The 144179-nt window shown below is 41.7% G+C and overlaps 6 protein-coding genes and 2 pseudogenes across 7 annotated transcripts; 4 read left to right on the forward strand and 4 right to left on the reverse strand.

The window, feature by feature from the left end:
- Positions 1-9506: 9506 nt before the first annotated feature.
- On the reverse strand, positions 9507-10433 carry LOC127694422 (olfactory receptor 1019-like). The gene has a single exon (XM_052195952.1). It carries the CDS (start codon positions 10431-10433, stop codon positions 9507-9509), a length of 927 nt encoding a protein of 308 aa, XP_052051912.1.
- Positions 10434-27571: 17138 nt separating this feature from the next.
- LOC127694423 (olfactory receptor 1019-like) lies at positions 27572-28498 on the reverse strand. Its single transcript, XM_052195953.1, has one exon. The coding sequence runs from the start codon at positions 28496-28498 to the stop codon at positions 27572-27574; it is 927 nt and encodes a 308-aa protein (XP_052051913.1).
- A 21525-nt stretch (positions 28499-50023) lies between these two features.
- LOC127694424 (olfactory receptor 1019-like) lies at positions 50024-50950 on the forward strand. Its single transcript, XM_052195955.1, has one exon. It carries the CDS (start codon positions 50024-50026, stop codon positions 50948-50950), a length of 927 nt encoding a protein of 308 aa, XP_052051915.1.
- A 3462-nt stretch (positions 50951-54412) lies between these two features.
- Positions 54413-62905, forward strand: LOC127695407 (protein FAM183B). Of its 2 annotated transcripts, XM_052197526.1 has the most exons (4): positions 54413-54551; positions 56997-57056; positions 59547-59650; positions 62795-62905. In XM_052197526.1, exons 1-4 carry the CDS (start codon positions 54413-54415, stop codon positions 62903-62905), a joined length of 414 nt encoding a protein of 137 aa, XP_052053486.1. The 2 variants fall into 2 exon arrangements, with proteins under 2 accessions (XP_052053486.1, XP_052053487.1); XM_052197527.1 differs by lacking the exon at positions 56997-57056 and having other exon boundaries at positions 54419-54551.
- A 7187-nt stretch (positions 62906-70092) lies between these two features.
- LOC127694113 (la-related protein 4-like) lies at positions 70093-72434 on the forward strand (annotated as a pseudogene).
- Positions 72435-74435: 2001 nt separating this feature from the next.
- LOC127694887 (olfactory receptor 2T8-like) lies at positions 74436-75428 on the reverse strand. Its single transcript, XM_052196639.1, has one exon. The coding sequence runs from the start codon at positions 75426-75428 to the stop codon at positions 74436-74438; it is 993 nt and encodes a 330-aa protein (XP_052052599.1).
- Positions 75429-100909: 25481 nt separating this feature from the next.
- LOC127694426 (olfactory receptor 2T33-like) lies at positions 100910-101838 on the reverse strand (annotated as a pseudogene).
- Positions 101839-123147: 21309 nt separating this feature from the next.
- Positions 123148-124068, forward strand: LOC127694427 (olfactory receptor 2AK2-like). Its single transcript, XM_052195956.1, has one exon. It carries the CDS (start codon positions 123148-123150, stop codon positions 124066-124068), a length of 921 nt encoding a protein of 306 aa, XP_052051916.1.
- The last annotated feature ends 20111 nt before the right edge of the window (positions 124069-144179 follow it).

Here is a 144179-nt window from a genome sequence, read left to right on the forward strand (position 1 = left end):
GGAGTCAAGCAGCCCCAGCAGGCTGGCCATCTCCTTGTGTCTAAATTCAGGTTCTGCAGACAGAGACGAGGAGGAGAGTGAATGACTGTCTAAGCCACCCTGTAGTATAAGCCTGGGTAGTTGGAAAGCAGGTCAGTGGAACACCAACCAGCAACAGCTTCGTCACTGAATATAGACCAGAAGTCTCTGCTGGCGGACAGTTTTTTGTTTGTTTGTCTTTCATTCTCAAGAATCATTCTAGCTATACGTTTTTTACTTCATTTAAGTCATTCAGTTTTATTATTTTTAGAACATTCTGAGACACATTGTTTACTTTTTAACTATTACTGTGTATGTGAGTATCTACATGTAAGCAAGTGCATATGGGTCTAGGTGACTAGGAGGTCAAAAGAGGGCATGGAACCCCCTGGAGCTAAAAGATCACTTCAGGGACTGTGGTGACTTCCCACATGTTCTGGAACTGGTTTCATCAACAATGTCAAGTTCCACAGTAAGGGAAAGTTGAGTGTGTGTGTGCACACGCGCGTCTCTCTCTCTCTCTCTCTCTCTCTCTCTCTCTCTCTCTCTCTCTCTGTGTGTGTGTGTGTGTGTGTGTGTGTACGTGTACGTTGCTACGCCCACAGCTGCTGTAACGCCTGTGTAGCTGTAGCAAGATGCCGCTCTACTGGGGCCCGGCAGCTGAAGGGTTGAGGTCAGAGCTTCATGGAGCGGAGCCTCAGGCAGTTCCTTGGCAAGATGACCTGATCTTACGACCACAAAGAATGATCTCGAGCCGCCTGCGATGCTGAGCCTGTGTGTCTGCTCTTTGTGCATTTCTCTGTATCTCAATATCTGATTAATGGGCAATGGTGGACAGCCCCCCGGTGGTCCCAAAGTAGTGGAAAGTACCTTGAGCCTCTCCCATATACAGGAAAGTATGACGAATTAGGTAATAGGTGGGTGAATTATAAAGGAAAAAGGCTATTATGGCATTCACTCCCTTTTATGGAAAGATTAGCTAGAAGCAGAAAGCCTTGGTGTCTTTATAATAGGAAAAAGAAACAAAAGATATTAGATAATATGAAGCCTGCTTTAATATACTGGCATAAATTAAGGTGTGAACATGATAGATACCTTCATCGGAGACCTCCAGCTTTAGAAGAATATATTAAGAAATTTCTTGAGAGAGAATATAATTTAGCTCCTTGATAAAAAGAGGAAGTTGGTGCCTATCTCTGCTATGTGAGAGACAAAATTCTGAGAATAGAAAGTTCATGACCAACCGCAGGAACCACAGTCTCTGTCTTGATATGAGATCATTGTATACCCAGATAGAAATAGTTATTCTACAGATTTGTTGCTGATTCTTAGAGATTGTAAAATTAGCCTTTGTGTACTGTCTGATGCCAAGTTCCTTGTCTGTAATACTATATAAGAAAGAATCATGCTAAGTAAAATTGCAACAGTTCACTAAACAATTTGGTGTCTGTCTGTCATTCCTGCGCCGTATCCTGACTTCTCCTGATACCTTCACCCCTGGGCTCCCACAGTCTAACGATCTCCCCCTGAGTGGTCTGCGGCAGCTGGCGCCCGAACAGGGACTTGAAGGACAGGTAATTCTTTCTCTTCTTCATTTCTAGTGGTCAGGAACGGATCTCACCAGGGAGCTGCAGTCCCGCCGGTAAAGGCTGACTGGTTAAGCGTGAGTAATAAAAGGACCAGGAATAGAAACCATGGGGCACGCACTGACTAAAAACGAGAACATGTTGGTGGTTATGTTGCATAGAATGTTGTCTAATTCTGGGTTTCATATATCAAGAAAAGACCTAGAGCACTTTGCATTGTTTGTTCAAAAGACTAGCCCTTGGTTCCTGGAAGGAGGTACTCTGACACTGGAGGATTGGAAGAGGGTAGGCAAAGAAATGCGTAGGTATGTGCAAGAAAATGGGGAAGAGACCTTACCAGTACAAGCATTTCCCTTGTGGATACATATCCGAGAGATTCTTACTGAGTCAACTCCCTTTCAAGGGTTGTGCAGGGAGACAGCTTCTGAAACTAATGACACCCCTATTTATGACGAGTTAGCCATAGAAGAGGGCACCTCTGAAAAACTCAAACCGCTCCAGAAAAAACATAAACACAAGAAACCTCCTCCCAAGAATGATACTGATCAAGACTATTTGGATGATCAAATGGAGGAGGAGGACTGGGAGGATTATTATAGAGATCATACTGATCATCTTCCCTATGCCACTATGGCCGTAGCTACAAAACCCGTGCCGAAGCCTAGAAAGAACCCACCACTACCCCCGGTGGGCTTTCAGGGTGCTATGGCTGAGGCTAGAAAAAACGGAGATACTACCTTTGGTATCTTCCCAGTTACAGAAGTTTGGGATGAAGAGCCTGTGTGGGAACCCCTTCCATTAAAAACATTAAAGGAATTACAACAAGCAGTACAGACCTCTGGGCCTTCTGCTCCATTTACATTACAGATTGTAGACATGGTGGCAAGCTCCTGGCTTACCCCCTATGATTGGATGCAGACTGCCAAAGCAACTCTGTCACCTGGGGATTATATTCTCTGGAGGACGGAGTATGAGGATAGATGTAAAGAGGCTGTAGTGCAATCTTTTAAAAAGAGGGGACCTAAACCAACTATGTCTATGCTTATGGGAACAGAGGACTATGCTTCCCCCCAGTCTCAGACAAAGATACCCCGGGATATTCTACAATTGATAACTACTAACGCCGTCCAGTCATGGCGTAAAATACCTCCTCCAGAGGCCAAGGGCGGGGCATTGGCTAGTATTAGGCAGGGGACAGAGGAGACTTATCATAGCTTCATTGCACATTTAGAGGAAGCTGTGGGCAGAATGATGCCTCCCTCAGAAGGAACAGATATTCTGATAAAACAACTAGCATGGGAAAATGCCAATGCCCTTGTCAAGACTTGATTAGGCCAATAAGGAAGACAGGAACGTTACAAGATTACATAAAAACATGTCAGGATGCCTCACCAGCAGTAGTACAAGGAATGGCTTATGCTACAGCAATGAAAGGACAAAAGTTTAGTGCCTACGTCAAGCAGACGTATGGAGGAGGGAAAAGTACCCCTTCTCAGCCCACATGTTTTTCTTGTGGGATGGAAGGGCACATGCAGAAGGCATGTCCTCAAAACAACAAGAGTAAGACTAATCAAAAAGAAACTCCAGGTCTTTGCCCTAGATGTAAAAAGGGAAAGCACTGGAAGAATGAATGCAAGTCCAAGTTCCACAAGGATGGGACTCCTTTGTCAAATGCGGACAAGGAAGAGACAAAAAACTAGGAAAGGGGCCGTCTCCTAGCCCCGCATCCAAGGGAGAGGAGGAGTTCGTAAAGAACTCTCTTAACCCTGAAGCACCAGAATTTACAATTCATGACTTACCCAGAGCTACCCCAGGCAGTGCTGGGTTAGATCTTGCCTGCTTGGAAGACTTGATACTGTCTAGATGGGATGGGGTGACAATAGTCTCCACCAACATAAAAATAATTTTACTACCACAAACAGTGGGGCTCATTATTGGAAGAAGTTCTAATATTAAGGAGAATTTTGAAGTAATACCTAGAGTATTAGATTCAGACACAGAAAACACTTTTAAAGTGATGGTGAGGCCATTGTCTGAAACCATACAGCTACATAAAGGACAAAGAATAGCTCAACTCCTGCTCTTACCATACATACATCTACCTAATAAGATCATGACAAGAGAAAGGGGTCAAGGTCAGTTTGGCTCCACCGAAGGGGCTTATCTGGTACAAGACCTCGATGAAAGACCCTTTAAGGAAATAATCTTAAATGGAAAAAGCTTCAAGGGGCTGTTGGATACTGGGGCAGATAGAACATGTATTAGTGCTACAGAATGGCCTAGAACGTGGCCCGTTCACAGGACAGGTTCCTCTTTATTGGGTCTAGGATCAGCCTCTAGAGTCATGCAAAGTACAGGGTTACTTAAATGGAAATTTGAAGGTAAGGAGGGATTAATACAACCATATGTGTTGCCTACCTTACCATTCACATTATGGGGAAGAGACTTACTGGATTCTATGAATCTTAAATTGGTGTTTGCTGATGAGCTAGACTCACAGCATTTTTCATAGGGGCCACTGCAGAACACCTTTATGCAGATAAAATACAATGGCTGACTCAAGATCCCCTGTGGGTGAGTCAGTGGCCCCTGACAGAAGACAAAATACAGGCTCTTGAGCAGCTAGTACAGGAACAGTTAGAAAAGGGGCATTTAAAAGAGTCCAACAGATCCTGGAATACTCCAGTTTTTGTAATAAAAAAGAAGTCAGGAAAATGGAGGTTGTTACAGGATCTCAGAGCTGTAAATACTGTTATGAAAGACATGGGAGCCTTACAGCCTGGCCTGCCATCTCCAGTGGCGGTGCCTCGGAATTGGAAAACCTATGTGATAGACTTACAAGATTGTTTCTTTACAATAAAACTTCACCCAGAGGACAGTGAGTATTTTGCCTTTAGCGTACCCTCTGTCAATTTCAAGAAACCTTTTAAAAGGTATGTGGGTGACCCTGCCTCAGGGTATGAAGAACTCTCCAACTTTGTGTCAAAAATTTGTTGCGAATGCTATAGAGCAAATAAGAGTTCAATATAAAGATGCTTATATTGTTCATTACATAGATGACATCCTTGTAGCCCATCAACATAAAGTAGTATTAGAAAAATTATTAACAGATATGATAAGGGCTCTCACAGCTAATGGACTAGTAATAGCTCCTGAAAAGATTCAGAAAAACAAACCTTTGAACTATCTAGGTCAAGTAATTTATGAAGACTTCATCACCTCTCAGAAGGTAGCAATAAAGAGAGATAAGTTAAAGACATTAAATGATTTCCAAAAATTATTGAGAGATATTAATTGGCTAAGACCCTATTTAAAAATTACAACAAGAGCCTTAAGCCCTTTATATACTATCCTACATGGAGATTCTGACCCTAAATCATTAAGAGAGTTAACTCCAGAAGCTGTCAAAGCCTTGCAGCTTGTTGAGACTGCTCTCACTTCAGCTAGAGTCAAACAAATCAAATATGATTTCCCTTGGACATTGTTAATTTTTTCCACTTCATATACCCCTACAGCCTGCCTTTGGCAGGAAGGAGTATTAGAATGGTTACATTTACCCCATACTCAGACAAAAATGGTTGCTGAATACCCCTATCTGTACTCCTTATTGATAATCAAAGGTAGAAATAGATCTAAAGAATTATTTGGGAAGGAACCAGCTGAAATTGTGACTCCTTATAACAAAGGTCAAGTGGAACAATTGCTACAAAATAATGAAGATTGGGTATTAGCACTATTAAACTATACAGGTCAAATTAAATATCATTACCCACGACATCCTCTAATAGAATTTGCAAGGTGTGTGTAACTTATCTTTCCTGTATGCTTTTCTCATGAGCCTTTAAAACAGGCTCTCACAGTTTTTACTGATGGCTCTTCTACAGGAAGAGCTGTGGTCTATACTGTCGACTGCGGCTGTTGGGTAGAGGACGGGCCACAGACGTCTGCTCAGCAGGCGGAAATAAGAGCGGTTATTCTTGCCCTACAGAAGTTTCCCCAAAGCCTTAACCTTTATACAGACTCAAGATATGTAATGAACTTATTTCCAGCCATAGAAACAGCTGTTTTATCAGGGAAGTCTCCTATTCTACATCTTCTAAAAGAATTACAAGCTTTGATTCATCAAAGAGTAGAAAAGTTTTATGTAGGCCATATCAGGGGCCACAGTAAATTACCAGGCCCTTTATCCTATGGAAATAATATGGCAGATTTATTGACACAACCGTCAGCTTATATTCACTCTGTGGCAGAAGCCCAGGAGAGTCATCTTGTTCATCATCAGAATGCTAATGCATTAAAGAAAATGTTTTCTATTACCAGAGAACAGGCAAGGCAAATAGTCAAAAATTGTGAGCAGTGCCCAGTGGCAATCTCTGCTCCTAAGATGGGGGTGAACCCTCGGGGACTCAAGCCTAATGTAATTTGGCAGATAGATGTTACACATATTTCATCCTTTGGAAAATTAGCCTACTTGCATGTCACAGTAGATACATTTTCTCATTTTGTACATGCTTCAGCTAGGACTGGAGAAGCAGTTAAAGATGTAATTCAGCATTTACTACAATGTTTTCAAATAATGGGTATCCCCTCTCAAGTCAAAACAGACAATGGGCCTGCTTATGTTTCCAAGGCCTTTGAATCCTTTTGTCAGCAATAGAAAATTGTTCATGTTACAGGAATTCCCTATAATCCACAGGGACAGGCTATAATAGAAAGAACACATCAGATTTTAAAATCACAAATAGAGAAATTACAAAAGTCAAGTAATGTATATTTTTCTCCACATCATATATTATCTCATTCATTATTTGTCATTAATCATCTGAATGTATCTGATCAAGGGCATACGTCTGCCCTACTTCATTGGGACAAAGAGATTTACAAATATCCCTTGCCTAAAGTAATATGGAAGGATCTGCTTTCTGGAACCTGGAAAGGTCCAGATGTTTTGATAACCGCGGGACGAGGGTATGCTTGTGTGTTTCCTCAAGATGCCCATCTGGATCACGGACCGGCTCATTCGACCCGCTGGAGAACAAAAAGAGACAAAAGCGGCGTTGGAGGAAACAGCAGAAGCGGCTCGTCATTCAGATGAAGAAAATGAAAGTAGACCGCGGAAAGAAGCCGACTTGGACGCAGATTCGTCATTTGACTCATGAAGCTAAAGAACTTTTACTAACTACGGGGAAACCTCTAACCCCTGCATGTTATTTCTTGGCCTTTCTGTCTATTCTTTCCGCTGCCCCAGAAACCGTACAAGGAATTTCCTATTGGGCGTATGTTCCTAATCCACCTATTATTCAGCCTGTGGGCTGGCTTGACAGGGAACCCATTAAGGTGTTAACAAATGATTCACTTATTGTAGGCGGTGCACAAGGCTCTGACGCACGGCCTATAACCTCCTCTTATATAACCTTTGAAGGTAGGGCTGATTCTTTACCGATCTGCCTGACGCTACAAGGGAAAGCTCCTCGCGGCTGCTTCACCACTGGGTATAGGACTTTCTTGACTGACTCTCCTGACAGAGAAAAGGAAGGTAAAAGATGGATGTGGGAACTTCAGTTACAAACCTTGGGTGATCCTTTATACAAAGAGGAATTCCTTGATCGTAGTTTTAGTCCTATAGAACAATACATTCAAAAATATAGAGACAAGGATCAATATTGGGATTCTTCTTTGACTAAAACTCCTACTTGGTTACAATGTGCTTTTCCACATACCGCTACGTGGTATACTCCTAATAATATGTCAGATACAGGATTAAAAATCTGGGACTATTCTAATTCCAATAATGGGTCAGTCTATGAGAATTATCTTAAACAGAATAAGGAAAAATTTCACAATTATACATTCAATGGTGAAGGAGAGCCCCTTAGGAGATGGTTCTCACCAAGATATGTAGAGCCAATTTGGTTTATAGAACAAAGAAATGAAACCAGGAGGCAGCCAGACCTGTTCAGACTAGTGACAGCAGCTAACATGGTGCTTGAAAAGAAGCCAATAGATGCCAAATCTAATGCCTTGGGAATTAAGGCTTGTGTTTCCTATCCATATGCTATGCTTTTAGCTCAACAAGCTTTTGTTAATATTTCGCAAGAAAGTGGAAATTCATTCAAAATCTATTGTCATTCCTGTAAGCTTACCAATTGTATTTCTTCTTCTGAATCTAAGGAGCTTGGCACAATTATTATAGTCAGGCATCCATCTTATGTTATGTTGCCTGTAGAGTTAGGAAGTGAACCTTGGTATGATAATGCTACATTACAGGTATTAGAAGATTTAAAATCTTTAGTTAGGCCAAAAAGGTTTGTTGCTACACTTATTTTGAGAATTACTACATTAATAGCAATTTTGACCACTTTTGCTGTGGCTACGGTTGCCTTAGTAGAAGAGATTAATACAGCTCATTACACTCTCGCAGTTCGTTGCCATGGGAACTTTAAGTCTATTTGTGTAACTCCATTGGTCTATAACACTTCGGAACCTTGGGAGAAAGTGAAGGCTCATTTGCAGGGAGTATGGCAGAATAGCGATATCACACATGATATACAGTCTTTACAAAAAGACATTTCAGCCATGAGTCAATCTCATTTACAGTTGGGCAACTTACAAGAGCTGGCTACTGATTTGGAACAAAGATTGAAGACTATGAATCCTTTAGACTAGTTTCAGTACTTCATTCTCATAAGAGTACTTGGGCTTATTCTCATTTTAGTCATTTTCTTGGTTTCCGTCACTCATTAAATGTTTGTTCAACTCTCTTAAGGCTGTACAGCAGGACGTTTTTGAGCTTCATTTTAAAAACAAAAAAGGAGGAACTGCTACGCCCACAGCCGCTGTAACGCCTGTGTAGCTGTAGCAAGATGCCGCTCTACTGGGGCCCGGCAGCTGAAGGGTTGAGGTCAGAGCTTCACGGAGCGGAGCCTCAGGCAGTTCCTTGGCAAGATGACCCGATCTTACGACCACAAAGAATGATCTCGAGACGCCTGCGATGCCGAGCCTGTGTGTCTGTTCTTTGTGCATTTCTCTGTATCTCAATATCTGATTAATGGGCAATGGTGGACAGCCCCCCGGTGGTCCCGAAGTAGTGGAAAGTACCTTGAGCCTCTCCCATATACAGGAAAGTATGACGAATTAGGTAATAGGTGGGTGAATTATAAAGGAAAAAGGCTATTATGGCATTCACTCCCTTTTATGGAAAGATTAGCTAGAAGCAGAAAGCCTTGGTGTCTTTATAATAGGAAAGAGAAACAAAAGATATTAGATAATATGAAGCCTGCTTTAATATACTGGCATAAATTAAGGTGTGAACATGATAGATACCTTCATTGGAGACCTCCAGCTTTAGAAGAATATATTAAGAAATTTCTTGAGAGAGAATATAATTTAGCTCCTTGATAAAAAGAGGAAGTTGGTGCCTATCTCTGCTATGTGAGAGACAAAATTCTGAGAATAGAAAGTTCATGACCAACCGCAGGAACCACAGTCTCTGTCCTGATATGAGATCATTGTATACCCAGATAGAAATAGTTATTCTACAGATTTGTTGCTGATTCTTAGAGATTGTAAAATTAGCCTTTGTGTACTGTCTGATGCCAAGTTCCTTGTCTGTAATACTATATAAGAAAGAATCATGCTAAGTAAAATTGCAACAGTTCACTAAACAATTTGGTGTCTGTCTGTCATTCCTGCGCCGTATCCTGACTTCTCCTGATACCTTCACCCCTGGGCTCCCGCAGTCTAACGATCTCCCCCTGAGTGGTCTGCGGCAGTATGTGTGGTGTGTGTCTGTATGTGTGTGTGCGTGTTCGTGTGTGCGTGTGTGTGCGTGTGTGTGTGTGTGTGTGTGTGTGTGTATGAAGCACTTGGCCATCAGAATCACACACTGTATTCTTCAAAGACTCAGTTCTTCCTCCTACAATAAAGTTTCTGTAGAGCATACTTCATATCTTTGTTCCTCAGACAATAGACAACTGGATTCAAGGAAGGTGTGACTACAGAGTAGAAAATAGATGCCAGGCGACCCAGAGTCGGGGAGTACTGAGAGGCAGGCCTCAGGTACACAAAGCTTCCTGTTCCATAAAACAGGATGACTGTGGTGAGGTGAGAGGAGCAGGTAGAAAAGGCTTTCCACCTGCCATCCACTGAGGGGATGCGAAGAACTGTGGCCACAATGCCAATATAGGAGACCACTGTGAGGGCGAAGGCGCTCATGATAATGCAGCTGCTGACAGCAAACCCCACCTTCTCACTGAGATGGTAATCAGTGCAGGAGAGTCTCATGACAGGAGGCATGTCACAGAAGAAGTGTTCAACCACATTGGGTCCACAGTAGGGGAGGGAGAATGTGTTGAATGTATGGAAGGCTGAGTAGCAGGCCCCACTCACCCAGGCAGTGACCACCAATGCAGAACAATATTTCTGGCTCATGATGGTTCCATAGAGCAGTGGTCTGAGGATGGCCAGGCACCGGTCATAAGCCATGGCTGTGAGCAGAAAGCATTCAGCAGAAGAGAATGTAAAAATTATGTAAAGCTGTGCTACACACTCAAGATAGGAGATGACCCCTGAGCCTGTGAAGGATACAACCACTGCCTTGGGGATGGTGGCTGAGGTGTAGCACATGTCCAGGAAAGACAAGTTCTTCAGGAAGAAGTACATGGGAGAGTGGAGCTGACTGTCTGTCATCACAGCTGTAATGATGGAGAGATTCCCCAGGAGGCCAAATGTATAAACGAGCAAGAAAAATGGGATGACCACCAATCTCAGCTGTGGGACATCTGAGAAGCCCCTGAGGATGAAGTGAGTCACTGTTGTGTGATTGGACATGTCTGCTCAAATTGTGTTCAGATGCAGTGCCACACAGAGCTGAGGGAGGGAAGAGAAATAACAGGAAGGTTCAGGTCATGTGTATGCAAGTCCATCTTGACTATGGAGGCATGGCGTTTATCTGAAAGTTAAGACAATGAAGCAACCTATCTAAATGGTATTTTGATGAATTAATTAAGAGGAGGGGCATTGGATTAGGCAGGAGCAGGAGGTGTGAAATTCAATAGCAAGAGGGAGAGAGAAGGAAGAACAAGAGGGAGAGAAGAAGAGGGAAGAGGCAGAGAGGACGAGATAGATGGTTGAGGAGCAGGAAGCGGGAGAGGAGACACCAGTCACAGTTCTCTTCCTCTTAAGGATTTCATGGCTTCAGTGTAAAAACATTTTCCTGTATGTTCTTCAAAAATTTTTGCATTTATGTGTAAAAAAAAATGTTTACTTTTAACTGCTACTGTTTATGTGAGTATCTATATGTAAGCAAGAGCACATGGGTCTAGGTGACTAGGAGCCTTAGAACTCAATGTATGTATTTGATTCTCTGTATTAATAGCTGTATCTATGTATATATGTTTCTATATATCTATATAAACACATTCCCTCTCCCTCTCCCTCTCCCTCTCCCTCTCCCTCTCCATCTCCATCTCCCTCTCCATCTCTATCTCTTTCTCTATCTCTATCTAGATCTTAGGTTTCTAAATAGAACAGGGTTAAGCTTGAGGCAAAGAGCTCCAATCCTGGCACCAATATCATTCTGCCTTTTGTTTCAGGTATTTCTAGGTGCTGGAGAGGGTCGAGTGGGCTGCAGGAACTCAATCCCAGTAGTGGTGTGTTCCTCTCAGGGTGGACCCCACTTGGAGTTGTCTCAGATTGCCTTGTCTGAGTTCTTCCTTGTCTTCTTGTCTCCTGCGATTCCCTGACTCCTGCTCTCAGACACCTAAGTTATGTTCTCATTCTGTTGCCCCCTCAGCCTTCCAAGTAAAGAAAGACAGCTTTCTCTTTCATGCTTAAAATCATCTCCACAAAGACTGAATGTAGATCAAGTCTAGTGAGGCTCTCTCTGTACAGCCCACCACCAGCTACCCAGTGACCCCAACCTTCAGGACTCTGTGTCTAACATGGATGTGAAACTTCCTCAGCAAAATCCTCTGAGGACCTGACAGTTTCTAGTGGTTGGCGTGTTGTATAGCTTAATAAATTTGTTTGATCTGTCCTCTGTCAATTTGTATTTTTGGAGACAAGTTTCCCCCTATGGCAGCAGAGTCAGTCTCAGCCCTACTTGGTGTGTGACCTACACAGGAAGCCATGTACTTCCTCTGCTGCCTTGAACCAGAGAAAGCAACTCACGATCCTGCAAACTCAGATGGCTAACCACTGACATCTGTGAGTACCATTGAGAGGATGGCTTAAGATAAAGTTTTACTGAGTTACAGTTAACTGGCCTTGAGTTCACTCTCTGGTCAAGAAGACCTTCACCTTGCAATGCCCTTGCTTCTGCCTCAGAAGTAGCTGGGATGACAGTCTTGTATCATCAGGCCAATGTCAATATTCTAGGCTAGATGGAAGACACTTGGACAACTTTAGAAACAGAGCTTTACAGCAGTTGGTATTGTAATCTGTAACCAGGCCTGCTTAGCAATAAATGTGTGTCTTGTCTTGTGCTCAGATGACGGTATATGCTATGACACAGTGGTGAAATTATGCTCAGGGCTGTTGTGATAGAAAAAAATGGTTACTTTTTTCCATATATAATATTTTCCTATAAAATTGTAGACCTTCAATTTTCCTAAAAGATACACAAGTTGATCGAACCACAGTGCACACATCTCACAATGAGACACAGAGATTTTGTTTTATCTCCATAAACTCTCACCTGGTGGAATGATGCTCACTGTCTGTGTTCCCAGGTCATCAAGTGGTGAGATGGACAGTAGGACCATCTGTCAGACAGTAAGGCAGCTGTCCTGGCAAAGACTTGCTGGAGGTATGGACAGATGACTTTGTCTGATTCCCTTTACATGTCTTAAGTAATGTGAAACAGTTCACCTGCCAGTCCATCTGGGAAAGGAGAGAGTATGCTTTGAGCTCTCTGGGGAGCTGGCTCTGGGAATTTGTCTGGTTCCTGCCAGGTCCCATGGACTAAGACTTCTCAGGGTCCCTGTGGGTTATCCTAGAGACTTAAGACAGAATGTTTCCTGAGTCTACATGAAAATAATAATTGGTACAATAAATCCTGGTTTGATTTTCAAAAACCTCAGTCTTGAGTCTATGAGTCAGACATTTATTTTAAGACACACATATCTGTATACTGTGGAGACCACAAACATGAAATCAAATGCCCTGAAGTCATCATTTTCTTTGTCCAGGTTCTTAGGGTTCTTAGAATCATCAGCCAAGCTCAGTGCACCCTCGTATTTGCTCCTGTGACCCGTGACCCCAAACATTTGGTCACCCACAGCCTTGTTGTACCATGACATCGGCTGTGTGTCATAAGTGGTCACCTGGAGCCTGCAGTCCAGTTTCTTTTCAATTGCAACCAAATCTGTCATACTTTCCAATGCATCTAGATTGGGGAACAGAAAGCAGAGCTGGTTAAAAAATCCCACAAAATACAAATAAAAAATTAAAATTTCATTTCAATGTAATCTATATTTAGAAAAAACCATTTTGAATAAAAATTTTAGAAGGACATCTTTTCCTATGATATTTGTATGAATATATAATTAATATTTTATTTGATTTAATTATTAAGGTAATAGATATTTTCAGTGTTAATCTCAGCTGTTGCAGCCAAATACTTTTCATTTGAAAGGGGGGATCCAGGACAAGGAAATCATTTGAAATGTAGATTAAAAAATATATCTAATAAAAAAGAAAATTTATATTGATGTTTTTCAGCACTGAGTTGTATGCCCACTAAATTTCTTTTTTCTTTTTCAGTCTCATTTAGCTCAGGCTAGAATCAAACTATGTACCAAAGAATGACCTTGAACTCCTGAATCTTCTGTCTCCACCTTGTAAGTGCTGGAGAACTGGGAGTTCAAGGTCATTGTCAGCTACCTCTCTTAAACCTTTGGGCTTTGTCTCTCACTGAATGACCTGAAACCACCACCACCACCACCACCACCACCACCACCACCACCACCACCACAACCACCACCACCACCACCACCACCACCACCACCACCACCACCACAACCACTACTCATTCACTCATCATCATTCATTCTTGTTGTTGTTGTTGTTGTTGTTGTTGTTGTTGTTGTTGTTGTTCTTCTTCTTCTTCTTCTTCTTCTTCTTCTTCTTCTTCTTCTTCTTCTTCTTCTTCTTCTCGTCTTCTTCCTCCTCCTCCTCGTCTTCCTCCTCCTCCTCCTCCTCTTCCTTCTACATGAGGATATTATTTCCTCAGTGAGAAATATTACTTATCTTCAAATACTCATCTATTAATTTAATACCTGAGAAAAAGAATACATCACAATTGACTGAAAATTAGGACAAACCTTAAGAAGCCTGGAGGCTGCTTGCAAGGTTGAAAGGAAAGTTAGCATGTGCTTTCTTATTCTACAGGGCTGAAAACCAGGACAAGTTATGTACCTGTACTGGATGACATCAGTACACCAAAGTGAAACCTTTTATCTATTGCAAAATTATTCATAATAACAGAAACACAGGACCAACCTGAGTTCCACAAACACATAAATATGTAAAAAGTATCATAAACAGTAACTTCTGTGGGATGCTTTACATCCTGAAAAAGGAAAAGAAATCCAGCTGGAATATCATGAGTTATTATTAAGAATAGGACAAATGAAACTAAAGAATATTATTATTACAAGCAACAGAAAGCCGCCACATTTTCCTAATTATTTGGGCATTTAAAAAAGTTGAATGTTGAATGCATAGAATAAAAATAAAATGTTTAGGAAGGGCTAGATGAGAAAGGGGTGTGGAAAAATGACTGCCCAAAGTATGAAGTTTTAGTTAGTGGCTGGAGAGATGACTCAGCCTCAGTTAAGATGTACTGATATTACAGGAGACTAGATTTTGGGTCCCAAAACTGATACAGGCAATCAGTTCGAGGGTACTAGACACCTTCTGGGCCCTGAGGGCACTGTACTTCTATGCACAGACCTCACAGAGGTACATACACATAATATAATGACCATAGTTATAGTCTCTATTCTAAAGTGGTTGAGCAGGTTTCCTTAGTTTTTTTCCCCCAGAGAAATAAAAATTTAAGTAAAAGTGTCCAAAGTTTAGTTTAGCTATCCTACAATATGTGTGTTTTGAAGACACAAATTTTATGTCACACACACATATGTATGTATCTAGAATATATAATGTTTAAAAAGTTGTATTTAAGTTTATGTCTATTTGTTTTTTGCATGTGCACAATGTGCATGTAGTGCCCTAATAGTCCAGAAGGGGGCATCAGATCCTCTGGAACTGGAGTGATGATGCTGAAGGCATGTGAAGGCAAGATCAACAGTGCTCTGGATCCCTGAGTGATCTCTCTAGCTTCACAGTCTTTTTATCAACTAAAAAACAATCAAATACTTAAGGGGCCGAATATAATAATACCCTGATGTTATAGAGAATATTAGATTCTATTCATCTGAAAAAACAGTATATATATGAAAGTGCCATGAGAAGAGTATCTATGTATCTATGTATCTTTGTATGTATGTATGTATGTATGTATGTATGTATGTATGTATGTATGTATGTATCTATCTATCTATCTATCTATCTATCCATCTATCTATCTTTTAATGCTCAGTCAGACCAGGTCTCACTATATAGCCCTGGCCAGCCTTGAAAGCAAGATTCATGAACACATCATGAATCAATTTGACTCCACTAATGTGACAACTGAGACTTCCATTTTCAGTCCTTCTTAGAGCTTCCTCGTGTCTCTGGAGTAGCGATTTTCCTGTGAGTTATTTGGGGTGTGACCTCTGTTGCCTTACATGTGCCTGAATGTGCTTTATATCATCAGCCAGTGCATAAAAAATGTAAGCTTTTGAATTGCGTTCATCATAGCCATACTTCTTTGTGTGTTTTAGCAGACACTGACTTTTGAGTAGGCAAAAGTCAATGTGGAAATTCAAAGTAAAATAGACAAAGTCACTAACTAATGTCCACACTATCCCCCTACCCCCTTTTTAAGATTGAGGAATACATTTGACACTGCTGTGTTATTCCAGAATTGTGTAGAGGGCTTTCCTATAGAGTGCCAGCTTGTATTCCCCACTCTCTCTGCAGACTCAAAGCACAACATAAGAATGCAGCGTGATGAGGGAAAAGCCAGAGGCTTTAATGGCTGCAATAATGAGGTGAGGCTTTGGGATGAAGGAAAACTTTCTGTAAATGAAATCATGGGACTCATTAGGTTAACAAGGTGACAAACTCTTGGGACAAGTTTTCAGAGTTCCTTGGTGAGTCTTATGAGTTGCAGTTATAGGCAGACTTCTGATGAAAGTTGAGATCTCTGGGGAAATTAAGAGACTAAAGAGTTGAGTGTCACCCTGGGGTTGAAAACTGTCACTGTTCCAGAGTATATTTCGGGAGACTCCTGAGGAAAGGAAAGACTCAGCAGATGTGATGTGGTTTGTGAAGCGAGAGCTAGAATAAGCCTGTAGTACCATGTTTCCTCAACTCTGCTTTAGATGAATGAATGTGATTGGAAAAATCTCTCCTTTAAAATACAGAAGGAGGGAGGTACCTGGGAGGGAGGGGGCAGTGAAAAGGGGGGACAGGATCAGGTGTGGGAAGAGATGGGGAGAAGTACAGAGGGTCAGGAAAGTGAACTGAGGTGTGTAGCAGTGGGGGATGCGGAACTGGAAATAGAGATTAGAAAGTCCTAGACACCAGGAAAGCAAGAGGCTCCCAGGACCCAACAGGGATGACATTAGCTGAAATACCCACCCAAGGGGGGAGAGAATCTGTAGAGACCACATCAGAGGTTAGGCACAGCTCCCCTGTTGTGAGATGGGGCCATCCACCCATCTTAAAAATATCAATACAGAGTCATTCCTGTCTAACGGAAATGCAGGCACAAAGAGTGGATCAGAGACTGAAGGAAAGGCATCTAGAGACTGCCCCACCTAGGGATCCATCCCATCTGCAGACTGCAAACCCAGACACCATTGCTGATGTCAAGAAGCACTTGCTGACAGGAGGCTGGACTAGCTGTCCCCTCAGAGGCTCTGCTAGAGCCTGACCAATACAGATGCAGATGCTTGCAGCCAATCATTGGACTGAGCACAGGGAGCCCAATGGAGGGATTAGGGAAAGGACTGAAGGAGCTAAAGGGATTTGCAACCCCATGGGAAGAGCAACAATGCCAACCAACCAGACCCCCCAGATCTCCCAGGGACTAAACCACCAACCACAGAGTACACATGAGGGGACGCATGGCTCCAGCTGGATATGTAGCAGAGGATTACCTTATCTGGCATCAATGGTAGGAGAACTGCTAGGTCCTGTGGAGGCTTGATGATCCAGTGTAGGGAAATGCTAGGCCACTGAGGCAGGAGTGGATGGGCAGGTTGGGGAGCACCCACCTTGAGGCAGGACATGGGGAAAGAGATAGGCTTTGTGTAAGGGAAATGAGAAGGGGGATAACATTAGAAATGCAAATAAATAAAATAACCAATAGAAATATGGAAGAAAGGAAAAAAGTTCAAAAAATAAAATTTTTGTATTTTACTTGCAAATTGTATCTTTCCTTGCAAGTGTTCATTGCAATGAGTCACTGGTCTGTTTTGAGGCCTCTGGCTTCAGCTACACTATCAATACTGGATCCTCACAAGGACTCCTCCAGGAGTTGTTGCCCTGTGTCATGGAGCTCCTGAGTCTGAAGGACGGGCCCTTTCTCTCAGTCCAGCAGGTCACAGATGAGGGAGATGTTCGAGTGGGCCAACACAAAGCTTTTCATCTGGGCCTGGGAGCTGGTCAGCCTGCCAGCTTTCCTGGGTCGGTACCACCAGACAGAGCTCTCTAGCACTGGCCCAAGCCAGCTTACCCAGTGCTTCAGTTGGCAAGAGGTAGGGTCCTTTCTCCTGCTCTCACGTCCTTGGGTCAGTTCACCTGCACATCTACCACCGCGGTCAGCTCTACTGTACTGCCCAGGAGAGGAATAGGCCCACTCACCTCACAGGGGACAGTGAGGGCCAAAGAGGAGCATCTCTGTCTCATCCATGTTACCCCATGGCAGATGAGGGGTGGGGCCAGCTCTCCGGAGTGCTGCAGCCAGTGAGGTGGCAGGAGCAGCCATCCTGCTCTAGTGACCTCTGGGCATCAGGTGAGGGGGCACAGAGGGAGAAGGGCATCTCTTCCTCACCTATTCCACCACACACAAGGTGAAGAATGGGGTGAGCTCTTTCATTTCTATTTTCAAAAAACTTTAAATTACTGATGTTCCTCAACTTATAGTAGGGATGTATTAAGATGAACACGCTGTAAGCTGGAAGCTTTGATTCTTTGCTTTTTTGTGTATGTGTGTGTGTGTGTGTGTGTAGGTGAGTGTATGAGTGTGTGTATGTGCTGTATGTGTAAGTGTCTGCAGGGGCAGAAGGAAGATAGTGGATCCTCAGGAACAGTGGTTGCAACAGGTGTGAGCTGCGTGATAAGATGCTGGGAACTCAACTCAGGTTTTCTGAAAAGCAGCAAGCACTCTTAAACACAAGGAAATTTCCAGAGAGAAAATGGAGAAGGTAAGGAGAGTAGGTTCAGATGAATACAGGTTTTAGACTCAGAAAGAGATGGTTCACAATTCCCTTTTATTTTCCAACTTGAGCTACAGAAACTTTGAAAAACTTTCTCTGATCCATTTGTCTACCTGTCTGTTTATCTATCTGTCTATCTATCTATCTATCTATCTATCTATCTATCTATCTATCTATCTATCTATCTATCTATCTATCTATGTATCTATCTATCTATCTATCTATCTATCTATCTATCTATGTATCTATCTATCTATCTATCTATCTACCTATCATTTTATATATGAGTGCTTGTTCCTGGGATGTGATCTAGGAAGGAATAATGAAAATTAGGATCCACAGCTCAGTCACCTGTGCACAGATGGTACACACACACACACACACACACACACACACACACACACACACACAGAGGTACATATGAATAAAAAAGATTTTTTAAAAACTTTTAGTTTATAACATGTTCATCTCAATATAGCTCTGTTGTAGGTTGAGAAACAAGTCATATACAGATTTAAAGACAGAAACAAGTTCTCTGTCTTGGACTGCAGGAAGTTTTTAAGACACAGATTGTTTATTGCAAAGGGTGTTTGAAAGTGTTTTACAATTTTATTTCTAGCTGATATAATTTCATCTTCACTTTATTTAGTTTTTTCAAATGTAATTTTATAGCAATATACCAATTAATATTTTACTTTAAACTCTAGGTCTTCTATGGAGAACGAATCCTACATTTAAGCCTAAAGTCATTTTTTCTAAAACATATGATTGATTTATGTATTCTCTGTGTCTCTGACTTGATAGATGTCCTCATAGGTGTGAACTGTCCAGCCAACCCTGCCCTGCTGAAGGCTTCATTCTTTAAAACTTCTTCCCAAGAGTCAAGTGTTTTGATGACAGACAAAATCAGTAACTAAAACAACTTCCAATAAAACACCAACCATAAGTAACCTACAAAGTTTACAGTATCATTAAGGGACGTGCTGGGGGTGGGGTGGGACAAGCATGAGGTTATGTAGTTTTTATTACTTTGTAGTAGAGCTTGAGGTCAAATATGGTGATTCACCCAAGAGATCTTTTGTTGTGGAGAATAGTTTTTGCTATCCTGGGTTTTTTTGTTATTCTAGATGAATTTGAGAATTTCTCTTTCTAGATCTATGAAGAATTGATTTGGAATTTTAATAGGGTTTGCATTGACTCTGTAGATTGCTTTTAGCAAGATGGCCATTTTTACTATACTATCCTGCCAATCTGTGAGCATGGGAGATCTTTCTATCTTCTAAGATCTCCTTCGATTTCTTTCTTCAGAGGCTTGAAGTTCTTGTCATACAGATCTTTCATTTGTTTGGTTAGAGTCACACAAAGGTATATAATATTATTTGTGACTATTGTGAAAGGTGTCATTTCCCTAATTTCTTTCTCAGCTTGTTTATCCTTTGAGTAGAGGAAGGCTACTGATTTGTTTGAGTTAATTTTATATCCAGCCACTTTGCTGAAGTTGTTTATCAGCTTTAGGAGTTCTCTGGTGGAAGTTTTGGGGTTGCTTAAGTATATGATCATATCAGTCAAAATAGTGATATTTTGACTTCTTCCTTTCCAATTTGTGGACCTTTGACCTCCTTTTGTTGTCTGATTGCTCTGGATAGGACTTCAAGTACTATATTTAATAGACAGGGAGAGAAGGGACAGCCTTGTCTGGTCCCTGATTTTAGTGGGATTGCTTCAAGTTTTTCTCCATTTACTTTGATATTGGCTACAGGTTTGCAGTATATTGCTTTTACTTTGTTTAGGTATGGGCCTTGGATTCCAGATCTCCCCAAAACTTTTATCATGAAGGGATGCTGGATTTTGTCGAAAGCCTTTTCAGTATCTAATGAAATGGCCATGTGGTTTTTTTTCCTTGAATTTGTTTATGTAGTGGATTACATTGACTGATTTCTGTATATTGAACCATCTCTGCATCCCTTGGATGCAGCCTATTTGATTGTGGTGAATTATTGCTTTGATGAATTCTTGGATTTGGTTGGCCAGGATTTTGTTGAGCATTTTTGCATTAATGTTCATAAGGGAGATTGGCCTGAAGTTCTCTTTCCTCATTAGTTCTTTGTTTAGTTTAGGTATAAGCTTTATTCTGGCTTCATAGAATGAGTTGGGTAGTGTTCCTTGAGTTTCTATTTCATGGAATAGTTTGAAGAGTATCGGTATTAACTTTTCTTTGAAGATCTGATAGAATTCCCCATTAAACCCATCTGGTCCTGGGCTTTTTTTTTTTAATGGGAGACTATTAATGACTGCTTCTATTTCCTCAGAACTTATGGAACTATTTAGATGGTTTATCTGATCCTGTTTTAACGTTGCACCTGGTGTGTATCTAGAAAGTTGTCCACTTCTTCCAGATTTTCAAATTTTTTGAGTATAAGCTGTTGTAGTATGACCTGATGATTTTTTTTATTTCTACAGTTTCTGTTGTTATGTCTCCCTTTTCATTTCTGATTTTATTAATTTGGGTAGTGCCTCTGTGCCCTCTGGTTAGTCTGGCTACGGATTTATCTATCTTGTTTATATTCTCAAAGAACCAGCTCCTGGTTTTGTTGATTCTTTGTATAGTTCTTTTAGTTTGTATTTGGTTAATTTACCAACCCTGAGTTTGATTATTTCCTGCCGTCTACTCCTCTTGGGTGTATTTGCTTCTTTTTGTTCTAGAGCTTTCAGGTGCACTGCCAAGCTGTTAATGTAAGCTCTCTCCATTTTCTCTTTTGAGGCACTCAGTGCTATGAGTTTCCCTCTTAGCACTGATTTCATTGTGTCCCATAAATTTTGGTAGGATGTGTCTTTATTTTCATTAAATTCTACAAAGTATTTAATTTCTTTATTTCTTCCTTGACCAAGCTATCATTGAGAAGATCATTGTTCAAAGTCCATGTGTATGTGTGTTTTCCATTGTTTTTGTTTGAACTTAAGACCAGCCTTAGGCCATGGTGATCTGATAAGATGCATGGAATAAGTTCAATATTTCTGTATCTGTTGAGGCCTGTTTTGTTACCAATTATATGGTCAGTTTCGGAGAGGGTACCATGAGCTGCTGAGAAGAAGGTATATTCTTTTGCTTTAGGATGGAATGTTCTATAAATATCTGTTAGATCCAGTTGGTCCATAACCTCAGTTAGTTTCACTGTGTCTCTGTTTAGTTTCTGTTTCCATGATTTGTCTATTGTTGAGAGTGGGGTGTTGAAGTCTCCCACTATTATTGTGTGGGGTGCAATGTGTGCCTTGAGCTTTAGTAAAGTTTCTTTTATGAATGTTGGTGCCCTTGCATTCGGAGCATAGATGCTCACAATTGAGAGTTCATCTTAGTACACCTTTCCGTTGACCAGTATGAAGTGTCCCTCCTTATCTTTTTTTGAAAACTTTTAGTTGAAAGTCAATTTTATCTGATATAAGAATGGCCACTCCAGCTTGTTTCTTGGGACCATTTTCTTGGAAAGTTGTTTTCCAACCTTTGACTCTGAAGTAGTGACTGCCTTTGTCACTGAGGTGGGTTTCTTGTATGCAGCAAAGTTTTGGGTCCTGTTTATGTAGTCAGTCTGTTAGTCTATGTCTTTTTATTGGGGAATTGAGACCATTGATGTTAAGAGATATCAAGGAAAAGTGATTGTTGCTTACTGTTATCTTCTTTGTTAAAGGTGAAATTCTGTTTGTGTGGCTATCTTCTTTTGGGTTTGTTGAAAGATGATTACTTTATTGCTTTTTCTAGGGTGTGGTTTCCTGCCTTGTGTTGGTATTTTCTACCTAGTATCCTTTGCAGAACTGGATTTGTGGAAAGATATTGTGTAAATTTGCTTTTGTCATGGAATGTCTTGTTTTCTCTATCTATGGTAATTGAGAGTTTTGCTGGGTATAGTAGTCTGGGCTGACATTTATGTTCTCTTAGGGTCTGTATGACATCTGCCTAGAATCTTCTAGCTTTTCTAGGTTCTGGTGAGAAGTCTGGTGTAATTCTGGTAGGTCTTCCTTTATATGTTACTTGACCTTTTTCTCTTACTGCTTTTAATATTCTTTCTTTGTTTAGTTCATTTGGTGTTTTGATTATTATGTCCCGTGAGGATTTTCTTTTCTGGTCCAGTCTGTTTGGAGTTCTGAAGGCTTCTTGTATGTTCATGGGCATCTCTTTCTTTAGGTTCAGGAAGTTTTCTTCTATAATTTTGTTGAAGATACTTGCTGTCTCTTTAAGATGTAAGTACCCATTCTCTTCTATACTTATAATCCTTAGGTTTGGTCTTCTCATTTTGTCCTGGATTTCCTGGATGTTTTGGGTTACAAGCTTTTTGCATTTTCTTTGTTGAGTCGATGTTTTCTATGCAATCTTCAGCATCTGAGATTCTTTCTTCTATCTCTTGTATTCTGTTGTTGATGCTTGCATTTATGACTCCTGAATTCTTTCCAAGGTTTTCTATCTTCAGAGATGTCTCACTTTGTGATTTCTTTACTGTTTCTTATTGTTACTTCCATTTTTTAGATCCTGGATAGTTTTGTTCAGTTCCTTCACTTATTTTTTTTTTGTGTGTGTGTGTTTTCCTGAAATTCTTTAAGGGATTTTTGTGTTTCCTCTTTAAGGGCTGCTACCCATTGACCCGTGTTTTCCTGTGTTCCGTTAAGGGATTTTTGTATTGCCTCTTTAGGGATTTTTGTGTTGCCTCTTTAAGGGCGTCTACCTGTTGACCCATGTTCTCCTGTGTTTCATTAGGGGATTTTTGTGTTGCCTCCTTAAGGGCTTTTGCCTGTTGATACATGTTCTCCTGTAATTCCGTATGGGATTTTTGTGTTGCCTTTTTAAGGGCTTCTAGCTATTGACATGTTCTCTCGTATTTCTTTAAGGGAGTTATTTATGTCCTCCTTGAAGTTCTCTATCAGCATCATGAGATGTGATTTTAAATACAGCTCTTGCTTTTCCAATGTGATGGGGTATTCAGGATTTGCTGTTGTGGGAGAACTGGGTTCTGATGGTGCCATGTTTCCTTGATTTCTGTTGGTAATGATCTTGTGTTTGCCTTTGGTCATCTATCTCTAGTGTTAGCTGGTCTTGCTGTCTCTTACTGTGGCTTCTCTGTCCTCAAGCCTGTGTATCTGTTCTCCTGGGATTCCGGTTCTCTCTAATGACCTGCATACAGCTGGTTCTCCTGGAAGTATCAGGAGATGGAGTCTTCCCTGTGGCAGACCTGGCAAGGGTCAAATGCCCTATGTGCTGCTGGTTCACAAATGCCCTGTGTGCTGCTGGTTTTCTACTAGGTAGTACCAGGAGATGGGGTCTTCCTTGTGGCAGAACTGGCATGGGTCTTCCACAGCAGAGTAATGGGGTAGGCGGCAGCAGAGGAGTGCATTTCAATCTTTTTGAGGAACCTTCACATTTTCCACAACCTATCCATCCACTTTTAGCTCCCTTTGTAAATATGTTGCTCATGTCCACATTCTCAACAACACTTGTCAACTTTTCTGTTACTCTTCTGATAAGTTCACTCCTACAAGTGGCATCTTATTGTGGTTTTAATTTTCATTTTTGTGGGATTTGCTGATATTAAATGTTTACCGTTTGCATATACACTCCCCCCCCCCAATTTGGCCAGTTTATATTTTATACCATACACATAAAACCATATAAAACTTTTCCTCAAAAAGGTATTATCCACTGTATTCTTTATTCTTTCTTATAATATATACCTTGAAGTTTATTGATTGTTCAAAGTAAGTGTCTCCATAGCAATTTCATTCAAATATAATATATTTGAACATGTCTCCATCATCCTGATTTCTATCATTTGCTCTACTTTTCCCTTGCCAAAGTTCTGTTACTCTTTGTAAACATTTCCCCTATTTTCACTACCTAAAACCACTTGCGGGAGCTTTCACATGATCAGCCCAGTACTTGCACCGGGCAGCTTCAAAGCTCCTATAATAGCATTCCCAGAGGATCCATTGCTATCTTCTGTCCTTCACGGATGCGTGCGCATGTGCACACACACACACACACACACACACACACACACACACCAATTAAACCAAGCTTCCGCTTCCAAGGGAAAGCGTGCAACATATGTTGTTCCGAGTCTGGCTGACTTTGCTTGTGGATGAAGAGGTCCAGTTCCACTGTTTTCATGAGACATGCCTATGTCCCACATTGTTTTCGGCTTACGTGAAGGCAACATGTCTTGTCTAATTTTAAATTTTAAAAAGCATTTAATTGTATGTGCATGTACACCATGTACGTGCATAAGCCTTTGGAGAGGAGAAGAGGCATTGAACTTAACAGATGGTTATGGTCTGCCATGTGGAAGCTGTGAACGTCTTCATTTTTATAAAGTGACATAATTATGGATTTGACCAAACGAGTGTAAGAGGAGGGAGCCCTCCTCTTTCCTGTTGAAAGACAGCTGTTTTCAGTTGCAGTGGTCTGAACAGGAATGGCCCCGTATGTGTGGATGCTTGGCCTTAGGGAGTGGCAATAGTGGGGCCTTATTGGAGCAGGTGTGACCTTGTGGGAGGAAGTGTGTCACTGTGGAGGTGGGCTTTGAAGTCTCCTGTGCTCAAGCTAGGCCTAGTGTGGCAGTCTCCTTTTCCTGTCTGAGGATCCAGCTGTAGAACGCTCAGCTCCGTCTCCAGCACCATGTCTACCTGCGTGCCCCCATGCTTTCCACCAGGGTGATAATGGGCTAAACCTCTGAGAAGTGTAAGAGAGCCTCACTTAAGTGTTTTCCTATAAAAGAGTTACCATGGTCACAGTGATGGCAACCTTGACTCAGACACTAGTGAGTGACGATGTGGCTCAGCAGAACTTTCCCTCAGAGTGACAGATGTTTCCTCATGGAACAGGCTATTTCTAGTGTTTGAGCCTTGGTGCAGGACCAGACACAGTCCTTGTGGGCTTCTGTGATGCACTTCAGGTTCTGAGCTCCTTCCTTAGATTATCATGTCACCTCAGAGCTCTTGTGTGACAGGTTCAATGGGAATGCAGGGAGCTGTACCCAAGCCTGGGAAGGGCAGGACAGGAGGTACATAAAAGAATAAAAGAATGCTCAAGATACATATTTGTTTCAGGACCATGTCACATGGGTCTATGAAATAAACAACCTGTATTAATCCCAACTGTTTAATACATTCATAAAATTGTGATACAAAATGTATACTTGAAAGATGGCATCTACTTCTTCAAGGGAGAGGACAGTGAGGAGGGTAGTTAGAACACAGTTTCTTGTGACTTGTTTGAGGTAGAAAGTTTGTATGTCTACCTGAGATACAGTTCTTTAAGTGTTGAGTGTCAAAGTTTAAAGTCAGACAATGTTTGCTTCAGGGACAGAGATTTGATAAGCAAGGAGTCTAAATTAACATGCTCCCCTAGACCACACAAATGACAGAAAATGAGTACAATAAATGAGATCAGAAGTGAGCATGGGGGCATCTGTATGGGTTTTTTTTTGAAAAGTGAGTCTGTTATTGTCTCAATGTGTCTCTGTTCTGTTTTTGATTCATATGTATGTGTGTGTGGTGTGAACATATGAATGCATGCATGTTTGCATCTGTGTGAGTGAGTGTATCTGTGGATGGAGGCCTTCCCCTTTGAGCCATCTTGCTAGCCCTCACAATCCTCAATTTCTTAACTTTTAGTTTGTGTGTATCTTTATATTTATTTAAATGGATAGATATAATATAGTTACATCTTTGAAAATCTCATCTATTGTACTTTTAAGGCAGGGTCTTTCATTGTAGCCCAGGGTGGCCTAGAACTTACTATGTAGAACAGGCTACTGTCAAATTTATACATGTCTTCTTGCCCTTGCCTCTAAAATGCTAGGACTTAGGGGATGAGAAATTATGCATGGTTACTCTATCTTTTAACAGTATGTTTTGGTAATTTATACTTAAATCATTATTGACAGAATTCAATTTAACCATATAAATGTATAAATGTTTCAGAATTATTTTCCAGTTTTTCCCCTTTTCTGTCTTCCATTTTTTGCATATCAGTTATACTTCTTTTAAAATCTACAGTATCTGTTCTTGAATTTTCAAAATGCTTCTTTTAAAAAAAATAAAACTTAGGCCCATTTACAAATGACACTGTAGCAACACTTTTTGTGTAATACAGACATGTAAGAGAATTCCCATCCCCTTTCCTCCTGCTTTAGAGAAAAACATCTCCTCCCAGGAAGCACTGATGGTAATTGTGTGCTTCACATTCTCCATGTCCATTGGATTCTGTCAGACTAACTACATGGGAAAACATTGATTTCTGTGTAACTGGGTGATAATCTAAGAGAGGAAAAGGTTCAATTACAAATTATGGTCACATGTATTTTGAGAAGAAAGTCAGTTTTCATTTGTTTTAAATGTTAGATTTTAGATGTTTGAGTTGAGATTCATAGTGACCAAAGCTAATGTCAGTTTTGAGAAACAAAGTTTAATAAATACCCCCCAGATACTGAGCTGGGGTTCCCTGATTGTTGCAAAGGAAAACACAGGGCCCAGCCTTCTTCCTGAACAAGAAACCCTTGTGAGTCCTCATAATAATCCCTCCTCTTGGGAATCTGAGGCAGAAAATTGAGATGATGTTCATTCTTGACTACATACTGAGTCTGAGGTTACTGGAATACTTTATATCTTGCCTTAAAAATAAGATACAAAAGCTGGGAGAGATGGGTTAGAGCATCAGCTGCTCCCCCAAAAGACCTTTGTTTGATCATTTACACATGGTGCCTAACAACCACCTGTAACTTCACCTCCAGGAACTGATGCCCTCTTCTGATATTTACAGACCCAAGGCACAAAATGGTGCATGGATATAAAACGTCCATACCCATAAAATAAATATAAATTAAAGAAAAGGGAATCAAACCAAGAACAACAGCAAAAGAGCAATCCTGACCATGTATGGGATGAGGCCACATTCCCATGAACTGATTAGAGTGAATCTGTGAAAAGGAACTTAAGAATTTCACTGAAAACAGAGAAGACTCCAACTATAAATACATACACATAAAGGCAGTCCCAGAGCCAGGAGACAAAGATCTGTGAGGAAAAATGTCACACTGTGGAGCTTGTTAGGAGAAAGTGACATTGTCAGAGAGAAGGGCTGAAGTATGCAAATCCCAAAAGGTAGCTCTGAGTATTATGGTGATGAGGCTTAGCACTGACATAGGACACTCCCTCTTCTGGACCATTGAAAACATCCACTGAAAATCCAGCAGCAGTATGGTATTCACAGAAAAATAGAGGCAGAGCCACAGGACTTGGTTAAGGAGAACAAGTCTGTTCCACAAGGGTATTTCCCAGTCACCTAATACACACAGTGCTCCTGGCAGTGTGTGTGGATGAAACACTTGGCTCTGACAACCATCAGAGTCACACACTGTGGTCTTCAAGGACTCAGTTCTTCCTCCCACAATAAAGTTTCTGTAGAGCTAACTTCATATCTTTGTTCCTCAGACAGTAGACAACTGGATTCAAGGAAGGTGTGACTACAGAGTAGAAAATAGATGCCAGGCGACCCAGAGTCGGGGAGTACTGAGAGGCCGGCCTCAGGTACACAAAGCTTCCTGTTCCATAAAACAGGATGACTGTGGTGAGGTGAGAGGAGCAGGTAGAAAAGGCTTTCCACCTGCCATCCACTGAGGGGATGCGAAGAACTGTGGCCACAATGCCAATATAGGAGACCACTGTGAGGGCGAAGGCGCTCATGACAGTGCAGGTGCCAACAGCAAATCCCACCTCCTCATTGACATGGTAATCGGTACAGGAGAGTCTCATGACAGGAGGGATGTCACAGAAGAAGTGTTCAACAACATTGGGTCCACAGTAGGGGAGGGAGAACGTGTTGAGAGTGTGAAATGTTGAGTAGCAAGCCCCACCCACCCAGGCAGTGACCACCAATGCAAAGCAATATTTCTGGCTCATGATGGTTCCATAGAGCAGTGGTCTGAGGATGGCCAGGCACCGGTCATAAGCCATGGCTGTGAGCAGAAAGCATTCAGTACATGCAAATGTAAAAATTATGTAAAGCTGTGCTACACATTCGAGATAGGAGACGACCCCTGAGCCTGTGAAGGATACAACCACTGCCTTGGGGATGGTGGCTGAGGTGTAGCACATGTCCAGGAAAGACAAATTCTTCAGGAAGAAGTACATGGGAGAGTGGAGCCGACTGTCTCTCATCACAGCCGTGATGATGGAGAGGTTCCCCAGGAGGCCAAATGTGTAAAGGAGCAAGAAAAATGGGATGACCACCAATCTCAGCTGTGGGACATCTGAGAAGCCCCTGAGGATGAAGTGAGTCACTGTTGTGTAATTGGACATGTCTGCTCAAAATGTGTTCAGATGCAGTGCCACACACAGCTGAGGGAGGGAACAGAAATAATAGGCTATTTCAGGACATGTGTATGGAAGTCTATGTTGACTACAGTGACTTTTATCGGAAAACTAAGATGATGAAGTAGCCTATCTAAATGGCATGTTGATGAATTGATTAAGAGGAGGGTGATTGTATTAGGGAGGAGCAGGAGGGGTGAAAGGGAATAGAGTGAGGGAGAGAGGGGGAAGAACAGAGGTAGAAAGGAGAAGAGGAGAGGAGATAGATGGTTGAGGAGCAGGAAGGGGGAGAGGAGACACCAGTCACAGTTCTCTTCCTCTTAAGCATTGTATGGCTTCAGGGAGAAAGCATTTTCCTGTATATACTTCAGATTTTTTTTTTTACATTTATGTGTGTATAAATGTATGTAGTTGAATCTGTGTATTAATATCTATATCTATGTTTATATATGTGTGTCTATATATCTATATAAACTCTCCATCTCTCTCTCTCTCTCTCTCTCTCTCTCTCTCTCTCTCTCTCTCTCTCTCTCTCTCTCTCTCTAGATCTTAGTTTTCCAAATAGAGTAGAGTTAAGCCTGAGGCAAAGAACTCTAATCCTGGCCTCAAGTAGCGTTCTGCCTTTTGTTTCATGGATTTCTAGGTGTTGGAGAGGGTCGAGTGGGCTGCCCAAGCTCAAGGAGAGTAGAGGTGTGTTTGTCTCATAGGCGGAGCTCATTTGGAGTTGTCTATGATTACCTTGTCTGAGTTCTTTCTTGTCTTCTCTCCTCTGATGCCCTGACTCCTGCTCTTCAGACATCTAGGCTGTGTTCTCTTTCTGTTGCCTCCTCAGCCTTCCAAGTAAAGGCACACTGCTTTCTCCTTCATTCTCCCAACCATCTCCACAAGACTGAATGTAGATCAAGTCTAGTGAGGGTCTCTATGTACAGCCCACCACCATCTACTCAGTGACTCCAGCCCTCAGAAATCCGGGTCTAACATGGATGCGAAACTTCCTTCCTCAGCAGAATCTGAGGACCTGGCAGTTTCTAGTGGTTGGTATGTTGTATAGCTTAATAAATCTGTTTTATTGTTTTCCTCTGTCAATTTGTTTTTTGGAGACAAGTTTCCCCCTATGGCAGCAGAGTCAGTCCCAGCCCTACTTGGTCTGTGACATACATAAGAGGCCGGGTCCTTCCTCTGCTGCCTTGAACCAGAGAAAACAACTCACAATCCTGCAAACTCAGATGGCTAACTACTGACATCTGTGAGTACCGTTGAGAAGATGGCTTAAGATAAAGTCTTACTGAGTTAGTCATCAGTTAACTGGCCTTGAGTTCACTCTCTGGTCAAGAAAGCCTTAAACTTGCAATGCTCCTGCCTCTGACTCAGAAGTAGCTGGGCTGACAGTCTTGTATCATCAGGCCAATGTTAATATTCTGAGCTAGATGGAAGACACTTAGACAACTTTAGAAACAGAGCTTTATAGCAGTTGGTATTCCAGTCTATAGTCAAGCCTGCTTAGCAAGAAGTGTGTGTCTTGTCTTGTGCCCAGTTGATGGTATATGCTATGACACAGTGGTGAAATTATGCTCAGAGTTGTTGTGATAGAAAAAAGTGGTCACCTTCCCCCCCCCCCGTATATAATATTTTCCTATAAATTTGTAGACCTTCAATTTTCCTAAAAGAAATACCAGATAAACAGTACACACATCTCACAATGAGGCACAGAGGAGATTTTGTTTTATCTCCCTTAGCTCTCACCTGGTGGAATGATGCTCACTGTCTGTGTTCCCAGGTCATCAAGTGGTGAGATGGACAGTAGGACAGTCTCTCAGGCAGTAAGGCAGTTGTCCTGGCAAGAACTTGCTGGAGGTCTGGATGGATGAATCTGTCTGATTCCCTTTACATGTCTTAAGTATTGTGAAACAGTTCACCTGCCAGTCCATCTGGGAAAGGCAAGAGCGTGCTTTTAGCTCTCGGGGGAGCTGGCTGTGGGAATTTGTCTGGTTCCTGCCACGTCCCATGGACTAAGACTTCTCAGGGTCCCTGTGGGTTATCTCAGAGACTTAAGACAGAATGTTTCCTGAGGCCACATGAAAATAATAGTTGGTACAATAAAACCTGGTTTGATTTTTAAAAACCTCAGTCTTGAGTCCTTGAGATAGACATTTATTTTAAGACACAAATATCTGTATACTGTGGAGACCACAAACATGAAATCAAATGCCCTGAACTCATCATTTTCTTTGTCCAGGTTCTTAGGGTTTTTAGAATCATCAACCAAGCTCAGTGCACCCTTGTATTTGCTCCTGTGACCTGTGACCCCAAACATTTGGTCACCCACAGCCTTTTTGTACCATGACATCAGCTGTGTGTCATAAGTGGTCACCTGGAGCCTACAGCGCAGTCTCTTTTCAATTGCAACCAAATCTGTCATACTTTTCAATGCATCTAGATTGGGGAACAGAAAGCAGAGCTGGTTAAAAAAATCATACAAAATACAAATAAAAAAATTAAAATTACATTTCAATGTAATCTATATTTACAAAAACAGTTTTGAATAAAAATTTTACAATGATGTCATTTCCTATATTTGTATTAATATATAATTAATATTTTATTTGGTTTAATTATTATGGTAATAGATATTTTCAGTGTTAATCACAGCTGTTGCAGCCAGAAACTTTTCATTTGAAAAGGGGGATCCAGGAAGGTGGAAATCATTTGAAATATAAATAAAGAATATATCTAATAAAAAAAAGAAAATTTATATTGATGCTTTTCAGCGCTGAGATGTATGCCCACTAAATTTCTTTTTTCTTTTTCAGTCTCATTTAGCTCAGGCTAGAATCAAACTATGTACCGGAGAATGACCTTGAACTCCTGAATCTTCTGTCTCCACCTCGTAAGTGCTGGAGAATTGGGAGTTCAAGGTCATTGTCAGCTACCTCTCTTAAACGTTTGGACTTTGTCTCTCACTGAATGACCTGAAACCACCACCACCACCACCACAACCACTATTCATTCACTCATCATTCATTCATTCATTCATTGTTGTTGTTGTTGTTCTCCTCCTCGTCCTCGTCCTCCTCGTCCTCGTCCTCGTCCTCCTCTTCCTCCTTCTCCTCCTCCTCCTCCTCTTCCTTCTACATGAGGATATTATTTCCTCAGTGAGAAATATTCCTTATCTTCAAATACTCATCTATTAATTTAATACCTGATAAAATGAATACATCATAATTGACTGAAAATTAGGATAAACCTTAAGAAGCCTGGAGGCTGCTTGCAAGGTTGAAAGGAAAGTTAGCATGTGCTTTCTTATTCTACAGGGCTGAAAACCAGGACAAGTTATGTACCAGTACTGAATGACATCAGTACACCAAAGTGAAACCTTTTATCTATTGCAAAATTATTCATAATACCAGAAACACAGGACCAACCTGAGTTCCACAAACACATGAATATGTAAAAAATATCATAAACAGTAACTTCTGTGGGATGCTTTACATCCTGCAAAAGGAAAAGAAATCCAGCTGGAATGTCATGAGTTATTATTAAGAATAGGACAAATGAAACTAAAGAATATTATTACTACAAGTAACAGAAAAATGCCACATTTTGCTAATTATTGGGCATTTAAAAAAGTTGAATGCATAGAATAAGAATAAAATATTTAGGAAGGGCTAGATGAGAAAGGGGTGTGGAAAAATGACTGCCCAAAGTATGAAGTTTTATTTAGTGGTTGGAGAGATGACTCAGGCTCAGTTAAGAAGATGTACTGATATTACAGGAGACTAAATTTTGGGTCCCAAAACTGATGCAGGTAATCAGTTCCAGGGCACCAGACACCTTCTGGGCCCTGAGGGCACTGTACTTGTATTCACAGACCTCACAAAGGTACTTACATACAATATAACGACCATAGTTATAGTCTCTATTCTAAAGTGGTTGAGCAGGTTTCCTTAGTTTTTCCCCCCAGAGAAATAAAAATTTAAGTAAAAGTATCCAAAGTTTAGTTTAGCTATCCTACAATATGTGTGTTTTGAAGACACAAATTTTATGTCACACACACATATGTATGTATCTACAATATATAATGTTTAAAAAGTTGTATTTATTTAAGTTTATGTATATTTGTTTTTTGCATGTGCACTATGTGCATGTAGTGCCCTAATAGTCCAGGAGGGGGCATCAGATCCTCTGGAACTGGAGTGAGGATGTGAAGGCAAGATCAACAGTGTTCTGGATCCCTGAGTGATCTCTCTAGCATCACAGTCTTTTTATCAATGAAAAAACAATCAAATACTTAAGTGGCAGAATAAAATAATACCTTGATGTTATAGAGAATATTAGATTCTATTCATCTGACAAAAGATTATATATATGAAAGTGCTATGAGAAGAATATCTATGTATCTATGTATCTATGTATCTTTGTATGTATGTATGTATGTATGTATCTATCTATCTATCTATCTATCTATCTATCTATCTATCTATCTATCTATCTATCTATCTTTTAATGCTTAGTCAGACCAGGTGTCACTATATAGTCCTGGCCAGTCTTGAAAGCAAGATTCATGAACACATCATCATGAAGGAATTTGACTCCACTAATGTGACAGCTGAGACTTCCATTTTTAGTCCTTCTTAGCGCTGCCTTGTGTCTCTGGAGTAGTGACTTTCCTGCGAGTTAATTGGGGTGTGACCTCTGTTGCCTTACATGTGCCTGAACGTGCTTTATATCATCAGCCAGTGCATAAAAAATGTAAGCTTTTGAATTGCGCTCATCATAGCCATACTTCTTTGTGCGTTTTAGTAGACACTGACTTTGAGCAGGCAAAAGTCAATGTGGAAATTCAAAGTAAAATTGACAAAGTCACTAACTGATGTCCACACTATCCCCCACCCCCCTTTTTAAGATTGAGGAATACATTTGACACTGCTGTGTTATTCCAGAATTGTGTAGAGGGCTTTCCTATAGAGTGCCAGCTTGTATTCTCCACTCTCTCTGCAGACTCAATCACAACATAAGAATGCAGCATGATGAGGGAAAAGCCAGAGGCTTTAATGGCTGCAATAATGAGGTAAGGATTTGGAATGAAGGAAAACTTTCTGTAAATGAAATATTTGGACAAAAGTCATGGGACTCATTAGGCTAACAAGGTGACAAACTCTTGGGACACATTATCAGAGTTCCTTGGTGAGTCTTATGAGTTGCAGTCATAGGCAGACTTCTGATGAAAGTTGAGATCTCTGGGGAAATTAAGAGACTAAAGAGTTGAGTGTCACCCTGGGGTTGAAAACTGTCACTGTCCCAGAGCATATTTGGGGAGACACGCCAGGAAAGGGAAGCCCCAGCAGATGTGATGTGGTTTGTGAAACTAGAGCTAGAATAAGCCTGTAGTACCATGTTTCCTCAACTCTGCTTTAGATGAATGAATTTGATTGGAAAAAATCTCTCCTTTAAAAGATAGAAGGAGGGAGGTACCTGGGAGGGAGGGGCAGTGAAAAAGGGGGACAGGATCAGGTGTGGGAAGAGATTGGGAGAAGTACAGAGGGTCAGGAAAGTGAACTGAGGTGTGTAGCAGTTGGGGATGCGGAACTGGAAATAGAGATTAGAAAGTCCCAGACACCAGGAAAGCAAGAGGCTCCCAGGACACAACAGGGATGACATTAGCTGAAATACCCACCCAAGGGGGGAGAGAATCTGTAGAGACCATATCCAGAGGTTAAGTGCAGCCCCTCTGTTGTGAGATGTGACCACCCACCCATCTCAAAAATATTAACACAGAATTAATCCTGTCTCACGGAAATGCAGGCTCAAAGAGTGGAGCAGAGACTGAAGGAAAGGCATCTAGAGACTGCCCCACCTAGGGATACATCCCATCTGCAGACTGCAAACCCAGACACCATTGCTGATGTCAAGAAGCACTTGCTGACAGGAGGCTGGACTAGCTGTTCCCTCAGAGGCTCTGCTAGAGCCTGACCAATACAGATGTGGATGCTCATAGCCAATCAGTGGACTAAGCATCGGGAACACAATGGAAGAGTTAGAGAAAGACTGAAGGAGCTGAAGGGGTTTGCAACCTCATAGGAAGAACAACAATGTCAACCAGCCAGACCCCAGGGACTAAACCACCAACCACACAGTACATACACAGCAGGGGACCCATGGCTCCAGCTGGATATGTAGCAGAGGATTACCTTATCTGGCATCAATGGTAGGGGAACTGCTAGGTCCTGTGGAGGCTTGATGATCCAGTGTAGGGGAATGCTATGCCACTGAGGCAGGAGTGGGTGGGGGAGCACCCTTATTGAGGCAGGGGTGGGGTAAGGGGATAGCAGATTTGTGGAGGGGAAAATTAGACAGAAGATAACATTTGAAAAGTAAATTAATAAAATAACAAAAAATATGGAAAAAAGAAAAATGTTCAAAAAATGAATTTTTTTATTTTACTTGCAAATTGTATCTTTCCTTGCAAGTGTTCATTGCAATGAGTCACTGGTCTGTTTTGAGGCCTCTGGCTTCAGCTACACTATCAATCCTGGATCCTCACAGGACTCCTCCAGGAGTTGTTGCCCTGTGTCATGGAGATCCTGAGTCTGCAGGGCGGGCCCTTTCTCTCAGTCCAGCAGGTCACAGATGAGGGAGATGTTCGAGTGGGCCAACACAAAGCTTTTCATCTGGGCCTGGGAGCTGGTCAGCCTGCCAGCTTTCCTGGGTTGGTACCACCAGGTAGAGCTCTCTAGCATTGGCCCAAGCCAGCTTACCCAGTGCTTCAGTTGGCAAGAGGTAGGGTCCTTTCTCCTGCTCTCACGTCCTTGGGTCAGTTCACCTGCACATCTACCACCACGGTCAGCTCTACTGTACTGCCCAGGAGAGGAATAGGCCCACTCACCTCACAGGGGACAGTGAGGGCCAAAGAGGAGCATCTCTGTCTCATCCATGTTACCCCATGACAGATGAGGGGTGGGGCCAGCTCTCCGGAGTGCTGCAGCCAGTGAGGTGGCAGGAGCAGCCATCCTGCTCTAGTGACCTCTGGGCATCAGGTGAGGGGGCACAGAGGGAGAAGGGCATCTCTTCCTCACCCATTCCACCACACACAAGGTGAAGAATGGGGTGAGCTCTTTTGTTTCTATTTTCAAAAAACTTTAAATTATTGATGTTCCTCAACTTATAGTAGGGATGTATTAAGATGAACACCCTGTAAGCTGGAAGCTTTAATTCTTTTCTATTTTTGTGTATGTGTGTGTGTGTGTGTGTGTGTGTGTGTGTGTGTGTGTGTAGGTGAGTGTGTGAGTGTGTGTATGTGCTGTATGTGTGTCTGCAGGGGCAGAAGGAAGATAGTGGATCCTCAGGAACTGTGGTTGCAACAGGTGTGAGCTGCCTGAATGGATTCTGGGAACTCAACTCAGGTTTTCTGAAAAGCAGCAAGCACTTTTTTTTTTAAATATTTTTATTTTCTATATTCTTTGTTTACATTCCCAGATCCCCCCTCCACATATGTCCCATAAACCTTCTTCTCTCCATCCATTCTCCAATCACCTCCTTCCTTTTTTTCTCTGTCCTTATATTCCCCTCCAACACTAGATCAATCCTTTCCAAGATCAGGACCCTCTCCATACTTCTTCATGGGAGTCATTTGTTATGCGATTTGTGCCTTCGGTATTCCGAGCTTCTGGGCTAATTAATATCCACTTATCAGAGATTGCATTCCATGTGTATTCTTTTGTGATTGGGTTACCTCACTTAGGATGATATTTTCCAGATCAAACCATTTGCCTAAAAATTTTGTTAATTCATTGTTTCTAATTGCTGAGTAGTATTCCAATGTGTAAATACACCACATTTTCTGTATCCATTCCTCCTTTGAGGGACATTTGGGTTCTTTCCAGCTTCTGGCTATTATAAATAAAGCTGCTATGAATATAATGGAGCATGTGTCTTTATTGCATGCCGGGGAATCCTTTGGGTATATGCCCAGGAGAGGTATAGCAGGGTCCTCTGGAAGTGTCATGTACAGTTTTCTGAGGAACCGCCAGACTGATTTCCAAAGTGGTTGTACCATCTTACAGCCCCACCACCAGTGGAGGAGTGTTCCTCTTTCTCCTTAGTTTTTGACCTTAGCCATTCTGACTGGTGTAAGGTGAAATCTCAGGGTTGTTTTGATTTGCATTTCCCTAATGACTAATGATGTTGAGCACTTCTTAAGGTGCCTCTCGGCCATCTGAATTTCTTCAGGTGAAAATTCTTTGTTTAGATCTCTACCCCATTTTTTAAAATATGGTTATTTGGTTCCCTAGAGTCTAAATTCTTGCGCTCTTTGTATATATTGGATATTAGCCCTATCAGATGTAGGGTTGGTGAATATCCTTTCCCAAATTCTTGGTTAGCCCTGGAACAAAAAGAAGCTATTTCACCCAGGAGGAGTAGAAGGCAGGAAATCATCAAACTTGGGGCTGAAATCAATCAAGTAGAAACAAAGAGAACCATACAAAGAATCAACAAAACCAGGAGCTGGTACTTTGAGAAAATCAGCAAGATAGATAAACCCTTAGCCAGACTAACCAAAGGGCACAGAGACAGTATACAGATTAAAAAACTTAGAAAGGAAAAGGGAGATATAACAACAGAAACTGAGGAAATTCAAAAAATCATTAGATCCTACTACAAAAGCCTATACTCAACACAACGGGAGAATTTGGAGGAAATGGACAGTTTCCTAGACAGATATCAGACACCAAAACTAAATCAGGATCAAATATATCAACTAAACAGTCTCATAACACCTGAAGAAATAAAAAGGGTCATAGAAATTCTTCCAACCAAAAAAAGCAGGGGACCAGATGGCTTCAGTACAGAATTCTATCAGACCTTCATAGAAGACCTAACAACAATACTCTTCAAACTATTCCACAAAATAGAAACAGAAGGAACTCTACGTAACTCGCTCTATGAAGCCACAATTACGCTGATACCTAAACCACACAAAGATACAACAAAGAAAGAGAACTTCAGGCCAATTTCCCTTATGAATATTGATGCAAAAATACTTAATAAAATTCTTGCCAACCGAATCCAAGAACACATCAAAAGGGTCATCTATCATGATCAAGTAGGCTTCATCCCAGGGATGCAGGGATGGTTCAATATAAGGAAATCCATCAATGCAATCCACTACATAAACAAACTCAAAGAAAAAAAAAACCATATGATCATCTCATTAGATGCTGAAAAAGCATTTGACAAAATTCAGCATCCTTTCATGCTAAAAGTCTTGGAAAGAACAGGAATTCAAGGCCCATACCTAAACATCATTAAAGCAATATACAGCAAACCGGTAGCCAACATCAAACTAAACGGAGAGAAACTTGAAACAATCCCAGTAAAAAATCTCAGGGACTAGACAAGGCTGTCTTCTCTCTCCATATCTTTTCAATATAGTACTTGAAGTTCTAGCTAGAGCAATTAGACAACATAAGGAGTTCAAAGGAATACAAATTGGAAAGGAAGAAGTCAAATTATCACTATTTGCAGATGACATGGTAGTCTACTTAAGTGACCCGAAAACCTCCACCAGAGAACTCCTACAGCTGATAAACAACTTCAGCAAAGTGGCTGGTTATAAAATCAACTCAAGCAAATCAGTTGCCTTCCTATACTCAAAGGATAAGCAGGCTGAGAAAGAAGTTAGGGAAATGACACCCTTCACAATATCCACAAACAATATAAAGTATCTTGGTGTGACTCTAACCAAACAAGTGAAAGATCTATATGACAAGAACCTCAGGTCTCTGAAGAAGGAAATGGGAGAAGACCTCAGAAAATGGAAAAATCTGCCATGCTCGTGGATTGGCAGGATTAATATAGTTAAAATGGCCATCTTGCCAAAAGCAATCTACAGATTCAATGCAATCCCCATAAAAATCCCAACTCAGTTCTTCACAGAGTTAGAAAAAGCAATTTTCAAATTCATCTGGAATAACAAAAAACCCAGGATAGCTAAAACTATTCTCAACAACAAAAGAAATAATGATAGTTTGACTTCCTCCTTTCCAATTTGTATCCCTTTGACCTCCTTATGTTGTCGAATTGCCCGAGCTAGTACCTCAAGTACAATATTGAAAAGATAAGGAGAAAGGGGGCAGCCTTGTCTGGTCCCTGATTTCAGTGGGATTGCTTCAAGTTTCTCTCCGTTTAGTTTGATGCTGGCTACCGGTTTGCTGTATATTGCTTTTACTATGTTTAGGTATGGGCCTTGAATTCCTGTTCTCTCCAAGACTTTAAGCATGAAAGGATGCTGAATTTTGTCAAATGCTTTTTCAGCATCCAATGAAATGACCATGTGGTTTTGTTCTTTGAGTTTGTTTATGTAGTGGATTGTATTGATGGATTTCCGTATATTGAACCAACCCTGCATTCCCGGGATAAAGCCTACTTGATCATGGTGGATGATCGTTTTGATGTGTTCTTGGATTCGGTTGGCAAGAATTTTATTGAGTATTTTTGCATCGATGTTCATAAGGGAAATTGGTCTGAAGTTCTCTTTCTTTGTTGGATCTTTGTGTGGCTTTGGTATCAGCGTAATTGTGGCTTCGTAGAAGGAATTGGGTAGTGTTCCTTCTGTTTCTATTTTGTGGAATAGTTTGAAGAGTATTGGTGTTAACTCTTCTTTGAAGGTCTGGTAGAATTCTGCACTGAAACCATCTGGTCCTGTGCTTTTTTTGGTTGGAAGACTTTCTATGACTCCTTCTATTCTGGGGGAATCAGTGTCCCTGACTTCAAGCAATACTACAGAGCAATAGTGTTAAAAACTGCATGGTATTGACACAGTAACAGACAAGTGGACCAATGGAATAGAATTGAAGACCCAGAAATGAATCCACACACCTATGGTCACTTGATCTTTGACAAAGGAGCCAAAAACATCCAGTGGAAAAAGATAGCCTTTTCAACAAATGGTGCTGGTTCAATTGGAGGTCAGCATGCCGAAGAATGAGAATTGATCCATTCTTTTTTTTTTTAATATTTTTATTTTCTATATTCTTTGTTTTCATTCCAAATGATTTCCCCTTTCCCGGATCCCCCCTCCCCATATGTCCCATAAACCTTCTTCTCTCCATCCATTCTCCAATCACCTCCCTCCTTTTTCTCTGTTCTTATATTCCACTCCAATGCTAGATCAATTCTTTCCAGGATCAGGACCCTATCCATACTTCTTCATGGGAGTCATTTGTTATGCGATTTGTGCCTTGGGTATTCAGGGCTTCTGGGCTAATTAATATTCACTTATCAGAGATTGCATTCCATGTGTATTCTTTTGTGATTGGGTTACCTCACTTAGGATGATATTTTCCAGGAATTGATCCATTCTTATCTCCATGTACTAAGCTCAACTCCAAGTGGATCAAGGACCTCCATGTAAAACCAGACACACTGAAACTAATAGAAAAAAAAACTGGGGAAAACCGTTGAGGACATGGGCACAGGGGAAAAGTTCCTGAACAGAACACCAATAGCTTATGCTCTAAGATCAAGAATTGACAAATGGGACCTCATAAAATTACAAAGTTTCTGTAAGGAAAAGCCGCAAGCACTTTTAAACAAAAGAAATTTTCCAGAGTGAAAATGAAGAAGGTAAGGAGAGTAGGTTCAGATGAATACAGATTTAGACTCAGAAAGAGATGATTCACAATTCCCTTTTATTTTCAAACCTGAGCTACAAGTACTTTCAAAAACTTTCTCTGATCTCTCTCTCTGTCTCTCTCTCTCTCTCTCTCTCTCTCTCTCTCTCTCTCTGTCTGTCTGTCTGTCTGTCTGTCTGTCTGTCTATCTATCTATCTATCTATCTATCTATCTATCTATCTATCTTTTTATCTTTCTATCTACGTACCTACCTATCATTTTATATATGAGTGGTTGTCCATGGGAAGAAGGGTGGGAAGAAATAATGAAAACAAGATTTTACAGCCCAGTCACCTGCACATGTGTAGTACACACACGCCTACACACGGCACACACACACACACACACACACACACACACACACACACGCGCGCGCGCGCGCGCGCGCACGCACACGCACACGCACACGCGCACACACACACACACAAAGATTTTAAAAAACTTCTGGTTTATAACATGTTCATCTCAATATAGGGTTGTTGTAAGCTATAAGTAATATACATATTTAAGAACAATACAGGTTTAAAAGTAATATACAGATTTAAAGACAGAAACAAGTCATCTATCAGTCTTGGAATAGAGGAGGTTTTTTTTGTTTTATGAAATTTTTTTATTCGATATATTTTTCATTTACATTTCAAATGATTTCCCCTTTTCTGGCCCCCCACTCCCCGAAAGTCCCATAAGCCCCCTTCCCTCCCCCTGTTCTCCAACCCATCCCTTCCCACTTCCCTGTTCTGGTTTTGCTGTATACTGCTACACTGAGTCTTTCTAGAACCAGGGGCCACTCCTCCGTTCTTCTTGTACCTCATTTGATGTGTGGATTATGTTTTGGGTATTCCAGTTTTCCAGGTTAATATCCACTTATTAGTGAGTGCATACCATGATTGATCTTTTGAGACAGTTACCTCACTTAGTATGATGTTCTCCAGCTCCATCCATTTGCCTAAGAATTTCATGAATTCATTGTTTCTAATGGCTGAATAGTACTCCATTGTGTAGATATACCACATTTTTTGCATCCATTCTTCTGTTGAGGGATACCTGGGTTCTTTCCAGCTTCTGGCTATTATAAATTGGGCTGCTATGAACATAGTGGAGCATATACCCTTATTACATGCTGGGGAATCCTCTGTGTATATGCCCAGGAGTGGTATAGAAGAATCTTTCAAAAGTGAGGTGCCCAGTTTTCTGAGGAACCGCCAGACCGATTTCCAGAGTGGTTGTACCAATTTGCAACCCCACCAGCAGTGGAGGAATGTTTCTCTTTCTCCACATCATCGCCAACGCCTGCTGTCTCCTGAGTTTTTAATCTTAGCCATTCTGACTGGTGTAAGGTGAAATCTCAGGGTTGTTTTGATTTGCATTTCCCTGATGACTAATGAAGTTGAGCATTTTTTAAGATGTTTCTTCGCCATCTGAAGTTCTTCTCTTTGTTTAACTCTGTACCCCATTTTTAATAGGGTTATTTGGTTTTCTGGGGTCTCACTTCTTGAGTTCTTTGTATGTATTGGATATTAGCTCTCTATCTGATGTAGGGTTGGTGAAGATCTTTTTCCAATTTGTTGGTTGCCGATTTGCCCTTTTGATGGTGTCCTTTGCCTTACAGAAACTTTGTAATTTTATGAGGTCCCATTTGTCAATTCTTGATCTTAGAGCATATGCTATTGGTGTTCTGTTCAGGAACTTTCCCCCTGTACCGATGTCCTCAAGGGTCTTCCCCAGTTTCTTTTCTATTAGCTTCAGAGTGTCTGGCTTTATGTGGAGGTCCTTGATCCATTTGGAGTTGAGCTTAGTACAAGGAGACAAGGATGGATCAATTCGCATTCTTCTGCATGCTGACCTCCAGTTAAACCAGCACCATTTGTTGAAAGGCTATCTTATTTCCATTGGAAATTTTTAGCCCCTTAGTCGAGGATCAAGTGGCTATAGGTGTGTGGGTTCATTTCTGGATCTTCAATCCTGTTCCATTGATCCACCTGCCTGTCACTGTACCAATACCATGCAGTTTTAAACACTATTGCTTGGTAGTATTGCTTGAGGTCAGGGATACTGATTCCCCCAGAATTTCTTTTGTTGTTGAGAATAGTTTTAGCTATCCTGGGATTTTTGTTATTCCAGATGAATTTGAGAATTGCTCTTTCTAACTCTATGAAGAATTGAGTTGGGATTTTGATGGATATTGCATTGAATCTGTATATTGCTTTTGGCAAAATGGTTATTTTAACTATATTAATCCTGCCGATCCATGAGCATGGGTGGTTTTTCCATTTTTTGAGGTCTTCTATTTCCTTCTTCAGAGTCTTGAAGTTCTTGACATACAGATCTTTCACATTTTTGGTAAGAGTCACCCCAAGGTACTTTATACTGTTTGTGTTTATATATTGTGAAGAGTGTCATTTCCCTAATTTCTTTCTCAGTCTGCTTATCCTTTTAGTATAAGAAGGCTACTGATTTGCTTGAATTGATTTTATAACTTGCCACTTTGCTGAAGTTGTTTATCAGCTGTAGGAGTTGTCTAGTGGAGTTTTTTTGGTCACTTAGATAGACTATCATATCATCTGCAAATAATGATAGTTTGACTTCTTCCTTTCCAATTTGTATCCCTTTGACCTCCTTATGTCATCTAGTTGCCCAAGCTAGTACCTCAAGTACAATATTGAAAAGATAAGGAGAAAGGGGACAGCCCTGTCTAGTCCCTGATTTTAGTCGGATTGCTTCAAGTTTCTCTCCATTTAGTTTGAGGCTGGCTACCGGTTTGCTGTATATTGCTTTAATGATGTTTAGGTATGGGCCTTGAATTCCTGTTCTTTCCAAGACTTTTAGCATGAAAGGATGCTGAATTTTGTCAAATGCTCTTTCAGCATCCAATGAAATGACCATGTGGTTTTTTTTCTTTGAGTTTGTTTATGTAGTAGATTGCATTGATGGGTTTTCATATATTAAACTAACCCTGCATCCCTGGGATGAAGCCTACTTGATCATGGTGGATGATCGTTTTTATGTGTTCTTGGATTCAGTTGGCAAGAATTTTATTGAGTATTTTTGCATCGATGTTTATAAGGGAAATTGGTCAGAAGTTCTCTTTTGTTGTATCTTTGTGTGGCTTTGGTATTAGCGTAATTGTGGCTTCGTAGAAGGAATTGGGTAGTGTTCCTTCTGTTTCTATTTTGTGGAATAGTTTGAAGAGCATTGGTGTTAGGTCTTCTTTGAAGGTCTGATAGAATTCTGCACTGAAGCCATCTGGTCCTGTGCTTTTTTTTTGGTTGGAAGGCTTTCTATGACCCCTTCTATTTCTTTAGGTGTTATGGGACTGTTTAGATGATCTATTTGGTCCTGATTTAATTTTGGTATTTGGTATCTGTCTAGGAAATTGTCCATTTCCTCCAGATTCTCCCGTCGTGTTGAGTATAGGCTTTTGTATTAGGATCTGATGACTTTTTGAATTTCCTCACTTTCTGTTGTTATATCCCCCTTTTCACTTCTAATTTTGTTAATTTGGAAACTTTCTCTGTGCCCTTTGGTCAGTCTGGCTAAGGGTTTATCTATCTTGTTGATTTCTCAAAGAACCAGCTCCTAGATTCGTTGATTCTTTGTATGGTTCTCTTTGTTTCCACTTGACTGATTTCAGCCGAGTTTGATGATTTCCTGTCTTCTTCTCCTGGGTGAATTGGCTTTTTTTTGTTCCAGGGCTTTCAGGTGTGTTGTTAAGCTGCTAGTGTATGCACTCTCCATTTTCTTTTTGGAGGCACTCAGGGCTATGAGTTTTCCTCTTAGCACTGCTTTCATTGTGTCTCAAAGATTTGGGCATATTGTGCTTTCATTTTCATTAAATTCTAAAAAGTCTCTGATTTCTTTATTTATTCTTTGACCAAGAGGTCATTGAGTAAAGTATTGTTTAGCCTCCATGTGTATGTGGGCTTTCTGTTTTTGTTGCTATTGAAGACCACTCTTACTCCATAATGACCCAATATGAGGCATGGGATTAGTTCCATCTTTTTATATTTGTTGAGGTCTTTCTTGTGACCAATTATATGGTCGATTTTGGAGAAGGTACCATGAGGTGCTGAGAAAAAGGTATATTCTTTTGTTTTAGGGTGAAATGTTCTATAAATATCAGTCAAGTCCAATTGGTCCAAAGCTTCAATTAGTTTTATTGTGTCCCTATTTAGTTTCTGTTTTCCTGATCGGTCCATTGAGGATAGTGGAGTGTTGAAGTCAACCACAATTAATGTGTTAGGTGCAATGTGTGCTTTGAACTTTAGTAAAGTTTCTTTTCGAATGAGGGTGCCCTTGCATTTGGTTCATAGATGTTCAGAATTGAAAAGTCTTCTTGGTGGATTTTTCCTTTGACCAGCAAGAAGTGTCCTTCTGTATCTCTTTTGATGACTTTAGGTTGAAAGTCAATTTTATCTGATATTAGAATTGCTAGTCTGGCTTGTTTCCTGAGACCATTGGCTTGTAAAATTGTCTTCCAGCCTTTTAGTCTAAGGTAGTTTTTGTCTTTGACATTGAGGTGTGTTTCCTGTATGCGGCAAAATGTAGTGTTCTGTTCCTTATCCAGTCTGTTAGTCTATGTCTTTTTATTGGGGGCGTTGAGTCCATTGATGTTAAGAGATATTAAGGAATAGTGATTATTACTTCCTGTCATTTTCGATGTTATTTTTATATTTGAGTGGTTATCTTCTTTTGGGTTTGATGAAAGAAGGTAACTATCTTGCTTTTTCCAGGGTGTCGTTTCCCTCCTTGTATTGGAGTTTTCCTCCTATTATTCTTTGTAGAGTTGGGTTTGTAGAAAGATATTGTGTAAATTTGGTTTTGTCATGGAATATCTTGGTTTCTCCATCTATTGTGATTGAGAGTTTTGCTGGGTATAGTAGACTTGGCTGACATTTGTGTTCTCTTAGAGTCTGCATGAGATCTGCCCAGGATCTTCTAGCTTTCATGGTCTCTGGTGAGAAGTCTGGTGTGATTCTGATAGGTCTTCCTTTATATGTTACTTGGCCTTTTTCTCTTGCTGCCTTTAATATTCTTTCTTTGTTTAGTACATTTGGGGTTTTAATTATTATGTGACAAGAGGTATTTCTGCTCAGTTACAGTCTGTATGGAGTTCTGTAGGCTTCTTGTATATTCATGGGCATCTCTCTCTTTAAGTTGGGAAAGTTTTCTTCCATAATTTTGTTGAAGATATTTGCTGGCCCTTTCAGCTGTAAATCTTCACTCTCATCTATACCTATAATCCTTAGGTTTGGTCTTCTCATTGTGTCCTGGATTTTCTGGATGTTCTGGGATACAAAATTTTTGCATTTTGCATTTTCTTTGATTGTTGAGTCAATGGTTTCTATGGTATCTTCGGCATCTGAGATTCTTTCTTCCATCTCTTGTATTCTGCTGTTGATATTTGCATCTATGGCCCCTGATTTTTTCTCAAGGTTTTCTATCTCCAAAGTTGTCTCCCTTTGTGATTTATTAGTTGTTTCTACTTCTGATTTTAGATCCTGGATGGTTTCACTTAGCTCCTTCACTTGCTTGTTTGTGTTTTCCTGTAATTCTTTAAGATATTTTTGTATTTCCTTTTTCATGACTTCTGCTGTTTGACTCACCTTCTCCTGCATTTCTTTAAGTTTTTTTTGTGTGTTTCTTCTTTATTGGCTTCTATCTCTTGAGCCTTATTCTCCTGAATTTCTTTAAATGATTTTTGTGTTTCCATTATATGGATTTCTAGCTTATTCATGTTCCCCTGTATTTCTTTAAGAGATTCATTTATGTCCTTTTTGTGTTCTTCTAGCAGCATCATGAACAGTGATTTTAAATCCAAATCTTGTTTTTCTGGTGTGTTTGTGTAACCAGGACTTGCTGATGTTGGAGAGTTTGGTTCAGATGCTGCCATATTGCCTAGATTTCTATTAGTAGCGTTCCTGCGTTTGCCCTTTGCCATCTTGTTATTTCTGGAGTTAGTTGGTCTCGTCTCTGGCAGGTGTTTGTGCCTCCTGTGAGGCTGTAGGACTATTTCTGCAACACTGGATGGCTGGGTTTCCCCTGTTACAGATTGCTGGTGTGCTGTTCTCCTTTTGGGTGCCATGGGAGCCCTAGTGTGCCTTGCCCCAGATTGTCTGTGTGAACCAGGTGGTGTCCGTTTGCTCCTTCAGGGAGTGCTGATGGTGTTTGTTGCCGGACCTTTTCAGAGTGCTGGTCACTCTGCTGGGCAGCCAATCTCCCAACCAGATTGGTGCACCCAAGGTTAGCCTAGCTGCTAAGGCCCTGGTCTAGGCAAAGCCTGGCAGGCTAAGGCCCGAGCAAAGTCCCCTCGGGCTATGACTGTTAATTGGTTCCGTCAGGTGGCCAGGATGGCAGAATGTGCGTACACGCTTCCTGAAAGTGCTGGGAGAGTCTTCTAGGCTAACAACCTCCTGGCTGGGTCGGCACACATTTCATATAATGGTGATAAGTACTGGAAATATACTAAATTTATACTTACTAAGTACAAGTTGCCTTTATTGTTTTAGTGTACAAGATATTTTGTAATAAAGCAGAAAAAGATCAAACTATATTGTTTGTACATCATACATTTTAATTCTACAAAATTTGTTAATTTAGCATTAGTAAATAAAAACATCTTTCCTTAGTGTGCTAGCGTCCTGGATTGTCAATGGCCTCCAAAGCAACCACAAGCCAGTGGCTTCATGAGCCAGTGGAGCCTGATTCTGTTGTCTCATTAGCAAGCGGAGTAAGGAGACCCAGACAGAGTGGGCAGAAGGGACAGAGAGGAGAGGAGAACAGCTTCCAGAAAAGGAATACCTCGTGCTTTTTAATTGCACATAGAGAGTAATTTTCTGTTTAACTAGTTTTGAATCACATATATAATTATCATGAAATTTTATATATTCACATTATTGTTTTGCTTTTTCTTACAATAGGTTTTATGGCCATCTTTATAACCTGTCCTGAGATAAATGCTGGCATATTTTCCTTGGTGTTTATGATGGTTGATTTTAATGTCAAACAGGTATTTCTCCATAATGGTGAACTATACCCTGGAATGTTGATCTTAAATGAAACCCTTTCTCCTGTGTTTTATCATAGTAACAGGAAATAAAATTAGGGCAAAATTGGTTTGGAGAAGCAGGGCCATTGTTGTGATAACTCTATCTAGCTTCTAAACCTTTAGAAGAACTGTTTTGTGGAATGTAGAATTTGGAAATTTGGGCTGAAAAAGCCACTGAGGGTTATAGCTAGATTTTGGAACAACAGAATCCTGGGAAATGACAGTAGAGGCTCAGGTCATGGGATTTCATAGGGGACAACGATTTTATCAGTATCTGGGATGGGAGCATTCCAGTGATAAGGAATCTGACTTTATCTGGCTTCTGTCTTGAGAACCCAAAGAAGGTTGAAAAGAGATAATGGATTTGTTTGGCAGAGGACATTTTAAGGCAGGCTGGTGTCCAGGCTGCCACAGAGAGAGCGGCATCTCCACAGAGAAACCTCCAGCATGGGGAGAGTGGGAAAGCATCCTGGGGGAAACCTGATTCAATGGAGGCATCACCTCGTGAGAATTCCAAAAATTTAATGAGAGAAAGCTTAAGCCAAGGGATTCTCTGCTCCCCAAAGCAACTTCCTAGGTGAAAGTGTCTCCCCAGGGTTAGTGCACAGATGCTGTATAGTGTGGATCAAGGGCCGAGCTGCATCTTGTGCTGGCAGCAGAACATTGCAGTGTCGTGCATCACATCCTAATGAACTGGCTCTGAAGGCAAAGGTGCAAGAGCGAGGGATCCTGAGAGTAGAAGAGGCCGGGCACTGTGCACCCATGCCCACCAGACATACAGAAGCGTTCTCAGTTCTGTGCTAGGAGAATATAGTTGTGTTTTATTTTTGTGATATTTTCAAAACTGGAGGAAACTTCCTATTCCTTCTCACACAGCTCCTTCAAGTGTTCTCACATTTGACAGGACATATGTGCTAAGCTGTATCAGGAATTCCAGGTAAGATCAAAGGCACCTCTTACCCACACAGAGTATACTAGTAGTTGAACTTTCTGTAAACTTTGCCCTTTGTCAAGCACTATGCACATTTGCCTTTTGTAAGGGAAACTCCAACATTGCCCCCCCCCCCACCCCCAGCTACCCCGATTCTAGTATAGCACCCAGGCTGCAGCCAGCGCCTTCATCAGCCCTCATGACTGCATTGCTTGCTCCTAGCTGACATGGTGGTGATCAGGACAGCCTCAGCCAAATAGGAGTGCAGTCAAGGGTTGGAAATACCTGACAAAGGTGGGAGCCACTGCTCTCCCTTTAAGCCACTTGTGGCTGACGTATTCTCTGGAGCTGGTGATAGACCAGGAAAAGGACAGAACAGCAAACAATTCCATGGATGCAACGTATTCTATTAAACGTAATCAGTGGGCTATGTGTTTGGCATCCAGTGAGGGTTTTCAATATTGCAGGAAACTTGGTTTTTACTGAGACATCTATACCTATTCCTTCTCACCCAGCCCCAAGTGTTTGTTGGTCCTACTTGTGACAGGGCATATCTGCTAAGTTGTATCAGGAATTCCAGGTAAGACCAAAGGAAGGCACTTCTCTCCCATCCAAAGTATTCCTGCGGTTGTACTTTCTGCAAACTTTGCCTTTCCTCAAGCATTGTACACATTTGCCCTTTCTAAGGGGAATCCCCACAGTGTTCCTCAACTCGCAGCTGCCCAGACAATGGGACAGCACCCAGGCTGCAGCCAGCACTTTCTTTAGCCCCCTTGATTGCATTGCTTGCTCCCAGTTGACTTGGTGTTGATCAGAACAGCCTCAAACAAATAGGAGTGCAGTCAAGGGTTGGGAATACATGAGGAGAGTGGGAGCCGCTGCTCTCCTGTGGTTAAGCACCTGTGGCTGAAGTCGTCTCTGGAGCTGCTGATGGACCAGGAAAGGGCAGAGCAGCAAACACTTCCATCAAACGTAATCAGTGGGCTACGTGTTTGGCATCCAGTGAGGGTTGAGGGGTTATGTTTGTCTCCACACTTGAGCTCTTTCTCTCTTAGTTGACTCCATAGAGAGTTCTGGCTCAGAGCTAGGCTTCCAGGCTGATGTCTAAGGGAGAGCAGATAACTGCTTTGGCTGCCTAATCACTAATCATCCAGTGAGGGCTCACCATCAGACACTGACCATCTCTGCATGCAGAGAAAGAGGACCTGCTTCTACAAATGCAATTGCAGAGGGGAAACCATCAGTAGAATAAATAACATGAAGTCACAGTCTCTAGGAGCAGCGATTTATACAAACCTGAAACTCAAGTGTATTACATTAAATGTGCTCCCCAATAGAGAACAATTGTCCGGTGGTGTTGGTAGAATTGCCTTTTAACTTAAAAAAGGCTCTTAAGAAAAACGAATGGATTTTATACTGAAAAGTTATATGAGGTGAATTAGCAATGAAAAGAGGAGACTCAGAATATCAGTAGGATATGTGTTAATGATTAAAATTAAGAAAAACGACCTCTACCCTCTCAACATTGAAATGTTCATAAGAGTTGATTTGCTTTACTGTATAGAAAGCATGTGGAAAGCTTCTCACTTGACTCGATGGAGAATTTTCAAGCAAGAAAGCTGTGGCAGGTGTGTCTTCTCTCTCCCTTCTCTATTTCCTCTCTTCCCATTCTTCCTCCTCTCCCTTTCCTGCTCCTTAATTCTTTGAATTGCCATTTAGATAGGCTGCTTCATTGTCTTTGTTTTCTGATAAAAGCCATGCCTCTGTAGTCAATATAGACTTGCACACACTTCCTGAGCCTGCCTGTTATTTCTGTCCCCTCCCTCAGCTGTGTGTGGCACTGCACCTGAACACAATTTGGGCAGACATGTCCAATCACACAACAGTGACTCACTTCATCCTCAGGGGCTTCTCAGATGTCCCACAGCTGAGATTGGTGGTCATCCCATTTTTCTTGCTCCTTTACACATTTGGCCTCCTGGGGAACCTCTCCATCATCACGGCTGTGATGAGAGACAGTCGGCTCCACTCTTCCATGTACTTCTTCCTGAAGAACTTGTCTTTCCTGGACATGTGCTACACCTCAGCCATCATCCCCAAGGCAGTGGTTATATCCTTCACAGGCTCAGGGGTCATCTCCTATCTCGAGTGTGTAGTACAGCTTTACATAATTTTTGCATTTGCATCAGCTGAATGCTATCTACTCACAGCCATGGCTTATGACTGGTGCCTGGCCATCCTCAGACCACTGCTCTATGGAACCATCATGAGCCAGAAATATTGTTCTGTATTGGTGGTCACTGCCTGGGTGGGTGGGGCTTGCTACTCAATCTTTCGTACTCTCAACACGTTCTCTCTCCCCTACTGTGGACCCAATGTTGTTGAACACTTCTTCTGTGACATCCCTCCTGTCATGAGACTCTCCTGCACCGATTACCATGTCAATGAGGAGGTGGGCTTTGTTGTGAGCATCTGCGCTGTCATGAGCTCCTTCGCCCTCACAGTGGTCTCCTATATTGGCATTGTGGCCACAGTTCTTCGCATCCCCTCAGTGGATGGCAGGTGGAAAGCCTTTTCTACCTGCTCCTCTCACCTCACCACAGTCATCCTGTTTTATGGAACTGGAAGCTTTGTGTACCTGAGGCCGGCCTCTCAGTACTCCCCGACTCTGGGTCGCCTGGCATCTATTTTCTACTCTGTAGTCACACCTTCCTTGAATCCAGTTGTCTACTGTCTGAGGAACAAAGATATGAAGTTTGCTCTACAGAAACTTTATTGTGGAAGGAAGAACTAAGTCCTAGAAGACTGCAGTGTGTGGCTTAGGGTCTGATGGCTGTTGTCGGAGCCAGGTAATTTATCCCCTCAAACTTTCTTTCCCTCCCTATGTCACTAACATTGTTGATCAAACTAGAGGATCTGTAGGAGCCTCCCCAGTCCCCACACTACATACATGTAGTCAAACCACTTCTACATGTAAAAAATAAAAAAAAAAAAAAAAAAACCAAAGCAACCAAATCTTCCACCTACTATCATTGTGGGATTCTTGTTTCCCCAAGGTGTACTCATTTACAATACAGGAATCTCAGGTCTTTGTCATCAGCCTGTTGTAAAGGGCACTAATATGAATGCCCATCCTTTTTTAAGACTTTATTTTTTCTGGACTGGTACAGCTGTATCCCCTGAAAATGTCAAGAGTCGTGAAACCAGCACAACAGCCAGACACATCTCCAGCAAAGATGCATGAATTGCTACAGTTGCTGTCCCTCTATCTCTAACTTTTGGGTTTTGGTCTCTGTGTGCTGCATTCTTGGTGACTTTATGCATTATGATTCCGTTTATGTCTTTTCCTGAGAAAGATTGTGTCTGAGTCTTTTTTAGGAAAATCATGAAATTAACTCTATCTGGCCATTATTTGCAAGTCTACCTTATGCCCTTGAGATCACTAAGCACAGATAAGCACATTGCTAGATGAAACTATTATTCCAGCAATCTTCTTGGGGCATTAGCCCCTGAGCAAACTCCAACAGTGTTGTTGTTGCAGCTCTGACTGTCTTGGAGAATAGGTTACACATTCAAGGTTCCTTTTATTATAGGCTTAGAGCTCTCTGAAAATATAGTTTAAGGAAAGGGAGGTCATACAGAGCAGACCCCTGGAGGAATAAAACTCTGTAAATAAGATGGACTAAAATAACCTTTTCCTACTTTATAGCATAGATGATGAAATGTATACTAAAAGAATTTAGGTATTACTATTCATTAGAAGACCAGTTCAGGTATTTTCTGTTTGTCTGGAGTGTCTTAAAACAACAGACATTTCCAGCCTAAAAGCAGGATGTCACATAATATATGCGTTTACTTTGGAGGTGACATTCTTTAAATTCTTTAAGTTGGAGTTATAGAGCTAATGATAAGAACATATTCTGTTCTATTTGTATTTTCTCACTGTAACTGAGTTCATAACCCAGGACAGGTACAGGAAAAAACTCAATTTCCTAATCTGTAGCACCTGGAAAATCATTAGTCTTTGATCTGTGAAACCTGTAGAAATAAAGCACCTGGTTGCTATTCAGAGCTGTGAGAGTCCCCTGAACAGCATGCCTAACTCACTCCTCTCTCCCCTCACTGATTCACCTCTGAGGGCTGGCTGCCCTGTTAGCTTGGACCCTCAGTGCGGAAGGCCCTCTGGCATGGGATATCCCATAAGCAACACATTTTATCACTCAAACTGTTCCTTCAATGTCAAACTGTTCTACTTGTCCAGACACTTGAACCATCCTCAGATTTTGCCCCATGCTGATGAATTTTAAACATTAAGTCCGTTACTTTTATCTAAACAGCAATCTTCATCCCCCACGCTCTGAACAGCTCATTGCGCTCTAGCTGCCATGTCTTCCTAGTCTAGGATTCCTTCCTCCAGCTCTGTACGGAGCATCCCAGACGCTAGGCTGACAGTTCAGGCTACAGGACACTGTGTGGATGGAGTCCAAGCGAAATCTTAGAAATTATCCTCAAACGAACCATGTGTCTCTGAAGGCCTGGCTTCTTTCTTCTTACTTTCAGGATGTCAGTGAAGACTCCAAGAGGCTGGTTTTAGCCTTTCTTAGGACACAGGAGCCAGGTGTGGGCCACATTGACAAGTCATAAAGGCACTGTATTGATCTCCTTAAACCAGTGTGATACAACCAGCTGAATGTTCTAAGGGAATATACAATGATGTAAGCAAACAAAACTGCATAGACCCACAGTCAGATACAAGCAGCAAACACATACCTGCCTCTACTGTGCAGGGGACTACAGATAGATAGATAGATGATAGATAGATAGATAGATAGATGATAGATAGATAGATAGATAGATAGATAGATAGAAGTGGGGGATGTGTCTCTCCTTAGGTAGATTAGACATAAACAAATACATTTACTGAACTAAGTTTGTAATAAAGCATCAACAGAGATGTCTCTACAGCTTGGTAAGGCTTTTGAAAGGCGATTGCATGTGAGCTCACACATAAATGTCAGGTAGACAAGAGGCAAAGAACCCTGCAGGCTGAGGAGAAAAGCCGAGAGAAAATTATGTAGTCCTCAGTAGATGTGGGGGTTTGGGCGGCAATGGCCACACACCTAACAAGTACAATAGTGTCTACCACACATCGAACGTTCTGTACTGAATGAGCGAATCACAAGCTTTAGTATCTGTGTTTAGTTACTCCCTAGAGCAGGGTGGTTTCCTTCCCTAATGTAACCTAATTATGGTTATTTAAAAACAAACCATGTTATAGAAGGTGCTAGAGAGTTGAACACAGGAATAAAAAGATGGTGGTTGACGGGGAGGGGGTGTCAGAGGACAGCTGCCTAGGGGGTGAGTTCTGGAGCTGGGTCTCACATTGTGTCCCTACTCCATGCAGCTGGACTGGATACTTGAGAATGGTGAGGACAGGAGATCTTAGAAGATGAACATTTGATCACAACCAAAAGTCGAAAGCAGTTGTGTTTGGTGGGGCAGGCCTATAATCCCAGCAACTCAGCAGGCTGAGGCAGGAGGATTGCAAGTACAACAACTTCTGCCTGGGCAAGTTAGTGAGGTTCTGTCTTAAAATCAAAAGGGAAGGGCTGGAGATAGAGCTCAGCGGGTAAGCAGCTCCCCGACATGCTGAAGCCGAGTTCAACCCCTAGTGTTGTAAAGATAATAAACCACGAAGATGTCACATTACTTACATTAGGAAGGGTAGCGGTCCTGTTTCTTCTCTGTCTTTCTGTACGCCCCCCCCCCCACCAGTGCACACGTGTGTGAATATGTGTGTGTTAGAGGTGGTTTTTGTATATTTTAATTCTGGGCACCAGCTTTCAAACCTATTGGTTCTGGCTCCTCCTCAAATCATCTTTAGGAAGCCACCAGCCACACTGAAGTGCACTTTTCAGTCTCTTATTCCTGCGTGGTCCAAACAGCAGCTCTTTCCTAGCAGTGCACAGGGCACAGGGGCGGCTCCAGATCCAGAGGCTGAATCAGGGTCTGAGGACAGTGAAGGAGGCCTGATGAGACACCAGGAAACCTGAGACTGGGAGGGGTGGAGTGAACATTAGCCAGGGAAAGGCTGCTCAGGAGGGGGTGCTGCAGAGTCAGTGCTGTTGCCTAGAGACAGAACGCATGCTGTGGCCTGGACACTAGAGGAACACCTGTTGCCTGGCAACAGTAAAAGGCAACCAACCTTTCTCCTGGCAAGGGCAGGTCAGATAGCTTGACTTCTCAGAGCGAGAGAATGACTATGGCAGGACGAGTGGGTCAGATGAAGAATCAGGACGAGGTTCACCAGAATCAGATCTTGAGGGAACTGTTTCTCAAAGAGCTACGGGCACAGAAGCTGTACACGCAGTATCACGTGAATCCCCTGCGCAAGGGTGAGCAGGCCCGAGAGGCTTGGGAGGGGAGGGAGAGCAAGCAAACCCTGCTTCTAGTCTTCGCTTTAGAATTCAGACAGTTGAGATTGAAGGGATCGCTCCCCATGTCACCCTAGGCACAACAGATGCATTAAAATGCATGCAGAACTAAACGTTTTAGACGTAGGAGAAAGATAGATGATTTATGGGGTATTTTTGCTTCTCAAATAACTCTTCAGGGTCTTTATGTCTGCTTTTTGTTATCAGTTTGGTCTCCTCTGAATACACCCAAGGGGGTTTGTCTGTGTGTGGTTCGCTATTATTGCTTTGACTTTTTGCCACTGGCCTCCTCAAGACAGAAATGGTGGGCTACCAGGTGCAGAGCTTGACAATCCCCCTCACCCCTACCCCAGTAAAGGCACCCCTCCTCCTGGCCTCCCACAGTCTCCCTCCTCTGTGATTTCACAGGGCTCTGTGAAAATGCTTCTGGGCCTGAAACAGACTCATGTGTTGCCCCCCACGCCCCCACGCCCCCAGCTGCCTTCCCTGGAGCAGCTCTCTGTGCCTTGCTGGGTGAATCTTTCCCATCCCCCACTGCTCTGCTGGCCTGGTTTAACTGATTTGCTCACTAGTTAAGCAGTTCTCCTCACACTGCTCCGCCTCATCACACACAGTGGTCACCCCCACCGCCATCACCACACTTCTCCCAATTAACAGCTGCACAACCCAGTGAATGGTCAGAAGGCTCATGCTGCTCTCTGTCCCTTTAGGATATTCACTCTCTAAGACCATCTGAGTAGGCAGCCATGTTGTCTTAACCCCATGAGGATTTGAGGTAGTCTGAGGGAGTCCAACCTACTCTCTTCCATGTAGAAACCACCCTAACCCCACCTTTTTTTTTTTTGCTACATATGTTAAAAGACCAGAGCAGACTAATCCCTATGTAAACATTTTAGCTGCCTTCTTCAGTTTCTGAGCTGAAATTTCAACCCACCAGCCTCTAAGGTTCCATTGGATCTGGCTCTGGTTCCTCTCCATCTCCATCCATTCTGAACCCCCACATACAGCCCCATCCATCCCATCCTACCCAAGATCCTCCAGTAAAGCCCCAGTGCGACTCTGGCCTGTAGGAGACTATCTCCCTCTCCCTCTCCCTCTCCCTCTCCCTTTCCCCCCTCTCTCCTCTCTCTCTCTCTCTCTCTCTCTCTCTCTCTCTCTCACACACACACACACACACACACTCCTTCCTCTCTTCAGTTATGTAGAAATAGATTTCCTAAATGTGTCAGACTATCTCTTATACTTTCGTGTTTCTTGTCCCCAATGTCTGCGCCTCCTTAGCCATAGTGCCCAGCAGCCTGGCTGTCTGTAGAAGTGCAGACTTCACTTTGTCTGTAACCAAGTTTTCTCCAGGATTCCTGATCACTAAAGCCAGGAGGAAATTATTCTCCAGTTCTGTGTAAACATTGCCCATTCTGAGATTGAGATGACTCCTGAAGGCTGCACACAGGCTTTCCCAGACACTGTCTCCTCCCCAGACTCCCTAGGTCCACTGGAATAAAATGGGAATTGACTAGAGTGTGCTGGTGCTTGCTGCCCTCTGTAAGGACTTTGCTAATGCACTGGTAACAGCAAAGGGAGCGACCCAAATGCACATGGTAGGCGTCTGTGTGTGTGGCTGGGATGAAGATGGCCGATAAGGTCCGAGCCAGTCTGCTTCCCACCCCCTTGCTCTTTCCTGTTGCTCTTCACCAGCCGCCTCCGCTTGAGCGTCCCCTTTTGACTCTCTGACTTCTGGCTGTCGCTCATCTTCTTCCCACATGATGTCACACAATGGACCCCTCCTCCTTCATTCAGGACTCGCAAGCATCTCCTTGGGACACCCAGCACACAGCCATGTCCTCTCCTCTAAGCATGTAGCTTGCTCTCAGGCGCTCCCTCACGTGTTATCAGTGTTGCTGTGCTGTCAGTTGCCACACTTAGAAAGAAGGCTTTGAGAGCAGGAAGAGCATTCCTGTATGCAGTGTCCCCGTCCACACCAGGAATTGGAGGACATGGACCCAGTTCCTCTTATCAATGGCCTCCTGTGTGTCCATTCCTGTCTGCTTCTCGGGAACTGGCCTTCAGGCATGCTTGCTTCTCTGCCAACCAGCACTGGTCCAGAGACTGGTTTTCCATGCTGGAAACCGGAAGTCAGTATCCACCTGGGACACTTGGAGGGTGTCCCTGTGACCACGAACTGACCATTAGTTGTGCTTCATTTTGGTCATTTCAGCTCCAATAGACACTCCTGGCTGTGGCACCAGAGTGACAAGCTTGCTGTAAGGCCCTGCTCCTTAGTGCCCAGCACTGTTACTGGGATATGGTAGAGTCCTCAGAGAATGTTAAGCAGGGGACCTGTCTGCGGGTGAGTTTAGGACAGGTGTCATCTGCTAATGTGAATTGTGCTGCTTGGTTTTTTTCTAGTTCACACAATTACCAGGAAGCCCATGTCTTGGCATGACAACTTGGAGGAGCCAGAAGATGGTAGGTACTGGGCTTGAGAACACCAAGGTTCAGAGCACAGAGGGGCAGGCAGGCTGGTGACACCTCTCAGGGTTCTGCCACCTTGGGGGCAAGTATGGGGTCCTCAGAAACTAGATTTAACCAAAGTTACAGGAGACCAACTTATTCAGGCACAATGCCATGTTATTAAGCATGAAGCCAATGATAATGTTTCCAATCTCCTAATCATCCATCTATCCATCCATCTATCCATCCACCCACCCACCCACCCAACCACCCATCCAACACCCTGAAGTCACATTAACTGGTTTCAAATTTTAATCCCACTGCCCACTAAGCAGCTGACTTCAGGCAGTGCTCTAATTTTACTCTGTTGCTGTGTACAACACTGTGACCAAAAACAATTTGTGGAGGAAAGGGCTTCTTTCATCTTCTATTTCCAGGTCTTGCTCCCCTGAGACCAGACAGGTTAGGGACCCAAACAGAAGCTTGACGCAGAAGTCATGAACAAGGCTGCTTGCTGGTTCCGTTTCTGGCTCACTTGTTTACAAGCTTATGCTCAGCTAGCTTTCTTATCCAGCCCAGGACCATCTGTGTAGGGTTGGTGCTGCCCACAGTGGGCTGGGCCCACCTATACCAATTATCAATCAGGACAGCCACACCCCGTGGACACGCCCACAGGCCTACCTGATCTAGGCAGTTCTTCAATCCAGGAGTTCCTCTCAGATGTCTCCAGGCTGTGTCAAATTGATACTTAACCAATGACAACTAGTTAGTCCTTGTTTTTTTGTAAATGTTTCTGAAACAATTTTTAGGGTTGTTATGAAGTCTAGGTAAAATAATGCAAGTACTTGGGATGGGGTGTGTATGTGGTGGTCAGTGAATGTTGGCTGTTCTTTTCATAATTACCATCTAAGAGACCATGGAATGGGGCTAGGAGAAGGAAGTGGGCTTGTGCATAAGTGGAGAAGCCTTAGGGAATGAGACAATGTTACAGACTGGTGGTTCTGTCAGGCAGAGGCATTCTGGGAAGAGTTCTCAGAGACTCCAGGTAGAGACAGAGCCTCCAGGGGAAGCCTGTGTGAGGACATTTCATGGTGTGTGAAAAGCACAGAAAGCAGAGGTGACAGCAGGTCCGCAAACTGCCCAGTGTGGCCCTTGTCCTCGCTGCCCACAGTGCACTTTCCATCTGTCTCGTCCCAGGGCTGCTCTCTGTCTGGCATCCAGAGTCCCCCTTCCCTCACTAGGCGTGTGACATTGAAAGTTACTAAGATGCTATGTGACTTGGATTCTTTATATGGAATGGAGGCATTGCAGCACCTGCTCCTTTCTCTAAAGCATGGTTTACTCTTCGGAAGGTCTATGAGTATGCCTAAATATTGTATGCTTTGTTCTCCATCCAGATGCCAAGCCATAGGAGAGCAGGGCTCACGTCTGTCTTGCCCAAGGCTCTGCCTCCAGGACCTAGAATCCAGCTTGACAAAGTAATTGAAAGATGGGCAGAAAACCAGATTTCCATACCTTGGGGCCTGGGTTAGCCTCAGGGGCCATTGTTTTTTCCTTAGGGGAGCCCATGGCTCAGTCAATGATGGGGCACATAGTTTGGTCCGAGGCTCTGACTTGAATTTTAAAACGTTTTAAATCCTATAACTGCATATTTTCCACCTTTGCTCCCTCCACCAACTCCCATGTATTTCCTCCTTGTTTTCCTCAAATCCTTACATTTTTCTTTCATTGTTGCTGTACACACACCCTGCTCAGTCTAAATCATGTTACTTGTATTATATGACTTCAGGGCTGATCTCAGTATTCCTTTACTACCTCTAGTTTTTTGTCGAGTTTGGTTGAGGTCTCACGAGCCTCCACCCTTCCTTGTCAGCACATTCATTGGAGCTGCCCTTTCTCAGGTCTCCTTTCAGCAACCATGTTGGTGGGACTTCAGGGGGTAGCTTCTCTGGCATTCCCAGGATACATAGTCTCACAGCAAACTTCTTGGTTCTCAGGCTCTTCCAAACTTTCCACCACCCTTCCTCACCTTCATGCCTTCTGAGCCTTAGGTGCAGGAATTGTATTGTAGATGTATCAACTTCTCAAGAGCGAGCACCACCCGCTCTTGTTCTTGGCAGCTGGAGCAGCCCTATTTTTCATGGTCTCCCTCTGTTTCAAAGAAGAATTTCCTTGATGAGGGCTGAGAGCTACACTTTTCTGTAGGCACAAGGCTAAATAGTTACAATGTAGCTAGGGACCTTGCTGCTTTAGTGAATTGGTGGCTGAAGGAGTTGCTCCATGAACTCACCAAGGGATGAGGGTCGCATCCGTTTTCCCAGGGCAGTTGGCTAGTTTTCCAGTAGCAGGTCTGATTTCCTGCCTGTTGAGCAGGATGTAAGACCAACTGTAGAGCTCTTGGTTACCACTGCAGGTATGCAGGCCGTTCCTGCAGACTTAGGATTATCATGCCATCCTGGTGTCTGGAGTTTCTGATTCCTTTTTTAACACTGTCACATTTCCCAGATAAGTTCCTGAACCTCATTCACCATGCTGCACAGGGTCCAAAAAAGAAATATTCAGAGACGCAGACCGAAGCCCAAGAAATAGGATGGGACCCTAATCCCTTGGTGAGTAGATTTTCTTCACACAATGGTATCTGGGAACATGACAGCCTTGACAGTGGTAGATAAGAGGACAGGCTGGGGATGGGCAATTTCACCTGGATTTGAATTCTGGGTTACATTCCCTACCTGTGTGACCTTAGGTAACTCACTAAGTTGCTTTGTGACTCGGATTCATAGTCATTAGATGGAAATCCTATAGAATCTGTCTTACAGGGATTTTGAGCACAAGATAGAAGGCAATATTTGTAAGGTACCGAGAACTATACCTGGCACATAGACTCTTTTCAATAAACCCAGGTGGGCGACTGTAATGTAGATGGGGACAATCAGAAGAAGGGGTTCAGAGCACTGCTGAGCCCCAAGTCAGGTGGTGACTCTGGTTTCTTGGCTTAATACCCATTCTCTTCACTCACTAAGAGACTTTCAGGCACCCCTCACTCCCAAGAGACCTCTGCATTTTATGTGAGAAGCAAGGCTTCTCACCCACTATACAGATCTCTTTCCAGCAGGTGGCGCTGCTGCAAAGCCACCGCATGGGGATTTCAATGAAAGACTAAGTACAAGTTTTACCATTGCTCACCTTCATATATGAGTTTCTACAATAACTCCTTTTCAGATGTGGGATACTGACTTGGAGAGAGAACCCTTCAGGAAACAGGAGAAAGATGGGAAGGAGGGAGAGGGATATGGAGAGGGAGAGGGGGAGGGGGAGGGGGAGGGGGAGGTAGGATGGGGGATGGGGAGGAGGGAGGAGGGAGGAGAGGGTGGGGAGGAGAGAGGGGAGGAGAGGGGAGGAGAGGGGAGGAGAGGGAAGGGGAGGGGAGGGGAGGGGAGGAGAGGGGAGGAGAGGGGAGGGGAGGAGAGAGGAGGGGAGGGGAGGAGAGGGGAGGGGAGGAGAGAGGAGGGGAGGGGAGGAGAGGGGAGGGCAGGGGAGGACAGGGGAGGGCAGGGGATGGGAGAGGGAGGAGGGGAGAGGGGAGAGGGGAGAGGGGAGGACAGGGGAGAGGGGAAAGGGGAGGAGAGGGGAGGAGAGGGGAGGGGAGGAGAGGAGAGCAGAGGAGAGGGGAGAGGGGAGAAGAGGGGAGAGAGGAGGAGAGGGGAGAGGGTAGAGGGAAGGAGAGGGGAGAGAGGGGAGAGGGGAGAGGGGAGAGGGAGAGCGCTTATTTGCATAATGCAAGTAGGCCCATGGTGGAGAGGGAAGGAGAGGGGAGAGGGGAGAAGAGGGAAGAGGGGAGAGGAGGGGAGAGGGGAGGAGAGGGGAGAGGGGAGGAGAGGGGAGAGGGGAGGAGAGGGGAGGAGAGGGGAGAGGGGAGGAGAGGGGAGGAGAGGGGAGTACCAGAGAAAGTAGGCACAGGCCCTGGCCAGCCTCCAGAAGACAGGGGTGAAAAAAAAATAGGAAATTCATGCCTGAGTCAGAAGGCAGATTCCCCAGAGGGACCTGGCAAGTCTAAAGCTCTTAACCCTCTTGTTTTTATTTTTATTTTTAAAGACTAAAGATAAATCCTTTGGAATCAAAGTATCTAGTTGAAATGTGTTTTTGACCAGCAGGTAAGCTGGGCCAACCATGTATGGCCTTGCTCAGACCCTTCTAGGCCTTGCAGATAATACACTGTTGCAAGGTATCTGCAACTAGTCCTTTCTCTTCATCACCATGACCTTGGAACAATGGCATCAGATGGCACTGTTGATGTATAAAGGAAGTACACTCCAAGATGGATTTCATTACCATGACAACACATGAGAAAGTTCATGGAGTAAGGGAATATTTTGGCCCAGGGTCTCAGAGGTTTGACCCATGCTGGCTTGTTTACATTGATCCTGGGCCTGGAGTGAGGGAGAACACCATGGCAGAACGAGGTCTGATTCAGACTCAGCTCCACATCATGCGAACCTTGGCCTGCCCCCTCCCTGGCAGACTTTTCTGATCCTCACGGCATTCAGGAAGTACAAACAGTATGACAGGAAGGGACCACAGCAAGCTCTAGGCCCTGAGGACATACCCCAGTCAATGACTCCCTCAGCCAGGCCTCAGTTTACCACCTCTCAGTGGTTTACTCAAGGTTTGTATCCATCAGTTGATTACTGCAGTCAGAACCCCCATGCTCTCTCCCAGAGGCTCACCTCTGACAAATGCTTGGATGGGTGTCTTAGTTAAGGGTTTACTGCTATGGACATATACCATGACCAAGGCAACTCTCATAAGGACAACATTTAACTGGGGCTGGCTTACAGGTTCAGAGGTTCAGTCCATTATGATCAAGGTTGAAGCATGGCAGTGTCCAGGCAAGCATGGTGCAGGGGGAGCTGAGAGTTCTACATCTTCATTTGAAGGCCACTAAGAGAAGACTGACTCTCATGTGCTTAGGAGAAGGGTCTCATTGCCCACAGGCACAGTGATCCAACAATGACATACCTTCTAATAATGTCACTCTTTGGGCCAAGCATTTCAGGGGGTCACTTCCTATCTAACTGTAACCCCCTCAAAATCTATTAGGTCCATGCCTGTGGTATCATAAAAGGCATTATCTGGTGTTCAGAGTGACACAGTTTGGGGCAGGAGGAGCTTGACTGGACACTATTTATAGCACCGAATGCCCTCTCAGGACCTCTTCCTGTTCAGGCAGTGACGTCAACTTCAGTATGGGATCATTTGGGGACTCATGATTCCGTGAGCCTCTCTCAGCCTCATGTCTTCAGGCGGATGCTGAAAGTATGTTCTTTAGTTGCACAGTGTAGCACCTAGAATATTTTCATGTCAGAGTACTCACATTAGCTCCAGACTCTACAACAAGCTCAGACTTTCCTTACGTGGTCCATGCTAGGTGCTGTCCTAGTAGCTTGGCTTCAGTAATATCTATAAGGTCTCTTCTCTACAAGCTACTTTTCATTGATGGTGAATCCTCAGGCAAGGTCTCCTTCAGGTAGCAGTGAGGGGAACACCTCAGCCTTGATAAGTTACTGCTCTTCAGTTTTGGGGTCTTTGATGTGAGTGTTCAAATGTCCTGGTCATAATGCAGGGTTTAGGGAGGAAAAGGCCCGTTTTCATAGGAAGATGGGGCCTGGTTCAGATCCAGCTCTATACCATTTAAACCCTGAACTGCTCCCTTTCTGACACACTTGTTTCTGATCCTGACTCCTTTCCTTTAGATCAACCCAGATCGTCAGGACCGAAGGTTGAACCACTTCAGGGTCTACCATGACATCACTCTGTACAAGGCTAAACTGTGGAGCTTGGGGGAAGATGATCACCGGAAGTAATACTCTCTTGGTGGAGTGAACTTGCACACTGAATTCCCAGTGTATGTGTAGAGAAATAAATGCTGCTTCTGTCAACAATTACAGAAGACTATTTCATAGATCATAACAATATGATTTAAGGTCAGGCAATATCTGAGGAAAAATGATTCAGAAGGCCTCACACCATCACCTAGGCAGAGGGAAAAGGAGGCCCCACAGAGAAGGGAAGTGAGGTAAAGAGACAACCTGATTGGTTATGGCCTATGTCCATCTTATTTGTAATGGTTTGAACAGCTGATGACGACTGGTGATGGGCTGAAGCTCAGATACTTGTGAGAGAAGATCTCATACAAAACAAATTGAACAAACAAAATATTGGGTGATGGCGGCAAACAGGTTTAATATATTTTGTGGATACTCCACTGTTGGTGGGATTGCAAGATGGTACAACCACTTTGGAAATCAGTCTGGTGCTTCCTCAGAAATCTGGGCATGACACTTCCGGAGGACCCTGCTATACCAATTCTGGTCATATACCCAGAGGATTCCCTGGCATGCAATAAAGACACATGCTCCATTATGTTCATAGCAGCCCTGTTTGTAATAGCCAGAAGCTGGAAAGAACCCAGGTGTCCCTCAAAGGAGGAATGCATACAAAAAATGGGGTATATTTACACAATGGAGTACTTATTCAGCCATCAGAAACAATGAATTCATGAAATTCTTAGACAAATGGATGGAGCTGGAGAACATCATACTTAGTGAGGCAACCAAGTTTCAAAAGATCAGTCATAGTATGCACTCACTGATAAGTGGATATTAGCCTAGAAAGGTGGAATACTCAAGACATAATCCACATATTAAATGATGTCCAAGAGGAACGGAGGAGTGGCCCCTGGTTCTGGAAAGACTCAGTGCAGCAATATAGGGGAATACCAGAACAGGGAAGTTGGAAGGGCTGGATGGGGGAATAGGGGGAGAGAAGAGGGCTTATGGGACTTTCGGGGAGTGGGGAGCCAGAAAAGGGGAAATCATTTGAACTGTAAATAAAAAATATCGAATAAAAAAAACCCCAAGCATTGCTATCTCTCAAAGTCAGAATGGTACACATATAGACTTAAACTGTCATGAGTAAACAGGTGGAGAATACATGGAAAACAAAACTATATATATATATATATATTGTGTGGAGGCAGAGGTAGACAAATCTCTGGGTTTAAGGCCAGCCTAGTCTACAGAGTGAGTTCTACAGAGTGAGTTCCAGGACAGCCAGAACTCTTTTTCAAGAAACCAGAGAGACAGAATCAGATACAGAGAGATAGACACACAGAGAGATAGAGAGACAGAGACAAAGATGGAGAGACAGAGGAAGAGACACAGAGGGACAGGTAGATAGATGATAGACAGAGACAGAGACAGAGACAGAGACAGAGCGTGTTGCATACCAAGTTAGGTCGAAGTTCATTATTGTGTTCCAATTTCATTTCTATTCTCATAAATACTGGGCAAAAACCTGCAACAGTGTAGGGCAGGTTTACTGGCACTACAGTCCCAGAAGTGCAGAGACTCAAGCAGCAAGTTATATCTGCTCCTCAGTTAAGAGCAAAGAGAAACCTAGAAGTGTTAGAACCCTGCTCTGCAGGGAAGGTTTCCTGAATGCAAGTGTAACAGCTCTGCTCTGAGGGGTCTCCTGGCATTCAGGATCCAAGGTCTGCCATAAAGTCACGCTGCAAACAAACCTCACACAATAGATTTATTGGGAGGGAAAATCCCGAAAGAGTGACTGCTTCTGCTCCATCAAGACGCAGCAGCCGACTCAGCAGTAGGCAGGGTGTGTATAGGGTTTCTTGGGGATTGTGGTGGAGCTTTCCAGGGTGGCCTGGGATTGGAGGGATTCTGTGGCCTGATCTTGAAGCTCAAGGACATCAGGGTCAGGTTCTCTTTCTTGGCCTTGGTGTCAGAGTCAAGTCAGAGTCAGGGCATTTACCTCACACCTGTGCCTCTGCTTCTGCTTGCTGCTCCGTTTGGTCATGAAATGGTGCTGCCCTCCAATTTCAGGGTGGGTCACTCCACATTAACAATCAATACAATCCCTACAGTCATGTCAACAGACCAACCTGATCCAAATAATCCATCATTAAGACTCTCAGGAGATTCTAGATTGTCTGTATCATCAGGTTGACAGTTAAACTAGCCAGCACACTACACATAGTGAACTGTTAAACATGGACAAGTGGATTTTGCAACGTAAATGAATCAATCAACTGAAGAGCATGTCCACATAATGATGCCATGTGTACGCCTGTCAGACGATCAGTATCTAGAATATACCAGTAATTCAGAAAATTAAACAAGATATCAAATAATCCAATGGACTAATAGCCTAGTAGAAATGGGCAGTTCTCATAAAGATGAACAAAATGGCCAAGAATGCTTGAAAAATGTCCAGTGTCACTAGCCATCAGAGAAGAGCAAGTCTGAGCTACACCTGGTTCCATCTGAGCCACACCCGGTTCCATCTCACCCCAGCTGGAATGGCCACATTCAAGGAACAAAAGCAAATGCTGGTGAGGGTGCACACCAGTCTTGTCTGCTGTGAAAATCAAGATGGTGATGACTAAAGAAACTGAGAACAGAGCTAGTGCCCCGAGGATTCTGGTTAGCATTGTCAAGCTTCCTCAGCACTTTCAGACATGATAAAGCATGGAACCAGCCTCAGTGTTCACCATCAGAGTAATGGACGGGAGAAATGAGGTTTACACAAGAGTCTCTTCCAGTCATAAAGAAAAATAAACATATGTAGCTTCCAAGGAAATGAATATGTATAGTCATATAGCTCCTATGTAGCTTCCAAGGAAATGAATAAAATCAGAAATAACCATATTAGTGAATTAAACCAGACTTGCAAAGGCGAATATTGTATGTTTTTGTTATATGAAGTTTCCAGATTTCAAAGAGACACATAAACCTCTGTATGCACAAGTGAATTTGTTCAGGGAAACAAGATTGACTCACTGATGGGAGGAGAAGTGAGAACGGGCAGGGTATGAAATATGAGGGGGATTTGCTCAAAGCTCAACATATACGTGAATGAAAATGTCCTTGTGTAACATAATACCATGCATAATGAGTATGCACAGTGAAGCAGCTTCTTACACTCCTCCTCCTCCTCCTTAGATTGAGCCCTATTGTGGCCTGGCACCTGTTATATAGATCAGGCAGGCCTTGAGGTCAGAGATCTATGTGCCTCATCTCCTGAAGGCAGATTATAAGAGGACGTGATATGGATGAACTAACAGGAACAAGAAATCAATGAAAGAGTCTCTGACGATCTATGCTTTACAATAAGAAAGGGAGGTGATGATGAAAAGGGGTTGGCAAGATGGCTCATGTCCTGTGCATCACTGCACAGAAGCGATGTTTATCCATGTGAGCTGCCTGCTTTGGTTTAGGACTGCAGAGCATCCCCAAACACTTGGTAGCTCTCTATAGGACTTGGTCTTTAACATTCAGCAGTCAGAGGCAGGCAAATCAGGAATTCAAGTTCAAAACAACAACAAACCAAAACAAGAAACAGACAATAACAGAAAGAAAGAAAGAAAGGAAGAAAGAAAGAAAGAAAGAAAAGAAAGAAGAAGAAGAAGCAGAAGAAGAAGAAGAAGAAGAAGAAGAAGAAGAAGAAGAAGAAGAAGAAGAAGAAGAAGAAGAAGAAGAAACCAATGTGCTTTGCCCTAATAAGCTGTTTTTGTTTTCTTTTTTTAAAATTAGGTTGAGCTTCCCACACCGGGAGTCGAACCCAGGCCGCCCGGGTAAAAACCAGGAACCCTAACCACTAGACAGGGCTTGATCCAGCATTGTAGGGGAATACCAGGACAGAGAAAAAGGAGGGAGGAGATTGGAGAATGGGTGGAGAGAAGAAGGCTTATAGGACATATGGGGAGGGAGGAATTGGGAAAGGGGAAATCATTTGGAATATAAGCAAAGAATTTGGAAAAAAATTAGATATTTTCTTTATTTACATTTCAAATGTTACCCCCTTTCCTGGATTGCCCTTCAAAAACACCCTATCCCATCCCTCCTCCCCCTATGCACCAACCCACCCACCCCCCTCTTTCCTGTCCTGGCATTCCCCTATACTGGGACATCCAGCCTTCTCAGGACCAAGGACCTCTCCTCCCTTTGATGACCAACAAGGCCATCCTCCGCTTGAGCTTCATTTGGTCTGTGAATTGTATCTTGGGTATTCCAAGCTTCTGGGCTAAATGCACTTATCAGTGAAGAACACACATTGTATGTCTTCGTTTTCATTGTGATGGTTTACATCAACCTGGCTAAGGCTGTTGGTCATCAGTAAAAGGGGAAATATGCACCCAAAGAAAGTAAATGCAGCACATAGGTAAGAAGGGAATGAAAGCCTGTTACGATTATAAGTTTATTATTTATTTATGACAAGTTAAAAAGTTCCTCTTCTGCCCAGGTTAAGGGTACATTGACCTACGGAATGTATCTTAAAGATAATGTAGAATCTAAGTATTGTGGTCATGATCTCAGCAAGTGTACCTGTGTTGCAGCAGGAAGCACAGAATTTACCTCACAAGTGGGTTGAGCTGCTTCAGAGTCCTGGATTCATGTCCCTGTTTGAAGCCTTTCCAAAGCAATTGCAGGACCTGCTGAGCTGGATCACATCATGTCTTCCATTCCATCCTGCATCCCCTGCTTGGGATACTCTGTAAGATGCACAGGCCTTCATTAATGCTGTGTGAGGAGAGGACTCCAGATGAAAACAGAATCAACAAAATTAACAAAAGCAGAGGGATAAAAGGATTGATTATTCTATCATTGCGAAGCATGATCTTAGAGTTGCTTTTGTATTTGTCTTGTGCTGGGAAACAAAATGCATTTATAAATATTTAGAATGTATTAATTTATGATTGTAAGTGGATACTTTGAAAATGTACCAAACTTATGATGAGGACGTGCTGTAGGCCTGTAACTACTCATGGGGTGAAGGGGTGTGTGCTCTGCCATCTAAAGCTTTAGACTTAAAACACTGCTCTCATCCTGAGCCTGCAATGTCACACCTCAGGACACTTCCTTATAGAAGAGGTGTCAGGTTTTTCAGGCTCTGAATACCTCAGTGGAATTAAAACTGGTGTTATAATGCAGCCCAACCAACTGCCAAGATTCATTGCTTCAAGTAAAATAGAAGAGTTTCAAAGGAACCCCAAATATAAACTAAGTCCAAGAAAAGTCTCCAGACACTGATTACCAACATTCTAACATAGTTTTATTTTTAAATTCCAAATACTCCTTTGAATGTATGAGTGCACCGTTTAAGTTGTTTGCTGTGGTAATAGCAATGATTTCTATTTTTATGTTTTATTTTCCAAGACTGAAATACAAAGTTAACAAAAGAAGATATCTCACCTAGCAGTAAATCAGTATAAAAACACAGCAACAACAGGCACCAGGAAACCACACACAGGAAAGAGAACCAGGTACTGCCACATTCAGGACACTTCCTGAGCAGAGAGGCTTGGTGACGCCTGGGACAGCTGCACCCTGTGTGACCTGGGTGTGGGAACTGGAAATCAATGGGATAGAAGGTTCCTCATCATCCACCAAGGGGAGCAAAAGCATGCAATTCAAACAGGTTGAAGGTCATCCACATGTCAGTCACAAAGCAGGGGACAAAAGGTGGGCTTTGAAATACTAGCATATTATTAATTAAAAAGAATAGCTACTGGAGTGAGTAAAAATAGAGGATCTTCACAAAAGTATCAAACATGCATGGGTGCACGTGCACACAGACACACAGACACACACACACACACACAGACACAGACACAGACACACACACACACACACACACACACAAACACCCTCACACACAAAGTCATAAGAAACGAATGCTCTTGGTGTCCAGCAATGGGACAGGGTAGGATGGGAATGGAATTAATTAGCCTTGTGTTTGAATCCATGGGCAGATTTTCATTAGAAATGGGCTCAAAGGGGCTCTGTGAAGTTTTGAATTTTGCATCTCTTGGTAACAGGTACAAGGGGAGAGGTGGGTAGAATTAACTGGAAGATACGGCTTGCTGTGTGTACCTTTCAGCTGGAAAGCTGGGCTTCAGTCCCTCCAGCGTGAAACAAAGTGCCAGTTAGTCCTCAAGGTTGTTCTGTTCCTTGTGGTTCGTATAAACATTCTTGTGTGGGGAGGTGTGAGAACTTTTCACTGAGAATTTCTGATTTTTTCCAGCTTTTTGAGACTTCAGTTTGAAATGAGAAGGTGACTCCACAATCAGCTGACAGCATGAACTTTAACCAAATTCTCAGAGTAACACAGAAAATGATGGAGACGTGGGCACAGGTGTACACACAGCCCTTAGTGGTGGCTTTGATTTCCATGCTCACAGCTACTTGTGGACAACTGCTACCTTCTGAGTAGCAAGTTGAGATTCCTTAGAGTTCTGGTACCTGCCTCTTGCTCTTGTATCCACTCAGTTTGTGCTACCCATCCATCTGTCACATAGGAACTACCTCAGTTCTAATGATCTTAATTTCATTCAGTAACACCCCAAAGTGCAAAATTCATGATACTGAAATTTCTATGTTAAAGACAAGCTGTAAAGCTCTTACTAAGTTAAACTACAGGAGCTTTCCACCATTAGTAAGGGGGAAATATTCTGCTGGGTTTCTTAATTCCCCCAGTAAGTACAATCACGTCCATGAAACCTAGAGGAAGGACAAAGAAACACAGTGAAGTGCTACTTTTGCTGAGGCTCCATTGGCTCCCCGAATTCTAGGCACAGGATAGAAGTGTTGAGTTAAGGTTATTAAGGTTGAGTTAAATGTTGAGTTAACTCATAAAAGTTGAGTTTGGAATTCTCAGTTTAAAAACATTTGTTGAGTTAGTACCAGGCTGCTGCAATTACCTTACACCATGAAGACCATACAAAAGGGCTTTATGAGCAGACTAAAGCTGGGGGAAAATTAGGATAAACTCTAAGTTGCTAACCAAAGACATGAAGAGATCTGTGAAGCAGAGTCTTGGCAAGAACCTTTTATACAGAGATACTGACTGACAAATAGGGAAGATATCTTGAGGCATCATGGCCTTGGAGCAGGTGACACACAGTGTGGCAAGAAATTCCTTCTGGAATTCTGGATGGCACTCCTGTAAGCAAAACCTCTTGGAAGGAAACTGCAGCCACATCTGGATCTCACCCTGAGGGCAATACAGAACTTTCAGAAGATATGTGTAAGGAATATGAAGTAATGTATTCTCCATCTTGTTAAACCACAAGAAATAAATACTGCAGACACTGAAGAGTCAGCTGATGGAATGCTCTTAGGACCAGAAGACCTGAGTTACCAACTATATGATGTTTCTGGAGAAAGCAGTTTAACAATTCTACAGAAGATTTAAAAGAATGTCTGAAGAAACAATTGGAATTCTGTTTCTCCAGAGAAAATTTATCAAAGGACCTTTACTTGACATCTCAAATGGATAGTGATCAGTTCATCCCAATATGGACAGTTGCCAACATGGAAGAAATAAAAAGAATTGACTACAGATTTAGATTTAATTCTTGAAGTATTGAGATCTTCCCCTGTGGTACAAGTTGATGAGAAGGGAGAGAAGGTGAGACCAAGCCATAAGCATTGTATTGTGATTCTCAGAGAAGTTCCTGAGACAGTACCTGTAGAGGAAGTGAAAGCTTTGTTTAAAAATGAAAACTGCCCCAAAGTGATAAGCTGTGAGTTTGCACACAACAGCAACTGGTGTGTCACTTTCCAGTCAGAAAACTGCTGTGTCACTTTCCAGTCAGAAAACTGGTATGTCACTTTCCTGCACAGCAGGCTTTTAAATACTTAAGAGAAGAAGTTAAGACATTTCAGGGCAAGCCAATCATGGCAAGGATAAAAGCCATCAATACATTTTTTGCTAAGAATGGTTATTGATTAATGGATTCTAGTGTGTATACTCAACCTCTTCAGACGCCAGCCCAGTGTCCCTCACCAGTCTTCATGCAGCCAGTGTATAATCCTCATCAGCAGTACTCAGTGTATAGTATTGTGCCTCAGTCATGGTCTCCAAATCCTGTACCTTACTTTGAAACACCACTGGTTCCCTTTCCCAATGGTAGTTTTGTGAATGGCTTTAGTGCACCAGGAACTTATAAAACAAATGCTGCTGCTACGAATATGGGCTGACCATTCCAAAAAAAAAAAAATCGTGTGAAGCCTCATTTTAGGTCATCCATTGGTTCACAACTCTCAGCAGAGGGCTCTGTGTCATTAGGGGATGGACCACTGAGAGGATCTAGTTCAAGGATCTTTCTGAACGGCATAACCCAACAGTAACAGGGCATCAGGAACAAACTTATCTTCCAAAGGAGGCTCCAATTTTACAGATGGAACAGAATGAGGACTTTGGAAGAGGCGGGAAAACTCTCTTCAGAGGCCGAAGACAAGATGATGACAGAATCCCAAGACCTCAGCCTGCTGCAACTGAAGCAAAGGCTCCAACACCAAAGTTTGACTTACTTGCTACAAACCTTCCTACTTTACTTGGAAGTTCATCAAGAATGCCAGATGGACTTGCTTTAGAGAACAGAATGTCTGATGTCATTAAAGGTGTCTACAAAGAAGGACAGTGAGAGTTAGTTGCCCGGTTCCTGGAGAGGACGGACAGACAGACTGCACTTCTGGGCCACAGCTCAGCATAAGTCCTAGACCTCCGTGTACAGCTGAGCCTCCTGCATTAAGCACAACTCAGCAAGAGAAGGATCAAATGGAGGATTCCATTGTTCCAAAGGATGTTCTCAATCTAGGGACTGTACCATTGTCTTCTCCAACTACTACAAAGCCATCAAGGGCAAGCACTGCTTCACTTTTTTCCTTTTTAAATTTTTTTCTTAATTGCTTGTTAGTCTCTGTTGGTTGACTGTCTGCCCCAAAAGCAAAATGACAACTGTTTACTGGACTGTGTGTCTCTTACTACTTTGACCAGTTTAATCAATAACTGTTCTAAGCTGCATAATAGAATATTGAAAGATTTTAGAATTTTAGGTCCCAGGATGTACTGACCTTCCAGTAAGTTATTTGTATTGGTGCTAAAAAATGAAATAGTGCTTCTTGGTGAGGGGGCATAAATCTTCAACCCGGGTCTCCAGGTGTAACATAAATACACCTATGGCTGTGGCCCTACAGGAACCTCAAAAGTTAAGCTATGCTGGAGTTCCAGAAGCCTCCTAAAGAGCCCTCTCCAGTTCTTGTCCACCCACTGCGGGAACAGTCCAATGTAGTATCTTCCACAAGAACTGAAGAGAACGGAGCACCCGAGAAGCCTGTTGAGAAGCCACATGAGAAACCAGAAGCAAGGGCTAGTAAGGATCATTCCAGCTTCTGAGGCAACACCATTCCCAGGGGAGCAGCTGGAAAAATCAGGGAACTGAGACGCCAGTTCAGCTATAGGGCTACACCTCAGGGAGGGACTCGACATAATGGAGAAGAACAATACATGCCACCCAGATCACCAAAGTAAAAACAAAACCGTAAAAAACTACTGCGTAGAAGCTTCTCTTCCCACTAAACTTGAGCCTCTGTTGAACTGATTTGGAGGGGAGAAAGTAGCCAGGAAAGAATGGGAACTATGTACTAAATATTACGGATTTTTGGAATTGTGAGTAGAAAGAGCCCAAAATTCATCTCTAAATGATTATCAAATGCTGGAGGATTTCAACCAGTGCGCGCGCGCGCGCACACACACACACACACACACACACACACACACACATATATAAGTATAATTTTTCTATTTTTGTTTTTGATTTTAATTTGCAGGGATTTTCTGCCTAGAATCAATTTTGAGGGTTCAGATTTAGGTTGGGAGAGAAAACAAAAACATCATACATCCTTCAGTATAGGAGATGAGGGGGTGAGAGAAATATTTTTTGAAGAAACATTTCTGTAAAAATTAGAATTTACTTTTAAAGTCTATTTAAAGTTTGGCTTGAAGAATGCTATCTCTGACTAAATGGCCTTGTGTTGCAAAGTAGATGAGTGGCTGGGGAATCTGTTCTGGATCTGAGTGTGTGCAAAGGGAATTTAAGGCAAATCTATTGTCATGTTAGTAAATGATTTCAAAGCTGAATGTAATACTTGAGTAGATTTTCTTTGTAGTTTGGAATTTAGGTTTCTTTGACATTACTAATACTGTATTGTATGAGTAAGCTATAACACTCTGTGTATGAAGCTGTGACTACCAACCAGTTTGATATTCAAGGAAAGAATGGAGATTATTCAAGGAAAAAAATGAAAATTCTGTTTTAGACCTGAATACTGGCTAGGTCAAATAGATTTCAGAGGTTCAAACTGCCCTGTGACTTTTTTCCTTTTTAAATTTTTTTCTTAATTGCTTGTTAGTCTCTGTTGGTTGACTGTCTGCCCCAAAAGCAAAATGACAACTGTTTACTGGACTGTGTGTCTCTTACTACTTTGACCAGTTTAATCAATAACTGTTCTAAGCTGCATAATAGAATATTGAAAGATTTTAGAATTTTAGGTCCCAGGATGTACTGACCTTCCAGTAAGTTATTTGTATTGGTGCTAAAAAATGAAATAGTGCTTCTTGGTGAGGGGGCATAAATCTTCAACCCGGGTCTCCAGAGGCATGGCAGGTGGGTCTCAGTCCCAGTCCACCCAGGACTCTACCTCTCACTAACTAGTCTCTGTCTGAAAAAACGAAATGAAAAAGAAAAGAAAGATGAAACCCTGCAAGTGACATTTTAAATGGTCTAAAAGAAAAATTCAAACATTAATTTGGGGAACTTTATTGTTTACAATGTTTATCATCTTTCTTTTGCTTCCCCCAAAAGTACAACTTAGCATTCACAGACTAAAATAGCAAGTCAAGATTTTTTTTGAAATAAAGTGAAAAAATGGTTGAAGAAAATAAATGCATAATTTCTCAGTGAATAAAGTTGTAGCCGTCATACATTAAATAGGCAAAGTTACATGCTGGTATTTAGAAAACAGCTCAAATATGAAAAACCATGTTGCATTAATCTGTTTTAAGTCAGACCATTTTTACACTTGTATGTAGGGTGGTGGTTTATTTTTCTTCTTAGGGATAGTTTACAATAGCAAGAACTGTCCCTTACATTACATTTGTACATATGTACAAATTGAAACTGTAAATTGTGAACACTGGAAAGCACCATTGTGACATAAACATCATAGTAATATATTTAAAATGAATGCAAATGGAAGTTAAAATTACATTACTGTGAAACTTACCTTCCAGTGTCAAAGATTTGTGTTAGTGGGTAATTCCTAAGAGCTTTGAAAACACTGCGCAATCTGTGTAACCCAGAATTATTATTTCTTTGCAACTTATTATTCAGCTTGGCTAGCACTTTTGACTTGGCAGATTGATAACATGGTATAATATATTTACTTAGATGGAAAAAACAAGAGTTAGGAATTCTCAGTGGCTTCAGGGATCCACTGGGTATCCTGAGACACAACCTCTGCAGTGAAGGCACTACTGCAGCCCTTTCCCCTTAGAATCACCACTAACGTCCAAGCCAACCACGTCATCCTTACTAGTTAGGGCAGCACAGCGGGCCACGCATTTCCTCAGGCTGTCCTTGACCTCGCTGTTCCGAAGACTGTAGATGAGGGGGTTCAGCATGGGGGTGACGATAGTGTAGAATGCTGACACAACCTTATCGTGCTTCGCTGACCTGGAGGATGCCGGCCTCATGTAGCTGAACGTAGCAGCTCCGTAAAAGAGGCCCACTACCACCATGTGCGAGGAGCAGGTTGCGAACGCCTTCTTGAGGGCTTCTGTGGACCGCATCCGGAGGACAGCGGCCAAGATGAGGCCGTAGGATGTCAGGATGAGGCAGAAGGGGACCACAAGCATCAACACACAGCAAATGTACATGACAAACTCAAATGCTGATGTGTTTCCGCAAGCCAAGCGCAATAACACGGGGGCCTCACAGAAGAAGTGATCTATTTCATTCCCCCTGCAAAACTGGAAGCTCAGGGTGGCCGCAGCCTGCATGGCTCCATCAGCTGCCCCCAGGAGCCAAGACCCCAAGGTTAGTCTCCAACACAACTGCCAGCTCATGAGAACCGGATAGCGCAATGGGTGGCATATAGCCACATAGCGGTCATAGGACATGGCTGCTAAGAGGAAGCACTCTCCACCTTCCAGTGTGAGGAAGAAGAAGATCTGGAAGCCACAGCCAGCGGCAGAGATGAAATTCTTGCCCATCAAATAACCAGCTGCCATTTGGGGCACTATGGTGGAGACCAGCATCATGTCCATGAGGGAGAGCTGGCTCAGGAGGAAGTACATGGGTGTGTGGAGCCGGCGGTCCTGGTGAATCAGGAGAAGCAGGAGGGCATTGCCTACCACAGAGTTGAAGGACACAGTCAGAACCAGCACGAAGAGGAACAGGTGGGCTCTGGTGTGGTTGAAGAGTCCTAGGAGGATGAAGCCTGCTGTGGTGTTCCCCTTGTCCATAGTTTACAGCTGTAGCAACACTGAAAGAAAGGACAGAGGAGTTTTACCTGTAATGCTGTGTGAAGTACGCATGTTCAGAAGGTTGCCTGTGAGAACCAGCGAAACCCACTTTATTTTATTTTTCTTTTTTTAATATAACTTTATTTTCAATATTCTTTGTTTACATTCAAAATGATTTTCCCTTTCCTGGTTCCCCCCTCTCTATAAGTTCCCTAAGCCCTCTTCCCTCCACCCATTCTCCTATCACCCCCTCCTACTTTTCTGTCCTGGTATTCCCCTACAATGCTGGAACAAGCATTTTCTGGACCAGGGACCTCTCTTTCCTCCTTCTTGGGAGTCATTTGATATGTGAATTGTGTCTTGGATATTCAGAGTTTCTGAGCTAATATTCACTTATCAGTGACTGCATTCCATGTGTGTTCTTTTGTGATTGGGTTACCTCACTTGGGATGATATTTTCCAGATCCAACCTAAGAATTTCATGAATTCATTATTTTTAATTGCTGAGTAGTATTCCATCGTGTAAATATACCACATTTTCTGTATCCATTCCTCCATTGAGGACATCTGGGTTCTTTCCAGCTTCTGGCTATTATAAATAGGGCTGCTATGAACACACTGGAGCATGTGTCCTTATTGCACGCCAGGGAATCCTCTGGGTATATGCCCTGAAGTGGTATTGCAGGTTCCTCCAGAAGTGTTATGCCCAGTTTTCTGAGGAACAGCCAGACTGATTTCCAGAGTGGTTGAACCAACTTGCATTCCCACCAGCAGTAGAGGAGTGTTCCTCTTTCTCCATATCCTCACCAACACCTAATGTTTCCTGAGTTTTTAATCTTAGCCATTCTGTTGGGTGTAAGGTGAAATCTCAGGGTTGTTTTGATTTGCATTTCCCTAATGACTAATGATGTTGAACATTTTTTAAGGTGCTTCTCAGCCATTCAAAGTTCTTCAGGTGCAAATTTTTTGTTTAGCTCTGTACCCCAATTTTTCTTGGATTTTTTTATTCGATGTATTCTCTATTTACATTTCAAATGATTTCCCTTTTTCTGGCTCCCCACTCCCGCAAGTCCCATAAGCCCTCTTCCCTCCCCCTGTTCCTCTATCTACTCCTTCCCACTTCCCTGTTCTTCTGTACCCCATTTTTTAATAGGGTTATTTGGCTCTCTGGAGTCTAACTTCTTGAGTTCTTTGTATATATTGGATATTAGCCCTTTATCGCATTTAGGGTTGGTGAAGATCCTCTCCCAATTTGTTGGTTGTCATTTTGTCCACTTGACCATGTCCTTTGCCTTACAAAATCTTTGTAATTTTATGAGGTTCCATTTGTCGATTCTTGATCTTAGAGCATAAGCTATTGGTGTTCTATTCAGGAACTTCCCCCCTGTGCCCATGTCCTCAAGGGTCTTCCCCAGTTTCTTTTCTATTAGTTTCAGCATGTCAGGTTTTATGTGGAGGTCCTTGATCCACTTGGAGTTGAGCTTAGTATAAGGAGATAAAAATGGATCAATTCATATTCTTCTGCAAGCTGACCTCCAACTGGGCCAGCACCATTTGTTGAAAAGGCTATCTTTTTTTTCCACTGGATGTTTTCAGCTCCTCTGTTGAAGGTCAAGTGACCATAGGTGTGTGGGTTCATTTCCATTGATCCTCCTGCCCGTCACTGTACCAGTACCAGGCAGTTTTTAACCCTATTGCTCTGTAGTACTGCTTGAGGTCCGGGATACTGATTCCCCCAGAAGATCTTTTACTGTTGAAAATAGTTTTAGCTATCCTGGGTTTTTTGTTATTCCAGATGAATTTTAGAATTGGTCTTTCAAACTCTATGAAGAACTGAGTTGGGATTTGGATGGCGATTGCATTGAATCTGTAGATTGCTTTTGGCAAGATGGCCATTTTTTACTATATTAATCCTGCCAATCCACGAGCATGGAAGATTTTTCCATTTTCTGAGGTCTTCTTCGATTTCCTTCTTCAGAGATCTGAAGTTCTTCTCATAGATCTTTCACTTGTTTGGTTAGAGTCACACCAAGATACTTTATATTGTTTGTGGCTATTGTGAAGGGTATCATTTCCCTAATTTCTTTCTCAGCCTGCTTATCCTTTGCATATAGAAAGGTTACCAATTTGCTTGAATTGATTTTATAACCAGCCACTTTGCTGAAGTTGTTTATCAGCTGTAGGAGTTCTCTGGTGGAGTTTTTTGGGTCACTTAAGTATACTATCAGATCATCTGCAAATAGTGATAGTTTGACTTCTTCGTTTCCAATTTGTATCTCTTTGACCTCCTTATGTTGTTGAATTGCTCTAGCTAGAACTTCAAGTACTATGTTAAAAAGATGTGGAGAGATGGGGCTGCCTTGTCTAGTCACTGATTTTAGTGGGATTGCTTCAAGTTTCTCTCCATTTAGTTTGATGTTGGCTACTGGTTTGCTGTATATTGCTTTTCCTATGTTTAGGTATGGGCCTTGAATTCCTGTTCTTTCCAAGACTTTTAGCATGAAAGGATGCTGAATTTTGTCAAATGCTTTTTCAGCATCTAATGAAATGACCATGTGGTTTTTTTCTTTGAGTTTGTTTATGTAGTGGATCACATTGATGGATTTCCATATATTGAACCATTCCTGCATCCCTGGGATGAAGCCTACTTGATCATGGTGATCAAACATCATTTTGATGTATTCTTGGATATTCTTGGATTCGATTGGCAAGAATTTTATTGAGTATTTTTGCGTCGATATTCATAAGGGATATTGGCCTGTAGTTCTCCTTCTTTGTTGGATCTTTGTGTGGTTTTGGTATCAGTATAATTGTGGCTTCATAGAACGAGTTGGATAGTGTTCCTTCTTTTTTCTACTTTGTGGAATAATTTGAGGAGTATTGGTGTTAGGTCTTCTTTGAAGGTCTGATAGAATTCTGCACTGAAGCCATCTGGTCCCGTGCTTTTTTTGGTTGGGAGACTTTCTATGATCCCTTTTATCTCTTTAGGGTTTATGGGACTGTTTAGTTGATCTATTTGATCCTGATTTAATTTTGGCATTTGGTATCTGTATAGGAAATTGTTCATTTCCTCCAGATTTTCCCGTTGTGTTACATATAGACTTTTGTAGTAGGATCTGATGATTTTTTTGAATTTCCTCCATTTCTGTTGTTATATCTCCCTTTATATTTCTAATTTTGTTATTTTGGATACTACACCCTGGAAAAAGCAAGATAGTAAACTTCTTTCATCAAGCCCCAAAGAAGATAACCACTCAAATATAAATATAACATAAAAATAACAGGAAGTAATAATCACTACTCCTTAATATCCCTTAACATCAAGCAAATGGTTTTAGGAAACAAGCTGGAGTAGCCATTCTAATATCAGATAAAATTGACTTTCAACCTAAAGTCATCAAAAGAGACATGGAAGGACACTTCTTATTGGTCAAAGGAAAAATCCAAGAAGAACTCTCCATTCTGAACATCTATGCTCCAAATGCAAGGGCACCCTCATTCGTAAACGAAACTTTACTAAAGCTCAAAGCACACATTGCATCTAACATAATAATTGTGGGCAACTTCAACACTCCACTCTCCTTAGTGGACAGATCAAGAAAACAGAAACTAAACAGGGAGACAGTGAAACTAATTGAAGCATTGAATCAATTGGATTATATATATATATAAACATTTCATCCTAAAGCAAAAGAATATACCTTTTTCTCAGCATCTCATGGTACCTTCTCCAAAATTGACCATATAATTGGTCACAAGACAGACCTCAGCAATTATAAGAAGATCAAAATAATCCCATGCTTCCTATCAGATCACTATGGAATAAGAGTGGACTTCAATAGCAAGAAAAACAACAGAAATCCCATTTACACATGGAGGCTGAATAATACTCTACTCAATGATACCTTGGCCAAAGAAGAAAGAAAGAAAGAAATCAAAGACTTTTTAGAATTTAATGAAAATGAAGGCACATCATACCCAAATTTATGGGACACAATGAAAGCAGTGCTAAGAGGAAAACCCATAGCCCTGAGTGCCTCCAAAAAGAAACTGGAGAGAGCATACACTAGCAGTGTAATGGCACACCTGAAAGCCCTGAAACAAAAAGAAGCCAATTCACAAAGGAGGAGTAGAAGACAGGAAATCATAAAACTCAGGGCTGAAATCAATCAAATAGAAACAAAGAGAACCATACAAGGAATCAACAAAACCAGGATCTGGTTCTTTGAGAAAATCAACCAAAGGGCACAGAGACAGAAACCCACGTTAAATCCTTCATCTATGTTTGCAAAATATTTCATGGTCACAAAACTAATATAGATATTTTTCTCATTTCCAAGGTTTCCCTGACAAACATCTTGCCAGAACAGTGACTGAACTGGTATAACAAATCAAAGTTTAAGTAAGTTGCAAATGACTCCTGACTTTACATTACCTGATATCTACATAAATGGTTGAGAACAATTTATCATTTATATTTTCTTGTACATTATATTTTGTATAATCAAATCTTAGTTGCTTCATTAAATTAAGTAGATGTACAACTTAAGGATTTGTTAATTTGGGTGACACATTTATAATATATCTAATTTTTTGTTTATTAAGACAATGTCTCCTGTATACCAGGCAGGTCTGAAATTTTCTATTTAGTAGAAAATGACCTAGGAACTTCTGATCTTCCTGGCTCTTCCTCCTGAGTGCTGAGATCTCAGGCGTGTGTCACCATGTCTGGTTTATGTGATTCTGGGGATTGGCCACAGGGCTTTGTGCATGGTGCTCTAAAACTCTACCTAAACCACATCTTGGTCCTGTTCAAGTTTCTTGAAAACACCAAGTTCACATAATTCCTTCTAACACTGAATAACAACGATCTTGCCAAACAATAGTATGTTCGCTCTTAGATCTAGAAACAGAAAAGACAGAATCTGTGGACAGAGGCTAAACTCACCCTGGGTGGGAGGTTCCTAGGTTCTGTTTACAGAAGCTGACACTTCAAGAAACAATGCCCCTCTTGGTGTTTCTACAGTGTGAAGCTGTAATGCTAAATGCACATTTTAATGAACTGTTCCAAACTATTTTTCCATATCAGACAGACCCTCCCTCTTCACAATCACACAATCTCACAGTTTAGTGGATAAGCCAGAGACCTGAGGTTTCCCTGCTTCTGAGACTATAAATCTTTACTTTCATTTTAATCTTTGACTTGCTGGTGGTGCCCTTGCTGTTTGAGTTTATTGAATTGAAATGTCCACAGCTACAAAGATGTGGATAGTAATTCATTCGCAAGGTTCGTTGTCTTGTTCAAGTGTCTAGATGCAGTCTGTGACCTCCGGGTACTCCCTGCGTCTCTCCTTAGGTCAGATCATCCTATGGTTGAAACAATGTCATCATGACTCTCTCAACCCCAGGCTGAGTCCCTGAGCATGTCGCAACTTTCTTAAACTACTTTCTGCATCAATGTAAATATTTTGTATACGGTGTATATGGCATTCACAGACACCTTCTCCACTAGAATCTGCCTTATAAACTCTCCTAATGCCTCCAGATGAGAAGTCAGCCTCACTCAGCAAAACTCCCCATCACCCCCACCCAGCACCTGGCAGGTGCTGACAGCCACCGGTCTCTGTCTTGTTTGTGACACTGGGAAGCTCGGACTCTAGAATCACTCAGGACCAGTGTCTTGACCTTGTGGCCAGTGCAGCAGGCATTTCCCTCCCTTTGTTGAGATGCTTAACAACAGATGTTGGAGTTTGTGTTTTGATAAAGAAATGAGATAGCACATAGAAGAGCAATGATGAATATTTGTCTAGAACATGCAAAAGACGTCTATGTATTCTCAGAGGGTTGGTTCTATCGCCGCTCCACTTCTGTGTTAAAAAAATACCAATACATTTTTCTGTTTTGTTCTGTTTATACAATGCTGGAGACTGAATACAGGGTCTCATACGTGCTTGGCATGCCCTCCACCACTGATTTATATACCCACTCTTAGAAAATATATATTGTGAAACTTTTACTTACATTAATTTAAAAATCTAATCAGCTTTTTAGTGCAGATAGGTGATTGTATGCACATTTTAAACATAAATGATTAAAAGTGATCAGTTATTGTGACTCCAATTGTATGGTCAGCTTGTTATTACAATTATTACCTATATTTCTATATACAAATGAGACAGCTTACACTAGCTTAAGTTCATAAACCTCCACAGAGTAGACTACTGGGATAAGTTCCTAAAATAAAATGTGATCATGGAAATGAATCATGGCTGAAACTGGTCCTGAAGCATTAGCTTATTTGGGCAAGGTGCTAAATGCATTACTGAGACCTCCAACCTGACTGATGAGAGAACTGGGGAAATGTTTCACTGGAGAACCAAGGGCTTCCTTCTCCTCTCTGTGCTCTGTGTTCACAGGTTAGATCTTTCCTTCCTGCATCCCTGTGTTCTCTCTTAGAATGCTGTGAGCACTGTGGTGTCTTCACTTACAGCTGCACTCCCCTCTTTTGCATTTGGCATTATTGTCAGAGATAGATGTCTGCCTTTTCTTCTGACAAAAGTCTCTTGAGAAATCACAGACACACCAGGATATATAATTTCCTTTCCACATTTTCCCAAATTAATTGTTACTATTAAATTATAAAATTTAAAGTCCAAATTCTGGATACTGAAATGAAAATCGACCTGCATATGAAAAACTAGGTAGTAGCAGACAAACCTTTATATTGATACATCTATGGGTTCTTTTTTTTTTTTTTTAAATTCACCACATGCCAGCATCTGCTTGCACACATTTTAATTCATCAGGTACTATTGTGGATTCTATGAAGCCAAGGGCTCCTTGTTCCTCTGGCCTCCTCCTCCTCCTCCCAAGTTCTTGGATTTGGAATTATATTTTCTAGAGTTAAATTTCACACACAAATAATCAGATATGAAGAAGTTGGCAAAACCTACCTACAAGAGTCAGAACTGCTGCCTAGCAGGCCGAATTTGTCTCCTCAGTGATGCACCTGGCCATCCCCACCTCGAGAGAAGCTCTGCTCTATCCTGTTCCTCACCTGCTTTATACCAGTGCCTGGGCAGAAGTGCCATGAGGATGGGCCCACTGCCAGCCTGGGCTGCGGACACTATCCTATCAATACCCAAGAGCTGCCAAGGTGGCAATTAATTTGCCAGAAGTATTTACTGTGCTGAGAAATTTTGAAAATTCCCAGGAGAGTGTGAACTTTCTACACATCTCATAATGCTTCGAAACAAGGGAACAAAAGAGAATCACTCAAGAGGAAAAAGATGTAAATAAGTGTCCTTGGAAGGGGATTGGGATTTGCAGTCTATGAACCATGAAGTCATGTGATTCTGGCTTCATGTGATTCTGGTATTTCCTGCACCAACATCAGTAGATAGAAAGGTTAAGGTGTCTGCCATTGAGGTCAGCATAATTTCCAAACAGCAACTGAAATAAAACAAATTTTGTGGAGGGAGTTAGCTGTAAAGTTGTTTTGTTTCAATTTTTTTTGTGTGTGATTTTTGCTTTTGTTCTTGGGCTCAGTTTGAGACAATTAAGGTTGTATGGGTCATATGCAGGAGCTTGTGTGCATCTGCAAGAAACTGTTTTGGTCTTGTATTTGTATTGCCTGTTTGTGTCCTCAGAGGATGATGATGATGATGATGATGATGATGATGATGATGATGATAGCAGTGGCAGGATCTCCAGGCTGTATTCACATAGATGACGCTTTGCAGGTTGAATGTATCATGAATGTATTTCACAATGTTTGACCATTTGATTTTAATGTTTCTGACCCTGGGAATCCTGGGCACTGGAATCCATGCCTTGCAACTTCTTAATTACCTACTGCCATATAGAAACCCCAATTCTACATCTGGAAACAGACAATTAGAAACAAAACAAAACAAAACAAAAAATGTAATAATCGATCATGTATGAGAGAAATGGACCTGATTTAAAAATGGAAGATAATTTGGTAAACTGCAATTCACATTTAGTTTTATTTAAAGGAAAGTACACTTTTTAAAAAAACATTATTACTTATTTACTTATTTATATTTAGCTGAGTGTTATGTAGCTCTGGGTGGCCTCAAACTAGCTTAGTAGCACAGGTTAGACTTGGACTCCTAGTCCTTCTACCTCCATCCCCCAATTGTTGGGACTGTACGCACATACATACAGTGGGTTTATATCCTTAAAACCCACTAAGAGAGAGAAGCAAGACCATTCATCCTGAAGATGGACTGTGTCATTCAGAAGACACAGCCAAGAGGCCCAGGCCACCCATCTTGAACACAGGAGGGATACATACTTTGCTGCTCCACACCTCACTCAGAGGGCTCTCCTGGGATCCCTGGAGACCCGACCCCACAGGCAGGGTCAGACATCTGAGAAGTTGACTGGAAGATCTCTTAGGAGATCTTAATCATGCAATAAAGGAACATTATTGTGTAATTTCAATTTCCTACAGTTGGTATTTCTCAGTTGAAAGAACCCTACAGTCTTGCAAAGCTGCAAGTACTGCTAAGAGCTGACTCATGACCTTTGTACATATATATCAATTTAAAGTAGTTCCATATGAAAGTAAGGTAAACCTCCTGTTGTAATGGAAACCCATGTGGCTGAATTTCTCTATTCCACGTGTGAGGTGCTGCTGTCCTCTATAATATGGAACGACCACAGATGTTCCACACCTCAGTGCAATGTCTCAGAGCATCATGGTTTCTTTCCAGATGAGAAGGGCCATTGGTCCACGTAGATTCCTTTTCATGCTGAATATTTCCCTTTATCACTCTCAAAAAAGATGCTAAAGTCCATCAAAGATTCCTGTTGAAAATTGCCAATTTCATGCAGACACAGAAGTAGGGAGAATTAATTGCAATACAGACTTTTACACTTATAGCAGTCTGATATCCAGAGGCAGGTGGATCTCTGTGAGTTTGAGCCCAGCCTGGTCTACATAGAGAGTTCCAGGATAGCCAGGGCTGCACAGTGAAATGCTATTGTTAAATGAGAAAAAAAGAAAGAAAAGAAAGAAAGAAAGTGAAATCTTGTTTTTTTCTATTTAAAATGTTTCTTATATATTTTGTGACTATGTCTAGTAGTTCAACCTATTTCGTACATTTCAAATAATAACATATCATTTAAGTATTACATCATCTTAAACATATTATATGTGTGTGCAATTATTGTATGTTACTGTTTCTCAGAAGTTGGATTGTGTTTCACTGGTGCAGTACTGGGAAGGGTAGAAGTTTTTAACACATGAATGGAATCTGTGATCTCTGTTATTGATATTACTGTGTTCTAGCATTGCAAACATATTGTGGCACACATGAGACCTCCTTCTAGATACACAGACACAGACACACACATACATACATAGACACAGACATATACACATGTAGACCTGGATACACAGAGACACATAGACACACACACACACAAACACCCATAGACATACTCAAACACATAGACACAGACAAAAACAAAGACATACACACACATATAAGAGAGAGAACTATTACAAAATAAGTTCATTTCTATTAGTTTTAGTGTGTCAGGGTTTATGTGGAGGTCCTTGATCCTCTTGGACTTGAGCTTAGTGCCAGGGGATAAGAATGGATTGATTTGCATTCTTCTGCATGCTAGCTGCCAGTTGAGCCAGCACCATTTGTTGAAAAGGCTATCTTTTTTTCCACAGGTTGGTTGTAGCTCCTTTGTCAAAGATTATGTGTCAAAGTGTCAAAGACCATAGGCGTGTGGGTTCATTTCTGGGTCTTTAATTCTATTCCATTGATCTACCTGCCTCTCACAGTACCAATAACATGCAGATTTTAACACTATTGCTCTGCAGTACTGCTTGAGGTCTGGGATACTAATTCCCCCAGAAGTTCTTTTACTGTTGAGAATAGTTTTCACTATCCTGGGTTTTTTGTTATTCCAGATGAATTTGAGAATTGCTTTTTGTAACTATGAAGAATTGAGTTGGGATTTTGATGGGGATTGCGTTGAATTTGTATATTGCTTTTGCAAGATGGCCATTTTTATTATATTAATCCTGCCAATCCATGAGCATGGGAGATCTTTCCATTTTCTGAGGTCGGCTTCAATTTCTTTCTTCAGAGACTTGAAGTTCTTGTCATCCAGATCTTTCACTTCTTTGGTTAGAGTCACCCCAAGATATTTTATATTGTGACTATTTTGAAGGGAGTCATTTCCCCAATTTCTTTATCAGCCTGTTTATCCTTTAAGTGTAGGAAGGCTACTGATTTGCTTGAGTTAATTTTATATCCAGTCACTTTGCTGAATTTGTTTATCAGCTGTAGGAGTTCTCTAGTGGAGTTTTTTTGGTCACTTAAGTATACTATCATATCATTTGCAAATAGTGATAGCTTGACTTCCTCCTTTCCTATCTGTATCCCTTTAACCTCCTTTTGCTGTCTAATTGCTCTAGCTAGAAATTCAAGTAATATATTGAGTAGATGTGGAGAGAGGGCAGCCTTGTCTCATCCCTGATTTTAGTGGTATTGCTTCAAGTTTCTCTCCATTTAGTTTGATGTTGGCTACCGGTTTGTTGTTCATTGCTTTTACTATGTTTAGATATGGGCCTTGGATTACCGATCTTCCAAGACTTTTAGCATGAAAGGATGCTGAATTTTGTCAAATGCTTTTTCAGCATCTAATGAAATGACCATGAGTTTTTTCTTTGAGTTTGTTTATATAATGGATTATATTGGTGGATTTCCATATATTGAACCATCCCTGCATCCCTAGTATGAAGCCTACTTGATCATGGCGAATGATGGTTTTGATGTGTTCTTGGATTCAGTTGGCAAGAATTTTATTGGGTATTTTTGCATCAACATTTATAAGGGAAATTGGTATAAGGTTTTCTTTTTTTGTTGGATCTTTGTGTGGTTTTGGTATCAGTGTAATTGTGGCTTCATAGAATGAATTGGGTAGTGTTCCTTCTGTTTATATTTTGTGGAATAGTTTGAAAAGTATTGGTGTTAGGTCTCCTTTGAAGATCTGATAGAATTCCACACTAAAACCATCTGGTCCTGTGCTTTTTTTGGTTGGAAGACTTTCAAAGAGGAACACTCCTTCACTGTTGGTGGGATTGGAAGCTGGTACAACCACTCTGGAAATCAGTTTGGCGGTTCCTTACAAAACAGGACATAATACTGCTCAAGGACCCTGCTTTACCACTCCTGGGCATATACCCAGAGGATTCTCCAGCATGTAATAAGGACACATGCTCCACTATGTTTATAGCAGCCCTATTTATAGTAGCCAGAAGTTGGAAAGAATCCAGATCTCCCTCAACAGAGGAATGGATACAGAAAATGTGTTATATATACACAATGGAATACCATTCAGCCATTAAAAACAGTGAATTCATGAAATTCTTATACAAATGTATGGAACTGGAAATATCTTCCTGAGTGAGGTAACCCAATCACAAAAGAACACTCATGGTATGCACTCATTGATAAGTGGATATTAGCCTAGAAGCTTGGAATACCGAAGACACAATTCACATATCAAATGATGCCCAAGAAAGAGGAAGAACAAAGTATGGATTCTTGGGTCTTTTGTAGAAAGGGGAAAACAATACCCACAGAAGGAGATACAAAGACAAAAGGTTGAGCAGAGTCTGAGGGAAAGACCATACGGTGACTACCTCACCCAGGGATGCATCCTTTATACAATTACAAAACTCAGGCACACATTCATGCCTCCATCTTCCCTGCCTGCTGGGGCAGAAAAGCAGCACCAGGTACTGAGATATCCTGAGTTTAAGATCTCTGGGGGCACAAACTGCCAGGGGTCTGCCTGTGCCCAGGACCTGAGCACATAGGCGGTTCGTCTGCCAGCCAGCCTGTCATGGGGCCTGTGTCCTATGTGGGGCTCAGCAGAGGGAGTGACACCCCCCCCACCCCCCGCCACCATCTTCCCTGCCTGCCAGGACAGAAAAGCAGCACCAGGTACTGAGATATCCAGAGGTTAAGATCTCTGGGGGTGCAAACCACCAGGGATCTGCTTGAGCCCAGGACCTGAGCACATAGGCGGTTCATCTACCAGCCAGCCTGTCATGGGGCCTGTGTCCTACGTGGGGATCAGCAGAGGGAGTGACTCTCTGCTGCTATCTTCACTCATGACAGAGCAGTTGGGGAGCACCTGGTTCACTGAGACAACCCAAGTATAACATTGCTTGAGGCAAGACTCAGCAGGGTTCCAATGGCACAAAAGAGGAAGGCAGCACATCAGCAATCTGGGCCAGAGGAAACCCAGTCATCCAGTGTCTGCAGAAATAGCCTTAAAGGTCCACAGGAGGATGAAGCACCAGCCAGTGACAATAAGACCATCTAACACCAGTGAGAACTAGATGGCTAAAGGCAAATGTAGGAACATTACTAACAGAAACCAAAGCATTATGGCAGCATCTGAACCCAATTCTCCAACAACAGGAAGTCCTGGATACCCCAACATACCAGAAAAACAAGAGTTAGATTTTTTTTAGCATTTTATTTTATTTATTTTTTTTATTCGATGTAGTTTTTATTTACATTTCAAATGATTTCCCCTTTTCTGGGTACCCACTTCCCGCAAGTCCCATAAGCCCTCTTTCCTCCCCCTGTTCCTCTATCTACTCCTTCCCACTTCCCTGTTCTGGTATTGCCCTATACTGTTGCACTGAGTCTTTCCAGAACCAGGGGCCACTCCTCCATTTTTTTTTTGGACCTCATTTACTGTGTGGATTATGTCTTGGGTATTCTAAGTTTCTAGGTTAATATCCACTTATCAGTGAGTGCATACCATGATTGATCTTTTGAGACTGGGTTACCTCACTTAGTATGATGTTCTCCAGCTCCATCCATTTGTCTAAGAATTTCATGAATTCATTGTTTCTAGTGGCTGAATTGTGTAAATATACCACATTTTTTGTATCCATTCCTCTGTTGAGAGACACGTGGGTTCTTTCAAGCTTGTGGCTACTACAAATAGGGCTGCTATGAACATAGTGGAACATGTGTCCTTATTGCATGCCGAGGAATCTGGGTATATGCCCAGGAGTGGTGTAGGCGGGTCCTCAGGAAGTGTCATGCCCAGTTTTGTGAGGAACCTCCAGACTGATTTCCAGAGTGCTTGTACCAATTTGCAACCTACTTAAACTTACAATCCCACCAGCAGTGGAGGAGTGTTCCTCTTTCTCCAAATCCTCGCCAACACCTGCTGTCTCCTGAGTTTTTAATCTTAGCCATTCTGACTGGTGTAAGGTGAAATCTCAGGTTTATTTTTGATTTGCATTTCCCTAATGACTAATGAAGTTGAGCATTTTTTTAAGATGCTTCTCTGCCTTCCAAAGTTCTTCACGTGAGAATTCTTGTTTAACTCTGTACCCCATTTTTAATAGGGTTATTTGGTTTTCTGGGGTCTCACTTCTTGAGTTCTTTGAATACATTGGATATTAGCCCTCTATCTGATGTAGGGTTGGTGAAGATCTTTTCCAAATTTGTTGGTTGCCGATTTGTCCTTTTGATGGTGTCCTTTGCTTTACAGAAACTTTGTAATTTTATGAGGTCCCCCCGTTTGTGAATTCTTGATCTTAGAGCATAGCTATTGGTGTTCTGTTCAGGAACTTTCCCCCATACCGATGTCCTCAAGGGTCTTCCCCAGTTTCTTTTCTATTAGCTTCAGAGTGTCTGGCTTTATATGGAGGTGCTTGATCCATTTGGAGTTGAGCTTAGTACAAGGAGATAAGGATGGATCAGTTCGCATTCTTCTGCATGCCGACCTCCAGTTGACCCAACACCATTTGTTGAAAAGGTTATCTTTTTTCCATTGTATGTTTTCAGCCTCTTTGTCGAGGATCAAGTGGCCATAGGTGTGTGGGTTCATTTCTGGATCTTCAATCCTGTTCCATTGATCCGCCTGCCTATTACTGTACCAATACCATGCAATTTTTAACACTATTGCTCGGTAGTGTTGCTTGAGGTCAGGGATACTGATTCCCCCAGAATTTCTTTTGTTGTTGAGAAAAACTCTCAATCACAATAGATGGAGAAACCAAGATATTCCATGACAAAACCAAATTTACACAATATCTTTCTACAAACCCAGCTCTACAAAGAATAATAGGAGGAAAACTCCAAATCAAGGAGGGAAACGACACCTTGGAAAAAGCAAGATAGTTACCTTCTTTCATCAAACCCAAAAGAAGATAACCACTCAAATATAAAAATAACATCAAAAATGACAGGAAGTAATAATCACTATTCCTTAATATCTCTTAACGTCAATGCACTCAACTCCCCAATAAAAAGACATAGACTAACAGACTGGATAAGGAAACAGGACCCTACATTTTGCTGCATACAGGAAACACACCTCAATGTCAAAGACAAAAACTTTTACCTTAGAGTAAAAGGCTGGAAGACAATTTTACAAGCCAATGGTCTCAGGAAACAAGCCGGAGTAGCCATTCTAATATCAGATAAAATTGACTTTCAACCTAAAGTCATCAAAAGAGATACAGAAGGACACTTCTTGCTGGTCAAAGGAAAAATTCACCAAGAAGAACTTTCAATTCTGAACATCTATGTGCCAAATGCATGGGCACCCTTATTCATAAAAGAGACTTTACTAAAGCTCAAAGCACACATTGCACCTAACACAATAATTGTGGGTGACTTCAACACTCCACTCTCCTCAATGGACTGATCAGGGAAACAGAAACTAAACAGGGGAACAATAAAACTAATTGAAGCTTTGGACCAATTGGACTTGACTGATATTTATAGAACATTTCACCCTAAAACAAAAGAATATACCTTTTTCTCAGCACCTCATGGTACCTTCTCCAAAATTGACCATATAATTGGTCACAAGACAGACCTCAAGAAATATAAAAAGATTGAACTAATCCCATGCCTCCTATCGGATCATTATGGAGTAAGAGTGGTTTTCAATAGCAACAAAAACAACAGATTTCCCCTTTTCTTGCTCCCCACTCACCGAAAGTACCATAAGCCCACTTCCCTCCCCCTGTTCCCCCATCTACTCCTTCCTACTTCCTTGTTCTGGTATTCTCCTATACTGCTGCACGGAGTCTTTCCAGAACCAGGGGTCACTCCTCTGTTCTTCTTGGACATCATTTAATATGTGGATTATGTCTTGGGTACTCAAAGTTTCTAGGCTAATATCCACTTATTAGTGAGTACATACCATGATTAATCTTTTGAAACTGGGTTACCTCACTTAGTATGATGTTCTCCAGCTCCATCCATTTGTCTAAGAATTTCCTGAATTCATTGTTTCTAATGGCTGAATAGTACTCCATTGTGTAAATATACCACATTTTTTATTTATTGTCTATATTCTTTGCTTATATTCCAAATACGTTCCCCTTTCCCGGTCCCCCCCACCCTGCCCCCATATGTCCCATAAGCCCTCTCCTCTCCACCCATCCCCCAATCACCCCATCCCATTTCTCTGTCCTGGTACTCCCCTACAATGCTGGGTCAAGCCTTTCCAGGAACAGGGCCCTCTCCTTCCTTCTTCTTAGGAATCATTTGATATGTTAATTGTGTCTTGAGTATTCAGAGCTGCTGGGCTAATATCCACTTATCAGTTTGCTCTTTCTCCACATCCTCACCAACATCTGCTGTCTCCTGAGTTTTTAACCTTAGCTATTCTGACTTGTGTGAGGTGAAATCTCAGGGTTCTTTTGATTTGCATTTCCCTAATGACTAATGATGTTGAACATTTCTTAAGGTGCTTCTCAGCCATCCAAATTTCTTCAGGTGAAAATTCTTTGTTTAGCTCTGTACCCCATTTTTAATAGGGTTATTTGGTTCTCTGGGGTCTAACTTCTTGAGTTCTTTGTATATATTGGATATTAGGCCTCTGTTGGATATAGGGTTGGTGAAGATCTTTTCCCAATTTTTTGGTTGCCATTTTGTCCTTTTGACAGTGTCCTTTGCCTTGCACAAACTTTGTAATTTTATGAGGTCCCATTTGTCAATTCTTGATCTTAGAGCATAAGCTATTGGTGTTCTGTTCAGGAACTTTTCCCCTGTGCCCATGTCCACAAGGGTCTTCCCCAGTTCCTTTTCTATTAGTTTCAGTGTGTCTGGTTTTATGTGGAGGTCCTTGATCCACATAGAGTTGAGCTTAATGCAAGGAGATAAAAATGGACCAATTCACATTCTTCTGCATGCTGACCTCCAATTGAACAAGCACCATTTGTTGAAAAGGCTATCTTTTTTCCACTGGATGTTTTCAGCTCCTTTGTCGAAGATCAAGTGACCATAGGGTTCATTTCTGGGCCTTCAATCCTACTCCATTGGTACACTTGCCTGTCATTGTACCAGTACCATGCAGTTTTTAACACTATTGCTCTGTAGTATTGCTTGAGGTCTGAGATACTGATTCCCCCAGAAGTTCTTTTACTGTTGAGAGTAGTTTTAGCTATCCTGGGTTTTTTTCTTATTCCAGATGAATTTCAGAATTGCTCTTTTTAACTCTATGAAGAACTGAGCTGGGATTTTGATGGAGATTGTGTTGAATTTGTAGCTTGCTTTTGGCACCATGACCATTTTAACTATATTAATCCTACCAATCTACAAGCATGGAAGATTTTTCCATTTTCTGAGGGTTTCTTCAATTTCCTTCTTCAGAGACCTGAAGTTCTTGTCATACAGATCTTTCATTTGTTTGGTTAGAGTCACACTAAGATACTTTATATTGTTTGTGGCTATTGGGAAGGGTGTCATTTCCCTAACTTCTTTCTCAGCCTGCTTATCCTTTGAGTATAGGAAAGCTACTAATTTGCTTGAGTTGATTTTATTTTTTTTAAATTTCTTAAATTTACTTTTATTTTTTTTCTTATTTTCTATATTCTCTGTTTACATTCTGAATGTGTTCTCCACTATGGGTTTCCCCTTCCCTATTGGTCTCATAAGCCCTCTTCTCTCTGCCCATTTCCCAATCACCCCCTCCCATTTCTCTGTCCTGGTACTCCCCTACAATGCTGGATCAAGTCTTTTCAGAACCAGGGACCTCTCCTTTCCTCTTCTTGGGTATCATTTGGTATGCTAATTGTGTCGAGAATTCAGAGCTTCTGGGCTAATTAATATCCACTTATCAGTGATTGCATTCCATGTGTATTCCTTTGTGATTGGGTTACCTCACTTAGGATGATATTTTCCAATTCCAACCATTTGCATAAGAATTTCATGAATTCATTGTTTTTAATTGCTGAGTAGTATTCCATTATGTAAATATACCACATTTTCTATATCCATTCCTCCACTGAAGGACATCTGGGTTCTTTCCAGCTTCTGGCTATTATAAATATGGCTGCTATGAACATAGTGGAGCATATGTTCTTATTGCATGCCGGGAATCCTCTGGGTATATGACTGGGAGAGGTATAGCAGGGTCCTCCAGAAGTGTCATGCCCAGTTTTCTGAGGAACCGCCAGACTGATTTCCAGAGTGGTTGTACCATCTTGCAATCCCACCAGCAGTGGAGGAGTGTTCTTCTTTCTCTACATCCTCGACAACATCTGCTGTCCCTGAGTTTTTAACCTTAGCCATTCTGACTAGTGTGAGGTAAAATCTCAGGGTTGTTTTAATTTGCATTTCCCTAATGATTAATGATGTTGAACATATCTTAAGGTGCTTCTCAGCCATCAAAGGTCTTCAGGTGAAAATTCTTTGTTTAGCTTTGTGCCCCATTTTTAATAGGGTCATTTGGTTCTCTTGGGTCTAACTTCTTGAGTTCTTTGTATATATTGGATATTAGGCCTCTGTAGGATTTAGAGTTAGTGAAGATCTTTTGCCAATTTTTTTAGTTGTCATTTCGTCCTTTTGATAGTGTCCTTTGTCTTACAGAAACTTTGTAATTTTATGGGGTCCCATTTGCCAATTCTTGATCTTATATCAATAGTATAAACTATTGGTGTTCTGTTCAGGAACTTTTCCCCTGTGCGCATGTCCTCAAGGGTCTTCCCCAGTTTCTTTTCTATTAATTTCAGTGTGTCTGGTTTTATGTGGAGGTCCTTGATCCACTGGGAGTTGAGCTTAGTACAAGGAGATAAGAATGGATCAATTCGCATTCTTCTGCATGGTGACCTCCAATTGAACCAGCACCATTTGTTGAAAAGGCTCTTTTTTCCACTGGATGTTTTCAGCTCCTTTGTCGAAGATCAAATTACCATAGGAGTGTGGGTTCATTACTGGGTCTTCAATTCTATTCCATTCGTCCACTTGCCTGTCCCTGTGCCAAGACCATGCAGTTTTTAACACTATTGCTCTGTAGTATTGCTTGAGGTCTGGGATACTAATTCCCCCAGAAGTTCTTTTACTGTTGAGAATAGTTTTAGCTATCCTGGGTTTTTTGTTATTCCAGATGAATTTGAGAATTGCTCTTTCTAACTCTATGAAGAACTGAGTTGGGATTTTGATGGCTATTGCATTGAATCTGCAGATTGCTTTTGGAAAGATGGCCATTTTAACTATGTTAATCCTGCCAATCCATGAGTATGGAAGATTTTTTTCATTTTCTGAGGTCTTCTTCAATTTCCTTCTTCAGAGACCTGGAGTTCTTGTCCTATAGACCTTTCAATTGTTTGGTTAGAGTCACACCAAGATAATTTATGTTGTTTGTGGCTATTGTGAAGGGTGTCATTTCCCTAATTTCTTTCTCAGCCTGCTTATCCTTTTGGTATAGGAAGGCTACTTATTTGCTTGAGTTGATTTTGTAACCAGCCACTTTACTGAAGTTGTTTATCAGCTGTAGGGGTTCTCTGGTGGAGTTTTTTGGGTCACTTATGTATACTATCATATCATCTGCAAGCAGTGATAGTTTGACTTCTTCCTTTCCAATTTGTATCCCTTTGACCTCCTTATATTGTCTAATTGCTCTAGCTAGAACTTCAAGTACTATATTGAAAAGATATGGAGAGGACAGCCTTGTCTAGTCCCTGATTTTAGTGGGATTGCTTTAAGTTTCTCTCCATTAAGTTTGATATTGGCTACCAGTTTGCTGTGTATTGCTTTAACTATGTTTAGATATGGGCCTTGAATTCCTGTTCTTTCCAAGACTTTTAGCATAAAAGGATGCTGAATTTTGTCAAATGATTTTTCAGCATCTAATGAAATGACCATGTGATTTTTTTCTTCGACTTTGTTTTTGTAGTGGATAGCATTGATGGATTTCTACATATTGAACCATCCCTGCATCCCTGGGATGAAGCCTAATTGATCATGGTGGATGATTGTTTTGATGTGTTCTTGGATTCGGTTGGGAAGGATTTTATTGAGTATTTTTGCATTGATATTCATGAGGGAAATTGGCCTGAAGTTCTCTTTCTTTGTTGGAACTTTGTGTGGTTTTGGTATCAGTGTAATTTTGGCTTCATAGAATGAGTTGGGTAAGGTTCCTTCTGTTTCTATTTTGTGGAATACATTTAAGAGTATTGGTGTTAGGTCTTCTTTGAAAGTCTGATAGAATTCTGCACTAAAACCATCTGGTCCCATGCTTTTTTTTTTTTTTTTTTTTTTTTTTTTTTTTTGGTTAGGAGACTTTCTATGACCTCTTTTCTTTAGAGCTTATGGGACTTTTTAGATGATCTATTTGATCCTGATTTAATTTGGTGTTTGGTGTCTGTCTAGGAAATTGTCCATTTCCTCCAGATTCTCCAGTTGTGTTGAGTATAGGCTTTTGTAGTAGGATCTGAAGATTTTTTTGAATTTCCTCATTTTCTGTTGTTATATCTCCCTTTTCATTTCTAATTTTGTTAATTTGGATACTGCTGCTATGCCCTTTGGTTAGTCTGGCTAAGGATTTGTATATCTTGTTGATTTTCTCAAAGAACCAGCTTTTAGTTTTGTTGATTTTTTGTATGGTTCTCTTTGTTTCTACTTGATTGATTTCAGCCCTGAGTTTGATGATTTCCTGTCTTCTACTCCTCCTGGTTGAATTAGCTTCTTTTTGTTCCAGGGCTTTCAGGTGTGCCATTAAGCTGCCAGTGTATGCTCTCTCCAGTTTCTTTTCGGAGGCATTCAGGGCTATGAGTTTTCCTCTTAGCACTGCTTTCATTGTGTCCCATAGATTTGAGTATTTGTAACTTCATTTTCATTAAATTCTAAAAAGTCTTTGATTTCTTTCTTTATTTCTTCCTTGACCAAGGTATTGTTGATTATTGTTCAGTTTCCATGTGTATGTGGGCTTTCTCTTGTTTTTGTTGCTATTGAAGACCACTTTTCCTCCATAGTGATCTGATAGGATGCATGGGATTAGTTCAATCTTCTTATATTTGTTGAGGTCTGTCTTCTGACCAATTATATGATTGAGTTTGGAGAAGGTACCATGAGGTGCTGAGAAAAAGGTATATTCTTTTGCTTTAGGATGAAATGTCCTATATATATATCCATTAAATCCAAGTGGTCCAAAGCTTCAATTAGTTTCACTGTATCCCTATTTAGTTTATGTTTTTCTGATTGGTCTACTGAGGAAAGTGGAGTGTTGAAGTCACCCACAATTATTGTGTTAGGGGCAATGTGTGCTTTGAGCTTTAATAAAGTTTCTTTTATGAATAAGGGTGCCCATGCATTTGGAGCATAGATGTTCAGGATTGAGAGCTCTTCTTTGTGTATTTTTCCTTTGAACAGCAAAAAGTGTCCTTCCATGTCTCTTTTGATGACTTTAGGTTGAAAGTCAATTTTATCTGATATTAGAATGGCTACTCCGGCTTGATTCCTGGGACCATTTGCTTGTAAAATTGTCTTCCAGCCTTTTACTCTAAGTTAGTGTTTGTCTTTGACACTGAGGTGTGTTTCCTGTATGCAGCAAAATGTAGGGTCTTGTTTATGTATCCAGTCTGTTAGTCTATGTCTTTTTATTGGGGGAAGTGAGTCCATTGATGTTAAGAGATACTAAGGAATAGTGATTATTACTTCCTGTCATTTTTGATGTTATTTTTTATATTTGAGTGGTTATCTTCTTTTGGGTTTGGTGAAAGAAGGTTACTATCTTGCTTTTTCCAGGATGTAGTTTCCCTCCTTGTATTGGTGTTTTCCCCTATTATCCTTTGTAGGGCTGGGTTTGTGGAAAGATATTGTGCAAATTTGGTTTTGTCATGGAATATCTTGGTTTCTCCATCTATGGTGATTGAGAGTTTTGCTGGATATAGTAGTTTTGGCTGGCATTTGTGTTCTCTTAGAGTCTGCATGAGATCTGCCCAGGATCTTCTAGCTTTCATGGTTTGTGGTGAGAAGTCTGGTGTAATTCTGATAGGTCTTCTGTTATATGTTACTTGGTCTTTTTCTCTTACTGCCTTTAATGTTCCTTTTTTGTTTAGTACATTTGGCATTTTTATTATTATGTGATGGGAGGTATTTCTGTTCTGGTCCAGTCTGTTTGGAGTTCTGTAGGCTTCCTGTATATTCATAGGCATCTCTCTCTTTAGGTTAGGGATGTTTTTTTCCATAATTTTGTTGAAGATATGTGCTGGCCCTTTAAGTTGTAAATCTTCACTCTTATTTATATCTATAATCCTTAGGTTTGGTCTTCTCATTGTGTCCTGGATTTCCTGGATGTTTTAGGTTACAAGTTTTTTGCATTTTGCATTTTCTTTCATTGTTGAGTCCGTGGTTTCTATGGTATCTTCAGCATCTGAGATTCTTTCTTCTATCTCTTGTATTCTATTGTTGATATTTGCATTTATGGCCTCTGATTTCTTTCTAAGGTTTTCTATCTCCAAAGTTGTCTCCCTTTGTGATTTTTTAGTTGTTTCTACTTCTGTTTTTAGATCATGGATGGTTTTGCTCAGTTCCTTCACTTGCTTGTTTGTGTTTTCCTGTAATTCTTTAAGAGATTTTTGTGTTTCCTCTTTCATGACATCTGCCTGTTGACCCAAGTTCTCCTGTATTTCTTTAAGTGATTTTTTGCATTTTTTCCTTATTGGCTTCTATCTTTTGACCCATATTTTCCTGAATTTCTTTAAATGATTTTTGTGTTTTCATTGTAAGGGCTTCCAACTTTTGATCCATTCTCTCCTGTATCTTTAAGAAATTTATTTATGTCCTTCTTGTGTTCCTCTAACAGCATCATGTCCAGAGAATTGGGTTCAGATGCTGCCATATTGCCTTGATTTCTGTCAGTAACATTCCTACATTTGCCTTTTGCCATGTGGCTATCTCTGGTGTTAGTTGGTAATGTTGTCACTGGCCGGTGCTTGAACCTCCTATGAGCCCATTAGGCTATTTCTGCACTACTAGGTGACTGGGTTTTCCCTGGCACAGATTGCTGATGTGCTGCCCTCCTCTTGGGTGCTGTTGGAGCCCTGGTGTGTCCTGCCTCAAGCAATGTTATACTCAGGTTGTCTCTGTGAACCTGGTGCTGCCCATTAGCTCTGTTAGGGAGTGAAGATTGTGGCAGGGATGCCCTCCAAGCGCCAACTACATTGCAGGGCAAAGGACGCACGCCTGGCTGGCACACAGACGAACCGCTACTCTGCCCAGGTCCTGGGCGCAGGTAGCATCCGGATGGTCTGCACCCCCAGAGTTCTTAAACTTGTGATATCTCACTGCCTGGGGCTGCTTGTCCTTTCTGACCAGGAGTGAAAATGGAGGCAGGATCACTTATTTATATTTAGCCGAGTGTTATGTAGCTCAGGATGACCTCAAACTAGCTTAGTAGCACATGTTGGACTTGATCTCCTAGTCCTTCTACCTCCACTGCCCAATTGTTGGGACTGTACACACATACATACACTGTGTTTATATCCTTAAAACCCGCTAAGAGAGAGAAGCAATACCACCCATCCTGAAGATGGACTGTGTCTTTCAAAAGACACAGCCAAAGGGCCTAGGCCACCCATTTTGAACACAGGAGGGATACATACTCTACTGATCCACACCTCATTCAGACTTTCCTGGGATTCCTGGAGAATACACAGGAGGGGTGGACATCTGGGAAGGTGACTGGAAGACCTGTTAGGATCACTGCCTAAAGCAGAATCATGCAGAATGGAGCAAAAGTTGAAAAATGAAGAGTGCTGTCCCAGCCTAATGCCGCCTAGCTCCTGAGAAAGTTGTGGCACAGGCTCTGAGAGCCATGCAGAACACTCTTCTGCTTTAGGGTCACTGTGTGGAAAACTAGCTGTGGTTTGCTCCCAGGGATGTACTGTGATCTTGATATTAGCATGTTGTCCAACAAGAAAAAAAATACCTTGAGAGGACTCAGGTATGCATTGCCAAAATCCAATATAACTGAACAGCTCTGGAGCCAGACTTCAAGTACTAAAATTGGTGTGTGTGTGTGTGTGTGTGTGTGTGTATGTGTGCGTGTGTGTGTGTGTGTGTGTGTGTGTGTGTGTGTGTGTGATATGCAGTACCCACCCCAGAAATGCAGATAGTCCTCATAAGACACTTCCATAGAACATGGAGGAGGGTGCTTTATTAGTGCACAGCGAAGACAGATAATAAAACCAGATAAGAACAAAAGCCAGTAGTCCACCTAATAGAGGGGTTCCCGAGAGCATCAACTCCAGAGGAAGGTTGGAATCCAATTGGTATTCACACACTAAGTGCATGGTTTTACTCATGGCATGCCCTGAGTTCAGTAAGAGTGTTAAAGGTGCAGGAGAGAAAGGTTTTCCACTTTGGGGACAGGAAGGGGATGTAAAAATGTTTAGGTCTGCCTTTAGTAAGAGTGGCCCCAGGTCAGCTCACACTCTGCTGCCAATAGTTCTCATCAGATTCAAAGATGTGGCTCACACAGTGTTCCTTTGCGTTGTTGAATTCTGTGAGTCCTTTGGTAGAAAAATTGGTACACTGCAATACATATACCATACAAACTGTGGAGCCTCCCTTGTGGACCCATCTTTGAGGACACTTGTCTGTCTGTCCTATGGCAAGCTCTGAGACTGAAAATTGACTCAGAGCAGTCAACAAGGTGATGGACTGTGATGTTTGCCTCTGGGAGGGGACTGGGTTTCCTGCTTTCCTTCCTATCCTTAGACTCTGTTGTGTCCAGAAATCCACCTGGACTTAGTGTCCCTGCCATTCTGTGAGGCTGCAGCAGAATACCAAGTCTAGTGTACCCAATAAGGAACAGTAATTTTCAGTGTTTTGAAATGGGGAAGTCAAACTCAAGGGTCCTAACAAACTCAAGGCCCTTGTCAGGGGCCTGTTTCCCTATCATGTGACAGAAAGTAGAAGAATAAGGAATGGCAAGAGGGGGCTGGCAATGAAAGTTCTTGGAGTGGACTGAGCTTTTGAGACCGTTGACTAGTGTGTCAGTGGTTTTGGAGACATCGGAAAGTTGCAAGTACAGGAACAAACTCCCTTTGGCAGTCTTTAGTCATCCTCTGCATGTGATCCAATGTGTTGGTGACTGCCAAGCAAATCCATAGGGATAGGCAGAGCACTAGCTTCCAACAGCCAAAGGGCCAAGAATTCAAAGACAGCATGCGATCCTCTATCTGAGGTGTGCCTTCCTCACTCTAGGCTGCCTACACACCCCTTCCCCAAAATGTTTGAAGAGTGTCTTGATGTCTGTATTGTCTTTATCCTATTATTATAAAAACCTCCTGAGGCTGGCACCATGATGGAATGTGGGATTTGGGTAAATTAAACCTGAACAGGCCATGGTCACTCATTGTTGGCTGCCGAATAAATCACCTATTATTCCTTCTGTGGTGAGTTGGTTTTGGATTGTGGCTTTTTTGTTTGTTTATTAGTTTTGTTTGTTTGTTTTATGTGGAAAGAGTCAGTCTCACTATTATTTCATTTTATCATTTGAGACAGGGTCTTATGTAATCCAGGCCACCCTCAAACGTACAATTCTCCTGCATCAGCTTCCCACATGCTGAGATCACAGGTGTTTGCCACCATGCTGAGCTAACCCACACTTTTATCATGGCATGAACACCCTCCTGTCCTGAGAGTGGAACCCTTAGGCCTAATCACTTCTTAAAGATATCATCTTTAAACACTCTTAAACAGAAATTTGGCAATGTTACTTAGCTCAACTTATTTTTTAGGAAGTGGTATTTGTTTTGTTGTTTAAAATGTTAAATATAGCTATTTTTAAGTGATGACTTCTTTCTGCTCATCTCCTTTGAATGAATTTTTTAACTTCTAAATAGTCTCAGATTAGTCCCCCTGAAACATTTTGACATATGGTTTATGTAATTATGTTTCATGTTTAACAAGAATTATTGATTACCCTTCATGTACAATATACTTAATAACAATAAATTCAGCCCTATGTTTATAAAATTATTATCTATTTATTCGTATTTCTCTTTACGTTGTCCATCCTATGACAAAAACTGAGTTACATGATTAAAATCAAGATTAACAGGCCTGGCTCCCATCTCTAAGACCCTATTTAAAAGGTAACACAGTGGCTAACAGGGAGCAAACTGACTTCCACTTCTCTCGGCTCATTTATCACCTTGTCTTCTGCAGCCACTTCCTCAGGGCTCCCTTGACCTCCTTGTTTCTCACACTGTATATGAGAGGGTTCAGGACCGATGTGAAGATGGTGTAGAAGGCAGACACCACTTTGTCACTCTTGCCCGGCTGGTGGGACTTGGGTCTCATGTAGATGAAGATGATGGCCCCATAGAACAACCCCACCACTGCCAGGTGCGAAGAGCAGGTGGCGAACGCTTTCTTCCGGGCTGCAGAGGATCGCATGCGGAGCACAGCGGCCAGGATGAGGGAGTAGGAAGCCAGGATGAGGGCGAGCGGGATGAGGAGCATCAAGATGCAGCAGACGAACATGAATAACTCAAAGGCTTTGGTATCGGCGCAGGAGAGGCGCACCAGAGAAGGCGCCTCACAGAAGAAGTGGTTGATTGTCCGAGAGTGGCAGAAGGGGAAACTCAGGATGGTGCCCGCCTGCATCAGCCCATCAGCAGCTCCCAGGAGCCAGGACCCCACTGTCAGGTATGCACACAACTTGGGGCTCATGAGGACATGGTAGCGCAGGGGATAACATATGGCTATGTAGGGTCATAAGACATGGCCGCCAGGAGGAAGCACTCACCCCCTGCCAAAGTGAGGAAGAGGAAGATCTGGGAGCCACAGCCTGCAGGGGAAATGGCACTAGTGCTCATCAAATAGTTGGCTGCCATCTTGGGGACGATGGTGGAGACTAGCATCATGTCCATGAGGGAGAGCTGGCGGAGAAGGAAGTACATGGGCGTGTGGAGCCTGGGGTCCCTGCAGATGAGAAGGATCATGAGAGTGTTGCCCATCAGGGAGGTGGTGAACATTACTAACACAACAGAAAGCAGGAACAAGTGGGCGTGTGTGTGACTGAAGAGTCAGAGAAGAATGAAGTCCACCTCTGTGATGTTACTAGGAGACTTCATAGCCTTGGTCAAACCTGAAAGACAGAAGGATGCTTGCCTTTTTTTTTTTTTTTTTTTTTTTTTTTTTTTTTTTTTGAGATAGGCTATCCTGGAACTACTTTTGTAGACCAGGCTGGCCTTGGCCTTTAACTCACAGTGATCCACGTGCCTCTGCCTCCCCAGTGGGATTGAAGGCATATGCCAACATACCTGATCTGAGAATGATTTTTTTAATTGACTTGGAACCAAATGATGGAATATTTCAACTTAGTGGGATAGTTAATTTTTTTCTACCACCTAACGAAGTTATGGATGAGAGAGTGAGAGCACAAGTTTGAGTTTGGATCTCAGAACCCACATAAATAGTTAGGTGCAGTTCCCATGTATATGTAGCCTTAGCTCTGTGAAGGGCAGAGACAGAAGGATTACCAGGGTTCCCTGGCTGCCAGTCAATGTCCCCCACACCCGAATGCAAGAGCCTTGTTCAGGAAGAGACTCACCCTCAAATAAATAAGGCAGAGACTGATAGAGGAGTCCCTCAACACCTACCTCTGGTCTGTCAGTGAACCCATACTACGCATGGGCACACACACACACACACACACACACACACACACACACATTCCACTGTGTAGCCTATTTGCCTTACCTGTTCACTATCTACCTCTTTTGCATCATAGTATAATTTGCAACAGAATTAAATAAAACATATAGAATAAACAGTCAAATGACTCAGAGTATGTTTACCCCTATGCTTGTCTTAATCATGCCATAAAGAAGCATTATTGTGTGATCTCAATTTCCTACAGTTTGGTATTTCTCCATTGAAAGAACCCTACAGTCTTGCGAAGTTGTGAGTACTGCTAAGACCTGACTCATGGCCTTTGCACTTTTATATCAATTTAAAGCATTTCCTTATGAAAGTAAAGTAACAGTCCTGTCATAATGGAAACCTACATGGCTGAAATTCTCTATTCCACATGTGAGGTGCTGCTGTCCTATATAACATGGAATGGCCACAGATATACCACACAACAGTGCAGTGTCTCGTGGCATAGCGGTTTCTTTCCAGATGAGAAGGGCCATTGGTCTACGTAGATTCCTTTTCATTCTGATTACTTCCCTTTATGTAGTGCACTCTCAAAAAATGATACTAAAGTCCATCAAAGACTCCTGTCAACATTGACAATTTCATGCAGACACGGAAGTAGGGAGAATTAATTGTGTTACAGACTTTTACACTTAAAGCAGTCTGGGAGCCAGAGGCAGGTGGATTTCTGTGAGTCTGAGCCCAGCATGGTCTACATAGTGAGTTCCAGGATAGCCGGGGTTGCACAGTGAGATATTATTATGAAAAAAAGAAATAGAGAAAATAAGAAGAAAGGAAGAAAATCTTGGATATTTTTTGTTTTCTATCTAAAATGTTTCTTATACATTTTGTGAATATGTGTATAAGTAATAACTTGCATCATTTAAGTATCACATCATTTTAAACATGTTATATGTGATTGCAATTCTTGCATGTTACTATTTCTCAGATGTTGGATTGTTTCACTGGTGCAGTACTTGGAAGGGTAGAAGATTTTAGTACATTAGTGGAATCTGTGATCACTGTAAAATTGATATTACTGTGTTCTAGCATTGCAAACATATTGTAGCACACATGAGACCCCTTATAGACACACACACACACACACACACACACACACACAGAAAGAGAGAGAGAGAGAGAGAGAGAGAGAGAGAGAGAGAGAGAGAGAGAAAGAGAGAGAGAGACATACAGACACAGACACACATAGACACAGACATATACACATATAGGCATGGATGTATATAGAGACACATACATGGACACACACACACACATAAACACACATAGACACACTCTCAGACACATAGACACAAACACAGACATTCACACATATGAGAGAGAGAACTATTACAAAATAAGTTCAAATAAAAGTATTTTTCCAGGGTCAGCAGTGCAGCTCTGTGGTGGAGGGTCTGCCTTCCATGTGTAAAACTTAAGTTTGGTTCCCACAGCTGCAGAAAACTATTGCAATGATGTGAGAATAGCCATTTCATACTTAAATATTTTAAATAAGAAAGGTATCTACTTCAGAACTAACTTGCAATTGAACTTCCTTTTGTTCTAATAAAGTAAAACTGTTTTTCAGTGTCTCTTTGGTCTATCTTACTTTGTTTCATGGGTTTCTCCTGACTCTAGAGCCATCCCACATGACTGGAGCTAACATAGTCATGCTAATATTTGAGAGTCTATAATTAGTATTTGTGAAAGTTTCTCCTACACGTTCGCAAAAGTATTAACTTCTGAAAATCAACAAAATGTTTATATGTCACAAAACAATTACTCCTGCTTCAATTTGGAGTTGTTTTAAGTTTAGAAGCAAGCAGGTAACGAAATCTTATAATGTGCCATTTCACGACAGTGATATTTACACAGTCAAGTATAATAATGTGCTTTCAAAGTATAAAATGCAAGATAAACTTGGAGGTCAGAAGAATTGCCACTTCTGTATCCTGACTGTACTATAAACTGAGAACAGAGTAAATTTCCTTTCTTATTTATTGTCTTAATCAAAAAAGAAATATAATGAAGCAATAGATTCCTGAATGCCTGGGCAAGATGAAATGATCAACTTTCACATAATTGATAGATTGAATTCAGATAGGTTATAGTGTCTGCCAGGTAGTAACACTGAGTAAAGGCAATATCAGGCTGTTTTGCCACCAATAGTAGGGTTTTGTAAAATGGAAATAAGGAATAATTGACTTTACATATCTAATTTTTGAGACGAGGTTGGCTATGTAGCCCAGGATGTCCTGGACATTGCAGTTCTTTTGCCTTGGCTTCCTGGGTGCTAGGGTGGCAAATGCATATCATCAGGTCAGTGATGTTTTAATTCATAAATAAAGGAAATATAAGATTATCACAGCAGTGCTGCATTGGCCAAGGAAAGCCAGCATACTTTTGTTGATTAAATGATATGAAGACCCAGTTGGTGCATTCCAAGGACGCTACCATCAGTCAGGTGTCAGTGAGGATCACTTGTCTTGTTCATGCACCTGCAGACTACACATCCGGTGTGTACTCATATGATCTTGGAAGTCAAACCTGTTCTTAGATCAGTGGCTCTCAACCTTTGGGTTGTACACCTAAGGGGGGTCACATATCAGATGTCCCAAATATCAGATGTATATAGTGCGATTCATAACCAGCAAAATTAGAGCTATAAGGTAACAATAGAATAATGTTATATTTGGGGTCACATTAACATGAAGAACTGCATTAAACTGTCACAGAATTAAGAAGGTTGAGAACCACTGTCTTAGACAAAAAGCCCCACTCAGTGTTTTAAAATAGGGACTTAATTGTCTTACAGCCTTGCTTTAAATAAAAAAAAAAGTAGTTTAAATGGAACACTTAACCAGCTGTTGTTCTCAAGGAAGCTTTTCAAAAAAAAAAAAAACATTTCTGGGTCCATCAAGATGGTTCTGTGGTATAACATCCTGGAAAAGTCTGATGCCTTGAATTTGATACCCAGAACCCATGTAAAACTGAAATGAGGAGATCGTCGGCGGCAGCGGCAGCAGTGGCTGCTCCAGCTGAAGGGCCATCAGCAGTGGAACCAAGGCGTCACAGGGACCAGTTAGACCCTGCGCCCACGACCACTGACCTTCGCTGACCAGCCGGGCAGCAAGCAGCTGCAGTTGTGCGGCGCCTTTCCTGCACGGAGGCCACTTCAGAACTCGGCCTCCCACCAGTCAGGAGAGGAGCATCCATCTTGGTTCCGTACTCCAGGAATCGGACAGACTGAGGTACACAAACATAATCCGAGGCCAACACCGCGGTGGTCTGAGCCCGACGGGCGTTGGCCTGCACCCAGGCCCTGGGCGGGTCGGGGGGCCATCGGGGTGCCAACCCAACCAGGAGGTTTTTTGCCCAGGCCTGCGAGCGCGCCGCCGCCATTTTGCCTGCAGGACGACAGAGAGCTCAGGCGGGCAGACCTGTAACAGGCATAGCCTGTTACATAGCTAACAAAGCGGGGGTCCAGGCCCCAAAAGGCACAGGACTGACCCCAAGAACTGGGCGGCTTGGTGGGCCATCTGTGAGTCAACCCGCCCAGGTGATTGTTAGCAAAGCAGACTCTCCCGGCGCTTTCAGGGAGCGCGGGCGCGCACGCCCGCCATCCTAGTCACCTGGCAAACCCAATTAACAGTCATAGCCCTAGGGGAACTTTGCTCGGACCTTGGCCTCCCAGGCTTTTGCCTGGACTCAGGGACTGGGCGGCCAGGCTAACCTTGTGTGCGACAGCCCGGTTGGCAGATCGGCTGCCCAGCGGAGTGAGCGGAACACAGGGGAGGTCACCGTAGCATACACCGTCGGCACTCCCTGGGAGTGCACACGGGCTCCATCTGCTCCACAGACACAATCTGGGGCAAGGCCTCAGGCAGAAGCCCTTAGCTCTACTCTCTCCGCTTCCGGATCCAGATCAGTCTGGGCGGCAGCATTACATCTCCAAGTCCTGCAAGTGGCTAGCTGGGCTTCCTGGCGGCCAGCTGGGAGAAGTCAGTGTGCTCCAGTGAATCCAGCGGGCCCCAGCGGGAGCCTTCGGGTGCCTGCTTTGGGATCAGAACAGCCTGGGCAGCAGCACACTGTCTACAAGCAGTGCAGGAGGTAAGCTGTGCACCAGAGGCCAACTGGGAAGGGGCAGCTTGCACTGGTGAGTCCAGCACTGACAAGATAAACTAACACCAGTGAGATCTAGATGGCAAAAGGCAAACGCAGGAACGTCACTAACAGAAGTCAAGGCAATATGGCAACATCTGAACCCAATTCTCCTCTACCAACATGTCCTGGATACCCCATCACACCAGTAAAACAAGATTTGGATTTAAAATCACTGGTCATGATGCTGGTACAGGAACACATGAAGGTCATACATAAAGAAATTCAGGAGAAAATGGATCAAAAGCTAGAAGCCCTTGCAAGGGAAACACAAAAATCATTGAAAGAAATCCAGGAGAATACAAAAGCCAACAAGGAGGAAATGCAAAAAACACTTAAAGAAATACAGGAGAACTTTGCTCAACAGGCTGAGGTCATGAAAGACGAAACACAAAAATCTCTTAAAGAAATACAGGAGAACTTTGGTCAACAGGCTGAGCTCATGAAAGAGGAAACACAAAAATCTCTTAAAGAATTACAGGAAAACACAAACATGCAAGTGAAGGAGCTAAGCAAAACCATCCAGGATCTAAAATCAGAAGTAGAAACAACTAAGAAAACTCAAAGGGAGACAACTTTGGAGATAGAAAGCCTTGGGAAGAAATCAGGGGACAGAGATACAAATATCAACAACAGAATACAAGAGATAGAAGAAAGAATCTCAGATGCTGAAGATTCCATAGAAACCATGGACTCAACAGTTAAAGAAAATGCAAAATGCAAAAAGCTTGTAACCCAAAATATCCAGGAAATCCAGGACACAATGAGAAGACCAAACCTAAGGATTATAGGCATAGATGAGAGTGAAGATTTACAACTTAAAGGGCCAGCAAATATCTTCAATAAAATTATGGAAGAAAACTTCCCTAACCTAAAGAGAGAGATGCCCATGAATATACAAGAAGCCTACAGAACTCCAAACAGACTGGACCAGAACAGAAATACTTCCCGTCACATAATAATCAAAACACCAAATGTTCTAAACAAAGAAAGAATACTAAAGGCAGTAAGAGAAAAAGGCCAAGTAACATATAAAGGAAGACCTATCAGAATCACAGCAGACTTTTCACCTGAGACTATGAAGGCTAGAAGGTCCTGGGCAGATCTCATGCAGACTCTAAGAGAACACAAATGCCAACCAAAACTACTATATCCAGCAAAACTCTCAATCACCATAGATGGAGAAACTAAGATATTTCATGACAAAACCAAGTTTACCCAATATCTATCCACAAACCCGGCCCTAAAAAGGATAATAGGAGGACAACACCAATACAAGGAGGGAAACTTCACCCTGGAAAAAGCAAGATAGTAACCTTTCATCAAACCCAAAAGAAGTTAAGCATTCAAATTTAAAAAATAACGTCAAAAATGATAGGAAGTAACAATCACTATTCCTTAATATCTCTTAACATCAATGGACTTAATGCCCCAATAAAAAGACACAGACTAACTGAATGGATACGTAAACAGGACCCTACATTTTGCTGCTTACAGGAAACATACCTCAGGGTCAAAGACAAACACTACCTTAGAGTAAAAGGCTGGAAGACAATTTTACAAGCAAAGGTCTCAGGAAACAAGCTGGAGTAGCCATTTTAATATCAGATAAAATTGACTTTCAACCCAAAGTCATCAAAAGAGACCCTGAGGGACACTTCTTGCTGGTCAAAGGAAAAATACAAAAAGAAGAACTGTCAATCCTGAACATCTATGCCCCAAATGCAAGGGCACCCTCTTTCGTAAAAGAAACTTTATTAAAACTAAAAGCACACATTGCACCTAACACAATAATTGTGGGTGACTTCAACACTGCACTTTCCTCAATGGACCGATCAGGAAAACAGAAACTAAACAGGGACACAATGAAACTAATTGAAGCTTTGGACCAATTAGATTTAACAGATATATATAGAACATTCTATCCTAAAACAAAAGAATATACCTTTTTCTCAGCACCTCATGGTACCTTCTCCAAAATCGACCATATAATTGGTCACAAGACAGACCTCAACAAATATAAGAAGATCGAACTAATCCCATGCCTCCTATCTGATCACTATGGAGTAAAAGTGGTCTTCAATAGCAACAGAAACAACAGAAAGCCCACATACACGTGGAAACTGAACAATACTCTACTCAATGATACCTTGGTCAAGGAAGAAATAAAGAAAGAAATTAAAGACTTTTTAGAACACAATGAAAATGAAAACACAACATACCCAAATCTATGGGACACAATGAAAGCAGTGCTAAGAGGAAAACTCATAGCCCTGAGTGCCTCCAAAAAGAAAATGGAGAGAGCATACATTACCAGCTTAATGACACACCTGAAAGCCCTGGAACAAAAAGAAACTATTTCGCCCAGGAGGAGTAGAAGGCAGGAAATAATCAAACTCAGGGCCGAAATCAATCAAGTAGAAACAAAGAGAACCATACAAAAAATCAACAATACCAGGAGCTGGTTCTTTGAGAAAATCAACAAGATAGATAAACCCTTAGCCAGAATGACCAAAGGGCACAGAGAAAGTATCCAAATTAACAAACTTAGAAATGAAAAGGGAGATATAACAACGGAAACTGAGGAAATCCAAAAAATCATCAGATCCTACTACAAGAGCCTATACTCAACACAACTGGAGAATCTGGAGGAAATGGACAATTTCCTTGACAGATACCAAATACCAAAATTAAATCAGGACCAACTAGACCATCTAAACACTCCCATAATGCCTAAAGAAATAGAAGGAGTCATAGAAAGTCTTCCAACCAAAAAAAGCACAGGACCAGATGGCTTCAGTGCAGAATTCTACCAGACCTTCAAAGAAGAGTTAACACCAATACTCTTCAAACTATTCCACAAAATAGAAACAGAAGGAACACTACCCAATTCCTTCTACGAAGCCACAATTACGCTGATACCAAAGCCACACAAAGATCCAACAAAGAAAGAGAACTTCAGACCAATTTCCCTTATGAACATCGATGCAAAAATACTCAATAAAATTCTTGCCAACCGAATCCAAGAACACATCAAAACGATCATCCACCATGATCAAGTAGGCTTTATCCCGGGAATGCAGGGTTGGTTCAATATACGGAAATCCATCAATACAATCCACTACATAAACAAACTCAAAGAACAAAACCACATGGTCATTTCATTGGATGCTGAAAAAGCATTTGACAAAATTCAGCATCCCTTCATGCTTAAAGTCTTGGAGAGAAAAGGAATTCAAGGCCCATACCTAAACATAGTAAAAGCAATATACAGCAAACCGGTAGCCAGCATCAAACTAATTGGAGAGAAACTTGAAGCAATCCCACTGAAATCAGGGACCAGACAAGGCTGCCCCCTTTCTCCTTATCTTTTCAATATTGTACTTGAGGTACTAGCTCAGGCAATTCGACAACATAAGGAGGTCAAAGGGATACAAATTGGAAAGGAAGAAGTCAAACTATCAATATTTGCAGACGACATGATCGTCTACCTAAGTGACCCAAAGAACTCCACTAGAGAGCTCCTACAGCTGATAAACAACTTCAGCAAAGTGGCAGGTTATAAAGTCAACTCAAGCAAATCAGTGGCCTTCCTATACTCAAAGGATAAGCAGGCTGAGAAAGAAATTAGGGAAATGACCCCCTTCACAATAGCCACAAACAGTATAAAGTATCTTGGCGTGACTCTTACCAAACATGTGAAAGATCTGTATGACAAGAACTTCAAGACTCTGAAGAAGGAAATGGAAGAAGACCTCAAAAAATGGGAAAACCTCCCATGCTCATGGATCGGTAGAATCAATATAGTTAAAATGGCCATTTTGCCTAAAGCACTATACAGATTCAATGTAATACCCATCAAAATCCCAACTCAATTCTTCACAGAGTTAGAAAGAGCAATTATCAAATTCATCTGGAACAACAAAAAACCCAGGATAGCTAAAACTATTCTCAGCAACAAAAGGAAATCTGGGGGAATCAGTATCCCTGACCTCAAGCAATACTACAGAGCAATAGTGTTAAAAACTGCATGGTATTGGTACAGTGACAGGCAGGAGGATCAATGGAACAGGATTGAAGATCCAGAAATGAACCCACACACCTATGGCCACTTGATCCTCGACAAAGAGGCTGAAAACATCCAATGGAAAAAAGATAGCCTTTTCAACAAATGGTGCTGGTTCAACTGGAGGTCAGCATGCAGAAGAATGCGAATTGATCCATCCTTGTCTCCTTGTACTAAGCTCAAATCCAAATGGATCAAGGACCTCCACATAAAGCCAGACACTCTGAAGCTAATAGAAAAAAAACTGGGGAAGACCCTTGAGGACATCGGTACAGGGAGAAAGTTTCTGAACAGAACACCAATAGCGTATGCTCTAAGAGCAAGAATTGACAAATGGGACCTCATAAAATTACAAAGTTTCTGTAAGGCAAAGGACACCATCAAGAGGACAAATCGGCAACCAACAAATTGGGAAAAGATCTTCACCAATCCTACATCAAATAGAGGGCTAATATCCAATATATATAAAGAACTCAAGAAGTTAGACTCCAGAAAACCAAACAACCCTATTAAAAAATGGGGTACAGAGTTAAACAAAGAATTCTCACCTGAAGAACTTCGGATGGCGGAGAAGCATCTTAAAAAATGCTCAACTTCATTAGTCATTAGGGAAATGCAAATCAAAACAACCCTAAGATTCATCTTACACCAGTCAGAATGGCTAAGATTAAAAATTCAGGAGACAGCAGGTGTTGGAGAGGGTGTGGAGAAAGAGGAACACTCCTCCACTGCTGGTGGGGTTGCAAATTGGTACAACCACTCTGGAAATCAGTCTGGCGGTTCCTCCGAAAACTGGGCACCTCACTTCCAGAAGATCCTGCTATACCACTCCTGGGCATATATCCAGAAGACTCCCCACCATGTAATAAGGATACATGTTCTACTATGTTCATAGCAGCCCTATTTGTAATTGCCAGATGCTGGAAAGAACCCAGGTATCCCTCAACAGAAGAGTGGATGCAAAAAATGTGGTATATCTACACAATGGAGTACTATTCAGCCATTAGAAACAATGAATTCATGAAATTCTTAGGCAAATGGATGGAGCTAGAGAATATCATACTAAGTGAGGTAACCCAGACTCAAAAGGTGAATCATGGTATGCACTCACTAATAAGTGGATATTAGCCTAGAAAACTGGAATACCCAAAACATAATCCACACATCAAATGAGGTACAAGAAGAAAGGAGGAGTGGCCCCTGGTTCTGGAAAGACTCAGTGAAACAGTATTCAGCAAAACCAGAACAGGGAAGTGGGAAGGGGTGGGTGGGAGGACAGGGGAAGAGAAGGGGGCATACGGGACTTTCGGGGAGTGGGGGGGCTAGAAGAGGGGAAATCATTTGAAATGTAAATAAATTATATCGAATAATAAAAAAAAAACTGAAATGAGACAACAGACTCCGCAATGTTGTCCCCTGACCTCCACTGTGTGTGCACATGCATACACAACAACAACAACAACAACAATAATTCTATGACATCACTAGACCTGGAGGGAAGTGCATGAAGAATTTAAATGATAAAATAGTATACACCTGTCTATGTCAGGTTAAAATATTCTTCACTCTCAATTCTCTGAAAACTACTTTGATACTATTTGAATATTTCAAACTACACACACACACACACAAATTATGTTTTTGTTTAAGTACTGAAAATATCTTGTGTGTGTGTATGCACATATAACCTTATACATTTTAAATTAAGTACTGAAAATATCTAATACTGTTTGAATATATCAAACTGCACACACACACACACACACACACACATACATATATATATGTTAGGTCCATTTGATTCATAATGTCAGGGAATTTCATTATTTAATCTGTTTAGTTTTGGTTTCAATGACCTGTCCAATGGTGAGATTAAGCTGCTTTTGTCTCCACTGTTACTATATGAGTTTTTGTGTGTGATTTAAGCTTTAGTAATGTTTCTTTTATGAATGTGTGTGATAGATGCATTTGGGGCACAGATGTTCAGAACTGAGAAATCATCTTAGTGAATATGATTGTCCTTCCTCATCTCTTTGCTTACTTTTGGCTGAAAGTCTATTTTATTAGATTGTAGAATGGCTACTCCAGCTTGTTTCTTGGATCCTTTTGCTTGGAAATACTTTTTTCATATCTTTAGTCTGAGATAGTGTCCATCTTTGTTGCTAAGGTATGTTTCATGTATGCAGCAGAATGATAGATTCTGTTTACACATCCACCCTGTTAGCCTATGCCTTTTTATTGGGAAATTGAGTCCATTGATGTTGAGAGATATTAAAGATCAATGGTTATTAGGTCCTGTAATTCTGATGTTGATGGAGGTAGAATGTGTGTTTCTGTGTCTGAGCATTTATGTGTGTGTATTTACATGTATGGGTGTTTGGGGGGGGGAAGAAGGAGGGAAGGAAGGAAGGGAGAGAGAGATTTTCTTCTTTTGCTATTTTTCTGGTGTGAAATTATTCATGACTTGTGACTCTTCGGTGTAATTACCCTCCTTATGTTGGAGTTTTCCTTCTAGTATTCTCTGTGGGAATGGATTAGTGGAAAGTTTAATGTTTAAATTTGGGTTTGTCATGGAATATCTTGGTTGTTGGGTATAGTAGTCAGGGCTGACATCTGTGGTATCTTAGGGTCTGCAAGACTCTTCCCAGGACCTTCAGGCCTTAGGTGACTCTGCTGAAAAATCAGGTGTAATTCTGATAGGTTGCCTTTATATGTTCCTTGGCCTTTGTCCATTGCTGCTTTTAATATTCTTTCTTTGTTCTATATATCTAGTGTTTTGTTTACTATATGTCAAGAATATTTTCTTTTGTGGCCCAATCTATTTGTTGTTCTGTACCTTTCTTGTATGTTTATAGCCATATCTGTCTCTAGGTTAGGGAAATTTTCTTCTATGATTTTGTTGAAGTTATCATAGTGTCCTAATTTCCTAGGTATTTTCTGTTAGATAATTTTAGGTCTGTCATTTTCTTTTTTTCTAATAAAGGACAACATTTAATTGGGGCTGTCTTACAGGTTCATGGGTTCAGTCCAGTATCAAGGCAAGAACATGGCAGCATCCAGGGAAACATGTTACAGGAGGTGCTGAGAGTTCTACATCTTCATCTGAAGACTGTTAGCAAAATACTCACTTCCAGACAGCTAGGAGTAGGGCCTTAAAGCCCACACCCACAGTGACTTACCTGCTTCAAGAAGGCCACATGTGCTCCAACAAGGCCACATCCTCAAATAGTGCCACTCCCTGGGCCAAGCATAAACAAGCCACATTCTACTTCCTGACTTCCTTAGACTTGTTCAAACACATGAGCCTTTGGGGACCATACCCAGCCATAGCATAATACAAAAATATATTTAGTCCAAGTTCCAAAGTCCCTATAGTCTATATCAGTATCAACAATGTTAAAAGTTCAAAGCTCAAAGTCCCTTCTGATATCCATCCAATTACTTCATTGTAATTCCAGAATCAAGACAGGAAACCAACTGGGCAAACTCCAAACACCGCAACTGCATGTCTGATGTCAAAGCAGTTTTCAGATCTCCAACTCCCTTTTCATCTTTGCTGACTGCAACAAACTTACTCTCCTGGTTCTCTTCCCTCTTAGCAGCTTTCCTCAGCAGGTAACCCAGGGCTGTGGCATCTCGAACATGTTGGGGTCTCCAAGGCAACTTCAGTGTTACAGCTTCTTGTTTCAATGTCTGTGATTCACACATGAATTTCTGGACTCCTCCAAAAGACTAGCATCATTTCTCCAGCTCTGTACTCTGTAGCACTCTAAGCTCAGGTTGATCCATTCCACTGCTGCTGCTGTTTTTAGTAATCATCCCATGGTACTAGCATCTTCAATACACTGGAGTCTTCCACTGCAACTAGGTTTCAGCAATAGCCTCTCATAGGCTCTCTTCATGGTGTCAAGCCTTAACTCCTTTGCATGACTCCTTCAGTCCTGAGCCATTAACTGCAACTAAGGCTGCACTTTCACCAATAGCCTTCCATGGCCTTTCACAGTGCCAAGTCTCAGCTGCTCTTTATGACCTCTTCATGCCTTCAAAACCAGTACCACCTGGGTGATTCTTACACATTACCAAGTTCAGCTGCAGCATGAGGTATAACCTTGTCTACCTCTGGAACATGGCTTCTTTGTTCTCTCAGAAAACACTCCCCAGAAGATTTCACCTCAGTGATTCTGGTCTCTTCTTAATCACCACTAATTTCTTAGCTCCAGCTAACCAGCATCAATTGTCCCAGTAGTCCCTGCTATTCTGCACTCTAAAGCCAGGGCCACATGGCCAAAGCTGCTGAGTTCTGCTGCTTGCTGGAACTGGGACATGGTCCCCTTGTTGTATTACATAATCGCCAGCTTTCTGTTTTCCAACTTCTTCACTGCTTAAGCTTGGCTGTGCTGGAACGTGTTCCATAGGCTAACTTTGTACTCAGAGATCTGTATACCTGTCTACTAAGCACTAGGATTAAAAGTATGGTCCACCATGCCTCAGAACTTCAAGAAGGACATAAATAAATCCCTTAAAGAAACACAGGAGAACATGGATCAACAGGTAGAAGCCCTTAATGAGGAAACACAAAAATCCCTTAAAGAATTACAGGAAAACACAAACAAGTGAAGGAACTGAACAACACCATCCAGGATCTAAAAATGGAAGTAGAGACAATAAAGAAACCACAAAGGGAGATGACTCTGGAGATAGAAAACCTTGGAAAGAAGTCAGGAGTCATAGAGGCAAGCATCAACAACAGAATTCAAAAGATAGAAGAAAGAATCTTAGGTGCAGAAAACAAGGATCTATAACTGGCTTGAGCAGAGCATAGAGATACCAACAATTACTTGGGAGCAAAAAGGTGCAGAAAACCCCAAAGAATTAGTCCTATAGGAATGAGCTTTGGGGTTGTGTAGCTTGGCCACAGGTCCTGGTCTCTGCTTTGCTTCCTGAGGACGGATTTCTGCACATTGCCATCCTTTCTCTGTCTGCTGCCATGTCTTTCCTGCCTTGATGGTCTGTATCCTCCTGGGGCTGTGAGCCAGAGCACACCCTTCCTCCCTCAGGCTGCTTCATAGGATGTTTTATCACAGCATCCGGAGAAGAAATCACACATAGGAGTCTCAATTTGGAGTCTAACTTAGTATATTTATGTTATCAGCAAATACATTGTGAGGGACAATTAGAAAATTTATTTTGGAGTATTTGCAAGAAAGAGGCAAGTTATTTATGCTGGCCATCATTCTTTTGGGAACAGTATTTTTCCCAAGTGATTTCATTTTACTGTAGTGTTGTTGTTTATTGTCATAATAGGATATAGTTAGTGGGAGGTATCCTCTACTTACTTGTGTGTGTGTGTGTGTGTGTGTGTGTGTGTGTGTGTGAATGAATGTGTATATGTGTGAATGTAGACATGTTGGGGAAGAGGAGTTTGGAACAATGAACACAGTCTCTCCCTGAACCTGGGGATCATGTTTTCTCAGCAAAACTTGTGACCAACAAGCACCAAGGTCATTCTCCTGTCTCTGCCCAGCTAGGAGCTGGGGTACAGGTGTGAGCAGGATACCAGGCTTGGTACATGGGTACTGAGATGCCAGTGCTGGTCCTCCTGATTGCCCTAACTGCTGAACCAACTCATCAGTTCATGGTTTTTGTTACTATTTTCTTCTGTAGCATTAACAAACCCCATCTGCAAGCCTAGGGCTTTTCACCTGGTAGGCTGGGGGATTCGTCAGAATACACTTAACTTTGTTTTCTGCTTCTTAAGATAAGACTCAAAACTACCTATTTGTCTTTTCACATTCTAGATGTATCTTCAGCACAGATTTCCTCCCCAAACCCTTGGTTGTCAACCACTGAATACTAAGGTTCCTGCTATGTCACTGCTGTAACATGTTGTGTTGTCATGTGGTAGGAACCTGGGCACAAGATGGCTGTGAGACAGGGTAAACCCAAATCATCTTCCTCTGGGTCCCAATTCCCTGCCAAGCCCAGGCCCTTGGTGCTTTCTCATTTTACAGCTGAGCAAAGGTCACTGAAGTCACATCAATATACAAGGGCATTCATCCCATTCGATCTTGCTGCAACTCACTTCAATTAAATAACTTGGTTACAATAGGGAGATATTAAGTGAGCACTTAGAAACAGCCCAAACCATTCTCCATGGGATATGATGAAATATCAGCACATTTGAGTATACTTGGGACTCTGGGAAGTTTGAGTCTACTTTAGTTATTGAGAAGGTTTTCAGGGATAGATGCTATAATACTGGAACATACCAAAGCATGGGTTATTCATTTCCTAAAATAACATACGATTGCTTTGGGTTTTCTATAGTTTTCAGTTCATTGCTATGAGCAACTGTGTGTATCTCACAGGAACATTAGAATCAGAGCTTTCAAACTTCTAATTGTAACTGTTATTAATTTGAAAAAAATTTGAGCATTAATTCAGAACTCAATTTTAAATGCTCTTCTGAACTGGAATGCAGACAGCAGCTCTAATGAAACACATGTTATGTACATGGTGTGTTTAATTGTGGATGAGAGACTAGTTTTCCCAGAAGGACTAAGACAGAACCCTTGTGAGTTCCAAACTTCATGAGGTAACCACATCCTTGGAGACATTCAAAGCATTTTCCAGGTTTGGAAAAAAATGACAGCAATTTTATTTCAATTATACTTTCCACTCATGTTTTCAGTATTGGCCTAAGGTCTATGTATATAAGGCAAAAGCAACACTTCCAAGTTCATAGAGTAGTCATAGTTCCTAAAACACAGTTGAGATTAGAGGTCATGGGAGTGTAGCCTTTCTACTTCAGAAGACTTGGCTTGGGTAGATTTCTCTTTCAGAGCATATCACTTATCTTTCCTATGTCTGTTTGGTAAAAAAATGATCAGAAATATCATTTCATTTAAAAGGTCATTGAGGAAGTCATAGGTCTGCTATATAGTTAACTGTCTCTCAGTGGGGTGAACTGTCAGGAAGTTAGCCTTTGCAGTGTGTTTCCCTGTAAATATTCCAGAGAGAAGATTTATCTGCAACAAAGAGGCTATATGGACCACAGTCATTATTGATTGGGTTATCCTAGGATATGGCACAAAGTCCATATCCCTAGAAATCTAGAAGAAAGGGCCATGTTCAAAGCTCAGGTGGAGAACAGAAGGTTGTTTCCCAGCTCATTCCTTCAGCTATCAAGGAGCCCTGCAGGCAATGAAGTATTGAAGTGAAGCAGAAATGACTGAGAACTGTTGAGAGGATGTGACTAGTCCCACTCTGCTGGTTCAGGTATGTGTGACTATCATCACCTTGTACAGCACACTGCATCCTTTCCTTGTTGCCTCATGTTCTGATTTATATTCATTCCAGGCTAGAAGCATTTCTAGGTATTGCTTTAAAAACATGTGCAAGGTGAAAGTGTGTCCTGCCAGGTTACCCAGGCTCTGAAGAATGCAACCATCTCACAGTTTTAAGGATGACAGCCGCGGCTCAGTGATCCTGCATGGGAGCACAGGTGTGGTAGTCCAACAAATTCTGCCCTGAAGGAGCAAGATCTGTCAGAGTCACATGGTTCCTTCTTGAGGTATGGAAAACATCTCTTTATTGTTGAGACCTCAGTTTTTAAAACTAGACTTATCATGAAATTGCATTTTACCATATTACCCACATGCAGAAGATTCTATTACATGTCTAAAATGCAATAAATATTTTTTAATATATGGTACACTTAATTCTACTGCTAACTCAATTTTTTTTAACTTTCCTGGGAGAAAATTGCTATTTCCATATTTCTAGTTGCACCATTTGTCCAGGTCTTAGGTACCTTGATGAGTTACTGTCCATGGTTAAACCATCCCATGGTAGAATGGCTGAGACATCTGTGTTCAAATTCATACTAAACACGCAGGCCAGTGACACAGACCCATGTACCCAGTGAGGCTGAGAGAAAAGGCATCACTGTAGTGGAGACACCTGCAAGCTGTTGTTCATTTTGCTAACAGTAGACTCCTTGCTCAGTCTGTGATGGACAGGAAAGATGTTGGATCACCTCATCTCTCTATATAAGGTCTGGGATTGACTAGTGGAGAAGTTCAAATGGACAGGACTGTGTGTGGCTGAACTCATGCTATTGGCCTTAGCTGTGACCTCACAGGCAGATAGTTCTGCATTAGTACCCTAGAGCTGTGGCTCAGGATCCTGAAATGTGCTTAGCATGATCTAAGTGTGATGTTAGACGCTGTTTCTCAGTGTGTGTTCTTTTAAAATTTACTTTGATTGTAATTTACAAATCATTGAGGTAGAGTGTGTTGACTTGTTACACAGTCAACTTCAGGCAGCGCATTTATTCTATGCTGAGTTCAAGCAATCCATGCAGGACTGGGCATTTAGTCCAACTGGAAAGGTGTTCACCTATCCTGCAGCAAGACTCTGCTTGATCCAGAATTTCCTAATATAGGTGTGACGGTGCACCTTTGTAATCCTGACACATGGGAAGCAGAAGCAGGAGGATAACAAAATTCTGATCCTATGCTTGGCTACATGGTGTTCCAAAACCAGCTTGAGCTACACAAAATTGGGTCAAAAAAACTGAAATGAGTCTTTTTTCAACCTTCATCTGGTAAAAAAGGTGATCGTGACAGAGCAGCTGGGGGTGTCCCTGCTGCTCTGGGCTTCTTGGGACACTCCACCCTATACAAGGGAAAAGATACACTTAGAAAACAAGTTGTATGTGAGATGGCCTGAAGCACAAGCTATAAATACCTGGGGGTGAGATTTCAGGATTCACTGTGCTGCTGCTGCTGCTTCTGCTTCTTCTGCTTCTTCTGCTGCTGCTGCTTCTGCTGCTGCTTCTGCTTCTGCTGCTGCTGCTGCTTCTGCTGCTGCTGCTGCTTATGTGGACTGTGTTTTTTCTTAAGAGGCTAAGAAACCTGACTAGGTATTTTTTCCACACACTCAACCAGTCTCTTCCCTCATTTGTGTTAAGGGATCTGAATAGCAAATGTGACTGTTCTAGCTCCAGTGATTTAGAACACACAAAAGCTTATGGGTTCAGTGAAAGTAACATTTCTGATCATCCCAGTTTGGAGCATCGTAGTACAGAACAATCATCCCAGCACTCAGAAAGCAGAGGCAAGAAGATTGCAAGTTCAAGGCATGTGTAGATTAAACATTAAGATCCTATCTAGTCTGGTCACAGAACAAACCCTTTTATCAGAAATAAAAAGTCTTATGCAGAAAGTGGTCAGCACATGGGTAGTATTTCCGATGTTGGTAGTTAGAGCCCCAGAAATACACACACACACACACACACACACACATGCACATATACATACACACACACACAGAGAGAGAGAGAGACTCAAAGAGAGAGACAGAGGAAGAGCTAGAGAGACAGAGAGAGGGAGAGAGACAGACAGAGAGAGAGGGAGAGAGACAGAGAGAGAGGGAGAGAGAGAGAATTGTGGAAAGCATCCTGGAAACCCACACAGTTTGCAGTGACGGGCATCATGATCTTGACAAAGGCTGAACTAGGATTGACTCTCAGACACTGAGAGCACTGGGACAGTGTTACTAAGAATACTAACAATATAGGAGCAAAGTGAAAGCTCTGGGTAGTTTTGCATTTCCTCTTCATGATAGGAATGGTGGAGAGGGATGGAGTTCATTTCACAGCCACAGGAGGCACACAACGATGGACCAGAAAGTGCCATTGTAGTTCTGAAGGATTTATTATTATCTGACACTTGCAAATTATGCAGCATATTCACCACACTGTGACCAGCACACATTATAGCAGTACACATGTGTCTAGGTTTTTCATACAAAATCTGTCACTGCGGCTCTGCCCTGTGTATGGAGCAGGTAACATCAAGTCATGACCTGTGAGGCTTCTTTATAAGGCCATGTTCAGCATTCCAGATTGTTCTCAGAAAACAACCTTGTTTACCCCGCTGTAGCAAAGTCATTTTGTTCTTAGAATCACGGACTCAGGAAATGTGGCGAAGCACTCATTAGAAATGTGAAACCTTCGGTCCCCAAGGAATTAAATGATAAAAACTAAGATGTATAATCAATGTACACGAAGAAAAAATATCCCAGAATACAACTGAGTATATTATAAGTGTATTTTGTCCATTGATAATTTCCTGAGATGATGATCATGTTGGCCATCTTCTTCCCTCCACCACAAATGAGGAAAGAAGATTGTTGAGTGTTTTGAACATCAACCTCATCAGGTTTCTCCACTGCTTAAAAGAGTCTGCATCAGCATGGAAGCACACACACACACACACACACACACACACACACACACACACGTGAACAGGCAGACATATGCACACAAACAGGGACATACACAGCTACTGTCATGCACATACACAAAACACGCATGCATGCACTCATACACATACATATACAAACACACACACACACACACACACACACATGCGTATTCACACATAACTCATGTTAATATTTATTTTATCCACTCTGGAACTTTTTTCAGTATGTATCTTTTGAGGACAAATGCTAATACATTAAAATAGCCATGGACGGCATAATCATTTCAAATATTTGAAAAATGTTATCCATTTTCTTGTTGCCATGTTAAGAGCAGTTTTCTGTGTGTTTTCATTTATTGTTTGGAATTTCATGCAATATACCTTTATAATGTTTTCACCTCCCCGCACCCCTCTCAGGTCTTCTTCAACCTCCCGACCCACCACCATTTACCTATGTACCCAACACAATGTACTTACTATTAAAAAGAAAAACCAAAGCCAACCAAAAATCAAAACCAACCAAGAACAAAAACTGTACAAAAAGCAGAGTCCAACTTGTGTTGCCTGGCTACACCTAAGCAGTGGCAGTTGTCTTTGCTTTGTATAACAGCTTGGAACAATACTAATGACCTCATGACTCATGTGGTCCTTTTTACATAGTGTTTGTATTTCAACGTGAAATTCTGTCACAGATGTATTATTCTCTTTAATCTCTTCCATAAAATGCTATACTCAAAATTTCTATAATATTCTCTTGACAACACTTTTAAGGTCCTTTGCCCCGACATTTCCTTCTGAACTTTTATGAGTTTATTATAATTTGAGATTTGGAATCTTGAAGCTGAGGTCAGTTACTAACAGAGCCATCTGCTTCCACAGAGTCTGTCTATGTGAGATCCAGGCTGTATTGTCTAGTTAATGTAATACATAAAAGTTGTTATTACAACAATCATATTAAACTATAGCCTGCATGTAACCGGAACAACTGAATTAACATTGAATTAACAATAGGAAGTGTTTCAGGCTATTACAAAATGGAAAAGGGTGTGATAAAATTCTTCTGCTTTAATAATTCTAACTCATAGAGTTGGCTTGTTTTGTGTTTGCAAGGTCTTTTTCCTCACTTTTCAATTCTCAAAACAATAAAACATTTTGGTTGCATGGTAATACTTAATTATTTTTGTCTTTCAGAAATTATTACTGCTCATGGGCAGATAGTCAAGGTCAAATACTTGCGAAGAAATAAAACAAATCAGGCAATTTCACCAGGTATCTGTAACCACTTGTTACCAAGACTTCATTCCCCTGAAAATATGGGGAAGCCCAGCTTGGTGTCAGTACACAACAGAAATTTTAGTTCTATAGATTTGATTTAAAAATCTTTGCATGGTAACTGCAAAATAAAAAAAAAGAACACTAAGTCAAGTTAAACAAATTAATTTTATTTTACTTTATTTCATGCATATGGGCATTTGGTGGTATGTATGTCTGTGCAACACTTGTGCATCTAGTACCCATGGAAGCCAGAATAAAGTATTAGATTCCTTTAGAACAGGAATTGCAGACAGTTGTGAGCTGCCATGTATTTGCTGGGACTTGAACCTGGGTGTTTTACAAGAAGAGCAGATGCCCTTACCTGCTGAGTCATCCCTGCAACTGCAACCAATGGATTTCTTATGTCATTGTATCTTTTGTTCATGTTCATTTTATAGGAATAAGCTAAATTCATAAGGACTGAAAACGTCTATGGAGATACTACAAGAACATTAATCTGTATTTATGATTAAAATTGAGAGGTAAATTATATTGTATTTTATTAACACTGCTCTACTTAATCACAAATGTGACAGAACCCAGAGAATATTTTCCCTGCTAAAGACCTTAGCTCCAATTCCTCCAATTCCTCAAAAGGAGCTTGCAGACTTGAAACATGAGAAATAACCAGGAGAAGAGACAAGATACCCTGACTTAATGCATGCACTCTACAATCTTCTCATTGAAAATTTAAAAGTCGTACATTTTAATGTGTAACTATTACTGTTGTGAAAAATATAATTAACATAAATAACTAAAAGGACTGTTTTAAAATAGATGAAAGCATAAAAGCCAGGAGAGAAGAGAGTGTGCGAGAGCAAGACCAGAATTCTATCCCATGTAATAACTGTCATTTCCTCCTGAAGGACAGTCCTCACGAGGCCATACTCTTGCCAGATTGGATCTACATTGATGGTTCACTCTAAGCCATGGATATAGGAAACCACAGCTGTGAGACAGACTTCACCTTGGTTGGCCTTTTCCAGTATGGACACATGGACACCTTCCTCTTCACAGTCATCTCCATCCTCTTTGCAGTGGCTCTCATAGGCAACATCACACTGGTCCACCTCATCAGGCTGGACCAAAGACTCCACACCCCCATGTACTTCCTCCTCAGCCAGCTCTCCATCATTGACATGATGTACATCTCCACCACTGTGCCCAAGATGGCAGCCAACTTCCTGTCAGACACCAAGGCCATTTCTTTTCTTGGATGTGAGATCCAAGTCTTTATGTTTCTGACCCTGTGTGGATCTGAAGCCCTCCTGCTGGGCTTCATGTCCTATGACAGGTACATAGCCATCTGCCGGCCCCTGCACTACCCTGTGCTCATGAGCCGGAAGATCTGCTGTTCCATGGTCGCTGGTAGCTGGAGCAGCAGTTCTATCACTGCATTAATGCATATACTGCATGTATTTCAACTTCCCTTCTGTGGATCTAGAATTGTTAACCACTTTTTCTGTGAGGTCCCATCTCTCCTGCCATTGGTATGTGAAGACACATCCCAATATGAGCTTACAATCTTTGTGAGTGGTATTGTATTTCTGCTTTTGCCCTTCCTGGCCATCCTAGCTTCCTATGCTCGGGTGTTGGTTGTTGTATTCCAGATGGGTTCAGGGAAGGGACAGAGTAGAGCTGTGTCCACCTGCTCCTCACACCTGACCGTGGCCAGCCTGTTCTATGTCACCACTCTCTCCACCTACACACAGCCACACTCCCTGCATTCTCCTGGAAGGGACAAAGTGGTGGCTGTGCTCTATTCAATTGTCACCCCTGTTCTGAACCCATTCATCTACAGCCTGAGGAACAAGGAGGTCATGGGGGCCCTGAGGAGACAAATGGTGTGAGGAAGGTTTGCACAGGATTTTGGGTCACCCTGTGGACTGAGCTGAAGACTGGTCTTGGACACTCTCTGGGACAATTTTAGGATTGATATTGGTTCCTGGATTGATTGGTTCCTGGATATTGGTTCAGGACTGATATTGGAACTGAATGTTGGTTCCTGGGCAGAGGGAAGGGCATTGCCCCTGTCTCTGGCATCTCTTGTTGCCCATCAGTCTGAGTTGGTTTTCCACAGAACTTTCTTACCATCTGCCCTGGTGCAAGGCACTATGGCTTCTCAGACTTTGGGAGAAGGTACAGTTCCCTGCTGTGTGCTTGTCTTGCTCTGGAAGCTTTCTGCAGTTTAGGAGTAGAGCTGTATATGTGCATAGATTTTGCAGAAATCTGAAATATTTTATTGGTTTTCCTTTGCAGATACAACTGTTCTACAATAATCTCTCTCTCTCTCTCTCTCTCTCTCTCTCTCTCTCTCTCTCTTCTGTCTCTCTGTGTGCGTGTGTGTGTGTGTTATAATGTGACATATTTTAAGGACAATTCTGAAAGACACAGGGAGGGAGCCAAGTTTATGCTTCCCTTGATGCTTGTGTGGCTGTTACCCTGTGAAAAAGATTCCCAAGCTCCCTACCTGTTCGATGAAGTCTTGCTGACTCCCTTTATCAATACCCTTTCCCCAGATTCATTAATGACTTTTTAACAAATATCATCAATAGATCTTTCTGACAGTATGCCCTCTGTCTCTTTCCATGAATATCTTTACGTTGATCTTCCATTTTTATATTTATATTCATTACTCATGCTAAATTATGATAAGGACAATTAGAGCAACAGACCCAGAATGGTTCTGCTTTAGAAATCTGTAGACAATGTCTGTATTTTGTCCATGACTAATACGCCCATAGTGTTGCACTTCCTCCAACAAGGCCACATGATAGCATAATGCTACTCACTTAGGTGATGTATTTAAATTGCCCCATTCTACTGCCTGCCCTCATATTATTGTTCAAACCAATGAGTCTTTGGGGATCATACTTAAACATGTAGACTACATGAGCAACAGCTCCAAAAGTTCCCATTATCTAGAGCAATCTCAAAAATGTTAAGGGTCCAAAGGTCAAAGAGTCTTCTGAAATTAATCCTATCATGTACTCATGTTCAAAAACATAAACACACATCATATACCTCCACATTCACAGTATACACTTCACCATTCCTAAATGCAGCATGAGGAAATCGTGGACCTAAATAAGACACAAGCCAGCTGAGCAATCTGCAAACTCTGCATCTCCATATCTGTTGACAAAGTGTTCTTCAGATCTCCAAGTCACCTGGCAGGCCTCAGTGTGAGAGGATGCATAATAATAATAATAATAATAATAATAATAATAATAAATGTTTTGAAATATTCTAGAGATTAATTATTGATTCTTTGTAATTGGTGGCAATAATTTGAGTGATAAATTTAATGACAATAGAAACACCTGCTCTGGGACTAATAAAAATAAATTGCATCTGTTGCCTGTATGTAGGATCCTATTCCCCTAGCCAGCTGCCCTGGCAGGCCTCAGTGTGAGAGGATATGCCTGGCCCTGCAGAGAGTTTATACACCATGGTGGGCAGATGTCCAGGGTGCCCCCACAGTCTCAGAGGAAAAGGGGTGGCTATGGGGGATGAATTGTGTGAGGGGGACCAACTAAGCTGCATATCTGCTACATATGCGTCGGAGTCTAGGGGTGGCTAAATGAAGTTAATAAATGGATTTCTGCAGTGTCTATTGTTATGTCCCCATTTGGTTTCTGATTTATTAATGTGCCTTTATGCTTTTTGGTTAGTTTGGCTAAGGGATTTTCTATCTCCTTCATTTTCTCAAAGAGCCAGCTCTTGGTTTCCTTGGTTCCTTTTACTGCTCTCTTTGTTCCTAATGGATGGATTTAAGCCCTGAGTTTTATTATTTCCTGCCATCTACTCCTCTTGTCATGATTGATGCTTTTTGTTCTAGAGCTTTTAGGGGTGCTGTTAAGTAGCTAGTATAAGATCTGTCTAATTTCTTATGAAGGCATTTAGTTCTATGAACGTTCCTCTTAGCACTGCTTTCATTGTGTCCCCTACATCTGGGTATGTTATTCCTTTATTTTCAATGAATTCTATAACTCTTTAATATTGTTTTAATTTCTTCTTTGACACAGTGGCCATTGAAGAGAGAGATGTTCAGTCTGCATGAGTTTGAGGCTTTCTCTTGTTTCTGTTGTTGTTGAAGGCCAGTTTTAATTCACAGCGATCTGATGAGATACAAGGGGTTATTTCAATCTTCCTGTATCTGTTGAGGCTTGCTTTGTGATTGAGTATCTCATCAATTTTGGAAAACATTCCCTGAGTGTCTGAGAAAAACTTCTATTCTTTTGAGTTTGGGTGAAATGTTCTGCAGATATCTGTCAGGTCAATTTTGTTCATAATGTCAGGTAGTTTCATTATTTCTGTTTGGTTTCTGTGTTGATGACCTATGCATTGTGTTGAAGTCTCTTAAAGTATGGGGTTTGATGTGTGATCGAAGTTATAGTAATGTTTCTTTTATGAATGTGGATGTCTTTGCATGAATTTAGAAATCATCTTGGATATTTTTGTTCATCAGTATGAAATGTCCTTCCCCCATCCTTTGCTTACTTTTGGTTGAAAGTCTATTTTATGAGATTTTAGAATGGCTACTCCGGCTTCTTTCTTGGGTCCTTTTGCTTAAAGAAATGTCTTTTAACCATTATTCGGAGGTAATGCTCATTTTTGTTGCTGAAGTGTGTTTCTTGTATGCCGCAGAGTAATAGATCCTATTTCCCCATACACTCTGTTATTTTTGTCGTTTTACAGGGGAATTGAATCCATTGTTGTTGACAAATATTGATGACCAAGGACTGCTAGTTCCTGTTATTTTGGTCTTTGTGGTGGTAGTGTGTGTCTGTGTGTGTCTCTGTGTGCATGTGTGTGTGTGTGTGTGTGTATGTGTGTGTGTGTGTGAGAGAGAGAGAGAAAGAGAGAGAAGAGAGGGAGAGGGAAGAGAGAGGGGGAGAGGAAGAAGGAGAGGGAGAGATTCTCATTTGTTTCTGCTGGTGTGACATTATTCATTTCTTGTGTTTCTTGGGTGCATTTACACTCTCTGTGTTGCAGTTTTTCTCTAGTATCCTCTCTAGTGCTGAATTAGTGGAAAGATATTGTTTGAATTTGGATTTGCCATGGCATATCTTACTTTCTCTATCAATGGTGATTTGATTAAGGAAATAGTAGTCTGAGCTGACATCTATTGTCTCTTGGTGTGTACAACATATCTTCCCAGGACCTTCTGGCTTTTAGGGTAACTTCTGAGAAATCAGGTATAATTCTGATAGGTTTGCCTTCATGTGTTACTTGGCATTTTCTTTTGCACCTTTTAATATTATTTCTTCTACTTTGCTGAAGTTGTTTATCAGCTGTAGGAGTTCTCTAGTGGAGTTTTTTGGGTCACTTAGGTAGACTATCATGTCATCTGCAAATAATGATAGTTTGACTTTTTCCTTTCCAATTTGTATCCCTTTGACCTCCTTATGCTGTTGAATTGCTCGAGCTAGTACCTCAAGTACAATATTGAAAACATAAGGAGAAAGGGGGCAGCCCTGTCTAGTCCCTGATTTTAGTGGGATTGCTTCAAGTTTCTCTCCATTTAGTTTGATGCTGGCTACCGGTTTGCTGTATATTGCTTTAACGATGTTTAGGTATGGGCCTTGAATTCCTGTTCTTTCCAAGACTTTAAGCATGAAAGGATGCTGAATTTTGTCAAATGCTTTTTCAGCATCCAATGAAATGACCATGTGGTTTTTTTCTTTGAGTTTGTTTATGTAGTGGATTGCATTGATGGATTTCGTATATTGAACCAACCCTGCATCCCTGGGATAAAGCCTACTTGATCATGGTGGATGATCGTTTTGATGTGTTCTTGGATTCGGTTGGCAAGAATGTTATTGAGTATTTTTGCATCGATGTTCATAAGGGAGATTGGTCTGAAGTTTTCTTTTTTTGTTGGATCTTTGTGTGGTTTTGGTATCAGCGTAAATGTGGCTTCGTAGAAGGAATTGGGTAGGGTTCCTTCTGTTTCTATTTTGTGGAATAGTTTGAAGAGTATTGGTGTTAGGTCTTCTTTGAAGGTCTGATAGAATTCTGCACTGAAACCATCTGGTCCTGTGCTTTTTTTGGTTGGAAGACTTTCTATGACCCCTTCTATTTCTTTAAGGGTTATGGGACTGTTTAGGTGATCTATTTGGTCCTGATTTAATTTTGTTATTTGGTATCTGTCTAGGAAATTGTCCATTTCCTCCAGATTCTCCAGTTGTGTTGAGTATAGGCTTTTGTAGTAGGATCTGATGATTTTTCGGATTTCCTCAGTTTCTGTTGTTATATCTCCCTTTTCATTTCTAATTTTGTTAATTTGGATACTTTCTCTGTGCCCTTTGGTCAGCCTGCTAAGGGTTTATCTATCTTGTTGATTTTCTCAAAGAACCAGCTCCTGGACTCGATTTTTTGTATGGTTCTCTTTGCTTCCACTTGATTGATTTCAGCCCTGAGTTTGATGATTTCCTGTCTTCTACTTCTCCTGGGTGAAATAGCTTCTTTTTGTTCCAGGGCTTTCAGGTGTGTCATTAAGCTGCTGGTATATGCTCTCTCCATTTTCTTTTTGGAGGCACTCAGGGCTATGAGTTTTCCTCTTAGCACTGCTTTCATTGTGTCCGAAAGATTTTGGTATGCCTTCATTTTCATTAAATTCTAAAAAGTCTCTGATTTCTTTCCTTATTTCTTCTTTGGCCAAGGTGTCATTGAGTAGAGTATTGTTCAGCCTCATGTGTATGTGGGCTTTCTGTTGTTTTTGTTGCTATTGAAAACCACTCTTACACCATAGTGATCTGATAGGAGGCATGGGAGTAGTTCGATCTTGTATTTGTTGAGGTCTGTCTTGTGACCAATTATATGGTCGATTTTGGAGAAGGTACCATGAGGTGCTGAGAAAAAGGTATATTCTTTTGCTTTAGGGTGAAATGTTCTATAGATAGCAGGTTATAAAATCAACTCAAACAAATCAGTGGCCTTCCTCTACTCAAAGGATAAGCAAGCTGAGAAAGAAATTAGGGAAATGGCCCCCTTCACAATAGCCACAAACAGTATAAAGTACCTTGGGGTGACTCTTACCAAACATGTGAAAGATCTGTATGACAAGAACTTCAAGACTCTGAAGAAGGAAATGGAAGAAGACCTCAAAAAATGGGAAAACCTCCCATGCTCATGGATTGGCAGGATCAATATAGTTAAAATGGCCATTTTGCCAAAAGCAATATACAAATTCAATGCAATACCCATCAAAATCCCAACTCAATTCTTCACAGAGTTAGAAAGAGCAATTCTCAAATTCATCTGGAATAACAAAAAATCCAGGATAGCTAAAACTATTCTCAGCAACAAAAGAAATTCTGGGGGAATCAGTATCCCTGACCTCAAGCAATACTACAGAGCAATAGTGTTAAAAACTGCATGGTATTGGTACAGTGACCGGCAGGCAGATCAATGGAACAGGATTGAAGATCCAGAAATGAACCCACACACCTATGGCCACTTGATCCTCGACAAAGGGGCTAAAAACATCCAATGGAAAAAAGATAGCCTTTTCAACAAATGGTGCTGGTTCAACTGGAGGTCAGCATGCAGAAGAATGCGAACTGATCCATCCTTGTCTCCTTGTACTAAGCTCAAATCCAAATGGATCAAGGACCTCCACATAAAGCCAGACACTCTGAAGCTAATAGAAAAGAAACTGGGGAAGACCCTTGAGGACATCGGTATAGGGAGAAAGTTTCTGAACAGAACACCAATAGCATATGCTCTAAGATCAAGAATTGACAAATGGGACCTCATAAAATTACACAGTTTCTGTACGGCAAAGGACACCATCAAAAGAACAAATTGGCAACCAACAAATTGGGAAAAGATCTTCACCAATCCTACATCAGATAGAGGGCTACTATCCAATATATATAAGGAACTCAAGAAGTTAGACTCCAGAAAACCAAACAACCCTATTAAAAAATGGGGTACAGAGTTAAACAAAGAATTCTCACCTGAAGAACTTCGGATGGCAGAGAAACACCTTAAAAATGCTCAACTTCATTAGTCATTAGGGAAATGCAAATCAAAACAACCCTGAGATTTCACCTTACACCAGTCAGAATGGCTAAGATTAAAAATTCAGGAGACAGCAGGTGTTGGCGAGGATGTGGAGAAAGAGGAACACTCCTCCACTGCTGGTGGGGTTGCAAATTGGTACAACCACTCTGGAAAGCAGTCTGGTGGTTCCTCCGAAAACTGGGCACCTCACTTCCAGAAGATCCTGCTATACCACTCCTGGGCATATACCCAGAGGACTCCCCACCATGTAATAAGGATACATGCTCTACTATGTTCATAGCAGCCCTATTTATAATTGCCAGATGCTGGAAGGAACCCAGGTATCCCTCAACAGAAGAGTGGATGCAAAAAATGTGGTATATCTACACAATGGAGTACTATTCAGCCATTAGAAACCATGAATTCATGAAATTCTTAGGCAAATGGATGGAGCTAGAGAATATCATACTAAGTGAGGTAACCCAGACTCAAAAGGTGAATCATGGTATGCACTCACTAATAAGTGGATATTAACCTAGAAAACTGGAATACCCAAAACATAATCCACACATCAAATGAGGTAGAAGAAGAAAGGAGGAGTGGCCCCTGGTTCTGGAAAGACTCAGTGAAACAGTATTCAGCAAAACCAGAACGGGGAAGTGGGAAGGGGTGGGTGGGAGGACAGGGGAAGAGAAGGGGGCTTGCGGGACTTTCGGGGAGTGGGGGGGCTAGAAAAGGGGAAATCATTTGAAATGTAAATAAATTATATCGAATAATAAAAAAAAAAAAAAAAAAATTCAGGAGACAGCAGGTGTTGGCGAGGATGTGGAGAAAGAGGAACACTCCTCCACTGCTGGTGGGGTTGCAAATTGGTACAACCACTCTGGAAAGCAGTCTGGTGGTTCCTCCGAAAACTGGGCACCTCACTTCCAGAAGATCCTGCTATACCACTCCTGGGCATATACCCAGAGGACTCCCCACCATGTAATAAGGATACATGCTCTACTATGTTCATAGCAGCCCTATTTATAATTGCCAGATGCTGGAAGGAACCCAGGTATCCCTCAACAGAAGAGTGGATGCAAAAAATGTGGTATATCTACACAATGGAGTACTATTCAGCCATTAGAAACCATGAATTCATGAAATTCTTAGGCAAATGGATGGAGCTAGAGAAAATCATACTAAGTGAGGTAACCCAGACTCAAAAGGTGAATCATGGTATGCACTCACTAATAAGTGGATATTAACCTAGAAAACTGGAATACCCAAAACATAATCCACACATCAAATGAGGTACAAGAAGAATGGAGGAGTGGCCCCTTGTTCTGAAAAGACTCAGTGCAGCAGTATAGAGCAAAATCAGAACAGGGAAGTGGGAAGGGTTGGGTGGGAAAACAGGGGGAGGGAAGGGGACTGATGGGACTTTCGGGGAGTGGGGGTCCAGAAAAGGGGAAATCATTTGAAATGTAAATAAATATATCAATAAATTAAAAAATATTATTTCTTTATTTTGTACATATAGCTTTTGGATTATATATGGTGAGAAGATTTTCTCTTGTAGTTCAATCTATTTGGTGTTTGGTAAGTTCCTTGTATGTTTATGGCCATCTCTATCATTAAGTTATGGAAATTTTCTTCTATGATTTTGTTGAAAATATTTTCTGGGACTTTGAACTGAGAATCTTCTCATTCTTCTATTCCTGTTATTCTTTTTTTTCATTTCATTTTTATTAGATATATTCTTTATTTACATTTCAAATGTTGTCCCCAATATTGGCCCCCTGAAATCCCATAAGCCATCTCCCTTCCTCCTGTTCCCCAATAAACCCTCTTCTGCTTCCCTATCCTGGTATACCCTACACTGCAGCATCGAGCCTTTCCAGGACAAAGGACTTCTCCTTCTGTTGATGTCCTATCAAGGCCATCCTCTGTAGTCTATGTGTCTGCAGCCATGGGTAATTCTGTGTGTACTCTTTGGTTGATGGTTTTGTCCCTGGGAGCTCTAGGAGTACTGGGTGGCTCATATTGCTGCTCCTCCTATGCTACTGCAAACCCCTCGAGCTCCTTGGGTCCTTTCTCTAGCTCCTCCATTGGGGACCCTGTGCTCAGTTCAATGGCTGGTTGAGAGTGTCTCCCTTTGTATTTGTCATGCACTAGCAGAGTCTCCCAGGTGACATATATATCTTGCTCTTGTCAGCAAGTACTTGTGGGCATTGATAATAGTGTCTGGGTTTTGTAACTGTATATGGGATGGATCCCTAGGTGGGGTAGTCTCTGGATATTCTTTCAGACACTGCTCCACACTTAGTCACTGTATCTCCTTCTGTGGGTATTTTGTTCCCCCTTCTAAGAAGAAACAGAGTATCCATACATTTTTCTTCCTCCTTCTTGTGCATCATTTGATATGTGAAATGTGTCTTGGGTATTCTGAACTTCTGGGCTAATAGTCACTTATCAGTGAGTGCATACTATGTATATTCTTTTGTGATTGGGTTACCTCACTCAGGATAATATTTTCTAGTTCCACCCACTTGCCTATGAATTTCATGAATTCATTATTTTTAATAGCTGAGTAGTATTCCATTGTGTAAATATATCAGGTTTTCTATATCCATTCCTTATTGAGGGACATCTGGGTTCTTTCCAGCTTCTGGCTATTATAAATAGGGCTGCTATGAACATAATGGAATATGTGTCCTTATTACATGCTGGAGAATCCTCTGGGTATACATATGCCCAAGAGTGGTATAACCGGGTCCTCCAATAGTATCATGCCCAGTTTTCTGTGGAACTGCCAGACTGATTTCCAGAGTGGTTGTACCAGCTTGCAATCCCACCATCAGTGGAGGAGTGTTCCTCTTTCTCCACATCCTCTCCAGCACCTGCTGTCTCCTGAGTTTTTCATCCTAGCCATTCTGACTGGTGTGAGGTGCAATCTCAGTGTGGTTTTGATTTGCATTTCCCTGATGTCTAAGGTCGTTGAACATTTCTTGCGGTGCTTCTCAGTCATTCGAATTCCTCAGGTGAAAATTCTTTGTTTAGATCTGTTTAAAACCCCTATTTTTAATAGTGCTATTTGGTTCTCTGGAGTCTAACTTCTTGAGGTATTTGTATATATTGGATATTAGCCCTCTGTCAGATGTAGGGTTGGTAGAGATGTTTTCCTAATTTCGTTGCCATTTTCTCCTATTGACAGTGTCGTCTTTTGCTTTACAGACATGTTGAAATGTTATGAGGTCCCATTTGTCAATTCTTGATCTTAGAGCATAAGTTTTGGTGTTCTGTTCAGGAAATTTCCCCCTGTGCCCGTGTGCTCAGGCTGTTCCTCAGTTTTTTCCTATTAGTTTCAGTTTTTCTGGTTTTATGTGGAGGTCTTTGATCCACTTGGAGTTGAACTTAGCACAAGGAGATGAGAATTGATCAATTTGCATTCTTCTTCATGTTAGCCACTGGTTGAACCAGCACAATGTGTTGAAAAGGCTATCTTTTTTCCATTGGATGGTTTTAGCTATTTTGTCAAAGATTAAGTGACCATACATGTGTGGGTTCACTTCTGGGTCTTCAATTCTATTCCACTGATCTACCTATATTCTCTTGGTGATGGTTGCATCTCTAGTTCATGTTCTCTTTCCAAGATTTTCCATCTTTAGTATTGCCTCAGTTTGTATTTTCTTTACTATTCTATTTTCAAGACTGATCAGTTTTGTTTATTTCCTTCATTTGTTTGATTGCATATTTTGTTTCTTTATATTTATTCATTTCCTTTAAGGGCCTCTACCCATTTTATTGTATTTTCCTGAATGTCTTTATGGGTTTTATTGTTTACTCTTTAAAGGCCTCTAGCATCTTCATAAGATTAGATTTAAGGCCATTTTCTCATGCTTCACGTGTGTTAGGACATCCAGGACTTGCTGTAGTAGGAACAGAGGGTTCTGGTGGTGCCTCATTACTGTGGCATAGGTTGGTTGTGCCTTACACTGGACTTTAGCAAGTTGGTTGTCCATTAGCAGGCCTGGTAGTCCCTGTTGGTGGCAAGCTTCTGGGACTATAATTGGAGCTGGTTGTCCTAGGCAGCACTAGGCTTCCAGGGATGCAGGCAGAACTGGAATTCCCTGATGGCCACAGGACTCTGGGATGGTAGGCAGAGGTGTGGACTAGAAGTTGGAGTGCAGAGGATACAGGATGTAACTCAAGGCTTCTAGGATTGCTGGGGGACACAAGGGGTAGGAGATTGGGGTGGGGGAATCTCACCTGGTTGTCCCAGGCAGCAATAGGCCTCCTGGAATGCACACAGAGCTGTGTTCCAGGGAATGAAGGGCAGATCCAGGATTGCAAATAAAAGTGTGGACCAGAAAATGAAACACAGAGGGGATAGAGTAGTCCTTGATATATTAGAGATATTACTTTGGCTTTTTATTTTATTTTAATAGGAAACTGTCTTAGTTAGAGTTTTACAACTATGAACAGATACCATCACCAAGGACAACATATAATTTTGGGCTGGCTTACAAATTCAGAGGTTCAGCCCATTCATCAAGGCAGAAGGATGGTAGCATCCAGGCAAACATGGTGCTGGAAGAGTTGACAGTTCTCAGTTTTCATCAAAGGTCACTTTCACATTGGTCTTTATGTTAGATAAATTTTCTTCTATGATTTTGTTGATGTTATCATTGTGTCCTTAATTTCCTAGAAATTTTCTGTAAGAAAAATTAAAATTTGGCATTTTCTTTTTTTCTAATAAAAGACAACATTTAATTGGGGCTGGCTTACAGGTTCATGGGTTCATTCCAGTATCATCAATGAAAGAACGTGGCAGCATCCAGGCAGACATGGTGCAGGAGGTGCTGAGAGTTCTACATCATCATCTGAAGGCTGCTAGCAGAATACTTGATTCCAGACAGCTAGGAGTAGAGTCTTAAAGTACACACACACAGTAACTCACTTACGTCAAAAAGGTCACATCTCCAAAAAGGTTTCACCTTCAAATAGTGCTGGTCCCTGGGCCAAGCATACACAAGCCATCACATTCTACTTCCTGGATCCCTTACACTTGTTCAAACACATGAGCCTTTGGAGACCATACCAAGCCATAGCATAATACAAAAAATACATTTAGTCCAATTTCCAAAGTCCCCATAGTCTATAGCAGTAACAACAATATTAAATTCCAAAGCTCAAATTCCCTTCTGATATCCATCCAATCACTTCATTGCAATCCCAGAATCAAGTCAGGAAACCAACTGGGCAAACTCCAAACACTGCAGCTCCATGTCTGATATCAAGGCAGCTTTAAAATCTCCAACTCTGTTTTCATCTTTGTTGACTGCAACAAACTTACTTCTCCTGGCCAAAGAGGGATCTATATAGAGCCATCAGGACACAGGAACCAAGTAACAGGCAGCAACAGGATCCTTTTGATTTCCATCTACACCCCAGAGTTGACCCTGTGCTGCAGCTTTCTTTACTCAAATTCCTCCTGGAGAGAACAGGTCTCCCAGAAGTGCTGACACACAGGCTTGTAGGAGGGAAACGATACAGTCAGAGACAGCAAGATCAGCTAACACCAGAGATAACCTGATGTCTAGAGACAAGGACAAGAATATAAGCAAGAGAAGCTAAGGCTACTTAGGATCATCAGAACCCAGTTCTTCCACCACAGCAAGCCCTCGATACCCCAACACACCAGAAAAGCAAGACTCTGATTTAAAATTACATCTCATGATGATGATAGAGGACTTTAAGAAGGACATAAATAACTACTGTAAACAAATATAGGAGAACACAGGTAAACAGGTAGAAGCCATTTAAGAGAAAACACAAAAATCCCTTAAAGAATTACAGAAAAACACAAGCAAACAGGTGAAGGAATTGAACAAAACCACCCAGGTTCTACAAAAGGAAGTAGAAGCAATAAAGGAATCAGAAAGTGAAACAACCTTGGAGATAGAAATCTTAGGAAAGAGATCAGGAGTCATAGACACAAACATTACCAAATAAATACAAGAGGAGAGATAATCTCAAGTGCAGAAGATATCATAAAAATCATTGACACAACAGTCAAAGAAAATGCCAAATAAAAAAAGCCCCTAACCCCAAACATCCAGGAAATCCAGGACACAATGAGAAGACCAAATTTAAGGATAATAGGTATAGCAGAATGTGGAGATTCTCAACTTAAAGGGTCAGTAAATATCTTCAACAAATTTATAGAAGAAAACTTCCCTAACCTAAAGGGAGAGATGCACATAAACATACAAGAAGCCTACACAACTCCAAATAGATTAGACTAGAAAAGAAATTCCTCCCATCACATAATAGTCAAAACACCAAATGCACAAAACAAAGAATACTAAAAGCAATAAGGGAAAAAGGTCGAGTCAAAAGGGAAAAAGGCAGACCTTTTAGAATTAGACCAGGCTTCTCACCAGAGATAATGAAAGCTAGAAGATCCTGGGATGTGGAGACTCAACCCTGCATCCTGTTGTTCCCCTTTAAGAGTCACGTACTCACTGGAGAAGTGTGCATGCACCCTTTGACATCATATCAGTCCACTCTCAGGCCATTGTCTCGATCCTATCATGAGCCCCTTCGTGGCAGTCACTGATTGGTGCATGCTTGGATATAACTGGGGCAGCAGGCTAGGATCGGGAGCTTCCTGATGTAAGGTTTCCTGAATAAACTGCTTCAAGAAGAGTCTCCCGTGTCATCTCCCTTATTCTGCTGCACAGATTTGGCCGCGACAAGTGGTGGCCCGTACAGGGACATCAGAACTCACTGCAGTCAGGGTAGCTAGCTGGTAAGTTCCCGGGTAAGTGGCACAAAGTAAAGTTCTTGGTATTGTGAGATTATAAGGTTCCGGTAATGGACTTAAATACACCATGGGTAACACCTCTTCTAGTAGATCTTTACTTGCAGTGCTTAAGAATCTGTTGAAAGCAAAAGGACTAGGACTGAAAGATTCTACCGTGCAGAAATTCCTTGGGTCTGTGGATGAAATTGCTCCCTGGCTTGCTGTCTCAGGATACTTGACTTTCCCTAGTTGGGATAAATTGGGAAAGGATATAGATTTTGCTAGGAAACAAGGAATTGTATGCCCAGGCATGCAATCGATCTGGAAGCTCGTTCATTCTTGCCTTGCAGATCAAGAGGGGAAGTGTGCAGCTGAAATTGAAAAAGGAAGTGATGCTTTTGAGTGAGTGAAAGAGGAACGATCAATAAAGTCAGAGAAAGGTGATAGCTCTGACAGTTCAGACGATGAGCTGGAGAAGTTAGTGGAGAAGATGGAATCAGTTAAGTTGGAAGTCCAGCCCTTGGCCCCAGGATCGCCTTGTTCTCCCCCGTATGCTCCTCAGACATCTACAACATCTGAAGGCCATAGTCTGTGTTCAGGAGTTTGGAGGGAGTTAGGTGCCCAGGGTTGTTTCCCTGTTTTTCAAGATCAGCAGGGAAACCGTAACCATGAGCCTTTGGATTGGAACATAGTGCAGAGACTAGCTGAAGGGATGCGTGCCTATGGCACTAGTGCTGCCTATGTTATTTCCATGCTTGAAAACCTCCAAAGGTATTACATGACCCCTCATGATTGGCAAAACCTGGCTCGGGCCTGCCTTTCCCCTGGGCAGTATTTAGACTGGAAGGCGATTTTCATTGAACACTCAGCTGAGCAAGCAGCAGTAAATGCAGCCAATGGCCAGCCAGCCTGGAGCCAGGACATGCTTCTAGGACAGGGCCTATTTCCAATAACCAGACTGGATACCCCCTTCAAGTGTATGATCAAATTGATGTACTTGCCACAAGAACTTGGCAAGCCCTTCCAAATAGAGGGGAAGTGGCAGGAAATCTGACTAAGGTCATACAAGGGCTGACTGAGCCTTTTGCTGACTTTGTGGCACAAATGGTTGAAGCAGCAGGCAGAATTGTTGGGGATGTTGATCAAGCCATGGCATTAGTGAACCAACTGGTCTTCAAACAGTGCACTAAAGAATGTAGACAAGTAATTAACCCTTATAAAGGCAAAGGCCTAGAGGTTTGGATGAAAATATGCAGAGAATTAGGAGGTCCTTTATCTAAGGCTGGATTAGCTGCTGCAGTCATGCAGGCATCCCAAAAAAAAACCTGGAAGTAAACAAGGAGCTTGCTTTAAATGCAGGCAGCCTGGCCATTTAAAGCGGCAATGTCCTCAATTGCAAAATTGGGAGAGCCCACGACCTAGAACACCTGGTCTGTGTCCCAGATGTCGTAAAGGTAATCACTGGGCCAATGACTGTAGATCGGTAAAAGATATTACGGGACAACCCTTGACAGCTGGGTATGGTGGCACTAGGCCAAAAAACGGGGCACAGGGCCCACGTCCTCAGGGCCCTCAAATATATGGGGCAGTATTGGAACAATGGGCCAATCTTCAGCCTCCAATACGTGGAGTCAGTTGATCCACCCAGGTGAGCAACCCCAAGAAGTGCAGGACTTGACCTTTGTTTTACCACCACACTCATATTAACACCCAAAATGGGACCTCAGTTGATTGAGACTGATTTCAAAGGACCTTTGCTGCAAAATACTGTGGGCTTATTGCTAGGAAGAAGCTCAGTTACCATGCAGGGTTTAGTAATACATCCAGGAGTAATAGATTCAGATTTTACTGGCACAATTAAAATTATGGTTTCCTCCTCTAGTGGTGTGTTTGCAGTTTCACCTAGTGATAGGATAGCTCAATTATTAATTCTACCCAGTTGCCATAAATTATTTCCTTCCAAAAATAGACAAAGAGAGGATAAAGGATTTGGCTCTTCTGGAGCTTCTGCCGTGTATTGCTCCATGGATCTGGGGGCTCATCCTTTGCTTTCTTTAGAGATTAATGGAAAAGTCATACTCAGACTCCTGAATACTGGAGCCAATAAAAGTATAATCAGTAAGAAGGATTGGCCAAAAAATTGGCCTTTGCAAGCATCAGAGCAAATATTGAGAGGATTGGGATATGCACAAGAACCAGAAAAGAGTACACAAATTTTGAGATGGAGAGATGAGGAAGGCCATGCTGGGGAATTTCAACCTTATGTTTTAGAAGTTCCTATTTCCCTGTGGGGATGAGATCTTTTAAATGAAATGGGATATGTGCTTTCCAATGAAGGAATATATAGTTCAAAATCACAACAAATGATGCAAAAGATGGGTAATAAACCTGGACAAGGTTTAGGGAAATATTCCCAGAGTCTCATCTCCCCAATCTCTGCAACATCTAATGTACCAGCAAGAAAGGGATTGGGTTTTTCCTAGGGGCCACTGGGGATGCTCTCCCCATTACATGGAAGTCTGAGGATCCAGTGTGGGTTCCTCAGTAGCCTTTACCCTCAGAAAAATTAAAGGCTGTCAATGATTTAGTGAAGGAGCAACTGAGCATGTGCCATATACAACCCTCTACATCTCCTTGGAATACTGCAATCTTTGTTATAAAAAAGAAATCAGGAAAATGGAGGCTCTTACATGACCTACGAGTAATTAATAAACAGATGATGCCCATGGGTCCAGGGCAGAGAGGTCCCATCTGCCTTGCCAAAGCAGTGGCTTTTAATAGTTATAGATATAAAAGATTGCTTCTTTTCAATTCCACTTCATGAAAAGGATACACAAAGGTTTGCTTTCACAGTCCTCTCGATAAATCATGCATCTCCAGATTCACACGATGAATGGGTAGTTTTACCTCAAGGAATGGCCAATAGTCCCACCATGTGTCAATTACATGTTAGTAAATCTTTGGAGAACGTGAGACAGCATTTTCCTAAGCTTAAATGCTTGCATTATATGGATGACATTCTTATATCTGGACCTAATGAAGAAATGGTGGGGGAAGCCTACCTTATGATGGTAAAGGATCTAAAGGCAAGACATTTGTACATAGCGCCTGAAAGGGTTCAAAAAGAACAAGTAATTAATTATCTGGGAGCTAAAGTATATCCTGATAAAGTACAGCCTCAAAAGATTAGCTTGAGAATGGATCAGTTGCATACCCTAAATAATTTTCAAAAGTTATTGGGAGATATCCAATGGGTTCGTCCCTATTTAAAATTGACAAAGAGCTGCAGCCCCTGTATGATATTTTACCAGGGGATCCAGAGTTGACTTCCCCTCGTCAATTAACAGGGGATGCTAAAAAGACTTTAAGGCATGTGGAATCACATATTGAATAGGATGTTCTTGCCAGGTGAGAAATGAATTGTCCTATTTTATTATGTGTCTTACCAACTGATGTTCAACCTACAGCAGTGCTATGGCAACGTGCTCCCCTGTTGTGGGTACATCCTAGAATTTCTCCAGCTAAAACTGCTGTATTCCATAGCTGCCTGCAGCTATTATGAACTGGGTTTCTGGAACAGAAGCTGAGGGATAGATAGGGAAGCAGCAAAAAGAAAGAAGGCCAGGACAATGTTTCACTGATCAAGGCCAAAACTTTAGTGTTGGTCAGACCTTTTAACAGTATGGGCAAACCCTTCCCCCCAGACTCAAGGAGATATCTGAGAAATCATTGGCTCCTCTTCTCAGCGGGTCACCTACTGGGATTAAAGGACTTTGTGTCTTACAGGTCCCAGGATGTTTCCAGGTGAGACTGCCCTGAGGCAGCCTTGATTTCCAGGTGAAAGCAGCTCTATGGTTCTCAGAAGAACAAAGGCCAGGGAAAACATAAGTGGAAGGCTGGGGGTGGTGGCCAGGAATGTCGCAGACTGATCAAATGGGCTGAGAAGCCCAGCTCAATGCTGTGGGGGAAGGGACAATTTCCCCCTTGATTATTTATTTTTTAAAAAACTCAGTGGATAGATATATTCGTCAAAAGATGACGGGCTTTAACCAGTGAGGGAAAGCAGAGGCCTCGGCCCCCTTAAACATTAATTGACATCTTTTTTAGGGGAGGGGAAATAGACTGCCTTAATAACTTAAGGACAGTCTTTCAATGTCAACCCCTATGCAGCCGGCCATGCTTTTCAGGGAAACTTGGAAGCAGGACATTTCCTTTTCCCTTGCAGTGTCTTCCCTCGCACCTCAAACTGATGCCCATGTTTGTTAAATCAACAAACATGCATAGATCCGGTTCTATGAAGCCCCCTCTCTGAGGATCCATTGGTAAGGCTTGTGAATCACATATTGAACAGGCTGCTCTTGCCAGGCGAGAAGTGAATTGTCCTATTTTATTATGTGTCTTACCAACTGAAGTTCAACCTACAGGAGTGCGATGGCAACGTGCTCCCCTGTTGTGGGTACATCCTAGAATTTCTCCAGCTACAACATTGTCTCATTATCCTACAGCTGTTGCCCAGTTAGCATTGATGGGAATTCAGCATTGCTTGCAGTATTTTGGACCAGAGTTTGAGAGTTTGATTATTCCCTATTCCTCACAACAATTTGAAGTACTTATAGCCACAGTTGATGATTGGGCTATATTGCGATGTATGTTTGGTGACATTATTGATAATCATTATCCCAAAGATCCATTACTGCAATTGGTTAAGGAACATCCAGTAATATTTCAGAAAATAACTTCTACAGTGCCTTTGAAAGATAGCCCTGTAATTTTTACTGATGGTTCAAAGACAGGAACAGGAGCTTATGCTATTTTTGGCTTGCTGCCAGTGGTCATTTCATTTCTGCCTGCATCACTGCAGGTAATTGAGTTACAAATAGTAATGTGTGTTTTTGAACGATTTCCTGGTCCCTTTAATTTAATTTCTGATTCTCAATATGTAATCAATATTTTAAAGTATTTGGAAACTACTGGGAAAGTCAATTTAAAAAGTATTATTGGAGATTTATTGGTTCAATTGCAAGCTATGATTTGGCAAAGAAATCATCCGTTTTTTTGTACAACATATTAGAGCACATACTAGATTGCCAGGGCCACTGGCTGAAGGTAATGATTTAGCCAATAGAGCTTCTTGCTCTATTTTTGTGTTTCTTAATTCTACTCCTTTGGATTGTGCTTAAAAGTTTCATTATCATTTTCATGTTAATTCAAAAACATTAATGGCCAAATTTAAGATTACCAGGGCAGAAGCCAGAGATATAGTGAAAAGTTGTACCTCCTGTGCCCCTCTAATTCCTCAAGCCTCTTTGGGTGTCAATCCACAGGGTTTGAGCCCTTTACATGCTTGGCAAGTGGATATAACCCATATACCAGAATTTGGAAGATTAAAATTTGTGCATGTTTCTATAGATACTGCCTCCGGTGTAATTTTCGCTTCCCTCCATAGTGGAGAAGCTACTAAACATGTTATTGCTCATTGCTTGGAGGCTTGGAGTGCATGGGGCACACCCAGCTCTCTCAAAACTGATAATGGCCCAGCATATGTATCTCCATCCTTTGCTTCCTTTTGCCAAGTCATGGGAATTTCTTTAGAACATGGTTTACCCTATAATCCCCAGGGTCAGGGTGTCATTGAACGTGCCCACCGCACATTGAAAGAATGTCTTCTTAAACAAAAAGGGGAATTGGCCAAGGAAGAGCATCTAGGGAGCATGTTTCTCTTGCTTTTTTGACTTTGAATTTTTTCAATTGGATAAACAAGGACGCTCTGCCGCTGAGCGTCATACTCATCCTGATACCACTGAAAAAGGACAGTAGTAATGTGGAAAGATATTCTGACGGGAAAATGGTATGGCCCTGATCCTGTGTTAGTCTGGGCAAGAGGGTCTGTTTGTGTCTTTCCACAGGACCAGGATAAGCCATTGTGGATCCCTGAATGGTTGACAGGAGTAATAACCCTGCAATCTACTCTGCAGAGTAAGGAAGATGAAGCCTTGGATGCTGTTAGTGGGGCTGCTCCCACTGATGGTGAAGTGTCAAGAGAATAGATGGGGAAACTGGTCTCGAGGGTTTGATGTGCTGATGAGAGAGCTACATCAATCGATTGTTCACATCAATTCGACTCGAGTGGATGCTTCTTTTGCTCGTGGCCTGGCTGGCTGGATCACTGAAGCCATGTCTCGCCTGAAGGAGTGGGCGGGAATTGGGTCTTTAGCCATATGCCTGATTTTGATCAGCTTCCTCATGTAGTGGTGCCTGTGTAAAATGAGGACGAGACAATTGAGACACCAAGCACTAGTGGTGTAAGCTTTCGCGGCTGTTGAGGTGGGTCAATCCCCACAAGTGTGGCTCGCATGCTAGAGAAGTAGTCAATGACAGGTAAGATTCTGTGGACATGTTACCAACTTAAGACAGGGAACAAACCAATGCTGTTTGTCTCCCGAGGATGGGTAAGGAGCATTGTCGCTCGGGACAACCTAAGCCAGGCATTCTCTCTGCCATTTTATTAATAAAGAAGGGAGAACTGTGGGGAGCAGCTGTGGTGGCCATCCCAAGATGGCGCCAGGGCTGGCTGCCAGGTCGCATGACTCAACCCTGCACCCTGTTGTTCCCCTTTAAGAGTCACGTACGCACTGGAGAAGTGTACATGCACCCTTTGATGTCATATCAGGCCACTCTCAGGCCATTGTCTTGATCCTATCATGAGCCCCTTCGTGGCGGTCACTGATTGGTGCAGGCTTGGATATAACTGGGGCAGTGGGCTAGGATCGGGGGCTTCCTGATGTAAGGTTTCCTGAATAAACTGCTTCGAGAAGAGTCTCCCGTGTTGTCTCCATTATTCTGCTGGACAGATTTGGCAGCAACACTGGGAAGATGTTATACAGAGCCTAAGACATTATACAGACACAAATGCCAGCCCAGCTACTATAGTCAGCAGAACTCTCAATCACAATAGATGGAAAAACCAAGATATTTCATGACAAAATGAAATTTACACAATATCTTTCCACAAATCCAGTCCTACAAAGAATACTAGATGGAAAATACCAATAAAAGGAGGGAAACTACACCCTAGAAAAAGCAAGAAACAAATATTTAAAAAAAACACAACAAAAGATAACCACATAAACATAAAAATAGCATCAAAAATAACGG

This window comes from Apodemus sylvaticus, chromosome 10, assembly GCF_947179515.1.
Source record: "Apodemus sylvaticus chromosome 10, mApoSyl1.1, whole genome shotgun sequence".
NCBI lineage: Eukaryota > Metazoa > Chordata > Mammalia > Rodentia > Muridae > Apodemus > Apodemus sylvaticus.

Bases quoted from the DNA above. Each gene is read 5' to 3' on its own strand.
- LOC127695407 (XM_052197526.1), top strand. From the start codon at position 54,413: ATGACTATGGCAGGACGAGTGGGTCAGATGAAGAATCAGGACGAGGTT. The intron at 57,057-59,546 runs GTAGGTACTGGG...CACATTTCCCAG, and splicing joins CTTGGAGGAGCCAGAAGATG to ATAAGTTCCTGAACCTCATT. The intron at 59,651-62,794 runs GTGAGTAGATTT...CCTTTCCTTTAG, and splicing joins GATGGGACCCTAATCCCTTG to ATCAACCCAGATCGTCAGGA.
- LOC127694422 (XM_052195952.1), bottom strand. From the start codon at position 10,433: ATGTCCAATCACACAACAGTGACTCACTTCATCCTCAGGGGCTTCTCA.
- LOC127694424 (XM_052195955.1), top strand. From the start codon at position 50,024: ATGTCCAATCACACAACAGTGACTCACTTCATCCTCAGGGGCTTCTCA.
- LOC127694423 (XM_052195953.1), bottom strand. From the start codon at position 28,498: ATGTCCAATTACACAACAGTGACTCACTTCATCCTCAGGGGCTTCTCA.
- LOC127694887 (XM_052196639.1), bottom strand. From the start codon at position 75,428: ATGGACAAGGGGAACACCACAGCAGGCTTCATCCTCCTAGGACTCTTC.
- LOC127694427 (XM_052195956.1), top strand. From the start codon at position 123,148: ATGGATATAGGAAACCACAGCTGTGAGACAGACTTCACCTTGGTTGGC.